At 38.5% G+C, this 144,179-nt stretch overlaps 5 protein-coding genes across 8 annotated transcripts; 1 reads left to right on the top strand and 4 right to left on the bottom strand.

Moving 5' to 3' along the window:
- Window positions 1-11,178: 11,178 nt before the first annotated feature.
- Window positions 11,179-23,153, bottom strand: LOC128356000 (macrophage-stimulating protein receptor-like). Of its 2 annotated transcripts, none has more exons than XM_053316414.1 (21): window positions 22,994-23,153; window positions 20,992-22,284; window positions 19,295-19,471; window positions 19,009-19,128; window positions 18,709-18,879; window positions 18,439-18,605; window positions 17,682-17,811; window positions 17,419-17,555; window positions 17,109-17,288; window positions 16,885-16,984; window positions 16,372-16,602; window positions 16,096-16,242; window positions 15,818-15,980; window positions 15,515-15,604; window positions 14,737-14,946; window positions 14,561-14,641; window positions 14,288-14,469; window positions 14,036-14,145; window positions 12,756-12,921; window positions 12,537-12,673; window positions 11,179-12,386 (listed from the first exon to the last, which is right to left on the bottom strand). In XM_053316414.1, the coding sequence occupies exons 2-21, from the start codon at window positions 22,198-22,200 to the stop codon at window positions 12,155-12,157; spliced, it is 4,140 nt and encodes a 1,379-aa protein (XP_053172389.1). In that variant the 5' UTR covers window positions 22,201-22,284; window positions 22,994-23,153; the 3' UTR covers window positions 11,179-12,154. The 2 variants fall into 2 exon arrangements, with proteins under 2 accessions (XP_053172389.1, XP_053172390.1); XM_053316415.1 differs by having other exon boundaries at window positions 15,530-15,604.
- Window positions 23,154-30,239: 7,086 nt separating this feature from the next.
- uba7 (ubiquitin-like modifier activating enzyme 7) lies at window positions 30,240-63,273 on the top strand. The gene is made up of 24 exons (XM_053316418.1): window positions 30,240-30,342; window positions 30,439-30,607; window positions 31,316-31,450; window positions 32,206-32,312; window positions 32,411-32,501; window positions 32,782-32,914; window positions 33,076-33,173; window positions 33,262-33,411; window positions 33,511-33,675; window positions 33,851-33,955; window positions 34,077-34,157; window positions 34,635-34,790; window positions 35,457-35,622; window positions 35,792-35,988; window positions 36,507-36,571; window positions 37,928-38,138; window positions 40,394-40,468; window positions 40,928-41,129; window positions 41,216-41,301; window positions 43,585-43,677; window positions 44,682-44,873; window positions 59,193-59,294; window positions 60,525-60,607; window positions 61,908-63,273. The coding sequence occupies exons 1-24, from the start codon at window positions 30,305-30,307 to the stop codon at window positions 62,038-62,040; spliced, it is 3,033 nt and encodes a 1,010-aa protein (XP_053172393.1). The 5' UTR covers window positions 30,240-30,304; the 3' UTR covers window positions 62,041-63,273.
- Window positions 63,274-63,504: 231 nt separating this feature from the next.
- Window positions 63,505-66,032, bottom strand: inka1b (inka box actin regulator 1b). Of its 2 annotated transcripts, XM_053316150.1 has the most exons (3): window positions 65,914-66,032; window positions 65,774-65,824; window positions 63,505-64,527 (listed from the first exon to the last, which is right to left on the bottom strand). In XM_053316150.1, exons 2-3 carry the CDS (start codon window positions 65,774-65,776, stop codon window positions 63,607-63,609), a joined length of 924 nt encoding a protein of 307 aa, XP_053172125.1. In that variant the 5' UTR covers window positions 65,777-65,824; window positions 65,914-66,032; the 3' UTR covers window positions 63,505-63,606. The 2 variants fall into 2 exon arrangements, with proteins under 2 accessions (XP_053172125.1, XP_053172126.1); XM_053316151.1 differs by lacking the exon at window positions 65,774-65,824.
- A 1,387-nt stretch (window positions 66,033-67,419) lies between these two features.
- gnai2b (guanine nucleotide binding protein (G protein), alpha inhibiting activity polypeptide 2b) lies at window positions 67,420-112,040 on the bottom strand. Of its 2 annotated transcripts, XM_053315093.1 has the most exons (10): window positions 111,477-112,040; window positions 111,108-111,351; window positions 84,835-84,877; window positions 83,088-83,229; window positions 76,313-76,473; window positions 73,959-74,087; window positions 71,392-71,521; window positions 70,754-70,907; window positions 69,889-70,081; window positions 67,420-68,594 (listed from the first exon to the last, which is right to left on the bottom strand). In XM_053315093.1, exons 2-9 carry the CDS (start codon window positions 111,223-111,225, stop codon window positions 69,891-69,893), a joined length of 1,068 nt encoding a protein of 355 aa, XP_053171068.1. In that variant the 5' UTR covers window positions 111,226-111,351; window positions 111,477-112,040; the 3' UTR covers window positions 67,420-68,594; window positions 69,889-69,890. The 2 variants fall into 2 exon arrangements, with proteins under 2 accessions (XP_053171068.1, XP_053171067.1); XM_053315092.1 differs by having other exon boundaries at window positions 111,108-112,040.
- Window positions 112,041-113,060: 1,020 nt separating this feature from the next.
- On the bottom strand, window positions 113,061-139,312 carry LOC128356033 (sodium-coupled neutral amino acid transporter 3-like). The gene is made up of 17 exons (XM_053316462.1): window positions 139,059-139,312; window positions 128,657-128,840; window positions 128,269-128,289; window positions 128,062-128,143; window positions 127,835-127,950; window positions 125,709-125,782; window positions 125,076-125,168; window positions 123,976-124,057; window positions 121,169-121,251; window positions 119,705-119,763; window positions 119,158-119,334; window positions 118,986-119,065; window positions 118,801-118,901; window positions 117,551-117,675; window positions 117,300-117,444; window positions 115,851-115,954; window positions 113,061-115,714 (listed from the first exon to the last, which is right to left on the bottom strand). The coding sequence occupies exons 2-17, from the start codon at window positions 128,758-128,760 to the stop codon at window positions 115,610-115,612; spliced, it is 1,551 nt and encodes a 516-aa protein (XP_053172437.1). The 5' UTR covers window positions 128,761-128,840; window positions 139,059-139,312; the 3' UTR covers window positions 113,061-115,609.
- Between the last annotated feature and the right edge of the window lie 4,867 nt (window positions 139,313-144,179).

The following is a 144,179-nucleotide window of genomic DNA, read 5'->3' as shown; positions in this document are numbered from 1 at the left end:
CAGCAGGATGGAAGGTGAACACAACTGAAAAATGACAATCAACCAACATATCAGATTAGTTTCCAATTAGTAACTGGGAGGAGATTTAGAACATTTGAAATATGTTATATATATATAATATATTTGAAGCTCTCAGTCTCTGCCCTATGGAGGTGAATGGAATAATATTTGTGTTGCTTTAAGCAGTAAAAATTACAAACATTTTCAATAAATGCAAAGGGCCTTTTCAGAAACCCAAAAGTTTGCTGTGCACAATTTTCAGTGAAATGACTTTCTACTTAAGAAATACTGATTTATGGAGTATCCAGAGTAACAGCAATATAGTGGCACCATAAACAACATTTCATTTACCTCTAATATGTTGAAATAGTGGAAGGAATTTCACAGAGCAAATAAAGTAAGTCAAAATCATGTGGACAGTTTTAGGATGACTGCAAAAATGTTTTAGTTTTTTGTTGTGATTTGGTAAGCCAACCCTTTGAGGGTAAATCATTTAGACAGTTGGAGACATGATTTGGATTTTGCCTTGGCACAGGGAAGAAGGCACAGTGTCACAGATGATACCCTCACACTTCAAGTAGAACATTTGGTGCTCTTTGAGGTAACCATAGCTACCACAACACAGCAGGACCGGATGTCCATAATGTTGATCAGAGCGTAACTGTTAGTACATCTGTGATTTCTGTTGTCAAAGCAAACACTCCATAACAATCCATTTCATTGTGCATAATCACTGAAGTTGAAAAAGTTCAGTTCATGTAACCTCCCTAACTTTTTGATTCAAGTGAAAGGAGTACAATTCAATATTAACAATATTTTGTATGCAATATTTTGATATTGGGTCAGGCTGTTGGGACCAAGCCCAACAATAAATAAATGTACTTTAAAGGTTCCATATCCTTGTAATTACTGTCTCTCTGCTCATGTAGAAAGGCAATTTATCTCTGAGTTCTCTTCTGCTAATTCAGAGCTTATGAGGGTGGCTGTTTTGGGTCTGCAAAAGCACTTAACCACTTTCATAAACAGTGGGACTCTGTTACTTCATAGCTGCAGGCTATAGTGGATACAGCACTGTTAGACCTCATAAAGTCTGTTCTATACAGTTATTTAGATAATTTTAGATAGGTATATAGAACTCAGTGTAGTGTGTAGCGCTCATCTTGGAATTGTTAATGATGATCATTTTTTTAAATTAAAGGCACAGTGTGGAATTTAGTGGCATTTAGTGATGAGGTTGCAGATTACAATCATTTGAACACACCTCAGTTCAGAAGAAGAACATACGGTAGCCGTGACACTTGTGAAAAATGTAAAAAAAAAATCTCTCTAGGGCAAGGGTTTGGTTTTGTCTGTTTTGGGCTATTGTAGAAACATGGTGGTGCAACATGGAAGAGCCTCTGTGGAAGAGGTCCCACTCCCTATGGATATATAAAAGGCTCATTCTAAGGTACTGAAAACACAATGATTCTTATTTTTAATGTGATTATACACTAATTAAAACGTATGAATATTATATTCCATTTCTTGCCAAGTCAATCCTGCTAGATGCCATTAAATTCTACTTAAGGCACATTTAAATAAATTGCCCATATTAATTTATAATATCCAGATGATTTAATGGTCGCTATCCACAGGATAAAATCCATTTCCTTCATCCTTTAATCCATAAAAGATATTCCAAAAAGTACAAAGGATTTGAATGCATTTAATACTACTTTTTTATTTCTCTGATCCAAATACCCATCTGGAGTAACATATCCTTTGATTTCATATCAATTATACAAGGATAGTTTTCAGAAAATTGCAAATATGTCCTTTGCAGGGACGTGGTGGGTGATGGTACTGGTTCATTATCTCCACAAGGAGTACAAAAAGTGAAAGAAAAATATAGATTCAGTGCACTTATAGCAAAGTATTCACTTTAAGATATAGAGTATTATAATCTTTGAATTAATCATGGAAATGAATATGACCCAGTGTTACTCAATACTTGAATGAGTGTTATTTTCAGGAGTATGTGTGCTGCATTTCCAAACTCATTTTGTTTATTCCCCTGACACAACACACAAACATAAAAATTATGAATAGATTATAAAACATGCATTAAGCAGTTTGCTAATTTTCAACCATATCTTTCTGCCTTCCTACACACCACTGGTATCAAATGATGGTTGTCATGGCAACAGGCGCACAAGCCACAACAGGGCTTTTGGAAGACAAAAACAGATCAGCATAACAGAAAATCTCTCTTCATCCACATTTCTGTCGACAAACCCTTTTAAACCCCACGAAGCAAAGCTAACAGGATTGATTGACATTGGTTGAAGTAACTTCTGCTGACACAGGCAACTCATTGACTGTCAGGGAATAACATACCCTAACAGTATAGTTTTATGTAGCATTTAAAGAATGGGTAGATGATAGATCAGTGGTTTGCAACACAGTAAGACAGCCCTGTGTTCAAACATGATCTTTCTGTGCAGAGTTGGCATGTTTGCTCGGTGTCTGTGTGAGGTTGCCCTGATGTCCAACAGGTCAGATGAATATATTTGAGCATCTTTTGAGCCAAAGACACAGCTCAGTTTTAGGACTTGGTGGTGAACATTCTAGGGTGAAAGTGTGAGTAATTAATGGATACAGGTTGAGAAACATAACTTCAGTAGTAAAATGTACAAGTTGATCATCTACTTTAAACATGTGGATTGGCTTTATTACAATATGCTTAGTTAAACTGCTTTAACATCCTCTGAGTCCTGACCAAAGCAAATAGTAAATTAAACCGTTGGACGCCATGGTATTTACAAGAAAAAGTGCATAACAGATTCCCATATTGTTATTAGTATTTGATCTATGATGTGCTCATTCTCTCATATTGTACCCAGCTTTAAAAAGAATAACCGAGCTAACTGAAATGTGCTAAAATGGTGCATGCACTGTGCATGTGCTCTGTGAAATGGTTGGTGCCCTAGTAATAGGTAAATACAATACTGTGCAAAAGTTTTAGGAGCTTTAGATGTTTAGATTCCTCTCCATTACGCAATACCATCACAAAGGTATATGAATGGTCCCAAATTAATTCTGAGGTGATCCCAAACATACAGCCAGAGTCAGACAAAACTAAGCAACAAGAATTATAGGAAGTCTTGCTGCCGATGGTATGGCCCCACAGAGCTGTGATCTCAACATCATGGAGTCAGTCTGGGACTACATGAGGAGAAGGAGGCAACCGAGATGCCTAAATATATGGACAACTATACTTAAATAATTTACCTACAAAGTACCTTGAAAAACTGTGTGCACGTGAACTGAGGAGAAACGACTGCTGCTGTTTTAAAGGCAAAGTGTGCTACTACTAAATATTGATTTAATTTAGGTTTCTTCTGTTTACTGAAATTTCTATTAAGTTAATTGATAAATAAAAATTATTCATGACATAATTTTTGAAAGCATTCTTACTTTACTTTTAGGGCCTAAAACCTTTGCACAGTACTGTACATAATCTCTGTTCACTGATCATGTAGCTACATGATATGTCTCTGTAGAAGGCGCAGTGGTAGAATATTTTGTCACTCCCTTCACCAAACACTGAAATCCATCTCATACTGCTGAACTGCTTCCAAAGCCGGGACCTATTGTGAAACTAAACGCTTGACACAGTCCCAGCAACTGTAGTTTTTTCAATTTGAAGGAGCCAAAACCAAATAAATGTGTTACTGAAGTGGATATTGGCAAAGAAGGAATTACTTGAGCACTTTCTAGTAGGCATGAAAGCATTAGCTGGTTAACAAGGCACATTTGCATGTAATTAGTCTCTCTGTATGTTGAGATCTCTCATTACTGCAGATCAGACTGTCAATCATTATTCATTTTTAATGTCTTTTTTTCATTCACTTTTTTGGCATATTGGCAATTTAGTTCCGTTTCATTTTTTTAGAATGAGTTCATTCATTGTATTTTGTTTATGTTCCTAAAGCCAGATAAGCAAGTTAAAAGTCTGTTTATCAGGTCAGTAGTCAAACAGCTAAAACAGGAAATCCCCCCCCCCTACTTATTCAAGAAGTTAAAAAAGAAAAACATAACTGGGAACTTGTAATTTGTTTAAACGTGTTACTGTGTTTTATGATTACCAAAATATTCCAGGGGGGAAAGCAAGAATAATTTGTAGTAACTATGTGTTTGTGGAAGGCTGATCAAACAAACTAAATATAGTCATACATAAGACAGGTGACAGTCCAATACATAATGTGATTCAAGTACAAATGTATCTTTGTATCTCTCCATGCATTAATAACAGTTGCTTGTGAAACTGTATTGTAATGGATTACATGCATAGATTTTTATGTTGACTGCAGAATATTTCATAAGCAAACCCTCAGAGATGTTCTGCCTGGCAAGAAAGGTGATGCAGTCCTTGACAGAAGAAATATATTTTGCCTTGTCAGCACATCTTACCTGGACCTACCCTATTTACAGATGTGTGTAAATAATTGAAAATTGGTGAGTGTGTGTTTGTGTGTGTGAGAGTGTGTGTGAGTGTGTGTGTAATATATATCTACTTAAAATAAAAGCCCGGGTCTGAAGGCATCTAAATGCAAAACAATTTTTTGTTTCGTGCCAGCCTTAAGTAAATATCATAAAACAATTTTCCCTTTGTCTCTACAATTTAAAAAAAATTAAACTAAACAAAAAGCAACACATTTACACTCTTACTATAGAAACACCATGTTTATATGTGTACCCAAGATTTGTCTACAACAAGAAAAAAAGAATCATACAATCTGGTTTGTGCAGCCAAACATGAGTTTTACATTTACAATAACTAAGGTGATCTCTGATCCAAAGGAAAAACAAAGCAAAACAAAAAAAGAATACATACATACATACATACACATGACATGTGGTATAATGAGGCATAAACAGTGTACAGTGTATTTACAGATTTAATATGAGAGAAACAGTGTTTCTAACAGTGCTGTGTGAATATACATTTTTGTGGCTATATGTGCAGCTTAATGGTACTACATAAAAAATGAATTAGCATGTGTGTTGATGAAATCGGTTTCATTATTTATGCAGAAATAACTATAAGTCAAAATATGAAAAGCAGAGCAAGGGTGAAATGCAGTAAAAGGTCAGTATATATTTATTTTTTCATTTTTGTGGATGTCTTAATATAATTATACAGTATATAGTGTGTATAGCATGAATCTCTGCAGCAGCAGAGTGTGTATTTTTAAGCCACAAAATACCCTGGCACACCCACAGTAAGATAGACGACGGAAAAACAATTAACAAGTATAGTTAGCTATGTGCCTGGCTTGGCCTTGTGCTTCTAGTGTGTTCATTGCTCTGCAAATTTGTGTTTTGTTATAATCCCATCTGTGGAGACATTCACTCAAAGAGCAGAGACAGGAACAAACATAACACTTCTCTCCATCTGTGACCTCCCAGTTCTTCATCTTTCCTCTGAATGCAATGCAATAACGGAAAAGCGCAAAGGAGAGGGAGGAAGATTGCATCGCCTTTCAGGTATCTACTGATGGTAGACAACCTCAAGGATAGCAGATTCATTTGAGAGAACAAAGGTGTGAGAAAGGCTACAAGCCCACTTGCAATATGTTCTGCACAGGGAGTTCGACTCCAAGATGGAAAGTATTCAGCCCATTACTTAAAGGTTGAATATGTAGAATATTTATTAAAAACTATATATTTTTTTAAATAATACAGCCACGTGGCGTTTTGAGGGGTACAGAATGAAAGTATTGCTTTTCCATAAAAAAAAATATTTAGTCTGAATTAATATTTTCACAATTTTTTGACGGGTTCGACAATGACGTTCGGACACGTTCTGTGTACATTGTACCAGCCAATTAGCGGCCGGAATTGCGGGTTGCCAGGGTTGTCTGTTGTTCCGGTGCAGCTACTGTAGGCTGGCACTGGGTGAAATCAGAGACATTATAATAAGAGGAGACACTTCCCATTGAAATGCATAGGGAAACTACGTAACGCCAAGATGGCCGGTGTTTGCACATGTCCCGCCTCTTCTGGTGCCGTTGCTCCAATCATTTTGCTGGTCCTACGCGGTCACGTTTTTGCGACACTTGGAAGTCATTTTCAACAGCGACATTTTAAAACACATGATCAGCAGTTTATACTACTTTGTGTACATATATTTTGTAATGCTTTATCCAAAATTGTGGCATGATCTGGGAAAGTTGACTGTGAGCAAACTCCTGTCTCTGCTGTGAGCGTAAGATGACGTCTTGCTGTCAGTGCCTGCTGTAAATGAAGACTGTCGTGAAGTATTGCGCATGCGCAGTCCAAGATGCCTGTAAGGAAAAAGGCTTTTAAAACGTTAATTTGATACCAAACCATCAAACCCTTTCAGCGATTATAGTTTGATTTTCATCGTGATTTCAAAACATATGTTTTTTATGTCCCTTAGACCTCGGAAAATGGAGATACAGCTCTCTCCCTATTCATTTAGATAGCCGGTTGGTCTTCCTATGGCCAAATAGCTGCCCGGAGGCGTGGCCAATTTTGCCGCTGAGTGAGATGACTTGCCTTAGAAGGACTTTGGTGAAATGGAGTTGTAAACAAACACCACCATGTTGGACTCACTAAAACCAATGTTTTTTGCTCTCAAGTACAACTTTTCATCACAAAACTTCGAAGGTAAGACAGAATATCTGTTAGTCGCTGTAAATAAGTGGTTGTTTACCTTTGTATGCTGCTGGTTCACTGAGTTTTTAGCGCAATAATAGTGGTACTGTTGAACTCGCCAGGGTCTTAGCTTTCATATGAGATGCTATTTGTTTGTGTACCATGAAGTATCAGAGCGGTAGCAATGGAAATGTGTAGAGTGGGTTGACTTTCTGACGCTATTCGGATTTTGATATTTGATCATTAACCTCTTAACGCACGCTGTTCCGTTCACGGGACGGGACGGATGTTAGGAGGTAGCCACACGTTCTTCTGAATATTTTAAACACCAACCCTTAAACATATATATGCCGTATATTGTTGGAAAGCTTAGATTGTCCTGATTCATTCAAGACCACTCACGACTTATATGGTTGCTCACAGCCGTAATAGTATTAGCGGTTAGCTCGGCTAGCCACTCAGCTAAGTGAGAAAAGCTATAATGCTACATACCTTCAAAGTCTTCTCTTTATCCACAACGATCATCTTATGACTCAGGGCTTTCTGTACAGCTCGCCAAGTATCCATTCTTGTGAAATATGAAATCCGTTTCCATAAAACCGGAATACTTTCCTCAATATGTCAACATGTATTTAGTCCAACACGTAATGTAATAACACAAATAACAAACCATATACGGTCCGTTTACGTCATTTCCTGACCAGCACGTCCATCTCAGAGTACACGTGACTAGATGTTTACGACAGTGAGCCTCTTCTGCTTCTGACGACACCACTCACCAGCCAATCGGTGTTTAGGATTAGGCAGTACATGCAGAGACATTGCTGTTACCATAGGCTGCTACTCCCACTGGCGTTACAATGTAATGTACCTCGGTGGTTTCAAGTCAGTTACAGCGAGGGTATGTTCGCTTCCTGTTTTCAAAATAAAAGCACCAACTCTATCGTTATGGTTTTCTTAATAATAAAAGGCAACGGGTGTTTTATTTTGTGAAAATGACCGGAAGTGCGTTACTCGCTACGGCTAACTTGAGTGGCTCCGAATTCGCAGGAGCAAAACTTTAAGCAGATGTTATTTGGACAAATTAGCGTCACATTGTGGATCTAAAGGGCTACTTTCTCGCCTAAAACGGTTAGACATGTGGATAAAGTGGTATATTTACAGAGTTAGAGCTAAAATAAAATCCGGCACCGGACCTGGCAACCCGACTGCTGGAATTACTTTTTGGTTGTTGCGACTACGATCTCGAACATTAGATGGTGTTGTTCTGCTCATTCTACATATTCTACCTTTAAGAAAAACGTTAATTTAAAAAGTAGAATTTTAAGATGAGGACGCAAAAAGTACTTGGCACACTATAGTTTTTATACATAATCATATCACTCATCAACCTTTAGGATGGTAACAGTATGACTATAACATTACTTTCAGACACATCCACAGGTCCACATCAACAAAAACAAAATAAAATAAAACACAAGACAATATAAATATATACAGGGTTAAAACAGATACATGCATTCCAATGCTTCCAAAAACAAGAGGAATATTTTGTGTCACTTTGTGTAGGCTGGGTTAATGCCATCATGACTTCTTTTTTTGATTAATTTAACCGAACCATGAATCTGTACATTAACTTCCGCATGAAAGCTTGAGACATTGTTAAAAACAAACATGTGACTAGCACTAGTCCATCTTGGAAGCTTAAGCACAATTCTAAATTCAACATTGTATACATCCTGAAACTTCTTCATTTTTGCTTTGCTGTAATTGCTCCAAGTAGTGTAAATGTGTTTTGCATAAGCATTGTCACTATGATTTCATTATTAAGAAAATCACAAAAATGGTGAGGAATGTAGAAGTGTGCTTTTTAAATTTAAATCACTGCATACAAAGGTACAAAAAGAGAAACAAGACAAAACTGTGTGTATATATAGTATATTTTATGGGGGGAAATCAAATAAGCATTCTCTTCTTTCATTCTCATACTTTCTCTCCTCTACCTCCTTGATCTCACCAATATCTTGAAAAACTGAGAGACCTTGAGCAATGTTGAAACCCTTCTTGACTTTGACAGCACAGCCTAGTTGAAAACTCAGGAAAGCTATTTTTCTTAATACTAAGGCTATTTTATATAAAGTGCTGCAGTGCAGAATATCTTTTTCCAGGTACTTCTATAAAGGCCAAAGGATCACTATATGATGGGATTATCCCCGTCGAGACGAATCCCAGACGAGTTACAGGAATGTCAGCAGAGCTTCATCACTATTCTGCTGTGAGAAGGTCAGTGTCACACTGCTCCCAAGCTCACAACCTTGTCTGGGACATCCAGTTTCTTTTCAAACATACCTGATATTGTGTTACTTATTGTTTATCTGTGGGCCAATGACCTGTCAGCTGTGTTTCTGACCAGTTAAGAGAGAGAAAAATAGAGGTTACAAGCTGAACCAAATTTAAAATTTATTTTGAAAGACCAACATTTCGTTTACATTGGGCTAAAAAATGTTCATTATCCACTAATTCAAATGGACAACTATCATGTTGGTCACTTTTAGGACACATTTAGGATTGTTGGCTTCTTATTGATACCTTCCTGTTCCTGATTAGGAAAAATGGCACATATGTACAGGAGGAGGTGACTGAACCTCCTTCCACTTCACTTAAATCCCCCAACAATTATATTTGTTCATGTATAACCAACCATGTGTATGTTTGCCAGCCCAAAGCACACACTCAAACACATTTCTGAACATGCCTTAACTGATCTGTTGTGAATAGCATCTAGAGCTAAAATTAAAAATGTTGTTAATTGGCTGCCAAAGCCATATTTCTTCTTGTGTTCACTAGTTTAGTCTGTAGGAACATTTTGTTTAAGTCTCAACAGGAAAGAGCTAGCCACAGTTTCTTTTTTCTCGTCCAGTTTGTCCTGAATCACACAACAGCTGCTGTATGATATTTGCAGTGTCGCAGATTTCAGCCAAAACCCAGTTGAGTTTCAAAACCAGGTCAGTGTGAAATAAGAGTGGTTTATTATGTCTTCTGTGGCTCAGAGGAGCCAGAGAACATAAATATTAGAGTTACTTGTTTCTAATTTGTAAACATAGTCCATCAACGGGATTTTTCTTGAAGCTCTGATATAACTGACTTGGCATGAAGTGGATGAAATGACAGACAAATATGAAAGCCTCCTCAACAATATATAATGAATCACAGCCACTTGCCAATTAAGCTTAGTTAATTAAGAATAAAGTACAACTATATCTTAAATGCAAGAACGCTCATAATATTCTTTTAAATAGAAAATGTTTTTTTTTATTCCTAATGTCGATGCCAGTTCTCCCTTTTTCATTTCCTTGTCTGATGCTGAATTTTATTTTGAAATTCCAGTGGCTTCATACATTCCCAGAGGCTGTACTAGTGGGTTCATTCAAAGATCACTCTGCAAACTGACTCTACAATGAGGATAAATCTACACAGAAAATCAAGTCAAATACTTGCTTTAAAATTATGGTTATTTCATGACATCTGGGAGCCTTTTATAGTACATGACAGAACTGTTTGGGTGTCATACATTGCCGAGGTGCAGGCACATGTTGTGTCTCATAATATTTATTGATTGTCGGACCCGTTGTTTTCCCCACCAAAACTTAATTGTGGACTGTATATAAATACATTTTTATAAACAATCTGGATTGAATCAGTGGTAGCCAGATTTTTTTTTTTTCAGAGCAAAAAATTATTCATAATTTTGGCTCTCTGTTCAAGCAGTAGCTTGAACTATCAACTCATATTCAAATCCCACCCCACCTGAAAACAACTAGAGCTTCATTATTTCTGCCATCTTTTCAGTACCTGACGGCAAGGGATAAAAAAAAGTATAATCTTTTTTTAGACCCATAAATTATTCATGGAGAGTATTACAAATGCTAGATACACAGATTAGGCAGAAGCATGCGGTTTTCACTCTGGTTGAGCTTACATAATTCAGACCTCTAACCGTGTGTGTGCTTTTCATCTCCTCCACCTGGCAGAGGACAAGGATGAACTCAGAGCTGCTGTCTCAGACCTGTGTCATTGCACTGAGTGTCTTTTTTTCTTCAGCAACTTTGATGATCCTCTTTCATGAAGGACTACTTTCGTTGTAGTGATCTGCATTCCCCCACTACACTATTTAAATAGTTAGGAATAATATTTTAGGTGAAGTTTTTAGGTAAAACTGTCTCGTTTGCCCATCTGCAGCATAATCTCTTTCTTAGTGTTCACACTGAATGAGGCAAATAAAAAAGTCTAGGGAGACGTTATGTTTATGTGCAACCATTTATCTGTATAAAACACTCTTTGCAGTGCAACCTCCAGTACAGCAAAGCAATACCATCAGTTTGATCCTGAATGGAAGAAGCAAAAATGCAGCAATGACAAAAAATGATCAAGTATATCCCTGGTAGTAAGAAAGCTGGATGACATAAACCCTTTTGGTTGATTTAACCAGACTGCATTGTCAGTCCAAAAGTTAAAAAAAATCAGTGCATACATTATAAAATGCCATAGATTGTCTAATTACCTGTGGAGATCATTTTAATCACATATGAGAAAATGAGAACAATTTCCCAAACTCTGCATTATGAACAATTATGAACAACAATGTAATGCTATGTTGATTGAGTTGATAGATTGTTACATTTGCGCAGTGAAACAGCTCATTTGGCTGTCTGAGATTCAGGTGAACTGTTTGTGTAACTCCTTTTTGTGTTGTGTGGTTTTGCTGTAGTGCAGAGCTTCACTGCAGCAGCAAGTATTTACGCTATGGAAGGATGATTTGGGTGCCCTCTAGTGATAATGACAGGTACTTGGTAAAACACATATCGGTTGTGTGTTTCCAAGTCTCAGCTGCAATCTGCACAGAACAGAAACCTTACTGTATAATTTAGAAAGTGCAGAGATTTTTGATTATCGATCGCTCTAAATCTGAGTAGATTGAGTGAATCTACTGATTTCACATGTACTTAGAAAAATATGACAAAAAAAACCAACCTAATAAATCTTGACCCCTGAGCACAAGTCAGCATTCATGAATCCCTTGTTAACAGTCTAAAACACAGATTTAGATACATATTTATGTATAACAGCATAAAATGTACCCTTTTCTACAAATCTGAAAAAACAAAAGCACATTCTACATTCATTTTGTCTCATTCACACTTGTGCTTCAGATGATTAAAAAAACTCTCATTTACATGCTATGTCTATTTAGCTACAAACAGTATGTAGTAACAGGATGGGGGACTTCAAGTGTGATTTTGTCTCAGCTCCAGTAAGAGTTTAAGGTACAACAGTGTCTTTTAAATCAGTAGCCAAACCTTCATGAACTCAGGTTTGTGGATATGATCAAGAATTGATGTCACATATAAATGGATCGAGGGCAAGCTGTCCTTTTTCCTGTATGCTTTGACCAGCTGTTTTCCTGTCAGAGAATATTAGGGCTTCAAGACCCTCAGCTGGCAGCATCACTGTCTCTGTCCAAGTCTGAGTTCTCGGCCTCATCTGCAGATTCAGTCAGTGTAGGGTAAGGCCTTGGCTGGTCTAGGTTGACATAGGTAACCTTCAGACTGATGTAGTGCTCTCCTTCCAGACAGGACAGGATGTGTTGTACTTCTGTAACCAGGCTATGGAAGCTAGGTCTGCACTCAGGCTCTGGGTCCCAACATGTCAACATGATAGAATAGCTGTGGAATGATTCAATGTGTAAATGTGTCACTGAAGAAGTACATGAGTAAATATGTAAGCCAGTAAGTAAACTATTGAATGATGGCCACAACTGATATATAACACAAAAATAAATCTCCCAAAGATGCTGAAACAAATGTGTTTCTTACAGAGTATCCGGGCAAAACTGTGGCTGTGGAAGCCGGCGTCCCTTCAACAAGTAGTGTGTGATGTCATATGGGTCCACATTTGGATATGGGCTGGCACCTCTGGTCAACAACTCCCACATCAAGACACCGTATGACCACTGTAAAACACATAAGCAGTGTAAGCCAGTTGTAAACATAAATTAAATAAACATTTCAGTCAACTGGATTATGTACACTCACTACGTCTGATTTGGTAGTGAACTTCTGTGTTTGCAGGCTCTCAATGGCCATCCACTTCACTGGCAGCTTTGCCCGTTTATGATCTTGAATGCTGTAGTACTCCTTGTCATAGATGTCCCTCGCCATGCCAAAGTCAGCCACCTTCACTGTGAAGGTTTCATCCAGCCTGAAAAGAGAAGGAAGAGCTTAAAGTGATGGTTCGGCATAATTTTGACCTAGTGTCATATGCACCATGAGGTCTATCTAATCAGCGCCATCAGCCGAATGGTTTAGTACAGGCGCTAACGGGACCACCAGTGTATCTCGTAAATTAGCCCACTAATAATGCCTGGATTGTTATCAAACTTCTACAGTAGTACAAATAGGGTCTTTACTCATAAACGCATTGGAAAGTTTGTAAGTACACCAGGAGTTTATTAAAATAAACGCTTACCTGATGGCTTTTACTCTGCTGCTACTGCTAAAGCTGTAAACATTGTTGAAATATCACGAGATCCTGCACAGCACATCTAGAGATCTGTGTGGGAACTCGCGAGATGTTAACAGCTTTAGCAGTAGCAGCAGAGTAAAAGCCATCAGATAAGTGTTTATTTTAATAAACTCCTGGTGTACTTACAAACTTTCCAATGCATCGATTTATGAGTAGAGACCCTATTTGTACTACTGTAGAAGTTTGATAACAATCCAGGCATTATTAGTGGGGTCATTTACGAGATACACTGGTGGTCCCGTTAGTGCCTGTACTAAGCCATTCGGCTGATGGCTCTAACTCCATTATTTTGCGACCAAATGAAAAAAAAAGGCTGAGGCGCTGATTAGATAGACCTCATGGTGCATATGACGCTAGGTCAAAATTACGCCGAACCATCGCTTTAAAGAAAGACTGTTCCTGTTCAGACAATGTATATTTAGAGTGAAGGCATCCTCTAGAGGATCCAGACAGAACTTTAATTTAGGCCAATTTAGAAAATCATTACCCCATTAGAGGTCTGCTGTACAGGTGGGATCCAGAATAAGTGAAAAGTCAGACACTGAGAACAGTATCCATCGTATGTACCAATTGTACCTAAGAAATGTTCTAAAATATCAACCTGTTATTTTAATATGCATGGACAAATGTACAGACCACATGCATCAGAAAGACTACGTTAACTGCACCTTTATGATACACCTAGATGACACATTGGTTTTTCAGCATAGTCTCTGTGTCTTGGTAGGTGAGACCTAGCTTTTTCACTGACATGTCATGGGCCAGTAATCAGTGTATGATTCACACTCACATGCAGTTACGCGCAGCCAGGTCTCTGTGGACAAATTTCTTCTGGGCTAAATACTCCATCCCATTGGCAACCTGCAGCCCAAAGCCGATCAGGTCTTTTACTGTCGGGTTCTGTAGATGACAAAGAAGTAGTAAAACAGCTGACTAGCCCAAAGCACATGTGTTAAAATAGTAAAAACCCTCATCAGAGGAACACAGCAAATATTCCTGGTCATGACCCAACTGGTTCAGAGAGCTTCATTACGTAATTTACCCTTTTTTCAGAGCGGATGAAATGACGCACATCCCCATGTTTCATATATGGCAGAACCACCAGAGGGAGCCCTTCTTTAGGCAGCATGATGCCCAGCAGAGACAGGATGTTAGGGTGGTGGAAACCTTTCATGATGATGCCTTCTCTGAGGAACTGGTCCACCTCTCCTAAATCTGTGATCCCTATTAATACAACAGATTCTCTTATACAGACTAATCCAACTGGTAAGAGCTCATATAATGAACATTTCCATTATAAGAGGTTTTAACATACTGTTCAATGATTTAACAGCACAGTGGGTCTCTTGCTTATTGCTGTCTATGAGGTATCCATGATATACTGTCCCAAAGTGACCTGAATACAAAGGATGGAGAAAAAAAGTGTCTTTAGGTATTTTTGTGCCAAAAGAAAAACAAAGAAAGGACCAACATTAAATCCACAAGGCTCACCTTTGCCAATAATCTGATTATCCTCAATTCGAAGCATCTCAGCAGGGATCAGGACATCTTTGACCTCTTCAAGGAGTTCAGAGCTTAAACTGACCATTGAAATATTGTCCCGTGGCACTAGAGGAATGGCCAGATGATCATAGCTGGCAGCGTACAGTAAACCACGGAACGCCATTCCTCCTGAACCTGACGTTTGACTGGACAGATCAACTGGAGCACACAGAGGAAAACACACAAGGGAGGAAAAACTAAAGTGAGCTGTATAAAATGATTATTTTGGTGCCACCCAAACAAACACCAACAGAATATGAAAGATTTTCTCAAAAAATTCCCATCTATAAAGATTCTACACTTTATTGAAGAGGTTGTTTTATTCCATTACTTTTAATCTTGGTGACAGATTACCTATGCTTTTTTCCATGCATGTATTTCTTTAAAAGTCTCTGCAAGTATAAAAACACAAATATGAAGTACATAAAATGTGTTTAAACGTCTCTTTTATTTTGTTCCTTCTCTTTTTATGAGTGGCTGTTCACAGTGTGACTGCCTGTTGTTTGAGCATCATGAATCTGGAGAACGGTATCTCGCTTCTGTATATGCTGATGGTGTGTGATGGAAGTGACAATAAACTGAACTGAACTGAAATGAACTTCTGAGGGCTACTGCAGCACTGGGTGTGCAGATATCAGATGGAGAAGAGGGAAGGGAATGGCTAGAAGGAAGAATGGATTTATATTTGTAATATGGATTGATAAATTAGTGAAATGGAGAGTCTCACCTCGTCTGTAATCACCTGTTGGTGAAAAATCTGGATTGCTGCCCAATCGGCTCCGTGAAAGCATTGTTGATAACCGATTCTCTATGCTGGCTAAAAGAATACATTTGAAAATGAAAATTGCTAAACAATAAACTCCAAAATTATACAATGAGGATGAAGGAAAAGGTAATTTGTCATTTGTTAAGTTAATAATAAACAGACCATGGCACAGAATGAACATCCATTAGGAGTTCATTTTTTCAGATTATTATTTGCAAGTTTAGTAAATTGTATTAAGACATAGTGTAGTTGAATTTTTCTCACCTCTCTTTTTCTTTCTCAAATGGATCATCACAAGTAATGCGAGTCCAGCCCCTGCCACCAAGGCAGCAAGGATACCCAGAACAATGCCCACAATAACTGTGTTGTAGTTGTACTCATCAGGGATCACAGTACCAACATCAAAAACATCCCCGTTCACAGATACCTACAGTTGTGGAGTGGAACAGGTAATAGCTCATGTTAAATGTAATGATTTAATTACAGTATAAATGTGCATATATTTGGGTTAGAGTTTATTATTTAAAAGCTGATGTTCTTACCTTGACAGGCAATCCCTCACTGGGGATAACAAGGCCTTTAGGAATCCTGCAGGTCAGCTCATTTGACAGAACCTGAGCTTTACAGTTCACACCCCCAATGGTCATTGTGATCTTCATACATGAGTTCACAGTATTCAGTTTGTTATGCTGTTGTTAGGTGAGAAAGATGGTCAAAAGGTAAATGACAATTTGTAGGTTTCATGCAGAGGATATGAGATTTGAATACTAACATGTTGCAAATTGAGTTAAAAAATAGATGTGGGGAGAATAACATACATGCAGTGAAACCTCAGTCTCTCCTGGCTTAAGAAGTAATACATTGTCATCATTTTCAAAGGGAATGACTTTGGCATTGGGATGGTAGTCAAAACGTCTTGACCAGATGTTTCTTTTTCCATCCATGTGAATTAAAATCTCTCCAGTGTCAGACTTTTCCTCTGACATATCCTGTGACATAGTAGGAGCTTGACACTCCATATGGGTGGCATTTGCCTTGCGGTTACAGACCTGAAGAGAAATCAGTACATGAAATAGTGTTTGAAATCACAACAAACTGCTTGGCATAATAAGAATACTTCAAAAGTACTTCAAAATGAGATTATGGCTGACTATTCATTGATGAAATTCCAGTTCACAAACTTCACTTCAGTTGATGTGTTATAGTAAATAGATGGTTATGTTTCATCTACCAGCTCACAGGACAACGTTTAATTCATTGGTTTGAATTTAAATGAACTTAATTTAACTCAACAATGTAGTTGTAGGATAAAGTCAAAGAAAAAAACTTACTTGTTGATGAGACTCCATGGGGTGACTTTTGGAAATATACTGGACCACAGTTTTGTGGGCAGAGTCAAGATTCTGACCCTCTATCAGAAGCTTGGAGCCACTGTGTGATAGTACAAATTAGCATTGTTAAATTTAATATTGATATTGCTTTACTGTTTGTTCTACTATATGATGAGGCAATGGAGGGTATTATTTTCAGTTGTATTACTTAGTTTGTGTCCTACCTTCTGAAACTGCAGTGAGGATATACAGAGGTTATAATAGGGTTTTCCTTGTACAAAAACATCTTAGTGGTAGTAACTTCAAAGTTGTCAATGACAACTTTCACAGGTACCTTCCCTACACCTGTTCCAGCCGCTGTTTGGCAGACAATTGAAGGTAAAGTCTCACTTCCATCGGAAGCACTGAAAAGAATCAAAATCACAGTAACCAAATGTGTTCCACACTAAAGGGATGTCTGAGTGACATTAATATGGTGTTGACCATAGCCATGAGTTAGCATGAAAGAGAGAACGAATCATCTATGTTGCTCACCTGTGAATGTTACACTTTCTATCGGCAATGAAGACATCTCTCTGTATCCCACACCCAAGATATTTGCCTGTCAATGTAACCAGCGTTCCTCCAAATACGGGTCCATAGTCAGGTAGGATTTCTGTTATGCTTGGCTCCTGATTACACAGTGATTATTTTATCACTTTACAGTATAACATGACAGTCTACATATTATTTTGATCAATAAATATGTGTTGATACATCATTCTAAAACTGTCACAATTGTATGAAAATGATCTCACCACAAAAGAGAAGCCATGCACCCGTTCAGTGCCTTCAATTGAGTAGCGGCCCTCCACGTCACCTTCATGCACTTCCAGAATGATTGTAAGGTTCTGGTTTGGCGTTTTGTCATGAACCTTGCAAACTAGCCTGTATAAATGATACAAAGGGTAATGTGTCTATGAATTATGTAGCTGGAAATATTCTAGTGAGCCAACAGCTTGATAGAGATACAAATGTAGCTACATAACAAAAACATTTACTGTACCTAAAAAACTGTTTGAACAATACACAAGAGAATGCTACAACTACTGTGTTTGTCCATTGCTTGATACTCCTCTAGAGGTTTTGTTTTTGAATACTTCTATAACAAAGACATTTGTAAATGCTGCATTGATTTAAAAATGGAACATTTGCAAATTTCTGAATTTAAGTCCAAATTTAGTCCAAAGATTTTTTTCAGATGAATGTTCCTAACGCTCTGAGAAATGTATTTTCCCTCTTAAGTTAAATTAATTATTAAAATCCTGAAAAATCAGTTGTCTCAAATATGAAATATGTCTCAAATGTTATAAAAATCTGAACTTTTCCACCAAATTTTTAAAATAAATTACGTTTTTGTTTTGTTTTACACACCTGGTCTTCTTGGGCCTGCTTGGTCGCTGAAACCTGCACTACAGTTCATTTGATAGCTTGTGGCCAGCAGTGTGCAGGACTCTCAACATAAATGTTGAACTGTGTGCAGCAATGTATCTATTTTGCATGTGTGCAACTTACTCTTGACTATTGCTCTTTTCAGGCAGGACAGTGCACAAGGTCCCAGAGCCCACTATGATGATGTGGGTTTTTCCGTTCATGATGGCTGGTCGCAGAGGAGATTGAAACTCCCAACCACACAACGTCAGCATTGTTTCACTACCAGCAGGTGCCGTTTTAGGAAAAAACTGTAAAGAAAAGGATTCACATCCAGAATAGCAATCACAAACTCTGATTAATGGTGTTTAAACTTGTTGCATTGGCATCAGTTACACCAAGTAGTAGTTCTACCTCTGTTATGACAGGGGCACAAGAGTTTTTGTCCCACTTCGATGTGCACTCATGTTGCCTTGAACAGATTCCTGAACACCACCCACAGTTCATGAAGCTTGGAGCCATCAGACACATGGAGCATGTCATAAAATGTGCACAACCTGGTCCAACAGATGGCACCTTGAACATCTTGATCAGGAAGAGAGTAAACAAGGATAGGAAGGAAGTGAAAGGTTAAAAAAAAGAGTCAATAGGGGCTGGGTTGGGGGAAAAAACAAGCTAAAAGATAAGTTGCAGTTGATATTACTCAAAATGTACCTTATTTCCAATTACAAAAAGAAGTGAATCTTCTGAGTACACAGCTGCTGTCCTGGATACATGGGTCTCTCCAAGAGAATAGTTGGCAAAAACAATAGGCCTGAACGTCGACAGAATGACCTAAAACAAAGAGGTTTTGTCACATGGATATACATGGAGTACACCTGTTTCTAGCTGACAGAGTTAAAATGTACAGATCTTTAGTTTATAAAATTAGCACACAACAAAATGACTTTATTGAAAGTCACAACTTTCTTTACTATTTTATCCCAAGACATCTTGCTACCTGGAGTATCCTGCCATCTGAGGTACCAAAGTGGCCCAGTGTATGATTCCCAATTGTGGTGACCAGGACAGCGGTGAACAGGACATCACTCATCTGCTTGTTGAAGAGGTCTAGTCTATGGTATGGCTTTGACACCAGAGTGGGTTTGGCACTGCATGTGTCATTACCCTCAGAGCTCTGTACAGACAGATAAAGAAGTGTTGGTACATGGTTAGAAATGGTTCTCTGTCAGCATTACTCTCCTTCTAGGAACACATAAAGACATGCATACTCTTGTGCGTGAGAGAAAGAGGGGTGGAAGCAAAGAGAATCCTAATTTATCCCTTTAGAGAGTAACTGCTCTAGCCTCCAGTCACTGCAAGAAGATGTGAGAGGAACAAGGTCATAAAACAGCAGTGACTCTAGCTCCAAAGGTTGACTTGTCGTCTGTTTCTAAGTGCAGATTGCTCACAACTGAAACTGGACTTTACATACTTTCACACACACAAAGCAGTAAATGAGAGATAGGTGTGGATGGTTGGCAGAGTGTGAGTCACGGTAGTTAATGAATGGTAATAATTAAAAAAACAACAAGCAAAAACCCCAAAAACAGGATATGTTAAACTAATGGTAAACATTCCACTACAAAGCAATTTAGTTAACCTGCCCCAGCATGCCCCCGTTCGTTTCCAACCATTTGAGTGCCTTAAATTCAGGTCATTTGATTTTTTTCAGTCACGTTGCAATTTGGCATTTTAGGCCTGAAAACATAATGTCTACAAGTATAACACAAAATACACTACTTGATACTAACATTTTAAGACGACAGGACTGTTATTATTTCTCTCTGCCCCTCACCTCTTCGATATTCTTCCTATTTCCTGCTCAAATAAAATGTGTGTATGCCAGGCACAGTCAAACACCAACCCTCCCTTTGAAATTCCACCTTTTTATCAGCGGGATTTATAACTTGAGTTTGTTGGCACACATTCCTGTGGGTGTACACATAGCTCAGTTTGAACTCCATAAAAGGAAAGGACCACACCTTTATTATTTTGTTGGGAACCATAGCCCAATGCTCTATTCCGTCTTTCTGAGAGTAAACTCTGCATGTTGTTCTTGGATGCAACCTGCCAAGCTGCCTTTAACTTCCATTTTCAATTCAGGGTTCGGACCAGAACACAGTTTTAAAAATGAAGATCACAGCAGCTGTAAGATTTCATGTAAACACTGTGATTAAATAAATTATTAAAATAAATTATTAAGTGTTATTATAGATGAATACATTTATCTTAATATACATATCTGATGAAACAATATTCATATCAGAGGTCTGTACTGTAAAGAGCTGCCACTCTTTCACTGAGAAAAAAAGCAGAGAAACGGTGTGGCAACGTGCAGGTCACTGTACCGAGTCATCCACCCCTCCCAGTTCTCTCTTCTAGGCCTGATCTTTCTCTACACACCTTTTATACAATGTTTTAGGAGTAAAGATTTAGTGTGTTCTGAATGTAGTGCAATAGCTATCCCTTATTGCTCAAAACAATATAAAATATAAACCTGTAAGCTCAATGATAAACTATCCTCTTCCAATCCCAGGTGACTTAATTACACACTGTTTGTCTGGATAGGTCACTTCCTGTCTGGGACACAAGGCGACCTTTGTACTGTTCCTGTGCTCTGATGACAGTCAAGTTTAAAAAAAAACAGTTACTCACTTCATGTGGGCAGCTCTCGCAGGGCTGGAAGTGACAGACACCTCTGGAGAGCTGCTCTGTACCTGACTTGCAGCAGGTGTCGACGCCTTCGTCAATCTTCTGGTTTATTTTGGCCAAAGGGAAGGCACACAGGGCTGAGTTCTTTTGAGGTTCACCACGCTCATTCACCTCTGCAAACACCCCATATAAAATGTCTTCTGTCTCGGACACTCTCAACTCATTAGCCAAGTCCTTCCCTGCTCGCCCAAAGTAGGCCGCCTGTAGCCCATTATACACAATGTCCCTGTAATCCTCTCTCCTTCTCCTCCTGCGCTTTGGATCATACCGGCAATCCAGGACCACCTCTCTGTACATCCAGGTCTCGGGAATTAATATGGGCAGTCGTCCCAGATGAGTCTGAAAAGCTGAGTCGCTATCTGAGGGATTTTCCCTCTGCATGGACATAAAATAGACATAATCCTTGGTGGAAAAGCTGTAGATGTAATCAATACTGTAAGAGTCCCGTAGACTAGGGAGCACTGTCAGGCCATTAATGATCATATCAAAGCCATCTTCAGTTGAAAGCGGCCTCAGCACTGATATTGATCTCCTTGGATATCTCTCTGTTACTTTGCCATTGACAGAGGACGCAACAAAGAAGAACGATGTGGCTCCCTGTTCAACAATAGTGACTTTAGTACCAAGTGGGCTGGCCAGACAGTCAGGACAGTTAGACGGAGAGTTTTGCTCTTTCTTGTATAAACACCGAGGCTTAGGCTGTGGAACGCTTATGTCAATGAAGTAACAGATCCCATGTTGAGTGCTCCCACAAATGTACAGGTAGGGTAAGATATATCCAGCGGGATCCAAAAGTAAAACCTCATTGTCGGTGTCCACTGGATCCCCAGGATCTGTTTCTATGTCACACAGAGGACAGGTTTCACAATCAGGACTGCCAACAGGTCCAGTTTTCACCCCCCATATTTTTTTTAGGGTGCCGTTCACAGCCTCTATCACATTCTGTGATGCAACATACACATCTAGGTTTTGCACATCCAAGTTCACTGCTATGTTCTGTATAGGTTTTTCTGTTTGGAAGTAGGGGAGAGAGTAATTTACTGTGAAATCCACCAGTCTGTGGGGAGGAGTAGCTGGACATGTGCGCTGTCCTGCAGCAGTTTGTGTTTGTATCCATACGCATATTGTCAGTAAGGCAGCCCACGTGACCATCTCAACACCACAGTCCACAGTGATTGTGTGCTACCTATAAGATATTTTCTTCAGTGAGAACATTCTGGAGAACCAGCAGGAGCTCTGTGAGGGGAAAGAGAGAAGGAATGTTGAGATTTTACAGAAAGAGCAATAAGAGATTCACTGCTTGTCAAAAGGGACATGGACATTGTAAACATTCAAGCTTGTTTAAAGTGGGAAATGCAACACAAGGAACTGAGGAAAGAAAACTATCAGCTGTCTGTTTTCTTTCCGAGCCTTGTGATTTAGCAGTTGCTGCTTTATCTACAGTTTCAGATGAATAAAGTTTGATATCTAAAGTAACTGTGAAATGTATTGAGATATAAAGCCAGTGGAAAAATAAGTGAGTCAAGATAAAAATCTGTGAACAAGACGTGACTTGCTCTAACATGTGGTGCAACTATGGAAATGTTCAGCCCCCGAGAGCCATACACAAAATAAACATGCCAGAAAATAAACGAGATGACTACAATTAAATGTAATTTTTCCAAAATTCCTTAATTAATTCCTTAATTCATAAATGCAAATGGTCCAGTAATTATATAATTATATATAGAACTATATTCCCACTCTTATTACACCACTGGGCAACTACTTTAAAAGTTTAAAAACTGAGAAATGTAACTCCTACAATGTAAGAAAGCACAACTAAATGAATGAACTGTGATTTACAGTGAGAGTACATGATCAGTCATTCATAAAGTTTGACCAACAGCTATCCTATCTATCTAAACACTATCACTTCATAAAAAGACATGTTAAACAATCTTACCTAGCTTTGAAAATGGAAGTTTTGTTGTCCTTTGCTCGACAGTCTCAAAATCTGAATTCTTTTCCAATCAAAAGTCCTGTTTTTTTTTTTTTTTTGCCGCTCCACTCCCTGACCTGCAGAGACGTATCCAGCTGACAGGGAAGAGTATCAGTCTGACACTGGATTTACACTGACGCTCAACTACATGACACCAGTGAGTCAAGCTGCAGTCAAGGTGAACAACAGGATGTTACGCTCACGTTCAACATTAAAGCATGCCATGACAAGCCCTCGTGGTGGGAGTGCAATGATAAAGCAGAGCCATTTTTCCCAAGGTCCCTCATCTGATCAGTTTTTTGCTTTTAGACGTTTTATTGCAGTAAGTGTATAAAACCCATGACCAACATAGTCATGCATTGTGTTACTTATGGATGGCGTTATAATGAAAATAAATAATTCCCCTTTTAGCTGGGGAACCCCTGGATCCCCAACAAGGATTCCTAGGGTCCCTGGACCCTACTTTGAGAAACATTGGATTAAGCTGTCAGACGTCCACTTTGCTGCTTTGCTATTTTTTAAAGCAGGCCTACTGTAGGCAAAGTGAGCACTGAAAGGTATATGTTTTAAATAGAATCTGAATAAACCCTGGATCATAAATGTGGCCAAGACATTAATACATGTCAGATACTGATAATACAGTCCTGCTCAAACCCTCATTTGATTACATTTTTATGGTTTACGCAAGAATTTGATGCATCATGAAATATGACAGTATTTGTTGGTGATATATATATATATATATATATATATATATATATATGTGTGTGTGTGTGTGTGTGTGTGTGTAACTATATATACACACATGCATATACTCACACACACACACACACACATACACACACACACACACACACGCGTATATATGTATATATCAGTTGCAATATCACATCTTATATTTAACAAAATGTATTTAACAATCAATCAAATTCGGGAGAAGGTGCGTCATTCTCGAGAAAGAGATTTATTTTGAAAGTTGAGAAAAGGAAATGCTGACGTCATTCTGACTAAGTCGACGCTGTTGTTCCACCGGTAAGGGAGCTGTCATGTCAAGCCGCGCCTTCAACAAGGAAGCATGAAGTAGTTGCGAAATCTGTACACCGCGAAACTAACCTCTCTGCTTCCTCCCTACAGACTCCTGTTATATCCCCAACTGCTACTCTTTTCCAGTCAGGCGTCATTGTCCCAAATTTAGAGGAAAAGCTTCCTCAGCAGCTGAAACGTGTCTGTGTACTGTGTATCTTCGCCTTTGGGATTCTTGCCAAAAATGCATTGCTGTTAAATGAGGAATTAGGTTTATTTTCAGAAGCTTCTTCCGCCAGGACGTTATGCGAGGAATGTCTTTTCTATCCAGTCAGACCACTCTTTAAAGTTATAATAATAATAATGATACACTTTATTTATAGGCTATAGCACGGAAACGTATTGCTGCCACCCCAGAAAAAGAAAAAAACATCAGCATCACGTTATAACGTGACAAGTTTCACGTTAAAGTCATAGTTAATCTCAGGCAGAGGTGGACTGTCCTCAATGTACTTTCTCCACATACCACGCGTCACGAAATGGTCCGCTGCTGGTGTGTGTAGTAGAGGGGCACACATCATGTCCTCTTGCTCTATCTGATGTGATCATTTTCGTTCAACTGTTAGAAGTGAGACTTTATTAATGGTTAAAACATGCTGTGGCCATTTCATTCTACCATAAAGGCTACGCACACCCTAAAAGCTTCAGAATATCCTAACCCTTCATGTTTCTGTATGTGCTGTTTTTGTTTTGTTTTTTTGTTTCTTCTTCTGTCACGCATTCGAAATAAAAAATAATCTAATCTAAATCTAATCTACAGCTGGATGAATGAATGAGCCCTCTGTATACAGCCCCATATCCTTCTCAATGTAAACATATTTACAGCAACACGCATCGGCATAAGCTATAGCACTTTTCTTAAGTAACAAAGTTACAAAATGTTCATCAAAAGGAAGAATAAGTAGGGAAAAAAAGAAATGTATAAACAAAAGAAAAACAGTCATATCATAAAACTGGGGAATATAAACTGTAGGTAGTTAAATATAAATGTGTATAGCTATATTTGCAAACTCACACATCAGTAATTCTACTTTATGTTTATTATTGAAGTCGTAGTAGGTGATGGTGTACTAGGGTGCATTATGTTTAATGGTGTACTAGGGTGCATTAATGGTTTAATGGTGTTTTTAATATTTTGTCTACTCCATTAACATATATGTGGGGCCAATATATTAGGAACACTTTTCAATATAACACACATCAGTTCAGTTCACTACACCACCACCACCACTCACTACAACCTAAAAACATAAAGTAGAATTATCACCATTCTAATGATGATAATAATTATAATAATAATAATAATAATAACAATAATAATACATTGTATTTAAAGGCGCCTTTCTTGGCACTCAAGGACACCGTACAGAGTTACAAATCTAATTCTGACAATGTTATGTAGTATTTTACCCTATAATAAGCCCTTAAAATCACTTAAACATGTTCTTAATCAGAAGAGGCTGTCTTATTATGAGGGAGATAACAAGGTATAAAAGAAAAGTGGAGGGTGAGCTGAATACATGATTGGTTTGAGTGTGGGTCAGTTAACCTTGTTGAAGTGGGTGCCCTCGTTCGAGTTTGTGAACTAGCAGCTTCTTTCTGCTGAGGGGATCTCACAGTCAGAAATAGGAGATGTGGAGATGGGCATGGTTAGGCTGACCTCAGGTCTCCCCACTGAAAGCCAGAGGAGCGGGGGACTCTAGCGCTCTACTTGTATGTTTTAGATTTTTATTAGCAATTTGTTATAATTCATGATAATTGGATTCTTTATTTTATTTATTAGTTTTAGTTAGTATTCTTCTTCTAATTTTAGAAAAGGGCTGCAGGCTGTAAGATTAAAATAGATGAGGTGGTTGTGTGTAAATCTTTTGGTTGTATTAAAGAGAGGAAAAGCCCTGGTCCTGATGGGAAAAGGGGAAGTTTATTGAAGTATTGTTCCTGGCAACTGTGTGGTATTTTTTCATTTATTTTCCAGTCCTCTTTGGAACATGTGGAAGGAATCTATTGTGGTGCCAGAAGCAAAAGTCTCTAAGGCTTTAGTGATTATCCTCTGTTGTAAATGTCTGATAAATTGCATCAATATTCTCCTACACAGTATTGTTTTTATGTGTTAACAAGACATTTTAATCCTACAGTGCCACCTTGTTCCGCTTTTATTTTGAAGAGCGCAGTTTTCTTCTTCTGATGTTTTTGGTGATGTTACACTTCCTGCTATTCTCTCTTCTCAATGTTGTTCTCATGCATTGTTGGAGGAACGGTAAAAACTTGTAAACACACTAGTTATTTATTATGTTCATCTGTTTGAATCTTGTAAGGACAGATTGAGTTCAGATTGTGATTCACCTCATTATTTCTGTATTGTTTGTACTAGGGCTGTCAGCGTTAATCGCGATTAGATTAATGCAATCCATAACGTGTTAATTTTTTTTAATCGCATTTCAATTTTGCAAGCCTTTTTGTCCCTTCTACTCACCCGTAGACGGCTCCTCTAGCTGTAGCACTATGCTTTGAAGTGGCCTCCTGCAGTAAACCTACCGCGGTGATGTGATGGAAAGTAAGAGAGCTACTGGACTTTTGAATGGCTTGTTTAACTTTAAAAAACTTCGAGACGGTTCAGTTTACAAGTCAAAAGTAAAATGCAACCTGTGTCAAACGGAGTTTAACTACCACCGGAGTACGTCAAGTTTGAGTTAGCACCTCCACGCTAAACATCCAGGTGCAGCCAAGCGAGCCTCAGCTCCACCAAAGGACCATTTTGGAGTGTGGGAGTTGCAGCAGAGCCGTGATTGATTCCCAGTTAAGACACTCTAGTAAGAAATGCTTTACATTATGGGCTTAAAACTGCCTTGAAATGTAAAATAACAGGATTTTCAACATGCAATTCAAAATGCGATTAATCGTGATTAACTATGGAAATTCTGCGATCTCGATAAAAAAAATTAATCGTTTGAAAGCCCTAGTTCGTACCTGTTATTTCCAAGAGCTCCAAACTGTGAGGTGTGTGGTGAGCTAGAGAGCATGCTAGCTGATGGCGAAAACTCTTTAATTAGGAGGGAAATAAGAAGCGTACACATTTGCTTTTTATTGACTTTTTTTTTGCTTTTAATTGTATTCAGCCACATGTCCTTGCACACAGGCTCTTATCTGATTTTAATATGGATTTTAGTACAGTATATTGGCTCACTGACTTCTTACCAAACAGATCTCAGGGTCTGGTTTAATGGAACCCTGTCCAGTAAACTCTCATTTTCCACTGGATTCCCTCAACACTGTGTGTGCTTTCACCACTTTTATTCATTTCGTATTCAAATCTGTTTCAAGATTTGTCCTTAAGTATGCCAATGATGCTGTGATTGTGAGTCTTCTGTAGGGTGTGGAGCAAAACCATGGCCCAGTCCTTGATGAATTTGTTAACTAGTGTGATCAGTCTTTCCTCCAAATAAATGTGGCTAAGACCAAAGAAATGTTTATTAATTTTCAGAGGAGGCTGTTTCTCCCTGCCCCATATGTGATTAAGGGTGAATCAGTGGCACCAGTGCAGCAGTATAAATATTTGGGCACTGTCCTGGGCAAGAAGCTTAAATTTGATCCACATACAGAGGCTGATTGTGAAAAGGCAAATCACAACTTCTTTTTGAGGAAGTTGTGAAGTTTTTATGTGGACATGGCAGTGAGGAAAATGTTTTATTTTTTATGATTTCCTGGTTTGGTCTTAGTCTTAAAAATAGAAACAAAATGAAAAAAAATGTTGAGCTAAATTATTGATGCTAACCTTAATGACCCTTTAGCACCTGTATGAAATGAGGGTTGTCTCAGAGGCACAGACTATTGTTTTGGACCCTCAACATCCTTTATACATTGACTTTCAGATGCTTCCATCAGGGCAGAGGTTTAGTCGCTCCAAAATGTAGCACTAACAGATAAAGATTGTCCTTTGTTCCTGTTGTTGGTTTCTTAAACAAACTGTAACCCCGGATGTCATTGCATCATTCCTTCTTTTCCGCATGAATCATGGTGACACCACAGGAGATATGGATCCTGTGGTGTGTTGAGTATGATGTATTGCATGTATTCATGTTGGACTGTAAAACAAATTGCCCCTCAGGAACACTTATATAAAGTTTTATGAATCTTGAATTGGCAACTGAACACTTAGTAGGCTATTAAAAAATAGGAATGTTATCACTGACAAAATAAAGCAAATCCAAAAGTTAAACATCTACCACTGAATCCAAAGTTCAGTAATCACAGCTGTTGGAAAACTCTGTTATCGTGTTATTCCAAAGGCAAATGTACTTTAGATTGTCGTTCTACACCACAGGTCTCGCAAAGATCCGTAATCATTAGTCTTACTGTAATAGAGCATTGTTGGTATGCATGTACTGTAGAAGTACTGATGCAAAAAGTAGCATGAAACCAACAAGGTTGTTTTGATTGGAGTGCAACAAGGACTCACTCGAGTGAGGCCATAGTTATCTAGGGATTAATCAAACAAACTGTCAGAAACTACAGTGTTAAGGACATCACACCCGGACTCAGAATCTGCATTTGTCCTTGTCTAACTCAAAGACTATTTGACACATACAAGAGGCCAAACAAAAATAAATTTGTGATACTGGGCCATGCAGACTATATTTAAATTTTTTCCATACAAGGAATATTTTGTGTTGTTTTGAGCAGGGGCATCTCCAGGGATACATTCTGTCTGAGATCATTTTTTTTTTCTCCAAAAAGGTTCGTGAGCAAGAATTTGAAAATCATTACACACAGTTGTCCCACTCAAATACAATTTTGTCATGATGTGAAGCAATAATTTCGGAAGCACAGAAATGTATCTTAAGTTCTTGTTTTACTGTTCCTCAAACCTACCAATAATAAGTTTGTCTTCATACAGCCTCAGCTTGAAATATAATGATGAATCACTTCAAGTCACTCCTAAGCAGGCAGCACTTTCTTCTGGAAAGGATTTTGGCTCTACACCAGACTGAGATTGTTGAAATGAATGACAAAATCATTAGTTGATACTAGGGTGTATTATTGTTATTGTCACTATGGAAATGATCCCTTCCAGACATGTTTTAAGACACATAAAAACACTCTACTATGAATAATAACTTGTGTCTCTGTGCTTTTTTTCCTCCACAAATAAACCTCTGTTAACTACAATAGCTAAACATTTTATAAAAGCACAGCTATTTCTTCCTACTCTTCTGAAAAGTACCAAAATAACATGCAAATATTCATGTCAAAACTGTACAGCTGGACACAAGACATCTCCTACGTCTCAATGTAAGTGTGCTGAAAATTTCAAGTTTCCACTTCTCACTTTTGTTAGCTGGTTACTGAACTATGACTAGCTTCAAAGTTGTGAAAATCATGCTTGCACGGACACATCTTAAATTCAGATTTGAAAACAGCTCAGTGCACAATGAAGCTCAGGCATCCAAGTTAATTAACAATATGTGACAAAAAACTTTTTTTGTTTTGCTTAAAGGGACTTTAAGTAATTATTCAAGACTAAGACCAATTAAACAAGACTTAAAAACATTTGAAAAACAGTTTCAAAGTTTGGGCTCTTAATCCTCATGGATTATTTGAAACATTTACAGTTATTTTCATTTAATTTAGGCCATCATCATCATCATCATTATTATTTGTCGTCTTGTGTCAGTTGGACATTTGACTTCCCTGACTTTCACTGTGCAGAATGATGTGCAGAGTTTGACACGATGTTTTCACATTTCAAGGCCTGTACGATCATGATTTGTAAGAGCACACATTGTTTGGAGCAATTTAATGAGGCAGAAATAGCAGTTGCCATTTTAATGATGGAATTGTCCTTTTTTGGGGGGAAAGACATATTTGTGTAGGCTAAATGTCTCAAAACATTACTTTAATTTAACCATAATGCTGTAGACTTTCCCAGTAGTGTATGTGTGGACTCACTGCTCTTGTGGTAACAAGATAAATAGCTCTTAGTCGCCCTCTCGTGGCCACGTCAGGGAATATTTATTTGAATTTGACAAAAATTGCAAAGAAACGAAAGTGAAATGTATTATAAGTCCTTATCAAATGACTCAGCCGATTTGCTTTCTGTTCATTCTTTGACCGGCTCAATTGCTGTAAAGTCAGGTGGATCCCTAAGTCCAAACTCACCAACTCAAACTGATCACTTACTAAAATCTGTCAAAGATGGGTGAAATCGATGAAGGCTTCTACTCTCGACAGCTGTAAGTACAACCGACAAATTTGGTCAAAGTTGTTTTCAAAAAAAGGACCTTGTAGACCGCTAAATCACAGACTTATTCGTCCTTTTACTTGCACAGGTATGTTTTGGGTCATGACGCGATGCACCGGATGGGAACTGCCAACGTCCTCATTGCGGGCATGGGTGGTCTTGGAATAGAAATCGCCAAAAATGTGATCCTGTCCGGAGTTAAGTCTGTCACTGTGCAGGATGAACGCCAGACAAAGTGGACTGACCTGTCCTCCCAGGTACTAATCTAATCCTGTGGTACTAATCTGTAAATAAATTAATGAATACATATTTTAGAGGATATTCTGTATACTGTATGTCCAACATGTAATTCATAAGACAACCGACAACAGACATAAGACACCAACTTCCTGTTTAAGGCAACGACTGACAATTGTGAAACTAATTATATCATCTTGTTAAAGTGATTTAAAAAAAAGTCAATTTACATTACAATTTAATATTCAAGTTTTAAAAACACTTTTATTACATTAGTTCATATATATTTGTCTATAATATGATAGTGTATAATGTACATCAAACATTCATAAAGGTGAATAAAATTTGGTGTTGTAACATAGCCTGCATATCTGTTGGTAATTCTAAATGACTTTTTACAGGAAGACAGTATACTTTCACTATCAATTACATTCTACCCCTCCCATCCTGTCCAGTCGACATGAAACATAAAAGACCTTGTATAGCTGCTGTGGCTTAGAGGAAGACAGTATATTTTCACTATCGATTACATTCTACCCCTCCCATCTCTGTCCAGTCAACATAAAAGATAGAAGACCTTGTATAGCTGCTGTGGCTTAGACCACAATATAACATTCATGTACATACATTCAGTCATTATCACTGCAAACCACATCTGCTGATGAAGCACGTTAGAAGACCCTGAGTTAAGATAGTTTGGTCAACCTGTGGTTTCATTTTCCCACCAGTTTTTCCTAAAAGAGTCCCATCTTGGTCAGAACCGAGCCACATGTTCCCTACAACAGCTGTCTGCCTTAAACCCGCATGTGTGTGTGTCTTCCCACACGGGACCGCTGGACAAGGACCTGCTTGGACAATTTCAGGTACTATCTAATAATAATATAAAGGTCACTGATGGTTAAACTTACATGATAATTATCAGCCTCTTGTGGACATCTTATGAGAGATAGAGTCCTTGATGAACTCACAAATTTCTGCCAGAGTGAGAACAGGTTAGGTTTATTTAATATTACAGTTTTTGTCTGTTAGAAATGGGCAAGGATAAAGGGTGATGTCATGTATAACCTTGCACCAATCAATCACAGTTTAGCGACAATGGAAAAAAAGTGGTGTGACAGTGTTATGACCTTTGACCTGTCAATCAAATCTGAGCAAACCACACTCCAACAGTCCTGATGAAGCAGTTTACGTTTTCTCCAAACTTTAATTGTTGCTTATTTTGTAATTAATATTTCCTGTTACACAGCAACACGTAAATTGTTGAGACAGCTCTTTTGCTCCTTCTCCCTCACAAACTAAATCTGATTAATCTGTGCAGATAGTTTTCATTAAAGAAGTTTAATTGCTTGACACAACACACAAGATCCTCTCCTGGTTCACTGAAATCATTGTGAATCACTAGTTGTGATCTCATGAAATCATGCTTGAATGCACACTTCTAAACTCAGATTCTTAACTAAAGATTTAAGATGAAAGCAAACTTTCCCACTTCAGCAGATGAACATGAAAACAGTCCTCTAGTGTCAAACTCTGCACATGTATCATTCTTTTCAGTGAAGCTCAAACACAGAAGTGAAGAAACAATAAGCAGAACACACTTTTGACTTTAATTTTTCAGGTGGTGGTCCTCACTGACTCCTCACTGGATGATCAGAAGCGTTTTGGTGAGTTCTGCCATAAGGGAGGAATCAGGTTTATTGTAGCAGACACCAAAGGACTGTGTGGGTAAGTAGGCAAGACGACCTGACAGAAAATGATTGGATGCACTAAATAAAACTGAAATACAGGAATACAGAAGTTATACCCTTGTGATTAATTTGCAGTCAGCTGTTCTGCGACTTTGGGAATACGTTTGAGGTCTTGGACACTGATGGTGAGACGCCTGCATCGGCAATGATTCAAAGTATCACTAAGGTAATTTCTTCCATGCGTTTTATGTTACTGGCATATTAAAAGCCTCTCTAACCCATAGATGCATTCATTCATGCACCCACACATTTCTGAAACGTGTGTGTTGATAAACATTTGCACCTATGGGCAACTTAGAGTTGCAGTTTACAATTTAGCTAACATGCACAGGAAGTACATGAAAACTCTACACAGAAGAGTTTCTTTTGTTCTTTTGGATTACATTTTCGAACCTGAAAATTATTGGTATTACTTCTTCCACATTTGAAGATTGTCTGTATTTTAGGGGAATCCTGGAATTGTGAATTGCGCAGATGACCAGAAGCACAGATTTTCTGATGGCAGTTATGTCTCCTTCTCTGAAGTCAAAGGCATGACAGAGCTCAACAACATCACCCCTGTGGAGATCAAAGTGCGCGGTTAGTATCATTTTTCCATGAGTCATAACACAGTGTTGTCATGAGCTAACTCCCAAGCCTTACTTTAGTGCTCACCATTTTCACACTTTCATTTTCATAGCTGTAATGAGAATGATGGTATATCTCACTATCTGTATGTAATTTCTCAACTCTACCACCAGGTCAGTACTCTTTCAGCATTGGTGACACCTCAAACTTCTCTAAATATGAACGGGGTGGTGTAGTGACTGAGGTTAAACAACCCTCAATGTTCACTTTTGTAAGTATGAACAATTTGTTTTCACTGTTTTGAATTGTTTTTTTTTAAAAAATTACTGTTGATTAAATAAATACAACATTAATTGCAGAAACCAATCAGTGAGGCTTTATTGGACTATGACCTCCTAAAAATGAACGATTTTGGAAAAATAGCAAGGCACAAGACCTTGCACTTGGGTTTTCAAGCTCTACATAGTTTTATGACGAAAGAGCAGCGACTCCCTCATCCTTGGTGTCAGGTCAGTGGAGTCTACAACATATTACATTGATGTTAATATAATTGTTAAAACAGTTAACAGGATTGTTTTCTCTCATTTGCTGTGGTTAATTCTGTGCAGTCAGATGCAGATGCCCTGCTTGACACAGTGAGAGAGCTGAATACAGTCTCACAGCTTGAAGAGCTGGATGAGGCTGCGGTGCGACTTCTGTCCTACACAGCTCAGGGTGACTTGGCTCCTCTCAATGCTTTCATTGGAGGCCTGGCTGCTCAGGAAGTTATTAAGGTGAGGTCAAAGGTCAATGTCTGCTTATGAATTTTGTTTTCGATGAAGAATTTTAGCACTTCTGTTGAAGCTTTCTATATTTCTATCGATATATTTAATGTGCATAAATTAACACTTTGTCAGCGGTGCATATATGACTGTATTTTTCTCTGTGCTCTGAATAACGTTCTCACAGGCATGTAGCAGGAAATTTACCCCTCTTCGGCAGTGGCTATATTTTGATGCACTAGAGTGCCTCCCCGAAGAGGAGGGTCAACAGGAGGAGTGCTCCTTTTTAGGCGTATGTTAACATATTTTTATTTAAACATTCCGCATATATCATCCAGGAACAGTTCATCAGCATGATGGAAACCATTTGTGGAGGTATGTAAATTAAACACTGTTGTTTTCCTCTCCAACAGAAAGGTAAGAGGTACGATGGACAGATTGCTGTGTTCGGGTCATCATTCCAGGAGAAGCTTTGTAGGCAGAAGTATTTCTTGGTAAGTGCAGATTTCAACATTTATCCAGCAGGGGGCAAACTCTGCATTGGAAAGCAGAAGCTCCATCTGTGTTTTGCTTTGATCTTCCCTGGTGTTAATGATGGCACATGCAGGAAATGGCTGTGATTCAGGCTGCATTTCCTGCTAGTGTTGACCTCTTGTGCAGGGATCATTCAATAGTGCCAAGCCCTTTCTCTGTTTCCTTTGAAAGTGTTGTTTTTTTACTGTTGTGGGTGAGTGTGTTTGAGAGAGAGATTGCATGCATGTGTTTCATCTAACACTGTAGAAACATCACCTAAAGAAATTTGAAGTGACAGAAGTAATGTGCAACAACAGTAGCATTACACATTCACAGAGTAACGGCTACACTGTGAATGTGAAGCGATAAACTCTTTTGTACCCATAAAATGTAACTTTAATTTGGTGACATTCTTTCATGAACGTACTCAAACACACCCTTGCTTGTCAATTTTTAAGGTTGGAGCTGGTGCTATTGGCTGCGAGCTTCTTAAGAATTTTGCCCTCATCGGGCTCGGTGCTGGAGAAGAAGGACACATCACCTTAACAGACATGGACTTCATAGAGAGATCCAACTTGAACCGCCAGTTCTTGTTCAGGTCTCAAGATATTGGGGTGAGAAAATGCAGTACAGCATATCTCCTCTCCTCCTCCTTTGGGTGGTGAGGAATCACACATGCCGTCATAGCTCACTGGTTCTTGTCTGACTGGGTTAAGTGGAAGGGTCATAGAGCGTTACTAATGGGACAGCATAGGGGTGTTTTGTGACAGCCTGGGATGGCACAGGGCTGGCATAATTTGCGTTTTGTTTTGCAGTTTATTTTAGGGATATATCAGACAGATCTCTCATATCTGAGTAAACAACCACCAATGTCCAAATAACTTACATAACAGAGAGTTGAGGGCAGTTTGTGGGTATGTTGACATGAGATTGTCTGAAATTCATAAGAGGAATGTGCTGATTCCACTGGTTTATTAAAAAAGAGCAGTGAGATACTCAGTATATCGTGACAGTATAGTAAAACATGAATTAATGACCAAGGATGTGTCTTTAGATGTAACAAATTGCTGAATGTTTGCAGTAGTTTAATAGAAAGATCCAACAACAAATTTGTACTATGGTTTTGTATCAAATGTAGAACAAACAAAATACAAAATCATCTTCAGTGTGTATCTATATTATTATTTTTTTAAATCTCCATCCCATGTTATCATTTTACATTATTTCCAATCATTATTACCAAGACCCATGTTCCAATTTGCTTACTTTTCCATGAACAGCAACCAAAATCAGAAGTTGCAGCAAAGGCAGTGAAAGTGATGAACCCACAAATGAACATCACCGCTCACCAGAATCGTTTGGACCCTGACAGTGAACAAGTGTATGATTACAAGTTCTTCATGGGTCTCGATGGAGTGGCTGCAGCCCTGGATAATGTGGAAGCCAGTGAGGACACTACTGTGCACACACAACACCAGCCTAGTGCAGTTTGCACCACAAACACTGCTGTTATTATAATATATATATAAGTGTTCTTAGTCACAGTGACTTTACAGGAGCACTTGGAGTACATATTTGAGTACAAATGCTTATTTCACCATTCTTTGCTTCCCAGGAGTCTATCTTGATAGCCGCTGCGTTCAACACCAGAAGTCAATGCTGGAGGGGGGAACTCTAGGAAGCAAAGGTCACACTCTGGTGGTGGTCCCCAAACTGACAGAGTCTTATGGACCAGCAAAATCAAGTTCTAATGACGCCATCCCACTGTGCACTCTCAAGAACTTCCCTCACCGCATTGAGCACACTCTGCAGGTACAAAAAAAGGTTTTGTTTTCATCCTTGCCATAAAGAAAATGAGTCACATGGATTGTTTTCTTTCATTTTGTTTCATAAACTACAGTGAATGACCAGAAAAACGGAAGATCCATGCATTACTATACAAAATAAGCCATGTAATTAATGCTACCTTACATGAAATGTTCAAAATGTTTTTGTCAAGACTAGTTTTTTGGGGTTTACTCAATAATGTAGTAATTTATGCTTCTGTGGTTTTGATTGCACTATAATGAATGGGTGGAAAAACATTACAAATATATTTTAATATATTTCATACTACAATATATTGCAATCCAAAATGGTGACACCACATTTTGTTGGGTTTGAATCTACAAAATGTTGGAACAGTTTAAACTATTAAAACATATTAATTTATTACAGGACTCTTGTATTAGTCTCATTAAAATATATATTAGTGGGGATTTCTGTTTTTGTGATCATTCTGTGTATTGTTATGTCTAATGTTTGAGATACATCTTATGCAATTCTTTCAGTGGGCCAGAGACCAGTTTGAGGGGATGTTCAAACAAACTCCTGAAAATGTGAATCTTTTTCTGAGGTAAGTGGCAAGCATTGCCTCCCAACAACTGTGAGAAACTGCAGTGGCCAATGTGCTGTAAATCTGCTGGCACTTAATGACCACTAGTTGCACATTTTACAATGTTTTTTCCGCTCTCTTGCAAAGCATTCCAACAGACCTACAAAAGCTAATGAAGTGGTCCAAGCTCATTATTTTGTTTTATAAATAAAACCTGTGGTTGGCTTTCAGTAGTAAACCCCTAGTAAAAATCAAAACTGTTCTCTGGCTGCACTTTGTTTTATCCCAGTAAAATATACATTCTCTCAACTAATTAGAAGGCTTTCTGGTTAATAAAGACAGCTTAGAAAGATGCAGAAAAAATCATAGCATTGTCAGTAATATTTAATACAAGTAACTTAAAACACTGAGGGAAAGCATTGACTTAATTATACTGTAACAAGGTGTCAGTAACAGATGCCCAAACTGTGTCTAAGCTTTGAGCCTCGGAGCCGTCCTAATCCAGCCGTGTTTTGAAATATCTGTCTGTTTGTTTTGGTGAGATTTGATGTAATCCCCCCTTATTGTAAAGTACTTACATGCTTTCTTGTGTCTTTACAGAGAAGCAGAAATGACTAGAGGCGGAGTGGCACTTGCGAGTTCACACATTTATTAAAGCCTCTCACATTACACTGATTTTTAGGAGTACGGACATGTATTAAACCTTTATGAATACTCTAATAACTAATTTCTCCTCTGAAAGGACTCTTTGTAGTGCAGTCAGAAAGGAAATTCCGGTGAATTTTGTGAGACTGTAAAAAGGTTATGGAAAGGTCCAGTCACCTTTTGTTGTGTTTTCCACTCAGGCAGCTCTATGCCTGACTCTAAATGTTCCTTTTTAGACCTGTCTGAGTGTTGCTACATGCGGAGGAGTGCAGTGCTGTGTATGGTGAGCTGGCACAGGATTATGGCGCAAACGCTGTCCAGAGAACAACCAGTACACTGCAAGCTTACTTAATACTTCCTTTATGAGTCCTCAGCCAAGCAAAGGAATCCCCTCTGAGTCACCAAAGAGACTACACCTGAATTTACAAAGATCTGTTTAGTCATTTGTCTCTATGCTTGTTACGAATAAGAGCAGCCAAATCGATTTTTCATTCGGTACATTCCCCAATTTCATTTTCAGATAAAATATTGTTCCCAAAGTTCAACTGCTAGAAGAGTAGAAGTCAGAGACAATTGGTTAAGAGATTTTTTCTGGAAGCTAGACCTGGAGAATTATACAAGGAGACCTTACGATCGATAATACTTGTCTTTCAGTGCAATCAGTGATTATTACTACGTTATACTGTATGCCTGTCATTAAATCAAAAGCAATTACTACACTGCTTTCTTCAGGGAACCAGGGTTTGTAGAGCGGACTGTGGGCCACGGAGATGCTGAGGCCTTGGACGTGCTTGGTGGGGTGTGGAACAGCCTGGTGGACATGAACACTGGAGGAAAACGTCCGACCAGCTGGGAAGACTGTGTGAACTGGGCACGTTGCAAGTGGGAGACTCTCTATAACAATGATGTCCGTCAACTCCTGCACTGTTTTCCACCTGAACAGGTAAAATCAAACTAAAGTACAAACTTTAAACCAGTCATTATATTTGTTGACACAGGGGGGCAGTGCTGCACATTTAAATTGTCCTTATCCAGTGAAAGGATACTTTCATACTTTGTATACTAGTCAATTAAAGACTATATTGTGACACAAGCATTTTGGTGAATGATTGCAATTTAGTGTTTTTTTCACATTTCACTTCAGGGAGTAGTGCAGCTTATTTCCACAGGCTCAGAGATCACTATTAACTTTGTTTGAAACCTGAACCACTGAACTACCACTGATAAGAATCTCTGAGCATCTATAAGGGTTTGTAATCTGGTGAAGCATGCAGACAGAGTGATGTCACATGTTGCTGTCACACCTAGGAGGGGGTTGGGAGGGGGGGGGGGGGGCAGCAACTGGACATTTCTACCATAAGCAAATACCCCTGAATGCATGGGTTATGCTGAAGAAATTCCTTTGATTTTCTTCCATTTATGCCTGCTTTAATATTTATTGTGCACTGAATTCCCTCTACAACTCTTCAGAGGAACATGAGTTTTTGTTATTTTATGACTTACCCTGATATGTTTACCCAGTTCTCAGGTATTATAAATAAATTAGAATCCTAGAAAACATGAAAACCTTAGCCTTATCATTATCAACAGACTAAAGAGAAACTCTGTGGCAGTTAATATTTTAAGTTTTGGTTCTCTTTTTTATTCCACATTTCTCTTTGACCCAGTAGAGTTATGGTGTCATTGTCCCCTTGGAAATTCACTTTCTACCACATTTCTGAGGAACTAAGATAAGGCCACACATTTCAGTTAACAGTCACAACCTAAACTAACAAATACCAGTACACAAGCATGACATGTGACCACACATTTGACTTAACCACTTCCTTTCTGGGTGTCAGTACTGGCATAGATATGAATATGGTACTGTATGTGTGCTTAAGCTTTTGCACATATAACAATGACTGGATCTGATCCAAAGACAAAACAGTAGCGTTTCTATACTGCACTAATCTGAGTCTCCATTCAAGAAAGAAAAGCAGAATGAGAGACTGATCAGTGAAAGATATACAATAGAAGTAGCTAAGATGACATCTGTATATTGTAAATGTAAATAAATGATGTTTGTACTTATCTGCTCTATTTATCTTCTAGTCCATTCATTGTAGTAAGTAATACATTAAATGCTAATACAATTACAGCCATTAAAAACTATAGAAGAGGGCTGAAACTAGTTGTTATATTGACAATTAATTGAGGACTTTTTTTAAATCATTGATGATTTGCTGCTTTTTTGTGTTTCATAAAAATGTAAATTGTTTGTTGTTGTTTTTTGTAACGGTCAAATAATATAAGACATTTTAAGACTAAGAGTTGGGACAATTGTAACTTGTCATGGCAATTTATTAGGTATTGTTTACATTTATAGAATATAGTAAAGGATTAATCAGTTATGAAATAATAATGAATAGAAGTAAAGCTAAATGAATCTTACAGTCCAAAACCACAAATGTGACTCAAAGGACATTACAACTTGTGCTGAATATGAAACCTTGATCCTTGATCTGGATTTTTCTTTTTTTCTTAAATAGCTCTTAATACCAGTAAAGGGAGGAAACTGCAGGAAGAGCAACTAGAGAGGGATCCCTCTTTCAAGCAGACAAACATGCAATTGATGTCAACATATTTAGATGTAACACCAAGAAATAGTCGATAATATGATAATGTGTCTTAAAACAGATATGCTTTTGGGAAGTTGTGACTCTGATTTTAATTTTTTTCCCCTCTGGGATGTAAGAACACCATATAAATTCTGAATGTGGTGTCCCTCTGTTTGAGGAAAAAGCATCATTGATGCCATTTTCTGCCCCTGAGCCATCTGAAGCCTCATTCTGAAAGGGAGACTGTTGTTGATGCCTTTTGGCTGTTATAGAAAGCACCCCTGCAGTGAAAACTGGCACCAGCAGTAGGAGACTCTCTCTTTCCCAGCATATGGACCATTTGGCAGCATCAAAGCTCTCAGTCCCTTTGTTCCTTTATCAGACATACAAATTGTGTGGTCAACACACAACTGATAACAATATTAGTCTGGCTGTGCTATGGGAAGGTTGTCGGCCTCCTGCTGTGTCAGAGGAGGTTAAGAGGAGGAAAGAAGATATTGAGAAATGACTATATATTAAAGACTGCCGTGTTGGAGATCCTTCTGTGATTGTTCATCTGTTGAATCAATGTGATTAAGAGATTTCTGCTTTGCTTAAGGTGACCGCTGCTGGTTTACCCTTCTGGTCTGGATCCAAGAGATGCCCTCACCCACTGACCTTTGACCCTAACAATGTGAGTAGTTGTCCTCATATCAAACTGTCTGTCTGCCTCATGCTGAAGTAATTCTAGCACAGACCCTAAAACAAGAAACAGGAATGACTGAAAAATGCTTCAGTATTTGTTGATGACTGCTCAAATTCTTTCTTTATCTAGTCAGATAATGGCTCTTCTTCAGTCAGACTACATACTGGATTCTTATCTGAGCTGTGAATGCCACTTAATCTGCATATGGACAATGAAAGACAGATTATAATCTGCTCTATCCACAAAGAAGTAATTTGGCCTCAATGAACACTCTCACTCTCCTGTGTGCATGAAAGAAATGATCCTCTGATATAGTATATTTAGTATGTATTTGTTTTATTATGGAACATATGCTAGTTATTGCATTATATATGCGTTAGAAAATTGTGTGCACGATGAAACATGTTTATTAATATGATCAGTTCATATGTGGATACTGTCTTTTAGACTACCCATTTGGATTATGTGGTGGCAGCAGCTAATCTGTATGGGCAAATCTACGGAATCAAAGATAGAAGAGACTGCGCTTCTATCCGAGAAATTGTAGAGAGAGTGCAAGTACCATCTTTCACTCCCAAGTCCTCTGTGAAGATTCATGCCACTGACAAGGAGATGGAGGAGGAGAAAGAAAAGGGATGTGATGACATTGGTGAGTTATTTTAACTTATTTTCTGCTATTACCTCACTTTCTTCCAGGTTTTTTTTTTCTTTACTCTCTCTCTGTCTTGGTACCAGAAAAAGCCCGACTTGAGGAGTTGAAAGGAAAGCTGGCTCCTCTGAAAAGCTCATCCATGCAGATGTACCCCATCGACTTTGAGAAGGTAAGAAAAGAGCACAGTGACACCTCTGTTGCACACACTGCAGAGGCCACAGACAGAGTGGCGGCTGAGCCTTAGCAGGGAGCTGAACACAGATCTATAGACGCTTTCAGAATTTGTCTTTTTTCCTCCTTCTTTGGGTTCTCAATGACCCAAATCTGCACTATTCCCTGACACATTAATGAAACAGAGCTTGCTTTTATTCAATGTTCACTGCCACAACATCTTGGAGCTGGATATATACAGTATATACATGCTGTTTGTAAAAAGGCTTATACGAGGCAGTACAGTCAGCCAACTCTGGTAGAGCAGATTTATTTCTTTATGGGCCCGTGTGAGAGCTGCATTACGTGATTTTTTTGTGTACTGCAGTGTACTCAGCAACTAAAGATAGAGACATAATGTCTACAACCGTGTCAAACCTGGTCCTTGAAGTGGCACAATCCGAGCCTTGGAGGCAGATTTCCCTCTATAGCACATTTGTGCATCGACTAAATGTCACAGTCTCTCCCGACTCCCTTTCAATCCACCTCTCATTCTTTGTGTGAATATTAAATTGGGTTTAGCGCTTGGTTGGCATCTGTCTGCAGCTAGGTGCAGGAACCCTAACCCTAACCCTATCTTCTCTAGCAGGGTATCTGAGACCATAGCCTACAGTATTCATTCTTTTCAACAAATTCCAACAAATTCCTAAAGGTATCTCCTAACCAATTGTCTCTTACAGTTAGTCATATCCTGAACAAGACTGATTTATTGGCAAGAAAGTCATTTTCAGTGTGTTGGGACTGAAGTGGCAATGAACTTCATTGCTATATTCTATATTCTTGCACATGACACTTTGGGGACTGTGGACTCAAAATATTTAAGATTAGAAAATTCGCATAACATGTCAATTATCTGCAAGAAAGTGAAAAATGTGTCTTTTCAGTTCCCGTAGGTTGTAGTTTACGACACAGGCCATGAACCGCATTGCCCCCAATTTGAGTTTAGCCTTTTGTTGGATCCCTGTCCCAAATTTCCTGTAGTCTCTCCACTGTCGTTGATAAATGCATAAAATGTCACAAAATACTTCAAAAACACAGCAAAATTCCTTCATGCACAAGTGTTTGCAGTTCTCCTTCTTTGCTGTAATATATTCTAACTTTCATCTGCAATTCATATGAAGCTTTGGTACTAATTGTCCATCATGAAACAGTCAAACTAAATATTAACAATGTTGTAGATGTTGTATCATACCTAACATAACTTTTTCTGGCCTGAACTGGCCAAATTGAAATGTCACCAAATGAATTTTTAGCTACACTTCATTTATTCATGGGATAAAATTTGTCCTCTGCATTTGACCTAATTAGTTGTTGACTTATTGACCCTTGAGCGAGTACCTGGGTTTCCCAGGGAACCTTGGAAAAGGACTGAAATCATTTAAATTCTCACATCTAAACAAGCTTTATATTATCTAAACAGAGGTTGGAGGTGTGAGATTGCAATGAGCTCTCTAATATGGAAGTGGTGAAAAGCAGCAGTGGCTAATGGGTTGATGAATGGAGTTGACTGTATCATAGCGACCACTGGATGAAAATCTTTAGTTCAGGCATGTGGTACTCCAGGCTCATCAAAGGCCAGGTGAGATGGAAAATGACTTTTAGGCAGCTTGAATGAGGTTCTGGTTAAGCATTCAGTGGCTCTAGAGAAGATGTAATGAAGGTGTATGAGATAATCTATCACATGTCATCTTGAATAAGAATGAGATCTCCAAACTACTGCGCTCCTTCTTCTCTTCATTTTCATCCCTACGTGCCCAGGTCATGCTGTGGATAGATGGAATGTGTGTAGGAGGGTTTCAGAGGCATCAGGTTGCCAGCTTGAAGCTTCCTCACAAACCCTAAAGCCATCCCTGAGTGACAGTCGCCTTGCTTGCCTTTGTAGAGCCGCAGAAGCAGAGGCATGACCTCACTGGCCACGTCTATCACAACAGAGATCTGATTTTCACTGCATGCTGATGGGGTGACCAAGTCATGTATTAGGGTGATTGAAGTGACACAACAACAAAGCCTTCCAAGCTCAAAGCCAGCAGGCCAAGCATCACATCACTGTGGAAAAGGCCACTTGGCATGGACATGAATATGATCTAGCTTCTTAGCAATTTGTTCCATAATGCATTTTATCATGAATGTGGAGTATCAAACTTTCTTGTCTATGAGTTTTTTATTTTAAAATAAAGCAGAAATGTAAATATGTGTTTCAGGTTTTGTGTTTGATATATTTTTCACATTCCTCTTGGCACAGGATGATGATGAAAACTTCCACATGGACTACATTGTTGCTGCTTCTAACCTGCGGGCGGAGAACTATGACATCCCGGCAGCTGATCGGCACCAGGTTAACATTTTTATTATCATCTAATTACATTTCTGTGAAGGGGAGAGAAAAATCTGAGGGATGAAGCTGAGGGAAGGGGTGGTACAGATAAGAAAAAACGAGAAAACACAGCAGACTGCTCGTCCCTTGGGGTTGTGTTTTTAGTTGGTGCTGCACACACCTGCCCTAAAGCCACAGAAACAGCATCTATTGTTCCTGGAGCAGACCTAATCACAGCACTTTACCTGTCGCCCAGGAGGTGACACCGGAGCCAAGTCTTGTACCAGCCACTACTTCAGACACACATAGCCATTTGGAAAGTGGGGGATGGTTACTGCTGAGCGAGGGGAGACAAAAGATGGTGACCCTTGTGTATTCATATGGAGATTTCCACATGTTGCATCTTGTTTGGGAACATGTTTACCCTTACTCAGCATTTAATTCTCTTCTCATGTGTTTTTTCCCCAAAACATAATACAGTATATCAGCCATCCAAACCCTGCTTGAGAGCTAGATGATTTGTTAGTGTCAGTATTACAATGAGGATATTGCTGCAAAATATGGCAAAAGTATGCAAAATAAGTTATAAAATAATCGCATTAAGCTATGACACAGTTAACTGTGCTCTTCTGCTATGCATTAAATCAGATAAAAAAACTCTTTACATATGTAAAACACAAATGTAACTGATTATTTTTGTTAATTTTTGGTTATGATTTGCTAGAAATCTGAATTTTTGCATTGGCAGAATAAATATTCAGATCTTTTACTAAAAGTTAAGATAAAATGTCCTGCACTCATGTAAAAAGTAAACTAAAAAAGTAACTATAGCTGTAAACTAAAAGTAAATTGTTTGTTATTGAAGTGTAGTGAAGTTAGAAGTATGAAGAAGCATAAAATTGAAATACTCAAGTAAAGCACACTTACCTCGAAACTTACGAAAGTTCACTGCTTGATTAAATGTACTTAGTCATGTCCCACTGCAGAACATTTTAAAAACAGGCTTTTCTCTTTCTCCTTCACAGAGTAAGGGCATTGCTGGGAGAATTATCCCAGCCATAGCTACAACAACAGCAGCAGTGGCGGGCCTGATGTGCCTGGAGCTGTATAAACTTGTGCAGGGCCACCAGAAACTCAGCTCTTACCGCACAGCTTACATCAACCTAGCTGTCCAGTACTTTGTCCTGTCCCAGCCGAGCCGGCCCCAGCCCTTCGAGGTGAGTAACAGATTTATACACCCAAAGTCATCTTTAGTTACACTCAGTGATTGTAGGGGGGTTTTAGGGATAGAATTTACAAAGCGTTCAGTCACATGTAGGACCTGAGATACTTTATATAGCCTGACAGACCCTTACTGTATATATATTCATAATTTAAGCCTTTGGGGATAAATCTGTTGCATCCTTTGTAGATGTATGGCTTTCCTCTCTGGCTGGAGAGCATTAAGTCATGAATGAGTGCTCTCAGAGTAAGAGACCACTACTCACTGTCTCTTGCATAAAAGCCACATTTAAGCCAGTTCAGTATAATCCACAGGGCTTTTCAGTTCAGGTAAAGCAGTGGGTCAATGCACATATTTGTGTCTGCTTCTGCGTTTGCAAAATTAAGTAAATTTATGACAATTGTGATTCAAAGAAAAAAGAAAGGAGCTTATTCTCTTAAGACAGATTTCTTTTGAGGATCAAATCCACCCGAATGTTTGAGGTTATACTTTGTTCATTATGCTGTACGAGCCAAGATTTAAAACACAAACACAAGCTGGCTTCCAGCCAGATTTTATAGCAAAGCAACTCCTGGGGTCAATTTTAGGTCTATACTATCAAATAATTTTGCTGCCCTTGAACAGGCCTGGGTGCTTGTCCCTCAATAGCTCACCTCTGGAGGGAATCAGATATTGGCGTTGCTCTTGCCAGTTTTCTCACTCAGGGCATTGAACCTTTGACAGACAGAGGTCATTGGGGGTCAGCAAGTGGGGTAACTCTGTCCCAGAGGACGTGAGGCAGCAGTGACAGGGGGATCTGAGACAGTGTAGGTCTGGTTTCAGCTTTGGTTACAAGCAAAAATGCTGCAGCTGCATAAAAGGTTGCTGTGATGACAGAGGCAGCTGTGACTTTCTGTGCAATGCTGAAGTTCCATGCAGAACCTGATGTTCTCACCGCTGTTGTCTGTAAATGTGGTCAGTGAAAGGGTTTTTTCTTTCTTCTAAAATCTGCTGGCCTAGATGCAACATTGCCCAAACAGCATGGAACGTTCGATACGCTACGTGATTGATTGAAAACAGTTACACAGTCAGAGTACCTGACATCATCACAGCCAGAGGGTGTATACTGTATATTCAAGTGTTGAATCATTCAGTCAGAGGAATGGGGAGACATTAGATTTTCCAGAATCAGGCTCTTTCAGCTTAAAAAGTGTTGCAGCATCAGTTCATATACTTTGCTCTAGTCAGCAGAGGCACCAGAGCAGAGACAACAAAAGACTTTACTGAGTTTCTGAGTTAGTGTTTTGATGATATTAGAGAGTTAAATATTGGTAGGTAGTACATGAGGCATCCATAAACTCCCATAGAGAGACAGAGAGAGAGAGAGAGCAAGAGAGGGTTAGCTGCCAAACCTTCAGCCATCTGAGTGGGAGATGCTTTAATGTTTGCCAAAGAAAACATTTAAGTCTTAAGTATTAACGATTGCTTATTGCTTAAAATTGTCGGATACTGTTTAGTGAGTCCTTGAACTATAATGATAACAGTCTTTTCTCACACAAATGCATCTTCTTTCAGCCTATAATCCAATTTAGATTTGTGCTCTCAGCTTTTGTACTTTATGGTCACTCAAAATGAAAGTGGTATCAAAGTAGGTTAAATACTGTAAATGTCCATGTTGACGTCATTGTTAAACACATGCACAAATGTATGTGCAGTACAACATAATTCAATACATGCAATAATGGTCCTCTCCAACCAACTGTAGCTCCCTGGATCCTGGATATCTTTAACTTTGCAAAGCAAAATCCATTTATTCTCTGATGCTCCAAACACCCCCTGTGTCTTATTGAAATTGGTGTGTCAATGTGTAAATGGAGATTGAGGGTGCATTTAAGTTATTTGAATTACCCCACAGCAATGAAAGCAGAAATAAAAAACAGCACACATATTAATATTCTCTTATCTCTCTAATCTTTCTAGGATTATAGAGGCTTTTATAAGGCAGCTTTTGAAGCAACTGCAGACATGCAGCTGTTAAATATCACTGATCAGACATGCAGTATTAAGGGCTCAGCTTACTTTTGCAATGACTTAGACCTCTCCCCTCGTGAGATCAGTCTCAGTTCATTACTATCAAGTAACAACGCTCACATCTTACTGGTAGTAATGGTGGCCCACCCGCTGATCATCCAAAATGGAATATATTTTAACCACTACACCACAGCATTACCAGATTTCATTGTAGATCTGCATAAGTCACACTGTCCCAACTCAGAAAAGGAAAAATAAGAGATTTTGATTATGTAAAAGGAGTTTTAGATGTGCTTGTGCATCACTCTGTCGAAACATACCTGTTTTATTCTTACCTAAAATAATGACATTCACCCACCATGCTGATCCTTTCCAGAAATTGTTGCTTTAAAGCAGCTGCTTCCCAAAATAGGAAGTTCCCCTGGCTTTCCCCCAATGCTGCTATCCTCTGTATGGAGGCAGAAATATGTAAACACAGGCTGTCCTTGTCTTCTCAACACTGTAACTCTTTAGTATCGTTTTCCTCCTTGTGTTTATGTTTTTCAGTTGGGGGGATACAAGGGGCAAGTCATTAAATGACCAGCAAGTTTGACAAGCTTACAGAGAAGAAAAATATTTCAAACAGCTAGAAATATTTTATCCATATTTCAGAATATCTTACCCTCCCTGCTGTACCTTGCTTTTCATTGTGGTCATCTGATATGTCAAGTATGATTCACTCTCACTGATTCAACCCTGTTTTCCAGCAGACAGACAAAGTTAGTGACCAGCTGTTGAATCTAGAGGAGCATTTAGCAGCTGAAGAAATCAAAATTTCCCTCAGGAGTTAATGTAGACCATGTCAGAGCTAAAAGGAGAGTCAGTGGTAATATGTTAACCTTGTGTTTTAAGCTTGTTTGTAAGGGGCCAAAAAAATGAGATTATGGAAATGTATTAGTTTTACCCTTTGTTTTTTAGTTTTACAATACAGCGAATAGTTGGAAGGAGCTGTACAGTAAGTAGGCCTAAGTTCACCTCAGATTGTAGACAGTGCAGACAGTGCATGCCTTGTTATTATAGAAAACAAAACCACACAAGACATTAAAGGATGTTTCAAGAGCAACAAAGATTAATGAAAGCTGTGCTCCTGCAGCTGTAACTGAGCTGCGGCCCCAGTAAAACCATAAAGCAGAGAAACATCATCACCCGCACCCTGGACACAGGAGGACATGTTTCAGCTGGGTACTGAGTCATTCAATATCGCTCCATCCTCAACCCCTCCAGCCACTTGCCCAACATGCCGCACCAGTGTATGCTGTCTTTACTTGTCTGCTAGGCTGCCTGTTGATTGTGTGCCATGAAAATACTCCTTCCATGTCTTTGCACACATCCACCACACCCTGCTCTTGACTTCGTGCCCTTTCACACTCCCTTGGTGCTCCTCTTTCCTGACTTACTCTTTCGATCTCTAATTGAATTAGCAGCATTGGAGGCAAGGCTCCTGATCTCAAGCAAGCCACCGCAAGGTCAATGCTCACACTGCTTCTTTGTTAATTGCCTGCAGAAATGACAGCTATTTCCTGCCTTAACAGGAAGCAATGTATTGAAACCAGATTTCCCAGAGAGCACAATACGATCTTGATTTATGGTCTGTAGAGCAGCAGGAACAGGCATGGATTTCTACTTACTTTAAAATGTCTTAATGTACACGGAAAAATCTTTAAGTTGAGTAGCCGCTCTATACGGGGTGGTTGTATGTTTTTACATGTAAAAAGCAAAACGTGCAGCCACTTGATGTGTGATTTGAGCACTTATGTAATTGAAGGTCGCACATCTGTCGCACAAATAACAGGGACTTGGCTTAAAAAGAAAAAGAAAGAAAACAACAAAGGGGAAGATTTACCTCACATGTGGTTAAATCTGTGTTGGCCTCCTTGGACTGTGTCGGTAAAGAAACAGGGTGAACATGATCCAAGGCCCTCAGTATTCCTAAGGGAGCTCCAGCATTGTGCAGTTTGTAACTCAAAACCCAGACATGAATAGTGCTGAAGGGATAATGAGTAATCTGTGATCAACATAGACGGCTTGTGCCTTCTGTTGTTTTTCAGGGGGGTTTTTGGTTTGGTTTTGTTGGTGGTGGTACTGTGTGGTTGGCCTTATGTAAGCCAGTCATCTGTTGTTTTACATTGCATTGTACCATCACTGCTGTTCTTTACTTCCCCACAGATCATTGCCTTCCCATTTCATGTCATCAACAACAATATTATGTCTGTGCACTTCAGGGGTTTATTTATTTAACATCAGACACAACATAGACATCAAGCAGGTTATATCAGATGAGCGTTTGAACAGAAAACACAGGGGTTAAAAAAGCGCCCTTATATCTATCCTGGTATTTTATTTAGTAGCATATGTCTGTACAGCTCATAGACTCAATATGCAACTTCCCTTTCAGCAAAATTAAAAAGCCAGAGGTGTTAGCAGCTCTTTGAAATCATCCTCAATCAAATCTCCTAATCTCATACATATTTAAGCCAGAGGCCATAGTCTTTTGTGAGATACACAATGACACAGTGGCTTTTTAGTTAGAAAGACTGTCCTTCAACTAGCTGACTTATGTGTCTGCATTGTGGCCAAATGACTATTCTATTACTATTTATTCAGGCTACACTCAGTGGATTTTTCTACCAGAAATTTACAACAGGAATTATTTTTAAAAGCTTCACAAATGTTGATGCCGATTAAATTAATATAATTTAATTTTAATTATTACTATTACAGTAAGTTGTCTTATTTTATACTTGAAAAGATTATGAAAGTTGTAAATGTCTTATAGTCAGTGAGGCAAACACGAAACAACTGTGACTTTATGTGTCAACGTAATACTTTCCATCTTTGCATTTCTTTATTATATTAATATTTATCTCAATATTTGCCATGTTTCCCATGACTTATTTTCTTCAGGCCTGTTGGAGTCAGTGGAAGCACCATGTGGAGGTTATTTAAGGTCTCTGTCCTCCTGTTTCATTATTCTCTCATTAAGGTACCAACAATGGCAGTTTTGTCTGCAGGCTATTGTCATGTCATGATGTCATGAGTTTACTCATTTACTCTGAATGCAACGTGTATACTACATGTATTGCATGCATTTTTCATTTCTTTTTTCTCTTTTTTCTTACACTTATAACACATAAAGAAACTATTATCTTATACATATACACATAGAGTCTACTTGCATGTAATAATGTCACAGGTGCTCTGGGACACTTGTAGATTGTGTCTTCGGCAATGCAAGTAACTGCAGGACAGTCTATGTACATCCACAAGCTGTGGCTGTAGATGATTAATGACTCATAATAACTGTCATGGAGTTTATGCTAAATATGCTTTACAAATAATTTGGCCTCAATTTCCCTTATAATGAATGAGGAAGGAACTTAACAACGAATAGTTGTGATAAAAATAGGAACTTGTCTTTATTTAAAAATTTATTTTACAGTTGTACGTAAGAGGTCACTGGCTTTGTAATCCTGAGGCCCAGGGAAGTTCACAGTTCAGAGGTTCACAGTTCAGTAACTCTAACTGTGAAGTCTCAGTCAACTTTAAGCTGGCAGTTAAAATCACAACTGGCAACATTATTCCATGTTTACAGCCAAAAGACACCCTGCAATGGGCCCCCACCAATGTAAAGAGCACAGGCCTCCAGTAAGTCATTGTTGTGGTGTACACTGGGGGAGTTGGGAGGCTGTGGCTGTGGCCAGTCTGTGCAGTAAAACCGTTCCATGATGGAGATACTTTACTCTGGAAATTCTGTATTTCACAATCTTTTAAAAACAAGACACACATTCACCAAACTAAGTATAACATCAATAACTATAACTACAAGCATTGGTTTATCAGCAATCACAATGTCCTTCAAATAAGTGCGGTTGTTGGATTTTGCTTACAGCCATGAGTACAGTATAGCAACTGCAGTTTGTTATGTTTAATATCTGTGTAGATGTTTTCCTGAACAGGCTCATATATCACTCCATGTGTCACCCAGAAAAGGCTGCATTAGTCCCCTTCTATGTTAGGTATTATTTGTCAGTTGTCGTTGTTCATCAGCCCAGATCTTTACTTTCCCTTGCATCTTGCTTTGTCATTTAATGTGGCGGTGCTTGCCCTGTATAAAGAAGGTCTTGTTGGAATCAGATGTCACAATTGTGGGGGTTTTATCCAATCTGTGTTTCGTTCCAGGACACTCAATCCGACATTCGCAACTACTTCACACATAGTGACTAATGTGAGATAGTAAGCAGCGTTTAATTTTCACCACAATTACTGCTGTCACTTGTGAACCAAGTACAATACTATGAAAGTGTTTGAAAACGCCATTACAGGAAGCTTTAGTGTCACCCTTCAGAACACCAATAAACACTTTTTCCTTCAGACTTACAGTATTTGGATTATATGTCGTACAAAAGTTTCAGGTTCCTTTCAAGCATACTGAAATCATAAGACTAGACTGATATTAAGTAAATATAAGAAACGCTGATGGTAATAGTTATTATCATTTTTGTTTAGTTAATTTATTGTGTTATCTCAAGTGTGAAGCAGTTGGGGGTAAATCTGTAATCACATTTTCAAGTAAGTGCTATCTCCTCTGCTGTATCTGGGTTGATGCCGGTAAAAGTTGTCAGCGCCTTGTGAGCTGTATGGAAGTCTCATGGGACTTATTTGCTCAAATCCAACATCAGATAAACTTGCAGGTTATTTACTGCTGACAAGAGCTGAACATCATATTGAACCACAGATACCATGTATTGGTCTCCAATGACCAATACATGGACGAATTACATCATTCCACACTGCATTACAACCAAAGGGTGTGACCTTTGATTACTAAAGCAGTTGATCAATGCTACAAACCAGAATGTATCAACAAAGTCACACTGATCACAGTTTATGTTCAGAGCTTTGCTGAACTGATGCTGGTGAATGACACATTTGCAGTGATAGAATTGTGCCCCAATGCCATAATACATTATAGTACACAATGTGTGCTGTAGTGTAGTGTTTTGTAGTAAGTACACCATAAATCAATTTACTTTTAAACAGGAAACTTTCAAAGCGTTTTCATGATGAATTGCTTTACAGCTGCAATGTCTATCAGCCACTTGCTCTTTGCTGGTGTCTCTGCAGGCTCCAACGTGTCAGTGGCCCATTTGGAAAAGGAGCGTTTTATTGACTCAGCCCTTCTGCCTCAGGTCATTTTCAGTCAGGTGGAGTGCTGCTATCTTCTCATTTGAAAGACAATCTGAGATTCTGTTTGCTGTTTTACACGTCAATGGAAGCCTTTCAAACGCAAGAGGCTGCTTTTAGTCTGTGTCAAACTCGGCACTCTCTTGAGAAGTGTCTGTGTGCTTTAGAGCTACCACTCCTGCTCCCCCTCCACCCTGAATCAATATATCAGAAGTCATCCTTCAGATCATGGAGATTCGTTCTTGAATGTAGAATTTGTTTAATATCTATTGTTCAGTTGTTAATCTCTCTCTTTGTGTAGGCAGTGTGTAAGGTGGGTATCCTGTCTATTCTCTGGGGGGGTTGTCAGATAACTGCAGTGGGCTGAGTGATCAGCTGGAGGTCTCAGCCATCTGTTTCTTCATTGCAGTCCAAAGAGACAGATGATCAATGGTGATCAGGCAGCAGATCAGACAAAGGGAACATTTTACATGACAGTGCTCTTGTCCCTTTGTAAAAAAAAAAAAAGCCATACTGGAAAAATCAACAAACATCCTCTTGAAGATATACTTTAGGTTAGTTGTTCTTCACCAGCAAACCTCAATCTACCTCTCACATATACCTTTCACATATGACATTTATATCTGGTCTTGGGTGGTTTAGTCTAAACACTAAAAGGTTGTTTTCTAGTCTGGAAGCCAAGTCAAGCCTGAGACAACATTATGAGAAACCTGTGCTCAGTTGAAGGTAGCCCCAGTTTGGATGCAGACAGATTGTAGCTTTTGACAGGATACAAGAGATGTGACACATTTACTGAAGCACTAGCTCAAACTAACAATGTTTAAATTTTTGTTATTCTCTGTTTTTTATATTCAGACATTATATAAAAACCGTTTTGTTTAATTATTAGTCTTTTTTACCCCCACCAAATGTTGTAACAAGTTAGTGAGCAATTAGAAGAAAGGGACATTTTCTTAATGGTATTTTCATTTCATTCTTTTTTGTTTCATGCTCCTGAAAAATTATAATACACAAGTCTGCCGAATTGTTATCTTTTCAGTATTACTCCTTATAAAGCACAAACACACAATTACATACAGACTGATACATTATATTTTCATGCAGGAGCAATCTGGTTAGCTTTGCTGTACAGCTGTGGGCTTCCATTGATGTTCTGATGTCATGGGCAGCATTATTGACATATCACCATTGGCTCTGTGCTGTAGGTATGACCTAAAGGAAGGCATATCAGAACAGCTGCATGGGTGAAGTCAATATAAAAATGAGGAAATTGATTGTCCGCTTGCGTTTTCAGTCAGTGTTGCGGCCAACTGAAACATGAAATATATTTCCTGTATTTAATATTGTTTGCTTTGTCATGGAACTGTTTTAAAGACTCGCATATAACACATTCTTTTGTGATTCCAGTAGTGTAGAAGCTGTAATATTTATTTATTTACCATACTGTACTTTTTAATGTGTGATTAGGTTAACATTATATAAAGCATTTTGAATATAAGATTACTTTCAACGTTGCGGAAAACACAAACTCATCTGCTTGAAAAAGAATGAACCTTTATCCACCATTTTGCATTTTTGTCCAGTATATCTGAAGTAAACTCGATGCATACCTGCAAGTACACCAATGTACTACACATACAGAAGTCAGCAGCATCACTGTCATATGTTTGAATGAGAATTGCTGCTTGACTGTAAATCTCCATAGGACTTAACTGGGACATAAGATCTCAGTGAAAAGTAACCAGATTGTCTACAAAGAGAAAGCAAATGGATGCTTAAAGAGATTAAGATGAAAATATGATCTAAAAGACCACACAGATCCTCCATCTGCCTCCCCTAAAGCTCACTTTGAAGCCCTGCAAAGGCAAAGAGTTGCCTTTGATGAAACAGGCCTCTAGCCACAGTGGGCTGTAAAAATGTTTCCACTGTTGGGATTCTAGCCAGATAATGAAGCCGAGGCAGGAGCGTGCCTCAGCAGTGCTATTTCTTGTTCAGTAGCAGACTGCAGGGAAGAGGAGGAGGACCTATCGAGGTTTCTCTACTAATCCTAGCTTCCTGCCTCCAAAAAATGCCCCATTGTCTTAAAGGGCAAGATTCAAAACTCACGTTATGATTTCACTCCAAATGCAATGACCTGTGCAACATGGCCAGCGATTGTGCTCCCTGAAGAGAATCACAATAAAATTGGAATTCATTCTGCTTCCTTATCAAGTTCACTGGCTGAACTTCCTCTGGCTACACTACATTCCCATGCCCTCACGTATATCTGCAGTTGGGAGCATCTATTTTTGGGTTCCATCAATCAGTAGTCCTTGTTATCCTAAGAGAGTTTATTGTGTATCAGGTCATGTGGTGTTAAACTGCCCCAGCAAGGTCTCTTCATTTTCTGGTTATCCTGAAAACATTACTCATTTTTTATCAGTAAGAAGGGAAAAAATGAAGTCTACGAACACAAAGTTGTGAGCAAATTAAAAAAAATGAAACTAACTAATGGTAAATAGTATGACCCTTTCCAGCATATTTAAGAAGACAGCAACTATAGAAAGAAACTCATTTATATTCTCTAAGGTACTTTGTGAGATAGTTTGTTTGTTTGTGGATCCAGACTTATTTGAGCCTGAGTGGACTTTTGTTTCAGGCCTTGTCAGAGCTTTTGACCTTTTGATAATGTAAACCGTACAGCCAATGACTGGCAGAATGACTTCATTATTTACTTTAAGCCTAATGTTATTCAGAATATATATTTATCATTGCAAAGGGAGTGGTGAAAATTCAGGTGTTTTATAAGAATATTGCAGTGTTTCTATGATCATACAGAATTAAAAAAATGATTTAATTCTGTTATTATTACCAAGAAGTTTTTTTTACCAGAATGTAACTGTTTTGTTTACCCTGAATTTGCATAGCAGATGTGTGAGTTATGTTGTATTTAAGTAAACAGACACATGTTCTGTGTCAAATTCATATCTAGTCCTGTCTTAAGGGTTTAAGACTAGAAAGTGTGTTTGTGGGCCCATGTCTTTCTATTTTTGAGAGAAGTAGTTTCAGTTAAAAACCAGAGTGATATGAGGACAATTTGGCCAGTACTCACAACTTTAAAGGACAATTTGAAGGTTAAGACTTGATTTTAAGGTTAAGGTTAGAAGTGGTTTTAGTTTCAGTTTAGGGTAAAGGGTTGGGTTAAGGCATTTAGTTGCGATCGTTAAGGTTAGTGTAAGGGGTTATGGAATGTATTTATGAGTGTCCTCACAAGGATATAAAGACCAACGCGCGTGTTAGTGTGTTTGATACGTGGATTATGTTTGTGATGAGATTATTGTCACTTTTTCCTGGAAGCCTTTACTGTCTACACTATTTTTCAGGAAGAGCAAAGGAGCTCGTCTGGCTTCCTGTCAACAGCAGGAAGTAGCCTGAAGTTTTGGCTGTTCGTGTCAGATGTGGGGAACTTCATATTTTAACAGGCCAGATATGGAGAGACATTTTTTAACATGTAGAGAATCAATTAAAGCCAGAATTACTGATAGAAGGTTTGGGTTTACTAGAAAGAATTTAGTCTCATGTCAAAAATACAAAGTACATATTATGAAGGACAATCGAAGCATTTTGAATTTGGACAGGATTTTAACAAGAAAGATTTGAAGTAATAAAGTGAAAGCATAAAATGAGGTGTGTAGCTGTTACATACGAAGCATAACATTAATGAAATGTGATGGGTGTAGTGGTGAAGTGAAAGGCAGTTTAAAAGCGCTAAATGTCATTGTGTTTTTTTATTGTTTCAGAGAGACCAGCTGTGTCGTGTTTTAGGGGGAAGTTCAAAGCCCTATTTATATTGCAGAGTATGATATGTGGACAGCAGATGAGAGTTCTGGCTGTCCTCCAATAACACAGTAGACAGAATATAAACTTATATGTCCCCCAGCGTGACTTTATTCTAGTCAGGCTCATGAAGTGGCCGTTTGTCTCATGCTCGTCATCTGAAAAGAAGCTCTTTGGCTCGCTACCACCCAGAATCCTGACTCCCATCTCTGCTTTATGTCCGAACAGTCCTCCTGATCTTCAGACACCCAATGCAATAGAACAGTGCTTGAATACTACACACTTATAGCCAAGAATAAATAAAAAATGTCTTTCTCAAGGGAGATCAGGTTGTGGAACATTTTGTGCAGCTGTGATTAGACACCAAGTAGCATTTGGCAGGGATTTGTCAATTGCTCTTGTTGTTAACATAAGAAACTGAACAGGGGACCTCATAGACAGTAATTCTACGCTCTAACCTCAAGACAACCTTGCCCAATATTAACTGGTTTGACTTGTGTGTATATGTATGTAGACTTGTATGTAACACAAGTATAGTAGCTCTTCCTCTCAATTGGGATTTCTACAAGACCCACTTTGAACATAGTCAAAAAACATTGGAGAGATGTGCTTTCACTTCATACAGATGCAGTGATTAGCCTATTAATTGACTAGTCATATTCAAAAGACAATTAATCAGCAACTATTTAAACAAATGAGTCAATGTGTCAATTTTCAAGAAAAAAATACAAAATATATCCTGGTTCCAGCTTCTTAGTGGGGCTTTTGTTTAACATTTTCTTAGTCAGACCAAAACAAGCATTTAGAGACGTCATTTTATGCTCTGTGAAATTGCGATTGACATTTTTCACTTTTTGACACCATAAATGACCAATGACCAATTGCTAATGAAAATACAAAAATCCTTATCTCTGCTAATACATTACAGAGTAAAGAGAATTGCCTGTAGGCTCTCAGTAACACAGATTTTGTGTTATTTTCCACACTGTTCCATTTGTTCAGATGTCACCCTAAGAGGAAAACAATAACTCTGATTTGTATTTCTTTAATTTCCCCAGAGATAACTGTTTTTCGTTGGAGCATTTTAGTGTTTTATTGTTCCATGAAAAAAGATAGTTGTACTTGTGGGAAGCATTTGTAATTGTTTCCAGCAGCCAGTTTGGTTCCAGTGTTCTTGCTTATTTTTTCTACGCTGCTATAGTGGTGAACAGTTGACGTCACTGTACATACATACTGATGGGGTAGTTGATTGGCTTCAGGTTCCTGCCACAGTTGTGCGACAGATATGAGAGAGGGGAAGGGAGTGGAGGTAGTAAAAATAGCCTGCATGCCTGCTTTGCATTGTGTAAAATCAGCATGTACAGTACACACAAAAGCACTAAACTCTGGCATGGGACCTCTGAAGGAGGTCTATTTTTATGTTCAACAATGACTTTGCATTTACAAGATTTAAAAACTCTTTTGTGGTAAATGTGAATTTCAAGCTGTAGTTCTGCTGTGCTGGTGGGACATTTGGGGTTGTACTGATAATTCTGCAAAAAACATTAAAGGAGTTAAAATATCCAGGGGTAAGATGTTCATCTTTCTAACAAAATGTGCTTTGTCTAAAAACTGGGACAAAGGACCTAGACACCCGGTAAGACTTGAGGAGAGTTATGCTTCTAGTGTGTCTCCATAACCCCAAACCCCATAAGTGGCGGGAGTAGTGAGGGCTAGTCGAAAAGTTCCCCTTGGCTGCTGGAGCAGAGATAATTGGACCCAGGTTTAGCTGGAGCTTTGGTATTCACATCTCGAGCCAAGTTTTGGTCTTCACAACTTCTCTTACCAGACAGCAGAGTCGTCTAAGTAAGTGACATATTTTGACATATTTTCTGCATGTGAGGAATCCTGAAGTATTTCAGGTCAGGTGATGTTTTGCGTAGATTATTATATTTTTAATAAACGTGGTGTCATGTGATGATCAATGTATGCCCAGTGACAGCAGTGTGTGTGTGTGTAGCGGGTTAAATTGATCTGTCTGGGTTTTAGGACCCTTTATTCTGTCTTTGTTTTGAGGTCAAAGGTTGATCCTATAGGAATAGTGACTTAATGGATGCCGGGTTGCTGCAGGGTCGCCAGTCCTAAAATCTGATCTCATGAGATGTGAGGGGTATGACGGTGGAGCTGAAGTGTGACTCTAACCCTGAGGCAGGGCGAAGATATGTGATTTAACTGTTTGTGAAGTTTTCTCAATAAATGAACGTGTTTGTTAAGCTTCATTTAGCCTCACAAGACTCTCATCACGTTTCTCTTGTCATATGGTCTTGATGTATCAAATGCATTTTACGTGCTGACTGAAAAACACCATGCTTTTGTTTTTATGTGTTATCCTGCAATGTAAAACCACACAGTCACAGCAGAATTCCTCTCAATGTTTCTTACATACATGTTAAACTGCAGCATGAGAAAATTGACACTATAAATTATCCAATCAAAGAATCAGTAAACAAGGTCTTAGCTTTCACTACTGAGGAAGTCTTCCAGTGCTACAGATACACATTTTATCTAGTACAAAAAATAGGGCTGTTGTGCAGCCTTATTATTAAAATAGCAAGAAATTAATTTTCTGCTGATGAACTATCAGTGAAAGAGGACAGTTGCTATTATAGACAGACTACAATTCCCCCATTTAAACAGTTTAAACCTTTTCATGCAGCCAGATTTCAAGTGTGTCTCTTTAACATAAAATACTCAAAGAACTATGGGAAATTCAGAGAGAAAATGGCCCCTCAAAACTCAGACTTTGATCTGTAGTCTGGCAATGTGTCTGGAAAATTCCTCTGTTGTTATTTCACTGCCTAGAGCACCACATTTATATTCACAAAGTTGCAGGTGTTATTAGCAGGTCTACATTCTCGATACACTAATATCATCTTGACTCTGCACTCACATGGTTATGTGTATTGATTTTTTATTAGCATAGGATGATTGTAAAACTGTGAGAAGTAAGTAGGTCCGTGAAACTTGAGAAAAACAAGCAAGTCACTTCATAGTGTATGAGGAAGCACGTTCTTGACCTCATTGTAGGCTGTTTGAGTCGAAGCTGAAGCTTTCCGAGAGCTGCTGATTGTTCTCAGCTGCTTTATAACACAGTGATGAAAAATGCAGCCTCTCTTGTTATGGTCCCAAACAAGCAAGTGGTCCTTCATCTGTCAACTTTGTCTGTGTTTGTCTATGTGTATGTGTGCGTGTGTGTGTGTGGTGTATGTAACATGTCTATCGGCAGGTTGCAGGAAAGAAATACACCCAGTGGGACGACTTGATTGTTGATGGCAGAGGCAGTGGTCAGCAGGAAATGACCTTGGGAGATCTGTTCCACTATGTCAAGGTACAGCCTCCTTATTCCTTCGAGCAAGGAAACACACACCTTTCTTCACACCCGCTTCCACTGAATGTATATTTTATGCATGTTTTCTTTTTCCTTAAACCTGTTCACCTTCCTCCGGTGCACACAATGGTCATTGTTTTAAATGATTGGCCACTTTACACCTACCATTCACAACTTCAGAACTTTCTTCTGATGGCTAGACAATGATTGGAACCCTTTTCTCAATTCATATGTCTTCTACTGGCATGCTCATCCATGTTCTTATTGCAAGATTGATAGATTTTTAGTGCTTTCCTTCAGCCACAAATGAGTTAATATAACATTGATGTTCTCGTGCCAGTGACAGAGACCTATAAGCTTAATTAATGTTTCGTTTATTTTACTCCCACTTTGATCCCAAGCAATTCACAATAAATGTAATTAATCCCAAATGTATTCACAAATTCTTGCTAACCCCTTTACAACCTAGATTTTGTTATTGATAGGTAAATTGAAGCATTTTGAATCAACTGTACAAAATCTTGTGCTGCAGATTAGAAAAATACACACTAACAAAGTTGCACACTAACAGATCAGGTTTCAAGTTTATTTAATTGCCATTCCAATCATATCCATAGAATACACATACAGCAGAATGATATGTTGTTCCTACCTGTGATGAAAAGATGTTAAGACTGTTTCAGTTTCATCTTATGTCTGTGTTATAATGTTTGGCAGGTGACATGAGTGTAAACCTAATTTAATGTCTTGACCTCCTTGATATTCCAGCTTGTTCTGACATTTCTGTGCGAGTTAAATGATCTCAGTAGTTGAGGATAAACAGGAAACACCCTAGTTCCTTGCAGCTTTAACTTTGTTTCATTCCAACAGTGTCTTTAGTTTAGTTTCCTACTTTCTCAAACTTATCATCAGTAACAGAAGACAACACCAACAAGTTTGTTTTGAGGAAGCAAAGAGAAAATAAACTGGCAACTGTTCTTATTTGCTCCCCATTTTGTTTAACCTTTGCCTGGCCAGGTTTGCCTGGTTTATTTGTGGAGACATTGCATATCTTCCTGAACTGCTGAAGTTGTATGAGGCAACTGATTACTGTCAGACCTTTATCTCTGCTGACCACTTACTTTGTAGAAATTTACTCTACATGATGCATGCAGGCATACTCCATCTTCATCTCTCTTTCTTACGTTTTGTTGAACTGCAAATGTAATTTATTTACTTTTCTGTGTGCAGGAAAAATATGGCTTGACTGTCTGCAGCCTCTTCTACGGACCTGCTATCTTGTACAATGGTCATAAAGAGAGGCTCACGCAGAGGTATGTCCGGATAAGACAAAGATATGGTACAGTTTTACAAATGGCTGCACACAGCTCGTAACCCTGCACACACAATGGCAATAAGCAACGTCCCTTTGTTTGTTTAGAGGCTAATGGCAGGATGAGGTGTTACCTCTGAGCGCGTGAGGAGAGAGCCTGTTGACATACACACACACTCGCATGCATCACTGAACACTGATGATTGAAACTACTCCTCCTCAGGTTTCTTTCTGTTTGTTGTGAACCAGAGTTAGAGATAAATTAGTGTGAACATTTTTTTTCCTGCATCTGAGAAGCCACATTGTTCAGGCCTGTTCAGCTCTGTAGAGTTTCATACAGCCAAGTTTCATAAGCCCCAGGGTGTAAGAAATGAATCAGCTGTCTCGTGCAGTGAACTCTCCTCATCAATTAAAGAAGTGAGTCAGAGCTGAACATTGACCCTTAGGGATGTTTTCACTCCAGTAAGAGGAAGAGAAAGTTATAAATCAGGTTCAACTTTACAGTTATATAGGTAATAATTCCTTGAGTTAATTGAAATATTATTAGTCAGACTCTTTCTTAAATCTTGCCGTTATCATGTTCATCTTAGGTGCTGGCCATGTGGACAGCAAGCCCCTCCAGTAGTTACTTCCTGTGTCTCTAGCTTCCTGCGTTGGGCATGTGCAGGGGGGACTAAAACACAGATAACATGAAAATTAATTTAAAGGCTTTAAATATTATATGTATTTGTTCCAAATCCCATGAAAAGATGAAAACCAACAATGCTTTAGTCAATTCTCTGTGCTTTCTGACATCTACTCTGTCTGTGGCTCTCAGCCCAAAACCCATTTGCTCCTCCTGAAGATGTCATTTTTTTTTTTTTTTTTTTTTTTTTTTTTTTACAAATAACTCAATAATAATTGAAAAATGATTTCATGAAACAGCTTGGCACTGTAGTTTTTATCAAAGTAAATTATGCATTTGTTGGGGACTATTTTTGGCTGCACATTAATACACATTTAGTGAACTAGTATATTCAGCAGCAGGCTTTTCTAAGTGAGATTGATTTTTGAGAATTATGGATGTCTATGGCACAGAAGAATAAGATATATCAGGATCAATACTTGACTGGTTTTAGCCTTTGAATGGAGTTTGTTGATAATAAGAATAGGCACATTTTGAAAGATTGTTGTCTCCTAGCAGGATATTTATGATACATTTTAGAGGCTAAATTAATTTAAATGTAGATTATAATGAATTCATTTCATTCATACTGTCCTACTGGACTACGTTTATTTATATATATTTTACTTTTTTGCAGTGTGTCTGATGTGGTGAAGAGTGTAATGAAAGCAGACATCCCTCCTCACAAGAAAATGTTGGACCTAACCCCTTCATTTACTGAAGATGAAGACTGTGAGACAGTCCCAACTATCAGATACCTGCTCTTGTGATGCCATCAACATCAAGTCTTCTCGACAGTGAACAGGCATCGCATGGACGTGTTTCAAATTGATGTAGCAAATCCGGCACTCCTGGAACATCATGTTTAAAAAATGTTTTAGCTGTCTTTTAATTAGATTGAAGTTTGTTTTTTTCATTATCTCTTTATCTATTCCTTTCCTTTCATTCCACAAATGCTTTTGCATAAATACACTGGTCATTTATCGCCTCCTCTGATATTGTTGTGTAGGAACGAATGTTGTTGATTGCTGTTTGTTTATGTGAGGTCGGGCCAATAGAAACTGAATTGCCCCTCAGGGATAAATAAAGCAGAATCTGAATCTGAATCTGGAACACTGTGGGGGGTTTTTCTTACTGGTAATCACACTTTAATGATGTAAAATGAATAATTCCACAATCACACTCTAGCAATTTGTCCCACCCTTAGTCATGTCCCAAAATTACTTTTTTGATATCCACTTCCTCATTTGGGATTTTTTTGTCACTTTGTTATACAGCAAAAGAGGGACCTTGGAAATCTGTAATTTCCTTTGAATTATCAACACTAAGTTCTGTTTTATAACTTTTGGTTTTGATTTACATGTAAATTGTGTCTTTTTGAGATGTCAGGCTAAGAGGCTATGTAGATGCTTGCCAGGGCATATGGATTAGATGATCTAGCCCTGCTGGGGCAGTTCTGGACATGTTTCAAGGTCTTATTCAGGTCAGGCAGGGTATAATGTTGAAGTGATGCAGGCAGGAAAGGCAGTTGGCACAGTAGGTACAGTATTTTAAAGATTTGGGATGCTCTGCCATGTAGATACAGCTGTCTTGTGTAAATCCCTCTGCATGCACATGTGCACTCCTCCCCCTCCCTCTCTGAAGAATCCCTGAACTGGTTGGATGGAGAAGCTGGACTCATCTACAAGGCCTGCATCTGGTCTGCCCTCAGATGGCTTTGGTGCATGCTCTGTTCTATTCCACAAGTACTTTGGAGTGTTTAAGTCTTATCATACAGAAACATCTCTACAATCTTTACTGCAGCAACTTACTGATATACTTTCACTGTGTAACTGGGCCTGCATTTGAAGGATACTATTTAATTCTGCATTCTGTTTAAACAATAACACAATAAATTGGTGTCTATGAGGAACCATGTTATATCTGTGTACTTCACTAAGGGACTTCAGTTCCTATACCTCACCACACCCTGTTTTACATCATTATCATCATTGTCATCATCATCATCATCATCATCGTCATTTACTGGGTTTACAAAACTTTGGTGTGTTTTCTGTGTGACTTGAGATGTGTATATAGAGTTCATCCTTTGCTACTGCTTAAGTACAAACTGATTAAACTGACATAACGCAAAGAGTGAAACTGCACTGGAGTTAATATCAGTATACATGCCACAATTTTGTGAAAAACAATGACAGACTTAGTTAGACAGCAAACATTCATTAAATACAAAAAACTTTATTTCGGAAGTATTGACAGTATGGACAAAACCCAATTATGAAAATGGAATCATCTTAAATTTGTGTCAAAAGTTTGGTCCATAGTTACCGCCTCACTCAAATGTATCCAATGATATCATTGCATATGATGGGTTGTCGGCTGCCCGTCTTCATGAGAGCGGTGAACTGGTAGAAGTCACTATCTAGTTCATGTAAGCCTGTGTGCGATTGGTGAAAGAAAGGTTTAAGAGACTGGATTCCCACTGGGCATGACATCCGTTTTGGAGCCTCTGCAGCTCTACTGACCCTTGCGGAGTCTGCTGGCCTTTGCCTCACCTCCACACTTTTAGACATCCCTGCCAGTCTCCTGCGCATGTTGACCAAAATGTCTTTGGCAAGACGCCGGCCTGCACTGGGCTTTAGTTCTGCTGGCTCAGGACACTCTGGTAGGTCCATCCAGTTCTTTATTAGGTCAGCAAAGCTGTTGTCTCCCAGAACCAGAGGCTGTCTGTTCCTGCTGCGGCTCAGCAGTGACGTTGTCCAGTCCTCTGGGTCACTGGCCTCAAAAGAGGTCCAGCGCTCCAGGCAAGCGTCCGAGGTTGATTTGGGCCGCACACGGCCACAAGGTCCCCTGTTTGTGCGGAGGCAGGCAGAAGAAGAGACTCGCACATTTCTAGTTCTTCTTAGCACTACACCTTCATCTTGCCAAGACGCCTCAGAGTATCCTGAGTCAAAGTCCAGACTCTTTTCACTGCTGGGGGAGCCTTGTGCCAAACGCTCATGCTCTTCCTCCTCCTCCAAGTGGCTGGTCAGACAGCAGGCAGAGTCATAGGTGCTGACTTCATGGGCTTCAGATCTACGTAGACGAGTGAGTCTTTCCTGCTGTGCCCTCTGTTTGCAAAGCCGTGTTACAGCGAAGGACCGAACACACGGTTCACTCAGTGGCCTCGGCCTGCTTATCTGCTTCAGGTCCTGCAAGGATCTCATCATGTACTGCATTTGGTCTCGGAGGCAGTCAGTGGAATCTCTTAAACACAGCTACACAAGGAGAAAAAGAAAATACTTAGAGGTGCACTCGGAATTTAGATAAAGTCTACTTCAGAACAACACTGCTGTCAAAACAACATAAAATAAGAAAATTATGGCCGTCTTCCAACATATCCCATCATGCCATGGCCAGTCTAGCTGAAGCTTCAACAGTTCCCCGTATTATTTCCAGAACTGGGCCAAAAGGTTTTTACCAGCTGAGATCACTCCGCTCTATGGCCGTATAACAAGTGAGGCATTCCTGACAAACCTCAGAGCAGCTTTATGGAGACCATCCCATGCAGTATGATCCCAGAAAATGAAAAAGTCAGACCTCTGAGAACAGGATGCACATTTTATACTGGCAAAACTCTCTCTGCTTCCTCAAGCTAGAGGGGAAGTTTGAACAAAGTATAACTGAAACGTGGAGGAGTGCAGAGCCACATATCCTCTCTGGACTCCTCTAACCCACAGGATGTTGACTGGTCTGTTTATATAAAGCCGGAAATGACAGCAACATATTGGAATTAGAAAATGATCATGTATCATTATGAATCACACCATCATCCAGTCTTTGGATAAACTAGAATCAATGAAATCCAATTGATGCAACATTGGTACAGTTTCATCTACATCACATGATCTTTATGAAAATTAAGCAACTAAATATTTCCATCTTTTCAAACTTTCCTTTGGCAGAGAAAACTTTTGAAAAAAATCATACACTTAGTCAGTTTATAGTCATTAAAGTGTGTTTGTTAAACTTCTCTCTGTCCTGCCAGTTTGGACACCACAATGTCATGATGTTATCACAGCTGTGGGTGCTGAACCATTTGGCCCCTGGGGGAGACTTATCTGACATACAGAGACATCCTCAGTGGGACTCTGTGGACAGTTTGTGCCATTTAAAATGCCCTGTTCTCCTTGGCTGCCTTCACACAACAGGGGGAAGTGATTCACCCAGTTATATGCTTTCAGCAAGGACACTTTAGTTTGAATTAACTGTTACTTGGGGAATTAAAAGGGTAGTAGCTAGCTCCAAAAACTTTTCAAAGGACAATCATGACAGGAAAAACATTGAGAGACAGTACAAAAACGTACATTGCCTTGAGAAAAAAAGAGGGGAAACAAAACACTTTTCATAGTTTTTGTGCTAAGAGTCCCGTGCAATGATCTTTACAGTCACAATGAAGTGACTGCAAAGCATCCACAAAGCTGTCCAAATACAAAACTACAGGAAAAAGGGGGAAATATTTACCATTGCTTAAGTACGCGTCTGCAGCAAAGTTATAATCCTTGTTAATTGTTTCTGCAACAAAAAACAACAACAGATGAGTTATCTTTATATTGTACATTTTAGAGACATAGTTAGTTATTACTAATAGTATCAACACTCACCTTTGCATTTGCTGTTAAACCGATCCGAGACAATCAACAACTTCACATATATATATATAGTTTGTCAGAGGTGATGTGTCTCCGTGTCCTCCCTCCTCTGAACCAGACCAAGGTCTGCACGCGGACTTTGACGATGCTGAGTTTTAGACTACAGCAAATCAGCGCAGCGTGTCAAAAAATCAGCCAATAGCAAGTCGCTTGAAACAAGATCCCTCCTGGTGTAATTAGAGGGTCTTACTGTAACTGTATTATATGACAACCAAGAGCTTGAGTTGGATTAAAATATATTATACAAACACATTTTACTAATTTTGACCTTTTTTCATTTGCCTTTAGCCTCCAACATTTTAAGTCCAACTTTTAAAAACAAATTCAATAAAACCATTTTATCCAGCAACGATTAATGTTTGAAATCACCAGTAATTATAATTATACTCATCCAATGATTCATTTATAATTTGACACAAATGCTCACTTTAGTTTCAGAATATTAAACTTCAAAGCTTGACATGGACTACTGCTGTGACTGCATGCATGTGCTGATTTACTGAAATCTACATGTCGCCACCTTGTGGATCTTTGTATATAACACCTTCCACATTGCCATTCTTGATTGTCCCTGCATATAATCCTTTTCACACCCTGTATTATGTTGCAGACTGTTGCATCTCTTGAATTGTGCCAATGCATACGGTCCATTCACCATTCTTTTCCTAATGGGTGTTTTGAAATGCAAAGATGGGACTGCGCTCAAGTTAAACTCTCATTTGAATTTGCAGATGAGCAGACCATTCATGACTGTACCACCTCACCACACCTCTTTGGCCAAATGTAGTGATAGAAGTCCTCAGATCCTAAACTTAAGTTAGAGTAGCATTGAAGCAATGTAAAAATATCCTGATACAAGTAAAAGTTCTAGCCTATATTCAAAATCATACTTACAGAAGTGTTATCTTCAAAATATTAAAAGTATTTGAAGTAAAATTACTCGAGTGCTTTCTGATATGTGAAATCTTTTATACTTCTTGTTTACCAGTGTTGTATAGTGGTTACTAATCAGGGTGAGGCATCCTCTAAAAGATCACAAAATAAGTCTGGGAGGGTTGTGAGATGATTCAAGGGGCACTAAAGAAGAAAAAACAAAGGTCTGCTTTATTAATTTGTATTCAATGTTTAGACTTTGCTCAAAGACTGTAGACACTGTTTTTTTCTGTGTGAGCCATGGGGAGTTAAACATGAATCCCTTTTTGGTAAACTCTGAAACTTATGCAATGACAGTGCAGCCTTTTCTCTAAATCAATGTACCAAGTCTTACAAATATCTTAACCATGGGATCAGGATATGTGACAAAACAGTCTTAACTCAAGGTCCACAACATTCTTCACAACCTAATGTTTCTATTTTTCTTTTTATATTCTCTTTTGTTAATTTTTCATTGAGCATTGGTCCAGACTAATATGCTTTTAGTGCATTTTCTTTCAACACATCACACTATAGAATAGAAGATCATGTGACTAAACTTTTATTTACATTTAATAAGTGACTAACTTTTATTTTAATATCAATGAACGAGTATCATCCATTTGTCTGTGTTGTTGTGCATTAAATGATATCTTATGTGAACTGAAGTATAGTAGAAATAGCCCTAATTCACACTCTGAAGATAGCATACCTCTAAAGAACAAGTGTAAACAGATATCAAGGCACAAACATATGTAAAAAGACTCAGAATGAAACAAATTGTACAGAACAATCCATGTTAGGAAAAGACATAACCACTTAAAAATCTTGCAGATATCTTAAAAGTGACACATAGCCATTATTGTTTTGTTTTGTTAAAGAAGTTACTTAAGGAATGTATGTTGAGTTTGTGGAGGGTACAGGCTAATCTATGGACAGTCATGCAGAACAATGCACTATAGTACAACTGTGAATATTGATTCTGTGTAAACATTGTACAAAAACACATTTTCCTTTCATACATTTCCATTCTCCATGCGTGTTTTTTTTTCTTCTAAAAATAAGCTCTGTGCAGTCAAAGGTTTCATATAATGCAACATTAGTTAACATAAGTAATGTGATTTTTCATTAAAAAAAGGTGTTTTTTTGTACTGTATCCATTTGTTAAACTTCAAAAGAAAAATTTAAAGAAAAAATCAAAACTAAAAATAAAGAAAAAAAAGCAGGTGGTTCTAAAACTGCAGATTAAATTTACGGATATTAAGGATGAACAATACATTTAATTATGTGTATTTTCTTTTGTTATTTGCAATGATGAGATAATGACTTATTATTATTATGATATGTTGTACTCTTCCAACAATTATTTTCTACTTAAGCCAGTTGGCTAATATAATTTATGTTACAAATCTAATATAAAAACTGCAATTCTGTGGTGAGTGTCCTTGATTGTTTAAGGTTCTTGTCCAATTAGGGGATCCTTGGTCAAACATCTATTAACAGGCACTCAGCATGAATGAGAGCCCCTGATCAAGAGCAGTAAGAAATACATATATTAAAAAAATGATAACACATTATACAGGGAATGCGATGGTTGCAAATCAGTGATTGTTGAAGTTCTTTCAGGTTTCCCCTCTAGGAATCAAGTCTGTTATGGTTTTCATTATGAAAAGCAGTAATCATCTCATGGCTGGTGCAGTCTGTGTGCGTCGGGAACTGTCCTGCATGAAAAGAGAGATGACAAACAAACATAGCACCTTTAGATAAATACAATATGAAGGACCTGTTGTTCCACTGTTTTAAGTTACCAGCACTTGACTTCATATTTCCTTATCCATCCTGCTCAGTCTGTTCCTCAGCAATGACATTGCAAACACTTGGATCAGTTTACATTAAACTTGCCAAACACAACATAGAGTCTAATAGGAATAAAGGATGGGTTCATCTCACTATACCCTGTGGTATTTAGTCATGCAGGATTTTTATTTTCATTTGCTAAGGTTTTGGGACGTCATATTCCATTTTTGGAGTATCAATTTGTATGTGGTGATCACAGTAATGCCATTTGAAAAATTCAATTCCGACAGAATCATGCCTGGCTTTGTGAGACTAGTCGGTAGGTGGTGTGATAAATGCATGATGTTGTTTTCAATATCCACACTGTAGCCAGATTTATGCCCACACATACTAAATATATGCAGGAATGGAAGTCAGACCACATTAGGCAGTGGATTTTGATCCTGAATCCGACCTGAAAGCAAGCACCTGACAGCTAATGTGACCTGGCAGGTTGCACTGAAAAGACAAGTGTCATGACCACAACCACAGTCAGTTTGTTGACAGTCCACTACAAGTTGTGCTGTAAGAAAGAAACACTGTAAGCAATTTTACAGGGTGCATTATTCTTTCCTGTTTACTAGTCCAAAAACTACAAAAAGTTAAAAATTAGTATGTAATTAAAATGAACTATCCATCCAAAATTAAAGTGATTAGAAGTTTTCATTTTTTCTTTTTGGATAGCAGTCGTCTGTGAGTAAGTTAGGGCTGCAATTTATATTTATTTTCATTATGTATTAATATGCAGATTAGTCTTAGTCTATATAATATCAGAAAATGCTATTTTCATTAGAATTTCCTAGAGCTCAAGTTGACATATTGCTTCCTTAATATCCACAAACTGTCCAAAATATTTTGACTTTGCTTTTATGGAAGGATAAGAAAATCATAAAATATTTACACTGGATAAGCTATAAACAGCTGATGTTAATGCATCAAAATTACTTATAAGACTAACTAACTATTAAAATTGTTACGTGATCCATCAATAAATTTCAGCTGAGAGATTGAATACCAAGAATACAGATTATTACTTAATATACTATATCTTCTGAGCTGAAAGAGATGTCAGTCATCATATACTGGGTAAGATGATCAATAGGCCACAGCCACCTAAATGACATAAAGGCTGATCAGGATTACGCTTTACAGTAACACCCAGATGTCCCTCCAACCTACCTTTAGAAAAGACCACAGTCTTTAAGGTTGTTCTTAATAATGACATCAGTGACTGCGTCAAAGACAAACTGCACGTTCTTGGTGTCAGTGGCACAGGTGAAGTGGGTGTAGATCTCCTTGGTGTCCTTTTTCTTGTTCAGGTCCTCAAACTTGGTCTGGATGTAACTAGCTGCTTCATCAAACTTGTTGGCTCCTAGGGGAAAAAAAGATTTTGGAAACATATCATTGCAACTCCCTTTTTACTGGACTCCCAGCAAAATCGACCCAAAAAATACACTACATCCAGAACTCAGCAGCCAGAATCCTCACTCATACCTCACGCATGGCCCATATCACCTCCATCCTCTCCCAACTGCATTGGCTACTGGTACTGTCACGCATAAAATACAAAATCCTACTTCTCACCTTCAAAGCCCTCCATAACCTGGCTCCAACATATCTCTGCGAACTCCTGTCACCCTACTCTTCCGCTCGGTCCCTCAGATCCTCCACCTTCAACCTCCTCACAGTCCCACGCACCAAACTGTCCACCTTGGGAGGCCGGTCCTTCAGCACCACGGCCCCCAAGCTCTGGACCTCTCTCCCACAATCCCTCTGTGATTGCCCCTCCGTCTCCATTTTCAAGTCCCAGTTAACAACCTTTCTCTTCATTGAACACTTCTCTTCCTTTTTGTTTGTTTGTTTGTTTGTTTGTTTTATCTTTTGCAAAGCGTCCTTGGGTTTGTGAAAGGCACTATATAAATCACATCTATTATTATTATTATTATTATTATTATCATCATTAGACTGCAGCCACAGAAACCTGTCTGTACTGTGGATGTTTAACTAATAAAGCATTGCTCTAAGATGAAGTATGGCTGCGTACCTGTGTATTCTGGGTAGCAGATGGCAAGAGGGCTGCGGGTAATCTTCTCCTCAAAGAGATCCTTCTTGTTCAGAAAGAGGATGATGGAGGTCTCTGTGAACCACTTGTTGTTGCAGATGGAGTCAAACAGCTTCATGCTTTCATGCATTCGATTCTAAAGAGAAGCACAATTGGTCATGCCTTATGGTCTCTACCAAGGTGCAGTAACACATCAGAGCTACCACTAGGGGTCAATGTTGTTTAATATTTAAAATGAGAGGAAAAAACTGTCAAGAGGGAGTTCTTCATGGCATCATTTGGCCAAGTCTCTCCTGAGCACTTGCTGTAAATGTATAAGCAGTTCAAGAAATTGGGGTTAAATGGTTCAATCCACTTGAAGAATTAGCTATTAGTACTTTAATTACATAATTACACTATCGGCTCAACTGTAAAAGGATCATTAAAGTAAACTGAGCCAATTTTACCACCTGGAGCTCACTATTATTAAGCCATAACAAGGAAGGGTGGGCGCTTTTAAATACCTTGCAAAGGCATGTAGTGAAAAAGGAGCCAGATAGCAGATTTATGAGGCTAGTAAAGTTATATCATCCATGCAGATGAAGACACTCATACCAGAGGGTGATGTTTTTGCTCCTTACCATCTCCTCATCCTCAGCCAGCACCAGGTCATAAGCACTCAGTGCAACACAGAAGATAATGGCTGTGACTCCTTCAAAACAGTGAATCCACTTCTTTCTCTCTGAGCGTTGGCCTCCTACATCAAACATTCTGCAAGAGAGATGAAGCACAAGAGATACATTATGTGTTTGTGTGTGTGTGTGGTAAGGGGAAGGAGGTCACTGTGAAAGACAGTAAGGAGAGGCTAATGGAAAACAGAGCATTGAAGAGGACATTTCAGGAAGAATAACAGTAAAGAAGGAAGGAAGGAAGAAGGGAAGGAGGGAGAAAGTTAGGATGACATTCCATCCCTCGATGTACATTAAGATTTCATGAGGTTGCTCTCAGAACAAAAGTGGCGAGGACCTGGAGAGGTATCCGTCAGATATCTGATAAAAGTCTAGTGGGTCAGCGCGGCCTACAAGAGACAGGCCTCTATATTCAGAACAAAGCATCGGCTCATGGGGAAACTGAGCGCTATGATCAAAGCTGTTAAAGGTGTGAGCAAAACCCTACAGACAGATGAGGTGATAAGAGTACACCACCTCCAGGATAACTGCCATATTTTGACCATGCAGAGGACACACATTAGATATAGTATCTGTATCTTAGTATTTCCTTTCCGCACTTATTATGGCAAACGGGGCAGAATTATAAAAATGACTTTCTTCTTATTGATTTCCTCCATGTATTATTCAGGCCAAATAGTGAGGTTGTGGCAGGAGGTAAATTTCGCAGAGTTTATCAGGAAACAGGTCACGCCAGAGCTGCCGCTGCCTTTTTTCTTTAGTTAAAGTAGTTTTGGGCAGATTGAAAATTTAAGATCATCTCACCAAAACTATGAGACAAATCACTAAGATATATATATATATATATATATATATATATATATATTAGTGATTTGATATATATAAATATGTATATATATATATATATATATATATATATATATATATACATACACATATATAATATAATACACATATATATAAATATAAATATATACTAGGGCTAACGTGATAATAACGTGATAGCTTTGAAAGAACATATGCATATGAAGAGTTTTGCTGCTTAAATGAAGCTGGTATTTGACAAAAACCCAATTCCTTCCTTGTGCCTATTCATCTTTATCGTCCCTGTATTGTAAGGCTTTGGGGCTTGATACCCAAACTTGGAATCTCAAGTTGTTCCTTCGTTAGTTTCAATGGTGGGTTTCGAAGCTTCCATATATCCCACAAGTTCTGCGTGTTACCCCTCTCACTGGGGTAGTATATAGTATATTAGCATTGCAACATCTCCATTTCCTCTGTATTCGTTCCAGTAGCTCATTTCTCATCAGGTTGCCCTGGTTCCTGGACACCTGACGTGCATCTTGTTAACCCACAGTTTCAATCATCACCTTGCCCAAGGTTCCATGCTGGATATTTGTTACCCCGTCCTTACCAGTAATTGAACCACTGATCTCCTGCGCCAGTCAGTTGTGTTAGCCACTAACTAGTGGACAAGTGGATTAGCTATCCAGCTGCCACCGATTAGAACCAAGACAGGACAAGGCAGATCCTGAAAAGTCGGCTGAATGGGAGGAACAAGGTCCGAAAGTTCCGCGAAAGGAGGATTTTTTATAATCTAGCTACTGCAATTTTAGCAGTAGCTACTGCAGTAGAGTATTTAATTGTTCTGGATTGTTTCAATAATAATACACATTTGCATTAAGCAAGCATATGTGTCCTCTCCCATACTGCTACAGTATAGCTCCTGTTGTCAAATGTTTAAACACTCACTATATATCTCACACATCCTCTATTACGAGATGTATCTATACATCCATTACTACCCCACACAAGTGCTCAGGCTGGATCAGAGCATGTTTTATGTAAGACTTACTGTACCATAGAGGACATACTCAAATGTTAGCATTAAATAAGGCTCTGGTTTTATTGAGTGAGAGCACGGTGGGCAGGATCTAATTTATTTACTCAGCTCTCAGTGCAATCGTGATAATTACACTTTTAATTGCTGATATAATTTGGCTTCTGAGTAGCTGAGTTGCACATTTCAAGCCAGGAAGGTCAGGTGCCCTTTTGATGCAATTAATGTTGAGACCATAATTAAGTCGACCTATTTCTGTTAAACAAGGTAGATGGCCAGCTTTCATTATAGATTTGTTTTGGTGTTTAAGAGCAGGGGTGCAAGGTGCTGACACTGTAATGTCAGCGTGATATTACTGTTTGCACTTGTCAGGCAAAAAAACATTTGTGATTATAAAAGGCTTGCTTGGTGACTACAATTACAGACTTCTATTTGCTGTGTTATTATAAAGGAATAGTTAAACATTTTGTAAAATAGACATATTTGTTCTCTTTTTGGTGGTGTGCACATGCATTTGATTAATATCAATTTCCTCAACTAACTCCTGGAAGGAAAGCAAATAAACATATGGATGAGTTGCTAGATGAGATTTTGTTTTCTGTTTTTTTATTTTATTTTTGTTTCCAAAGTATCTGAAGTCTATTAATACAGCTATGATGTCAGTGCTACGTGGCCTTACTTGAAGTGCAGTTCCTTGAAAGTGAAATGAGTCTCCACAATGCCTGTGGTCTTGACCCGGGTTCGCAGCACATCCTGCTGTGTGGGGATGTAATCAGCTTTAGCTATCCTCTCCAGGTCATTCAGGTAACTAACAGAGACAGAGAGGGCAAGAGAGAGGAGAGATAGACATCAAAATTTCAGTATGATTTGCAACCTGCAAGAGAGAGAGAGAGATGAACACACAGTCACATTTTACAGTACTACTTTGAACTGTAAGGGATTCTAGCAATTTTGTGAACTTTCTGTGGAGTGAGTCACATTCTGCTGCATTCTTTAAACAGACTGCTAAATTCCACTTGACAGCATTTCATTAGACAGTTTAAGTGCCTTTAAGAGATTGTGCTAACTCGAGTCTTGTAGTAATGAAGTTATGACAAAATACATTGCACAGGTAATAAATTGGTTTTTAGCCATCCAAAGTTGCAGCTGTGAACTGTGATTAGGAAAGTCAGGTTTAATTAAGCCTGACTTAGGGCTGTAACTGCTATTGACTGTTGGTTATGTTTCACCACCATTTAAACAAATGTCCTGTTGCTGCGCCTGTCCTCGAATTTTGCTGTCATTTTTGACACAATGATTTCACAGAGGAAAAGAAGATGAAAACAGGCTTCTAGTTTTTAGTTGGTGACAATTCATTTTGTTTCCTGCACTGCTGACAGTATATCTTATTGTACTGCCATAGCACCTTTTTTTAATGCTGCAGCTCGCTGCAGGTAACCATATTACAAACAGCACAGTATAGAGACAATTTAAGTTGTGATACAATGCTTAGCCAAGCTATTGGTGGACAATTTATCAGTTTCTTGTTTCTTCAGCTCTTTAGCTCTCTTTTCCTGTGCTGTTGATGGCTGTTTGGCTCAGTGCCACTCTCCCAAAGATTATATTCCTGAGATGCTTCATCTAGCCACAGTAAGCAGATACAGCAAAAACAGTTTACTCCTTTGCTCTTTTTAGGTCCTCTTTTTAGTTTTCTGACAGGCTTTTGGTCAGTAGGGGAGTGTGGCTGCATCTTTGCCATGCTTGATACAGCCTGCCCTACTTACACATGCATTGCATCATCATCCAAGGCCAACTGGGAGCTTTAGTGGCCCAGCTAACCTATGCCTCACAGACAAAAAGAGATACATCATTTCACTTGGACAGATATCACCATTCATGTATTTTATGTCCTGACAGACGTACTGAAGGGAATAATAAAATAATGGTTGATTAAACAGTTTGTCTCATTATAGCCCCCATTACAAAATATTTCCGCTTAGTCAAATTGGATGATAGAATAATTATGAATATATCACACAAAGCAACATTTCAGAATATTGCACAGCTGCAATGCTAATATTTTCAACTTGTTTCAAAATACACAATGAAGTCACCTGGGGGGTTTATTATCACATCTTAGTTCTCAAAGTTTACTTGGAGGCTAATTTTCCTTGACGTAAACACAGTCTCATTTTTTCACCCCTAAAGACATACTATTCTACCCTTTGCTTATCAGGTTACAATATTAAAGAATCAAACCCAGAGAGAAAGAAATAATCACTAAATAGGAATTATTGCATCTTTCCAGTCTCTATAGCTCCCCAGGGAAGGCAAAGACAAGTTTACCACTGCAGAGCATATGAAGAAGATGTCATCGTTAGATCCATCACAACACCTTAAAAGAACAGTCGTTTCCTTAATGGAAGCAATATTCGACAGACTTTATAAGACACAAACATGAAATTAATCAGCATCACCATCAGCCAAATTCAAACAAATATCAAAATCTATCTCAATGTGTTGTTATTGCGATTTTCATCTTGTTTTCTAATATGAAGAGAAAATGAGCACATTTTAAGAGAGGTTTATCTCTTTGCCACTTTCATATTCATACAGCAGTGGTGAAACATAAGAGTCCAGTGTATATCGGGACCACTTTCATATTGATTGGTGTATAATGAGAAGAACATATGTTGAGATAACATTGGTAATGGCAGTCTGGATGTCACAAAAGTGAGTAGAAAATCATGGATTTAATAAAACCCTGCACATCATGGCTAGAGGGCATTACCTTTGTCGCAATTGTCATTTTCAAAATACAAAACGTGCATTTGATTCATAAGTAGGGCCCAACTGATACTAGCCTTTTGGTACCAATGCCAATACTGATATTAGGGAGTAAACATACATACATAAACACACTTTTTTTTGCAATGATCCATGAAATGTGGTTATCAAACACTTCAGTCAATAATATCAGCAGACTGATATATATCACTCTGGTTCTATTAAGTTGGATCACAGTACAAAATAAACACACAAATTTACACTCACTATGCTGCAGAGTCGTTCAGTTGGTATTCTCGCGACCGTGTAAAGCAACTCTGTATGCCGCTGTCAGCCCACAATCGCCTGATCACACTGGACAGGTCATCAGGGAAAATACCCTGTTCTTCGGCGGGTGCAGATAGAGCAAAGAGCTGCTGGGCATCATCCTGCAGGGACAACAAGCACACAGGACAGATAGTTACAATACTGCCGAGACATACTTGAAAACAGTTTTTCCTCCTCTACTTACTAACATAACCTGTATCGACTGTATTAATCTTTGTATGGATGTATTGAAAAACATAATGTATCACTCATTTATGAACTATACAGACATGGGCACATGGGTGGAAAAACTCCAAGAATGATCAACAGACAGTGACAAATGTTCTTGGCCATTAAGTACTTGCATACATAATGATAAACAAATACCATCTTTTTTTATCAGGCTGTATCTCTGAGCTACTGCCAAGGAAGCAAAGGTTACGATTGCTGCAATATATGATGTGATGATTATATCACCAAGAAACTCATGCCAGCCAATCTGGGTTGAGCACATGTAAGATATGTGAGATATATTGGTGTGACTCAAGGTAAACAGCATGCAGCATTGTTATAACATACTGTGATTTGATTTCCTGCTGTTGACCACCTTCCATGTGTCACTGAATTCTCCATTCTTCTGTTCGCATGAAATTAAACAATCTTCATAAGCTTGATTATCATTTAGTGAAATTATTTAAAAAGAACATTGAAAAAGTAATAATGTGGAGTAACAGTGTTTACAGCTAAGGATTTAATTTTTAAAAATGATTCAATGAAATAATTGTGTGTGTGTGTGTGTGTGTGTGTGTGTGTGTGTGTGTGTGTGTGTGTGTGTGTGTGTGTTATACCTGGGAAGTGAGGACATTTTGGTTGGTCCTGTTCTGACACACTTTCAAAGGGGTGTTTGAGGCTTTAGACTTGGCTTTAAGGTGAAGGTTATAGGGTCTAGGGTCACTTTAGGGTAATTATTAGGGTTAGGCTTTTATTTGTGATGGTTAAGGTTGGGGTTAGGGAATGTATTGTGTCAGGATTAGGGTTAGGGTGAGGGTTAGGGTTGATTGCCCTGACTAAGAACCCTAACCTAACCCTAACCCTATTCCTACAAGGATTTAGAATATGTTGTCATTAAAGCCAATAATTCTATTATCGATTAATCTGTTTATTATTTTCTTGATTACTCAATTCTTAGTTTGCTCCAGAAAATAGTAAATAAAAATTTATTACTGTTTCCCAAAGTCAAAGATGACATCCTACAATATTTTGTTTTGTCCCAACAGTTCACAACCCAAAGTTATTCAGTTTACTATCATAAAATCATAGAAAATATCCAGATTTGAGATTTTCTATCTACTTTTTTCTTAAAAGACTCAAAATAATTAATAGGTTATAGAAATAGTTAGCAATTCATTTAATAGTTGGCAACTAATTGATTAAATTACTAATTGTTGCAGCACTATACTTTACTCACTTGGCTTACACACCACTGAAACATTTGTTTTGCAATGTGCTTTCTGCTCCCTCTGCCAGACTTAACATAAAATTGCATGAATGATGATGTGTGAGTTTGCACGTTTTGAGTTCATCTACTTTCTTTTTTGTTTATGCATAAGTGTACACATGCAGACTGTTTGTGTGTGTGTGTGTGTGTGTGTGTGTATGTGTGTGTGTGTGTCTGTGTGCGTTTGTGCCTTGCCACGTGCTGTGTGGAAGTATGGGTGGACTAGCACACTAATTGCTCTGTGTGGGAGTCTGTGAGAGCATTGTCACGTACACACAGCCATTTGACAGATCTTTCAAAGGGGCGGGTGGAGATGGGTTGGGGTTGGGGGGGGTCTATCTATCTATCCTGCTAATGACCACAGCAGAATCCTCAATCACTCCATTAAGGTTTCAGTTACAGAACTCATTCACTAGCTTCACTGTAAAATCATACTGGCAAACACTCTTCCACAGGAATGAGTTCAGCCACTGTTAGACTTTGCTGACAGTTTGTTCATAGGGTGATAAATGTTCACAGGGTACAACAGACTGGATCCCTGCCTGAAGCTGTGACTTGTTGATGTTGGTGGTGGGATGTGCATTTGTTTGTTTTGTGTGTGCAGGGTGTGCCCATCTATGTTTGTGTAATGGTCTGTGATTGAGTATGTGAGTTTGATTAATTTTGGTTTATGAGCTTCTGTCAATTTGTGTTAATTAGGTTTACACCAAATGATTATTTTCATTAGCGTTTAATCAAATTGTTATGATTATTTGATGAAGCATTTAATGTATAAAAGTGTACAAGCAATGCTCATTTACTATGAAATGGCAGGAAAAAAGCTACAAATCTTATACAATTTTTTTTACTGGCTTTACCTAATCATTGACTTAAAATCAATGATCAAAGTAGTCACACATTTTCCATGTATCCCTTTATTGATTAATCAAAGGCTGGTTTGTCGGTTCAATAATCCTAAAAGATGCAAACTGTGGTTAGGGATACAATCATCAGACTAGAGAAAAAGCATGAAAAAAAAACTTGCCAGGTAGACATAAAATTATAAATCATGGTTGTTTAAAAAACAGACACCAGACATTTCTGGGCCACCTGTAAGGCCATCTTCCTTTTACAGGTGGTAGCCTTCAAAACAAGGAATTCATTTGTATCACTAAAGCTGCATAAAGTACCTGGCAAACTAAATGTGTCCTGCCATCACTTTTGAATAAATCCAGGCTCCAAAACATCCCTCTATGGCCTGTCTGCAGCTTCGTCTCTGTCTATTGTATCTCTAAGGAGAGAGTGGATCAAAAAAGGAGGAGGTGAAGTCTGTTAGACTGTTTCCCTCGAAGCTTGTGAAGCGCAGTTTCAGGAGCGGGAACACACCCCAATTACACCCCTTCCGGCTCCTATATAAACAAACGTAACCCTCTTCCCCCTCTTTCGCTCTTGTATTCGAGTTTCACGTGCAAGCAGTTAGTGCAGGGCGGTATACCGGTTCACACCGAATACCAGTGTATGTTTTCGTTATGATATGAATTTTTAATGTACCGCCATACCGGTGTATTTCATCACACAACGTTAGGAATGCTGCGCTGCAGTGTTGCGTTTCTTGCTGCTCAACAAACAGCAGAAGATGTGTGCTGGCCGAGCGAGTTAAAATGATGATAGTTCACACATCACATCCTGGTTTTTAATAATTAGTCAGTAAACTCGGCATTGTCTGACGCAGGCTGGAAACTCTGCACTTTTATTTACAGTTAAAAACATTTCGCTGTGTGTTTCAGCTTCCGTCAAACTAACAGAGCTGCGGTGGCTTCCGGTCTAAGCTTTCAAAATAAAACCTTTGTTATTGTGCTCTTCTTCTTCTTATTATTAACAAACAAAGTTGGGGCTGTAAATTACGGGAGATTCCCGGGAGAAAATGGGAGGGCCGAGGGAGATGCGTCTAAAATATGGGAAAAACGGGAGTGTTGGCAGCTATGATATTACTAATTCACTCATCATGACAGTAAAATAGTCCATCCTAAATCAATCTACTTCAGTAGAGCAGTAGTTCCTCTCTCAACCAGTAGATGTTGTGAACACCTGATTATGCATGAAAAAAAATACTGTCATATACCGTGAAACTGCTTTTATTTTGAAAAATACCGTGATATACATTTTTGGTCATACCGCCCAGCACTACAAGTAGTCTAGGTGAAGCTTTCATAGTCATGCCAGAAACAGATCGTACTTCCCGCATAATTGCATTACCAAAACTTGAACAACCGCTACGATTACTACTCCAAGAGCCAACTCACCACGGATCACGAACTGCAGATCAACCCGTGCGACTTGACTGAAGATTCGTGTGAAACCGGTTCTCCTCTCGTCACCCAGCAGCAGACCGCAGCCAAGCATCCCGGCGGAGCTGCTGCGCTCAGCGGGGCACATGCCGGCCTCACGGGCTCTTCAGCTCACGCTCCCCTGATGTGACACTCCCGGTAGATCTGTAGCTTCCTTGCCCTGTAGTCCCACGGCCACAGCCCCCCCTGGCGGGGCCAGGTAGTATTGTACTACTCATTCTACTCAGACTTGTCAGTATTTATACCAACGGCATGAGACATCAGTTCTGCATCATACGTTATCCATCTCCACTTCTTTGTAGTAAAGAATTCATTATTAATTTAGTCACTTCCACATTGTATTTTTCCATATACCAGCTGCAAGCTTCTTGTGCAGCTACTCTAACGTCACTTGCCATTGCACACCGTTACACGCACTTGCACATTACAAACACCGGGTTGCACGTTGCTAGTACATCTAATCCATCGTCATTGTAGGCATCATCTGCCATTAAACGCATCGTGTCGCACGTTACTAACACAGCTTATCACAAATACTAACCGAAATCTCTCCCTATCGTCCACATTAAAAGCACCAGATCGCAAGCTACTAACACAACTTATCACAAATACAACTAACCTGAAATTGCTTCTATATCATCTGCATCATAAACCCCCCCTGCCATTTCCTCACTACAACTGCAGCGCTTCTCCTAGACAGGGACATCAGGCATTGGGATGCCTGCGACCCATGTGGGTTCCTTACTCCAATCGCAGCATTTCGTTTAGACAGGAACATCAGGCCTCGGGATGCCTGTGACCCATGCGGTTTCCTTACTCCAACCGCAGCGTTTCACTTAAACAGGGACATCGGACACAGTGGTACCAGCAACCATGCCGTTTCCTCACTATGACCACAGCGTTTCGCTCAGACAGGGAGATCAGGCACCACGACACCTGCGACCCATGCCGTCTCCCCACTCGAACCACAGCATTTCGCTTACTTGTAGACATCGGGTCCAAGATGCCAGTGACCCATGCTGTTTCCTTACTCCAGCCGCAGCATTTTGCTTGTACATGGACATCGGGGTCCAGGATGCCAGCGACCCATGCCGTCTCCTCACTCCGACCACAGCGTTTCGCTTAGACAGGGACATCGGGCACCATGTTGCCTGCGACCCATGCCGTCTCCCCACTTGGACCACAGCGTATCGCTCAGACAGGGACATTGGGCACCACGATACCTGCGACCCATGCTGTTTATCTGCCCAACAACAGCATTTCGTTCCAATGGGAACATCAGGAACCGGGATGCCCACAACACCTGCCGTCTCTTCACTCCAATCACAGCACTTGGCTTAGACCAGAACATCGGCATACTCAATAAAACCTTGGCTCCTCGCCTAGCTCAACAGCAGCCTGCTCTCGTCAAGGCTCCTGGCACCGAGGGCTGCCAGCACTCTGCTTCAACCGGGACATCCGCCACCGGGATACCAGCGCCCGCGCTGTCTCGTCATCGAGGTACCAGGATCACCCATATTCGACTACACTGATCCCTGCAGCTCATTTCTCCCGGGCAGTGACACCGGGATGTCATTGCCCCCAAGTGCTACTCCCGCAACTTCATCAGACAGAACCCATGCAAGCCAATTTTGAGGGTTCCATGGTGGATGATCGTTCTCCACCAAATGGCCAGCTGAGACCACACCCTTTCACATGTTTTACGTAACCTACCTGTCGTTCTATCCCGTCACTACGACCATTTCATTATCAACACCCCTTTCACACATTCAACGTAACCTACATTTCTTTCTATCACCACTCCGTTCATTTATCAAAGCCCCTTTCATACGTTCAATGCAACCTACCTGTCATATCTCATCACATCGACCATTTCATTATCAACGCCCTTTTCACACGTTCAACGTAACCTACATTTCTTTCTATCATCACTCCGTTCATTTCATTTTCAAAGACCCTTTCATACGTTCAACGCAACCTGCCTGACGTTCTCTCTCGTCACTTCGACCATTTCATTATCAAAGCCCCTTTCACACGTTCAACGTAACATACATGTTGTCCTATTTCATCACCATAACTATTTCATTATCAACGCCTCTTAGAGCCTCTCTTCATAGCCGAATTCAGACAAGCGCCTAATCATTCCTGGCCACACCAGCACTTTCTCCACATATCATCGTCGCATCATTCTTAAGATCCGCTCAGTCTTGGTGGAGGTTTTGTCAAATTTGTCAAACGTATCTCATTGGTGGTGTGGTCCTTGCTCGTGAATGCATGTTACAAAGCTGGTTCAAAGAAGCTTTACACTGGGTTCCAGTTTCTAGTACCATCAGCTATTCCACAAGAGATAGACAGGCTGCTGTGAACAGGTGAACATATGACACACAATCTCACATTTGGTTAAAATACTGGCACAGTTTACCAGTGTAGGAAACAGACCTCCATTCCCCTTTCAGCCTTGAAATAATCTCTGTAATCTCTGTCTGGATAAGTGAAAAAAATGTTTGTTTCAGAGATGTCTCCCATGAAGTATTTTAAGACTGAGGTAAAAGTGACAACGACACAGTGAGCTGTAGAAAAAAAGATAAACTGTTGTGATTGTAACTCGGGGGAAGCATAAGAACTGCAGCAGACACACAAACACAAACAAAGATTCAGCTGATAAAACAGGCTTTTGTTTTGCTTTGGTCTGAGAAAAATCCTGATCTGTCCAGATTTAGAAAGGCCAAGTGAAGCTCTGTGTCTCGTAGGTAAGCTGAGGGTCTTTGAGTGGAATCAGCTTTTCTTGCTTGTGGTTAACCCCTGCTTATGCCCTTAAATGTAGGGTTTTGGGAGGATGAAAATAACAAGTCATGATGTAATACAATGTCATGACAAATACAGAGTGTTTTTGAATGTTAATGTGTCTTACCACTCTGGAAGTGTTGCTGTAGTCAATCTTGAGGCTGGCCATGGCTTTAACAATGGCCATTATAGACTGGATGGTGTTACTATAAACCACAGCTCGGTACTGCTTACACTCATCTTCTGAGTAGCCATCTTCATGGATGATCCTAAGAACATGTAAAACATACAACATTTCTTAAATCGCACATTAAAATGAAAGTTATGATGGTGCAATGTTTGCAGTTACCCAATCATAAAATGTCATACAAGTCACTAAAAACTGATCATGAGCTGCTACTACTAACATTTGCTAATTAGCACTAAACACAAAGTATAGCTGAGGATGATGTCATTAGTGCTGGGGGTACTTGGTCATAAACTAAAGTATAAGACAAAGTAAATATTGATGATTATGCACCAAAGTAATTCTGAAGGGACCTGAATGCCTTCATCAAATATCATGCCAATCCATCCAATATTTATTGAAACATTTTAGTCCAAACTGCAAATACAAATCTCATGGTGGCACCTTAAAGTCAGAGGACCACCAAAGTCATTAGACCTCACTCTTTGGGGCCCATGGGCATCAGTACAACATTTCTTGGCAGTTCATCCAGTAGTTGTTGAGATATTTTAATCTGGACCGACTGACCAACCAACTGACCAGCAGAAAGACATTGCCATCAATACAGCATGGCTACAAATAAACTTGGCAAAAACAATAAAATAGCCTATATGTTTTCGACCAAGAAGTATAAACTCTGTATCATATGTGACATGTCAGCATACTGTCTAAGATGATGCACTAGGAATAACAGAGTGGAATGTTAATCCAGTTGATGCTGTATCCTGAGTTTGACTCTTGCTTTATTATTACTTTAAATTTGAGAGTGGAGAACTAAGTGTCTGTGCACGGACAAGTGTGAGTCCTTTCTTGACATGCAATCAAGACAGTGGGATGTGCAGAGAGATCATACAAAAACAAATGCACAATAATTCTGAAGTAAAACTGCCTGCTGCTTTTTAATAGTATGTTGATGCAAATGATAATAAATACCAGTAGTGATTTAACAAACACCTAGTTGTTGCACAGTTACATTTTCCTAACTTTCTCTGCTGCAGTGTCTTAAACACAGGATACTTGGATGTGAAATGTTACGTAATAGGCCAGTGTCTTGAGTGTTTTTGTCTTGCAGGCTGATTTATCTCTACGCCTGGACGTGTTAATAACCTGGCTTCAAAAAACGGCAGACTGCTCCTGCTCCAAGCTCATAAAAAATGGATTCAATGCCTGGCTAGCCCACAGGAATGTGAATAATTAAGCCATTTAGGGTCCAGGATATGTGTGTGTATGTGTGTGTGTGTGTGTGTGTGTGTGTGTGTGTGTGTGTGTGTGTGTGTGTGTGTGTGTCCTGATTCATGCACAGACATAACATCTTCCTTACTCAATAAGTGTTAACACTATTCTTGTGCTAGGAGCAGTAGCAGACAATAACAAAGTAGGAGAGGTCAAGCCATCCCCTAGAAACCACATAAAAGAGAGCCATATTTATCTGATCAAACCACAACATAGTTACAGCAAACTATTGAGCATTAACTTCTGATTTGAGAGTTCGGGCTGAGCCTCATAGTCAGTGCCTGAGAGTTTGAGTCAAACACAGAAGATAAGTTCAGTCTGAAAACATTAAGTGGGAGCAAAGAATAATCAGGTGTGGACATGGTATTGTATGGTCTAGTTTGCAAATCTGCAAAGAGATCATATAAAAACTTACTTCATCTGCTTTACAATGGTGCTCTTTCCAGACTCCCCAGCACCTGTTGGAACATTAAAAGATTAGAGTTACAAGGTAGCTTCAGCTGTTGCTGTTGTCTTTGTGAGTGGAATAAAATTGAAGTGTTTTTGCATTCATCTCCGCTTTGAAAGCAAGAACAACCCCATGATGACCTGCCAGTGACATCACATTTTGTCCTCGGGTTGTCTGGTTTATTTACGTTCCATTTTGGAGGACATGATGTACAGATCTGCATGAAGAATTCCCTGATTCATTTCAATGTTTATTTTTCACTCTAATTGAAGAAGAGTGTAGGGAAGAGGGATGGTTTCATGACTGTGTGAGATTTCTGAAGTTTGAGAAGTCATTACAAAACTGTTAGCAAATAAACCTACTTTTTTGAATTCTGAATATAGCGAGCTGTGCTACAGAAACATTGTTGAAATTAGTAAGCCTGAGTGTTTGGCACTTCCCCAGTGCTGTCAAGATCATGCCACCATGCACTGTCCCCTTCACACCACCTGACCCAGCCCTGCCAACAAACATTAGCCCAGCCCGGGTCTGACAGGGCAAGTGGGACCAACAGTGCCCCCCTCAAGCTGTCCACACTCATCATATTCACACACATCCAGTGCTTTTCTGAGAGAGAGAGAGAGAGAGAGAGAGAGAGAGAGAGAGAGAGAGAGAGAGAGAGAGAGAGAGAGAGAGAGAGAGAGAGAGAGAGAGAGAGAGAGAGAGAGAGAGAGAGAGAGAGAGAGAGAGAGAGGGGTGTGAAAGCAATGTCTAGGGCTGCATTTGATGTCATGTGTGCTGTCACTCATGTCTTGCTGCTAGACAGGCAGACAGGCAGAGTGGTACATGAATATGCATGTATTTTGTGTCTGTAGGACAAAAACTACAGTAAGCAACAACCCAAAACACATGAAACAACATACACCATTCATAAATTTAAGTTACACCAGTTACAGATTTTGTACCGCTGCTAAAATTTTCAAGCTCATTTTCACCTTTTCTCTTTGATCTTTTTTGTTCCTGTATTAATACCTGAATGATTCCTGCAGTAGAAACTTTTTAATTTTACTTTCATAAATTATGTAACAAGGCTGCAGCCTCTATTCATTTCCCATTCTAGCTCTAAAAACAGGACTTGATTATTCTTTTGCTATCTTACATCTAGAACATCTACATTTGCCCTCAGTGAGGTAAACGTGTGGAAATTTATAGGCACTTTTATGAAAAGGTCCTGTTTGGGTGCTGGGTTTGGGTGAAAGTGGGTGGTGGAATGTGGAACAGTCTCTCTGTGGACACACACATGCATGAAGGTCATCTTCCTGACTGTAGGGTAAAACACATCCATTAATATTTCAAGCCCAAAGGGAGAACACTTGTGAGCAGCAGTGAAAAATAAAAGTGCATCCTTATTCTTCATGCTCAAGGTGTTTTAGGAGAACTGACAGTGTTGTTGTGCTGCTTCAGGGGAAAACTGACTTTTAATTTCACACTTTTATCGGGTCATCTTATCTCTGCAGCCAGAAGAGAGTAGACAATGATACATAAACTTTTTTGTTCTTATTCATCTTCAAGGTATGAGCTGATTATAAACCAATGATTTATCACTTTATCTCTGTGTGAAAAACATAATCAAATACTCTTGAGCCCAGTGGTGCATTTTGGAGATTGATGTATTAATATTACAGAGTTAATGTAAAGACAGATTTGTCTTTTAACATAAAAAAGAATTGATAGGAAGTTTTTAAATGTGGCTAAGAGTTATGACCAAAGTATACAACAAGTGGGACATTTTAAAACTGAATAAGACTTAAAGTCTACATAAAAATTTACAGCCGTGCAGGCAGCTTGTGAGGCTGTACTTACACAGCAGTGCTTTGAGATAAACGCAAATGCCTGCGCAGAAATGTTCTTACTCACCACACAAAATAAGTGCTTGCGCAAAGTCACCACTGTGTTCATGACACGTGTGTATTTTTTGTGTGAATCAGAATCATTCTAAAGTGACAGGTGCATGTCCGCTATCTACAATCAGCATACCGCAATGCCTCTATTCTAGATAAGGACATCCTTTTGGTTTATCATGAAGAGATCACTGGGCTGATCAGAGAAGTTGAAAAAAGCTGAGTTATAAGAGATGACCCCAAAAGACCCCAAAATAGATGAATTTCACAACAGCAGAAATTCAAATAATCGTGTCGGAGGTAGAAGTCAGAAAAGGCACACTGTACTGTAGTGTGTCCTCCGGAGTGACAATGTCTAAAAAATATATTTTTTAAAGCCTGGGCTGCATTTACTAAGGCGGAGCACCAGATCTGACAGCCCAGGATGAGAGAATGGCAGCAATTATTGGACAGTTATCATTAAGAGGAATTTGTTCACAGAATAAGAGACCACCAAGAACCGTCACCCAGAGGTCACTCATTTCATAATTGTTAAGATGATATTTGTAATTTCTTGTGTCTTTTGTAATTAATAAGGGCAATTCAATCAGAACAACATTTTATTTAAATGAAAATACCATTGCTGCTTTCAAAAGATTAATTAAGCTAAGAATATCATTTGCTTCAGAAAAATTAAGGTAAACCCATAAGGAAAAGTGAATTATTTCACAAATTTATTCAGCATACATTTTGTAATAAGGCATATAAACATACCATCATTGAGACGCTGCATTGAGGCATTGAGTACTGCAGCCCTGTCATCATTTGTGCATATGCATGGTCTGAGGAAGTTCTAAATTTGTTGTTGTTACCTTCTAGTTTAATGTGTTAACATGCTCACATATTCCAGTTACCATCCACAGGGTCAAAGCATTAGCATGGCTAAAAGTAAACATGTCAAAAACATAAAAGTAAAATTCACTAAAAATGAAATTTAGTAAACAATAAAATACTACATAAATTAAAGTAAAAACACTTTTTTTTTTACTGTAAAAAAACGGTCAACTCGGTACAATATATCTAAGTTAAAATTGGCCAATAGTGTTGACTTGCCTATGTACCAGTGAGGCTCTAAAATATACGAGCTATGTTACTGTATCATAAGAGGTGAGCCATAAATTTAAGCGATTTGTTATATTATTAATATTATTATATTATACTTACTGTACAGTGATAGTACAGGGCATTACACATTACTGTAAATAACAAGCTCAATATGAATGAGAGAATTATACACCCTATTGTAGTCGTTGGGGCACAAGTGGGAGATCAGTTTCTTATTTCTTCGAGATGACTAGTCTTTAAGTTGATAATTAGTGTTATTTAACACATTTTTCATAACAACAAACTGGCAGGATCTTAATGTATCCTGATGGGACACTACCATCTAGTCATTCATTTGGGTACAGACATTGCTTTGTCAAAACAAAGCTTAATCGTTAAGGGACACAGGATTCATCAATTGCCACTGAGCAGGATATTAACACAGTGTGTTAAAAGACTGGATGCATGATTGATTTCAACAACTAGAGCTCGAAGATTTACATGAGTATACCAGTGAACATCTACCCAGTAGCAAACGTCTACTTTGATGAAACATTTAGTGCCATTATTACAGATAAATCCATGTTAAATTCTAATTGAACAGATGCGTCTACCGTACATGATCCCTGTGGTTCGACAGAGTTGGAGCCTTAGTGAGGAACGACCAGTACTACAAAGACCGCTCTGTGTGCTGTGCTGGCAGAGGAGACAAGCTCTTTCATTTTAGAGTCGTTACAACAGCCTCAGACTCAGAATCACTTTCTGGCAATGAGAAGATGATGCCACCCTCCCCCTCTTTCTGCTTCTCCAACACCAAGTATTCATATAAGAGTTAGTTTTCAGTGAGCGCCAGAACACACAAAGATAACAACATGATTTGTAGCATGAGGATCACAAGTACCCAAGCTATAGAGAAGAGAACCATCTCTCTGAACACATCCAATACTCTCACAGGCCCACTCACATCGATGACAACTTGGCCACAGTCTCAGTCACCCACTGCTGATAATACAAAGTCTCTATTCATCGACTGATTAGATATCCTGATTTCGGCAAACACACAAACAACCACACATAAACTTGCTGTGGATAAGGTCATTCACCTGTCAAACAGCCCACTGCCCATATATATCTGAGCTAAAGGTTTCTGTGCAGCACCACTGAAGCTAATAGTCAATTCACTGATAAATCATCTGACAGAAAATTGACAACTTGGACAAAGCAAAATCAAGCAAAAGTGCAATATATTTGCTGCTTGTCTTTGTTTAATATCAATGTAAATTGAATAGCTTTGCATTTTGTATGATGATGCAAAGTCATATGGGGCATTTGAGAGGACTGAGTATGGGGGAGCACTGGAAAAAGTAGTGAAGAGAAAAAAGTAGTGGGATGAAGACTATCATGAGTGCCTAGCAAATTCATTATTCATTACAGGTAACCTGCCAGTTTGCAGGTAAACTCAGAGCTCAGTTGCAATTTAAACAGCTACATGCTGAATAAAAAATGGTCATGGAGGCTTAATATTTAAGAGTGTATGTGTTGGCATGACTAACACTCAAGCGTAAGCTGCAGGGAATTCAGTGTAGAGCAGCAGGCAATCATTTGTTTTGTTTCTGCTTTCTGCGTCACTGCACTGCCAGCCGATTAGTGGTTCTCTTTACTACAAGCAATGGCAAATATGAGCATTAGCAGAACTCCCATTTCATTGCAGATCAACCTCCCACTAAATGACCCAGTTAATAAGGAAACACTTTGCACCATTTTGTTTATTAACTATAACCAATCTTTTTATCTATTCTATTAATCCTCCCCAGTTTCATCCTACTGTAGGAAAACTTAAAACATCTGTTATGAACAAGAACTTGTACAATCACCAAAGTGAGTTCTTCTCTAAGGACCATGAATGTCTGTACAAAATTGCATAGCAATCTATGCAATAGTTGTTCAGATATTTTAGCCTGCATCAACGTTGTTTGAAATTGTTTTTCAATTCAATATCCCAATTAATTTAACACATTGTGGTTTTATGCCAAGGTTGGACAAGAAGAAACATGAAGATAGTACTGTAGCAGTATTTTGTTTTTGGTGCAGTTATAGCAAATGTTTTTCAATTCAGTTCAACACAAACTCATTTCATTACATGTCCATCCCTAGTTGGGCAATGAGATCCAGGTAAACTCGTCTGTGTGGAAAAAGAGACATACATCTCTCAAGGCTCCAAGATGACTGAATATTGCATTTTTCATTTTGCATTCAGTAGAGACAAAGAATGTTCACTAGTTTCCAACAAGCCAAGAGGGAACAAGCCAGAAAAGTCAAATTTAAAAAAGCAGCTGTCTCACAAGAAAACAAAGACCATCCTGGCACATTTGACTTATTGGAAAAGTGAGTCAAGCTAAGGCTGCAGGCAAAACATACTCAGCACACTCTTGTCTACAAGAAGCATCATTCTGACTCTGAAGAAAAAGGGGCAAACCGTCACATAGTTGTTAAAATATTTCAGTCTGGACCAAAGTGGTGGACAGATTGAAATTGCAATCCCTAGAGCCATGCCGCTAGCATGGATAAAAATCAGCAAAAAACAGCTATTTCTAGATTTTTACTGCAGCTGAAGTAGAGGAAATGCTCAGCAGAGGATTTTTGAAGTGACAATCACACATAATCTACAAGTGGGTAACCTCATAAATCCATTCTGCTATGTTAACACACAGCATCCAGCATCCAGCATCCAGACCTATACACACAAATACTGTTTCTCTTTGTCACAGCCCACCACCACAGCATTACTTCTGTCAAAAGACACATCTCAGCATATGCCAGTGTCATAGGCCATCTACTGTACTGTCTCAGTGAGTGCCACGGGAAAGTGACTCACTGGCCTGGCTGTGACACAGTTCCTCCTTTGCCCTCATCCTGGCCTGCTGCCCTCACCCGTTGGTGTCACGACTGCTCACATCCAACTAGCTTTTACAGCCATTTAAAGGTTAACTACCCCTGGGCATTGATGACACTGAGCGGAATACACAACAATGATGTAGTTGCTATTTAAAGCCCTGTCATGGTGTTCTGGGGGAGATGACAGACAAAAGCAAATGTGATGTTATTTTATGAGTGCATACATGTACATACAATTTTGACCATTAATGAAGTTCATATGAACATACAGCATCTGATACATAGATAAAAAAATAGAAAATATTAGTTATTTTCAGAAGTGAAATGTCTGTGGGATAATTTATTAAATCTGAATCCAGTAATGAATCTGATTACTTAGTAAGACAACTGTTCAATAATGTAATATTTAAGAACTAAGATTGACATATAAGGGATTATCTTCACAGCCAAAAAGCTTTCAGCTCAATCAGAAGAAGGTAGCAGTTTGTACAGTCTCTCTATTCTGTCCACAGAATAGTTGAACAAGATGCACAGCTACTTTTCTTCCTCTATCCATAACATGATACAAAAGAATGTCAAAGATCTCTGTTTCTGGAAATAGAGGTGTGTGGATCATGGTGGCTAATTACCGATGCTCATCAATAATTGCTTACCTACTGACAAAACTTTTCCGGTTGAGATAGGATCATGTGCGTCCATGCACACAGCACCAATACATTGGAAATAACATAATCACAATGCACATCACTGACTGCTACCATACTGCCTCACGGGTAGGGAAGTATGAATCCTGCTAGATGGTTTCACGGAGAGTGCCTCCATTTTCCACCAAACTATTGCTTGAGGCTAAAGTCAATGCTGATGTTAAAGTGGAAATGCCACTGATGGCTATTAGATGCTGTCTTCAACTGTCTCCCATTCAAAAAAAGTGCATTTTTTCAATCAATAAAATGGTATCAATTGCTAAATTTAGATTTGCTCCGTTAGTAAGATTTGCTATGTGGGCATTGACTGACAGCTATGATTGACAGTTCACTCACCTGCTTCTCTTTAGATTAATGCTACTTGATAACAATACCTGCCCATTACCACAGTGTAGCCAAAGTAGCTAACATTAGCCTAAGTGTGCATCACTCACCCTAAGTGTGCATCGCTCACTTAGGCATTACTTTGAAAAAGTAATTAATTATAGTTACTCATTACGTCTTTGAGTTAGTAACTGAGTTATATCAATGTCAAAGTAATTAATTACCAGGAAAAGTAACTATTACGTTACATTTTAAAAACTGTTCAAATATGTCAAATTACTTGGCTGCCCCAATCAACAACAACTGGCCCAAATCGCATTCAAAATTAAATTATGCTTAAGAAATGTACTAAAAAGAAGTAAATAATACAATTGTACATGTAACAGATGTGCAGCAATTGAATTTTATTCCTCAAAAAGCAATAACAATATAAACTTCTCTTAATATAACTATGAAAACTCTAATAAGCAGCAACACAGAGCTTTCAGGACGCTTTGCTCTCACACACGCTGCATTGATAGTCACACAAACACACACGCATGCAGTCACTCTCTACAGCGCACTCTTGCTCGCTCGCTCCAGATTCCTGGAGATTGTGTCTCATTTGCGCCCTACTCTGTCTTTGGTTATGCCTTAAGTGCAGCCACTCATTGGCAGAGAGAGAGAGAGAGAGAAGCGCCTGTTCGGGCGAAAACCGCTTCAGTGAGGTCTGAAGAAGTAACGCTGCATTTTTTTTTGGCAGTAACGGAAACGGCATTGTAACGGGGGAAACAGTAATTAATTTAATTACTCGTTACTGTTAGTAACACTGTTTATTTATAACAGCGTTATTCCCATCACTGTTCCTCACTGACTGCTGGTGTTGTTCCATTATCACTAAAGACTGCTGCAATAACACCAACACTCAAGTAACCTGCCGCTGATCCGAATGACTTGAACAACTTACGTCCCATCTCAAGCTTGCCATTTCTCTCCAAAATACTAGAAAGAACGGTTGCAGCTCAGGTCCACACCCATCTGTCTGACAACAATCTCTATGAACAATTTCAGTCAGGTTTCCGTCCCCTCCACAGCACTGAGACAGCCCTAGTGAAAATCACAAATGACCTCCTGATGGCCTCTGACTCTGGACTACTCTCCATTCTGGTTCTCCTCTACCTGAGTGCAGCTTTCAACACCGTTTCTCATGACATCCTCCTGGACAAACTAGCCTCCACTGGAATCACTGACATCCCTCTGGCTTGGTTCAGATCATATCTCTCTGGTCGCACACAGTTTGTTCAACTCAAGACATTGTGCTTGTCTCTGGAAGTGAATACAGGTTTATGTGAATGACTAAGAGCATGGTTAAGTGCACTCAAGACTTTCATTTACAGTTTACATTTACATTTTTTTACAACTCACTTGATTCTAGTACAGTGCCCTCTGTCAGCAGGCTATTATTAACTGCCTCCTCTCTTTTAACAGCCTGACATCAAGCCTTTCTCTATCCCACTTTTACTGACTTGCAGATAGAAGCAGATTTTGACTTATTTCATGCAGCCACTCCAACACTTCTGGTTGTCAGGGGGAACAAAACCTGGCATTAGCTTACACTATTACTACCACATGCAGATTCTAGTAGGTGACTGTCTACAAACTAGCATCAGTAGCTCAGGTGTTTCATCCAGCCATAGGCTCTCCTAACTCATTTTAATATGCAGAGCTGATAGCGATGGAGGAATTTTTATATGGATGGATACAGTAAAGTATGTTATCGCCTTGAGTGGAAAAGTAGGTCATCAGCCTCATAGGGAGCAATGGAGCTTCACTGCTTGGCTCTGCAGAGTATCATGCTTACTGCACCCTGACTGTACAGCCAATGTTAACAGTGTTTAATCCCTTGTTATGTGTGCTCACAAGCAGTGTCAACACAATTATGTGACCTGGATGATTAATATGCTACACCCAACAATTCTACATTCAGAATGGCTGCTGAGCATCTTATAACCACTGCAAGAAAAAAAAATCAAGCAGGACATGATATGTCAGACAGTGATGACATAAAGAAGCGAGCGGCTGTAACATGATGTACGCAATGCAGTCAGTTACTGCTGCCTGAGTAAGAGCACAGAGCTTGTAAGAGATGTATAGGCAAGAGACTCTTCATTACTGTCTTCTAATAACAAAGACAAGTGACTTTTACCTTTTATCCTTTTAGATATCAGTGCATCCATCAATCATCCATTTTTGAATTAATGCCTAGAGAGTAGATGTCACCGGCACTGCTCTTGACTGGTCCGTACTTTTCACAGTCACCAATGGCAACTCATTCTCCTGCTCAGCTAACACAATATGTGCCTGGCCACAAGACTCCCTTAAGGTAGTGTAATACACAAATGAAATGCATTATTTTATTGCAACACCAGCAAATGTCCAGCTGACTTTTGATGTTTCAAGAAAGTGACCTTCAGTGCTAGATGTCTTGAAAATAAGTCTGAAGTAGTACTTTACCATTTCCAGCAGCAAAGAAGTCTATCTGCCAGCATGATTTAGTTATAATGATGAGTTAGAACTGTCCTGTGCCTTACACTTGGAGTATATCAAATGTCTTTTTTCCCCCTTAGCAGACTTTGTAATGTTCATACAGCAGTCAAAAAGTCAATTTCACATCTTCGGCTTGTCCCTAGTTTGAATGATGGTAGTACAGTAGCACTGCACAGAGACCTTATCACTCTAATTATATCTCTGCTGGACTGGTTTCCAATCAGTCTTAGAAATGCTTAGAATCATTTTATTATATTTCAAGCTCAGGAGGGAGTGGCACCTGACTAAATTACTAAGCTCTCTGCTTTTAACTTCAGATTTTATTGTACTTCTATCTATAAAATAAATACATATATATATTTCTCTAGTAGAGATTCATGCAGGAAGAGGGAGGGGAAAGGCCAGAGTCATAAGCCTCCTGAGAAAAGAGGGTGAGTAAAACCAGGGATATTGCGGTATTTTCTCAAACATGGACCACTGCATTTCTAAAGAGGGAAGAAAACAGACTCCAGAAATAATCTCACTGCAGCAAACCTTCATATACTGTTTCTGCTATTAATTTTTTAATGGCTATCATGTTTGCAAATACTGGCATGCTTGTACATGTTCACAAATGACTCCCCTTAGTATCCTCTTTTTGTCTACCCACAAGTCTGACTTGAAAATATCTTTGACTTGCTAGATGTTTGACTTTTCCCACCTCTAGATACTTGCAAGTTTGTATGGACAGGTAGAGCACAATCACATCAAATTAAGTTATTGTGTCAAGCTTTTTTCGACTTCTTTGTTTGTTTTTATTACTGAAGGCTCAGTTCATTTGCAGTTCCAAAGAAGCTATGATGTTAGTCAGTTTCTTATCTTACTTAACAAAAAACAAAACATTAAAAATGTTCAGTCCAGCATGCTTGAGTCACAAATAACAACCATTTAATCTCTTAGGTATGACTGCAAGCTCCAAAAATAATTTGATATGGAAACAGTTGGAGAGGTATCTCCTTGGATAACATTCAGACATTGATCTAGTCATTATCTAAATCCTTGGCTCAGACACACAAACAGGGAGCAAAAGGTTGAGCTCATATTACCTCCAGAGAAGCTTGTGCACAAATTTACACTCTACAATTCATCACTATTCAGGCCATATTGGCCCCAAAGCATTTATCTCACAAAAAACAGGTCCAGCTTTTAATAAGTCACTAATTCCTTTTAAATAAAGGTTAGGGTAACAGTAATGGATTATTTTCTTGTTGATTTGGTCTTCAAAAAGAAGAAAAAGAATTTCATAGCTTAAAACTATGAAATGAGAGTACATTTTATTTTAGTTTCAAAGAAAATATCCCAGTTTTACCCACCTGGTCTGTGCCAGGAGAAATGATTGCACACTTGTGCTGCATGTGGCAGGTTGTTGGAAGTATTAAATGTCGCACAGAACATACACCATTCATTTGTGGTCATTTAGAACCAAATCAATACGTAGTAAGCCTTGCTAGAGTCCCTATTAATTACACTAATCAAGCAAATGCGTATTGATCAGTGGTAACAAAACCTGACATGTGGAAACTATTGATGGAAGCTGAAAAACAAGATGTTTCTACCCAGTTAAATAAGCAGGCAATCAAAGAGAAAGATGTTGCTGTTGGGTTTGGAAATTTAACATACATGTCCAGTAGTTTACATGTACATTTAACTTTTGATTGGTCATGTTTGATATGTATAGTACCAATCATTATCAGTCATGTATCAGGACTGCTGTGCAGTAGACACAAATATAAGATATTTTATTGCCAAAATGATCCCACCACAGGATCCATTTATTAGCGTAACAATTTGCCTACTTAAAGCACAAGCAGATCAAAGTCAACCTAAAAATATCTATGCAGCACTCTTGGTGTTCAGCCAAATACATACTACTATGCAATCACAGGGCAGTATGCAATTTATTCATTTCAGTACTTCTAGTATTTTTATGCATTAAATAGTATGAAACAGATGTACACCAACTGATCATGAAGACAAGACAACTATCAAATAAACCTAAAATAAAAGATCTGTTCAATTATTTTAGCATGATGAAACATATATCCACTGCCTCTGCAGATGATATTCCTTTACTTTTCAAAACAATATATTTCTGACTCCTCTTTCATTTCTTTCAGATTATTTTATCCGGCTCAAATACAGAGCTACATCCTGATGACAACCACAAAGTTATTATTTCCCTCTCTGTCAGTATCACAAGCAAACGCTCCCTTCAAACAGTCTATCATGAGTATTGTGTCTTCCTTTTGCACAAAGACGTAATCTGCATGTTAAGATGCATATTTGTGCACACTGTGACACATTTGGCTCGCATGTTTCAAATATACTGTAAATCCACAAGGCCTGGTTGTCATGACAGATCAAAATTGTTCTAATCAGAGTTAATTTGTCTCTTAATTAAATGTGGCAGTTCCACTCTTCTGAAAACTGACACTTAACTGCATGGAACAGAGGCTTCCCAAACACTGGACTCCTAAACTGGGTAGGACCGGCTGTTTGTATGTCCACCACTAAATTTGTGCGTAAAGTCTTTCCTAAATTCTTAATTACTACCAACTAGTTTAAAAATTATGATTTACTAAAACAGGACAGATTGCACACCATTAAAACTTGTGAAATGTCTTAGCTAGTAAACTGGACACAGGAAGTCACTGTAGTTCCATAAGCTAAACATAACTTAAAATAAACTTAACCCGTAATGAAATAGTTTCAGGTCAGATATGTTAGTTTTGTCAGTTGGTTCATTCAGCCAGCTTATGCAACAGTTTCACCTGGCAGGTAGAAGGTGTAAATATTTAGTAACAGCTAATCTTTAGGTAGTTTGTGTGGTGCAACTGGTTTTACATTAGTGATGTGTAAGTCTCCAGTTCATAAATGCTAAGTTTGAATTTAGGAAAGGCATGTGCATCTGTCTCTCATTCCTGAGCAATGCTGTGGGAAATTAAGATCAAACAACTTACAAAGCTAGAACACTAAACACTGAGACCTGATAGTGACGGTATGAGATACTTCCTACCCTCTCCTCCACTCTCCTCTAATCAATCCACTGCACCTGGAAAGCGATTCCTCACATATCAAACCATCACAGTTGGTGCTTGCCTGGCAGTCTTTCTCTCCCACCACCTTTTTTTTCTGCACACTGTCATATCAGCTTATACTCTACCATGCACACAGTCTCTAAAACCATCAACCATTCTACTGGCACACCAAGATTGTCAGGGTGACTAAGGGCCCTGTTTCCCTGAATCAGAGCAAAAACACTTATTGGAAATGCTAAATTACTATAGCTTTAGTTAGTGAAGGTATGCAAAATCTGCCAAGGCAAAAAGGGGAAAGTGCTATGACAGTGAATTTAAAAGCTAAGAGGCAATTTCAAACAGAGATGCCACACAGGGGAGGATAGTAGGAGTGTAGTAAAACAATGAAATCCCTTGTGGCTGCTACAGAGCTTCACTTTCAAGAGCTCAGTCAGAATAATTTAATAAACTCACCTTTGCAGAAGTACAGTATGTGCTTCTGTGTATTGGTGAAGGTTGGGAGAAAATGGCTATACACACTTGACAGTACATCTGTTAACTTAAAACATCATTTTTCATGACATTCCCATGCAGTCATGAAGTGCTTGCTGTGTGTTACGGCTTAAATAATAGTAGATGTTTCATTACTGCTGACCTCATGGGTAATATTCAGGGAAGAAAATGGGATAGTGTGCCACTTCCAAACATGCCTAAATGTTTGTATATGAAGGTCTGACCTGGTAAAGCTGGTAGTGAAATGAGGGGTGGCCTTGCATGTGCATGCACTGAATAGGTTGTCATGGTTACGGCACCACATTGCCTCACCAAAACTAAATGATGAACATCAACACATTAACACATTTGCGTGGGTCGATAGTAAAAAGAAAGAAAGAAAGAAAGAAATATTCTAAAGCAAAGACTCATTCAGTAAGATCTTATTTTGCTCTGTTTTTATATTCAGTTGTGTTTTTGAAGGTAGAAGACTGAGGTTGGGAAGAGCATTGGTAGTATTCAGTTTTATTTGCATGTATTTATTATTATTTATCACAGTCGCATGATGTTAAATGCTAAATGAAGTTGTAAATGGAACAGGGGAATTTTCTCATCAGTGTGTATAGCTTTGAATTGACTCCTCATTGACTATCACATTCACAAATACCTCTCTAATGATCTTTTCATGCTGTAACTTTCAAAGTTATCAATTAGGATGGCCAGTGAAATGTGGGATGACTCTGCAATCACCCTGAAGAGCTATCCGATAAAAGCAGTGAATAATGGAACATAAAGAGCATTATGCAGATCACACACAGCTCAAGATAAAACCACTACGCCACTATCAACAAAACTGCAATCATTATCTCCATTACTTATTAATCTGTTGCTAAGTTTTCCGAAAATTGAAATGAATCATTCAGGATCTAAAATCTGTTTTTTCATTGAAGTTACAGTAAAGATCAATGGCTTTCAATGGCTCGCAATCACAATAAACCAGATCTAATGGAGCTCTTTTCTTTACTGTACTCTCCACAACTGGGATCTACAGTGTGAGCATTTAACTGCATATGCAAGTAAAACTAAGTGTTGCAAATGTGAAAAATGATTTGGGTGCACAGCTACAAGCAACTCTGAATGTACAGTAGACACATGGTTTACCTAAATAAATGAGTTCAATAAGCTCCAGTGCTAACGAATCTGTTATTGAATCTGTTGTTTCCCCGTTTCTTGTCTTTGTGTTAAGCAAAGCCAACTGACTGCAGGCAGTAACTTAATATTCACTGTACACACATGATGGTATTAATATTCTTACAGTATCTTGCAAGAAAATGAATGAGAATATTTCCCCAAATGTTGGACTATTTCATTAAGAGATATAAAAAGATAAACTGACACTATTATGTCTTTATCTTTTATGCAGAAATCTATGGTTTAGACATCCAGGCTATTGCCATAGTGATGAACTGATCCATTCATCCATGATCATTAAAATATGAGTCTGACAACCAAGATCTGTGACAAACTAATCTGATAATATGTCCTGTAATATGTCATCTCAAATCATTCACACTGTGTTATCAATTCTATTGATGATTAATATCCATGCATTTCCTTCAGACGTCAAAACAATTGTGTCTAATGATTGATGTTAGCTATAATTCAACCTGTGGAATAATACAACAAATTTAGCTTTAAAACAATTTAACTGTAAAATGGGTGGGAGGACGTCTACTGTAAAGAAACTTACACATGATAATGAAACACAGTTAACAGATGAAACAACTGTCTAGCTTTAAAACATCATAAACAGGAGAAGAAAGACAATAGATGCATGATACATTAAAAAAACATATAACATGAATAATTGAACAACCTCTTTTGTGGCAAAATTAAATATATTACTAAACACACATTTCTATCTCACCAAGTCAGTTTTATTATGCAGAGGTAAAGTTGTGATAATGACACTGACTCCTACACTGGACAGTTAGGAGTTACTGCCAAATCAATGGCACATTAATTCAGACCAAATTAGGTATCCCACATGAACTTTTACACAAAGTAGAGCAATTATAAAAACTATGCATGGCCATTGTATTTTTATACTATCTGGAGAGAGATAAGGCTGTTCCTACATGGTAATCATATTTGAATGTTAAGACAAATCCACTTAAAATAAAACACCTACAGACAGGCATGCTGGCCCATTTTCTCACTCTCTCAATGTAGAATTTATGCTGACTGACTATAAACTCTGTATTACTCTGCATCTCTCAGCATTATCTGCTAAACACAAATTGCATTAAACAATTTAAATTTGTGTCATTTACTTTACAGAGTTTTACATCCTTTTTACAGTGTGTGTGTTTTTTTTTTGTTATAGTCTAATGATGTATTTTACTGAGAAATGTTCATGGGGTGTGGGATCACACTGACTTTGGGAAGCAGCATCATGTTATCTCTTTACTTAGTTACTTTTATGATCAATCCAGCTCCAAGTTAACATCAGTGCCTGTCCTAATAGGTTTTTGGTTTTGTGTCATTTTGTGTCAATAATATCACTGTTTTAATTCATTAATGCCATTTCTGGACATACATTAGTAGTTAATGCTATACTCATCATAGTTAAAAACAATCTATAAAATCTCTGACTGAATACTTCAATCTGCAATGTACCCTAACCCTTTTTTCTTTATAATCTTAGGGAGAGAAACAAATTTTCCAGCTCAGCGGTATTAAAAGACTGAACTCTTCATCATTAGGAAAACTCTCTAAGATTGTATCTGTAGGACTATAACCATCTATAACCTTAATTATTTTCATATAGAGCTCTCTTTAAAATGTCTCAGCTAGCAATGAGTATTGAATTGTTTCATATTCAATATGATGAAAAAAAGAAAAACAATCACTCACTGCAAATATGCTGGTGCCTGCTGTTTTGGCAGAATGAATAGGGTAAAAAAAACATACTGTATGAAGTGTATCATTCAGTATGAATATAACCATGGTAACCATGGACAAGAGGAACAGAGACAAGACTGGTTCATCTTCGTGAGCTAGAATAACAGCTATTATACTAAAGTATTCCAATGTAATTTACCAAAGACTAAATGCATTCAATATTCAATATGCAACCAATGACATTTTGTCTGAATAGTTGTCAATGCAAATACACACTTAAAAACCTTGAAACACCACTTGAAATCTCAGAGAAGTAATTTTGATTTATGTGGCCAACTATTATATATTTTATGTACTTTCAAATGTGTGTGTGATATATATATATATATATATATATATATATATATATATATATATAAATTTATTATCTTTTTCCATGCTTTATGCTTGTCTTATTTCTGTGTTTTCTCTCTCCACAAAAGGACTTACTGTTTGTTTCCCCTCTTGTTTCGGTCCTGTTCAAGTGTGTATAGGGGGTTGATAGCTATGCCAGGAATCCGCTGGGAGGCAAACCAATGAATGAGCTTTTTTGATGCATTGTGCATCCTGCCCTATAATCGTAAATGCAGCTGAATGTACGGTGCTGGTGATGTAGGGTAATTGATCCTCAGACACATTAACAAAAAGGACGAGAGGAGTCTTTCTCCACTGCTTTGTAGGATTGTGTTTGTACCTGCTCTAACAACAACAACAACAACAGAGCCCCTTCACTAATGGGGGCACCAAAATTAAAATTAGTAACACCTGTGCTTTTCCCACTATGACAAATCAGAATATCTGCTATGAAAAATGCAAATTGTAGAGATCAAAGTTTTCCCTACCTATCTTAATCAAATGCAGGCTGGGCCCCCTTTGCATTATTAGCCACCACCTTTGTTGAAAATTCTGTACAGGTGATTAACGAAAAAGGGGGAACTCAACTACGATGACAGTGCAGCACCTGGACAGTTACAGTGTGCATGTGCTGGAGTTATCTTGGGAGTTCTTCAAGCACTTTTGATTTAATGACTAAATAATTTGCAAGACAAATGTTAAGTATATTGTGAACTTTCTATGCTGTTATTCTGAGGCTAACATTAGCTGAGTGGAACAGCGAACTGCAGTAACAAAAAACACCAGCTACCAACATAAACCAACTCTGAGGTGAAGAAATAACTGTGCTCAGTCTGTCTCACCTGAACAACTCTGCGCACACTCAGTGTCTTAGGCAATGATGTCTTCCCTCGGAGCTAACAGTGCAGCAGAGAAGCTGCTCTCCTCTGCTGGAGACATGACATTATTAACACAGTTGAGCACTCCATTCCACCTCAGTTTGTTATTCTAATATGCAGGGGACTGTAAAATGCTTTCAAAGTCGTTCATTCATTTATGCAGTTAACTTTTTTAATGTAACAAGGCTGTGGACCATTATGTATCTGTCAGTTTTGTTTCATATCAGTGGACTAAGGACTAAGAACACCAGTGAATGGTTTGACACAAACTGAAGCACTGAAAATGCCATTCATTCAAATCAGTTTTGAATTGAGAATCAGTTCTGAGTCAATCTGGCGCCCAAGTATCATGATATTGAGGACTAAGATAAAGCATGTAAGTCCTATGACCACAATTAGTCACTAGCTATTTCAAAATGGTTGCTATTACTTTGGTATAAAATTTGCCTTCCATTAGTATGAATGACTTGCTATCTACGTCAATAGCACTTTTTCACCATGGACATTTTCATGTTATACCAGGAAAAGCACAGGTGTACTTAATCAAAATAATAATGACTGCATTATATTTAGCTGAGCCAGTTCAAGGTTGCTTGTATTGTCCACACTGGCTCAAATGAATGACTTAGTGGGACACTTAATTTCACCAGTGCTTTTTTCTGCTACTGTATGAGTCACAATATCTGCTGTGTTACATACCTGAACATGGTGACCATCATGGCACTTATGACGTGATATTGTATTGTAACTGAATGGAGATGGTGCTTTTATACATGTACAGTATATGATCAACATAATTTCTTTTCAGTCTGCTACTTCTGCCAAATCTGAAATATTATGGTTTAATTTTGGACATTTAGGAGTGTGTGACTGATAGATGAACATAATATACCAGCCCAATCAGCTGGCTCCTGCTGGAACAACCTGGTTGTTAAAAAAGGTATGTGCAGACAGTCATAATGTGAGGGGAAAGAGAGGGGTCATTTTTTGTTCCAGTGATCAGTTTCAGGTAAAAGCCAATCATGAATACAGGATTGTTCATGGAGATGTTCATAAATCAAATCTGATCACACTGTTCTTGAAAGTGGGCCACTGGTCCTTGTGTTTTGTCACCTTGGAATCTGCAACTTTGTAATAGGCTATATATAGTAGGTTATAATCTCAACAATAAATTAATGATTAATTGCAAAATCATCAAAATATTAATCATTAAGGAAACTAATCATTAGTTGCAACCCTAGAATAAAGAAACATTCAGGCTCATCTAATTGTGAGGTCTTTGTAGTTGACTACTGCATGTCTCTGCGTGAATGAAGTCAAGGTAATGATTGGATTAAACAATCTGGTACATCATTTGTGTTCTACTGAATGTTGTGGAATGTCTCCTGAGTCTAAATCATGACAGAAATGATCTTCAATGATTCCATATAATTGGGCCTGATTTATTTTCAGCTAATGGATGAATAAATATCTTGAGTAAAGCCTTGTTTCTCCCTTTTTATCTGCCTCTGATCATCTATTAACGCTACCTCTCTTCCTTGTTCATCCTCTACCAAACTGACAAGGTCCTGAAGTGCTTTTGCAAAAACCAATTAAGAGAACAGGGTCGTATCAAGTTACAGTGTCTGTTCCATCAAGCACCATCGACATCAGCTGACCATGGAGTCCAGTGTAACTAATGTGGATGGATTAATGTTGACAAAGGTAACACGTTGATGAGTCTTTGTCACTTACTGAGGCACTCTTGTAATCTTCACCTGTGAGAGAGGTTAAGTACGATGTGAAAAAATGAGGTGGGAAGAAGACAAGAAGAATCCTAAATTATGAATGGCGCTGATAATGGAAGGTGAGTGGAAAATAAAAGATGGGGAAGGATAAAATTTGTCATCTGCAACCTCACAGAAGATGAGGATTGAAAACAAATGTGGAACAGACTGTTACTTTGCACAATGGTTTGTAAGCTGTGATAAATATGTCCCTTAATTAAACACAGCTCTCCTCAAAGCAAAAATGCAGAGCAGATTGTAAATCAGTGGTCCAATTTCAAAATGCAGGATATTGGCCCATTAATCAAGTCAACCACTATTGAAAATTACCTAAAATCAAACAAATGCCTAAGGGTTTTATCTTGACTCACACTCACACACACACACTCACACACATACTCACGCTCTAGTGCTGTGAGGATAAACTATGGAGAAGCTGCAATGAATAAGCAGAGAGTAGGTATCTCTGCTGAAACTAAACCAAAAGCATCTTTTTAAATTGTATCACAAAGAGTCATTTTCATCATCAGTATCAGTTAAAATTCCCAATACATTTGAGAAAGACAAAGCACAATGCTTTAGTCCTAAGGGATTACAGAAGTTATTGATTATTCGATTGATAAGAAGCAATTTTACATTATGTGTTATTATGCTATTCCAAACTGCAGTACATTTGACAGAGAGGAACTTTAAGAATTTCTAACAGGGTCACTTTTTCATGTAAAAACCAGGTCTGACAAAAAATTGTTATTCAAAGAGAAGCATTTTATACATCTTGTCTGGAGGTGATTTTTAATAAAAACACAATCAGCTGTCTGGGTGTAATGTGGATGGACTCACCTGCAGTCAAACCCACAGGAAACCATCACAACATTTTCAGCTTTTCTGAGCCTTTTCCTTCTTTTAGCTTATTGTTTTGGTTGTATGTACTGCATTATATGATTGAACACCATCAAACCAGGTCAAACAAATTACTAACAACTAGTCAAATAGTGAGTAAGCCTAAGACTTGTCCCACAATTCAGATGTAATGATGATGTTGTCTGTGTTTAAGTAGATATTAATTTGTAAATAGTCTTATAATATAATAAAAGCTGTGTGTTTTTCTGCCCCCTAATGGTTAATGCTATTGTTATGTAAGCTTCCTTTCCAAAGAAATGAACAATGTCCAATAAAACCTCTGATAAAGATTTTTTTTGGTAGCAGCATAAAACAGTGACCCCTGTTCAGATGATATCAGGGATTTTTCTTAATGAGGCAGTTTGGCTTGGGGTCACAGTGAACTAATGAGCGGAAGGGCAGAACATATCTTTTAGGCTGTGTGTGTGTGTGTGTGTGTGTGTGTGTGTGTGTGTGTGTGTGTGTGTGTGTGCGTGCCTGTTTTGGAGAATCATGTGAATGAGACATTGCTTGCCTATATGGGGAAGAGCATACGTGTGTCTGTGTTGGCTTGATATAGTGAGAAGTGAGTTCTGAATACTTCCTGAATCAGGATGTTGGCTTATGACATCCTGTTGTCCTGTTTGGCATTTGTGGAAGTGAGAATACCACTAATATTCAGGGTTATGCATTTGTGGCTGTTCATGTTCAAACATGTCCTTTTTGTCAAAAGGACTATATTGTCTAATGTAAATGATACATCAATCTCAAAGGCGTCTAGTGTGCAACATAGGTTTCATTTACTTTATACACTAAACAGTCTGTTGTCTGTCTGTGAGTTGTAAAATGAAGTGTAAGTCCTTAGGACAAGTTTGAACATGAACATTCATAAACACATAACCCTGAATATTAGTGCCATTCTCACTTCCACAAATACTAAAAACAGCATAACAGGATGTCATAAACCCCCATCCTGCCTCAGGAAATAATCAGAACTCACTTCTCAGAAATCAACACAAACACATGTACAGTATGCTCTTCCGAATATAAGCTTTCTCAAGATCACACACACAGAGACACACACAAACACAGCCCGAAAGATGTGCTGTTCCTCAGCTCATTAGTTCACTGTGACCCCAAGCCAAACCACCTCATTACCAAAAATCCTTAAATCGTCCCTGATATTCTCTGAGCAGGGCTCACTCTTTTATACTGCTAACAAAAATAGAAAAATCTCCTTAGAGTCTTCATTGTCCTTCAGACATTGTTAATTTCTTCACACAAAAAATAACTCTGCGCCATTAAAAAGCATGTTTTTAGCCCTATAGCAAATTTTAGAATTGTATCCTATGTGTGACTGCAGTGAGGATCAATTTCTTGCTAGCTCAGCACATAAATACACATACATTTATCAAGGACTTAGTGGTATTCACCAGAGACATGACTAACAGTACATAAGTATATTCTTTCAGTTTGTGGGTAGTTGTGAAGTTGTCATCTCTGGATGGACAGTCTCACCCTGAGCCCTTCTCTCTGTCATGTGAAGTGAGTCATGTCTGTGAAGCACTATTATTATCGTCTGCCTGGGGTGGGAATTAGAGATAAGCTGCAGAGGAGGCTGATTTCAGGAATGAAGGAGGGAAAAAAAGTATATCCTCACTTAACATTTTTGGGTGCAGATGTGAGACACAGAAACATAAACTACCTCTCTAATATAGCATCGTCCTGCCTTTTAATATACCTTATACTTATGTAACAGGTAATAAAAAATTAGACTAAATACATGTTCTACTTCACAATGTTAAATTGTAAACAACTGGAAAATACTAATGTTTCAAAATCATTTATGAACACAGCAGGAATAGGAGTCAAATACTGATGATCCGGACTTCCCGAGATGTTGCATCACAGATTTGTGCAACGTGGGTTTTGGTTCCTGGTTTAAACTCTGATAAAGATGTGCCTAGTCAGTCGGTTACACAGAGAACTCTATAGTCTGGCACAACATGGTGCAATCAATGTTTTCTTACAACACATAGTAGTAAGAAAGGACTTTTCTATGGTCTGTCAACTTTTCCTGCTAGCCCTGTGCCAACATATAGCTCATACATCAAATATCACAGGAGTAATTTGATAGATTTTGTATCCTGAACTACATTGTTTGCAATGACAGGCCTTACTCATTCTGCAAGAAGAAAGGGCCCAGGCTTTTTAGTTCCCCCAAGAACCTTTGGTGACAACAGAAAGAACAACATTAAGCTGAATGCTGAAAAGCCATTAGAAAGTTTGATGCCCCACTTTCAAGCTTCAACGGCTACCATCAAGTGACTCATCTTCTCTTTGCCGGAACAAGTTGGCATCTCCTCATACACATATGTGTCAACAAGCAACAGCCTCCTTCATGTTCCCAGTGCTGTCATGAAATGGCCACATGAAACTGGCAGGAAGGCGTTCATTTAGTGACCGTTTTATTCTCTGGTTGATGATTTTGCACTAGCAGTAGCAGGTCAGTGCAGAGCTGACAAATAGTGTTTATGTTGTTATCAAATGCAAAAATGATCACATGTTTTGGGCACCTTCTTTTACCAATAGAGCTGTAATTGAGATGCTTTATCCCAGTTTGTAATAATTGTCTAATAGTCGAGATCTGTATGATTGAAGTCTTTCTTGTGAAGTATTTAGGTTGTCTACAAAAGGCCATGCGTGCCGTTAGCTCTCTGAAATACATCAACGTGACTTTCCATCCATGTGCAAGAATAGACTGGTTTTGCTGATTTTATAGAGCCAGGATGCTTGATTAAGTCATACCAGTGACTCGATTAGAGATGTCACATCACATGAATGATTGATACATGTCAGATTTAGGACTGAAGTGAGCCATGAAAACAAGTCTCGGGAGAAACACGACCAGAGAGATACTGTAATGAGACAGAGAGACTCCAAACTCCTTCAATATCGTAACATGGTAACATTTATGAATTAATTCATAAATATAATTATCAGATATCAATACAGGTAGAGACCCGATAAAGACATGATTCATAAACACACTGCAGACTCACAGACTCACAGCTATAGTGCTGATTATGAGATTGGTGTGAAAACCTGTTTTGTTTATTGCTAATCTTGTTGAACATAAACAGACATTGAAAGTCCTAAGTGATATGTTTGTAGTCATTATCATGATCCTAATATTTTTATTTATATCATGATATAATGAAAATAAGTATAAAATAATGAATCTGCCCCACTGTTCATATGTCTAGAACTTCAATCACTCATTTTGTTTCTTTTTAATGAAATGATCGCAAAATCAATAACTTTTAACAGAAATCTGTAGAATGATGACATGATAAGATATCTTCTTGTATAAATGAATGATGTCATACTTAAAGGTTGAATATGTAGAATATTTATTAAAAGCTATATATTTTTTTTTAAATAATACAGCCACGGGGCGTTTTGAGGGGTACAGAATGAAAGTATTGCTTTTCCATAAAAAAAAATATTTAGTCTGAATTAATATTTTCACAATTTTTTGACGGGTTCGACAATGACGTTCTGACACGTTCTGTGTACATTGTACCAGCCAATTAACGGCCGGAATTGCGGGTTGCCAGGGTTGTCTGTTGTTCCGGTGCAGCTACTGTAGGCTGGCACTGGGTGAAATGGAGTTGTAAACAAACACCACCATGTTGGACTCACTAAAACCAATGTTTTTTGCTCTCAAGTACAACTTTTCATCACAAAACTTCGAAGGTAAGACAGAATATCTGTTAGTCGCTGTAAATAAGTGGTTGTTTACCTTTGTATGCTGCTGGTTCACTGAGTTTTTAGCGCAATAATAGTGGTATTGTTGAACTCGCCAGGGTCTTAGCTTTCATATGAGATGCTATTTGTTTGTGTACCATGAAGTATCAGAGCGGTAGCAATGGAAATGTGTAGAGTGGGTTGACTTTCTGACGCTATTCGGATTTTGATATTTGATCATTAACCTCTTAACGCACGCTGTTCCGTTCACGGGACGGGACGGATGTTAGGAGGTAGCCACACGTTCTTCTGAATGTTTTAAACACCAACCCTTAAACATATATATTCATGCCGTACATTGTTGGAAAGCTTAGATTGTCCTGATTCATTCAAGACCACTCACGACTTATATGGTTGCTCACAGCCGTAATAGTATTAGCAGTTAGCTCGGCTAGCCACTCAGCTAAGTGAGAAAAGCTATAATGCTACATACCTTCAAAGTCTTTTATCCACAACGATCATCTTATGACTCAGGACTTTCTGTACAGCTCGCCAAGTATCCATTCTTGTGAAATATGAAATCTGTTTCCATAAAACCGGAATACTTTCCTCAATATGTCAACATGTATTTAGTCCAACACGTAATGTAATAACACAAATAACAAACCATATACGGTCCGTTTACGTCATTTCCTGACCAGCACGTCCATCTCAGAGTACACGTGACTAGATGTTTACGACAGTGAGCCTCTTCTGCTTCTGACGACACCACTCACCAGCCAATCGGTGTTTAGGATTAGGCAGTACATGCAGAGACATTGCTGTTACCATAGGCTGCTACTCCCACTGGCGTTACAATGTAATGTACCTCGGTGGATTCAAGTCAGTTACAGCGAGGGTATGTTCGCTTCCTGTTTTCAAAATAAAAGCACCAACTCTATCGTTATGGTTTTCTTAATAATAAAAGGCAACGGGTGTTTTATTTTGTGAAAATGACCGGAAGTGCGTTACTCGCTACGGCTAACTTGAGTGGCTCCGAATTCGCAGGAGCAAAACTTTAAGCAGATGTTATTTGGACAAATTAGCGTCACATTGTGGATCTAAAGGGCTACTTTCTCGCCTAAAAAGGTTAGACATGTGGATAAAGTGGTATATTTACAGAGTTAGAGCTAAAATAAAATCCGGCACCGGACCTGGCAACCCGACTGCTGGAATTACTTTTTGGTTGTTGCGACTACGATCTCGAACATTAGATGGCGTTGTTCTGCTCATTCTACATATTCTACCTTTAAGTGTTTTAAAGATGCAAATTTAATTTCAAAGGGTCAAACCAAACTCAGTGAAACCATTCATTGTGAGTCAGCCACCAAACCCAACAAGATATTACAGTTTAACCAACTTAAGACCTTAAGACCGAAGATACTGTTTAAATAAAGAGGAGAGGTTTTATGGTCAAGTGACACCATAACTACAGAGTCACACCAAGAGCTTTTGTTCCTCAGGTAACACATTCTGGTTGATTTGTTGTCGATTTGCTCTCACAAAAAGATGAATTATGACCTGAAATAATAATACAAAACATTGTATTATTAATATGAATTCTTAATTATTCATAAGGGAGTCTGGCTGCAGCTAAAACACCACTGTTTCTTACTGACTTAAGGTTATCACATTTTTACAACTTACCATCCTGCAGCTCTCCAACACTTCTGCTGATCCTGCCCTCTATTAACAGCTTGTCACAGCAAGACGACACCTGCTCCATCCCACCCGCCCCCACATCCAACTCCACACTGACATCCTGAGTTTTAAAACGGGCTGGCTGAGCTTAGTGTACATTTCAATTATAAAAATGAGGATGAACGCAAGTCAAAAGCATGATGGTAGCATACAAAGACAGCTGAATTTGATAAGAAGGAAAGTGAGAAATTGGTAGTGAGTGGGAGGGAGGTGTGTGTGTGTGTGTGAGAGAGAGAGAGAGAGAGAGAGAGAGAGAGAGAGAGAGAGAGAGAGAGAGAGACAGAGAGTGAGTGTGTGTGTGTGTGTGTGTGTGTGTGTGTGTGTGCGTGCGTGTGTGCAAGATGCAGCGAGGCAAAAAGAAGGAAGGCAAAGTATTTTTTTTCAGTTCTGTGAATCTACTCAATAAAAGCTGCTGTTTTCTCTGTTGTCCACAGACAAACATGATGTGTGTTTAGCAGTAGTGATGCATTGTCATTAATGTTTGGTCCTGGTCCACAGCTTTGATATATTGAATTAAGCTTTCTGGGCACCATACCAGCTCAGAGCTCTGAGGAGCTGTGAAGCAAGTTGACATGATGGTATCTGACTATCTCCAAGTATATGGACTCCTGTGTTGACTAATTAATAAAGTGGTTACAAACTGTGTTTCAGTATGACTTTTTAACAGCCTGTTTCTCTGTGCTATAGATAATAGGATTTGTACAGGCCATTGTGTAGTATGTGTTGAGCTCAATCTCAATCTCTGCATATACGGTGCTCTAAGGTATGATTTGGTGCCTGTACAAGTCCAAACTTTATTTCTATTAAGTACAACATGCATCCTAGATTTTCATTTATTTGAATGATGGCATTGTGTTAATGGTACTGCAGGATTTCACTATAAAACTATAGAGATATTCCTTATCTGTAGCAATAGTTTTAGTTTCTAAATGGCACATGAGGAGCAGTAAGATCAAAGGCAACAACCTACCCAATAAAAGCAATTTCACTTCTCTGGCTGCCTTCTCTCCGTCCTCTCGCAGATTTTTGTCAATCATCTTTGACCTCTCCGCGGCAGCCTTATCCTCGGCGCTCACCGTACAACCCATGGCTCCAAAGGCAGGGGTGCGCCGACCACTTGCGAAAAATTAAAAAAGCTTCAGTGCGGATGGTCTCAGCGTGCCAGCCGATGCCAGGAATAAGGACTGAGCTGCTCCTGCTTCCAGCACTGCCTTCTGTAGGAAGGAAAACAGCCGATTCCAGAGTTGTTACCCACGCGTAAAAAGTCTATGCTGGAGCTCAGACCAGCATACGATGCCTTCAAATAATTTGTTTTTTATGACAAATTTCAGGCTGTTACCGGTGGTCCATTTCGAGACATTCAGAGCTCTCTGTCCATCATCCCTTCACAGACTGAGACGCTGGTGCTTGCTTGTCTTCTCGGCCTGGTGAGCAGCGCGTCTCTCGATCACTGCCTGCAGCTCTGTTTTTGGTCCTCAATTAGCCCTCTCGCGAAGCCCCCCAGATATCCCTTTGACAATTGAAAGAAGTTGACCAATCGTACCAACGTCACTTGTACAACTTGTCGCGATAGTCCAATTAAAACAGGTGAGCTCTGCGCGTTGGCTTGCGTGGAGCCAATTAAAGGGGAAGCCAGCGAGGCGTGATTTTAGAGGTGCGGTGTGCAAACTGCAGTGGTCGCTGTGCCAGCATCATTCTTCTGCATTTCACCAGGATGCAACCTCGGAGACGACAAAATACAACATCATACGGCAGCCTCAAGCTGTTCACTGACCAACTGAACCGTGCAGGTTTATGTGCACAAGGACGCAGGATGGGTTGTTAAAATGGCTGATGGTTCCTTCTATCATAATGTTTTTGAAATACCGTGGCACATAATCATTAGGCCCACAGAAGAGTTGGCAAATAGCGACCCCACATGGACATATCAAGACATTTTCTCTGGTTGGCAGTTAATAGGTAACAAACTTTATTATATAGCACTTTTCATACCAGAAGTGCAGTTCAAAGTTCAAAGATACACACACAGTCAAAAAAAATATGAATAATATAATGTGGCTTAATTATTTGCTTGTGATTAAGGTTCGTTTCAGCAGGACATTTTCTTAGCATTTGTTGAAGAATGAAAATATAATTTAAACTTAGACTATTTTTAAACCTTAATTTTTTGACAGTGGCCTTAAGGTTAGCCTTAGTTTGTCCTTTTTGTTCTACTTGTAAAAGATACAGTGATATAATGTCTTCAATGAAAAATGTTCTTTGTTCTTTTAGACCCAGATATATTCTGCTACACTTGTTGGTTATGAATCAGTAAATCTAACAGGAAATTTAAGATTGGAGTGCCAGAAATACACTAACATTTGTGTCTTCCCTGCTATTTTGACCATAAACACATTTAAAAGAATTAGTTGTTGATGTGTTACAGTAAAAAACTGCAGTATGTTGACACAACAAGGTCAGTGGTGAAGGTTCATGATGACATAGGTTAAGGTTTGGTGTTTTTTTGTAAACACAGCTCAGCCTTCACAGATATGATAAGAACACTTACCAGGTATAAATTAACTCTTCTTTTAAACCTGGTACATACATGTGTGTGCATGTGTGTGTGTGTGTGTGTGTGTGTGTGTGTGTGTGTTTGGGTGCAATAATATATGTGTATTGTGTATATATATTTATATGTATGTAATTGTATATCATATGTATATTGTATTCTATATGTCTACAGCACAAATGTCCCTTTATTGTAAAAAAAACCAAAAAAAAACAAAAAACAATTGACTTAACAACTCACAAAACTCAAATTATTGAGGGTAAGTTGTTGTTCATTAGTATGTTTGAATAATGCATTAACCAGATATATGTGCTGCTTATATAAGTATCCATTAGAATCAAAGGGAAAATGATGACAACAGAGACAATGTAAAAACATCTACAATTATTTTATTGCCAAACTAAAACTGTCCCTGCTATGTACACTTTACAAGCTACTGTAAATATGCATCACAAATATAAAAGGTTTACATTTATATACATTATTTATATAAAGCCACATCTTATTCACCAAAATTCATATACCTTGTTATTTACTTATAGTTGTGTCATTTCCAGAGATTTTGAACAACAGCTATAATAAAATATCTGATCAATTTGTTTAGGTACATGAAAAATGCATCATTGACATAATCCATCTGTGGTACCTGTTTATAAGTTAAAGGCATTTTAGAACAGTAGGTAGTAAGTTGTTACTTTGGCACGATCCCTTCACGTGAAGAAAGAAACATGATTAAATAAGACCTTCATCTACACCACAACTACAGTGAATACGTGAAGCAAGGGACGGAAGTTGATATGTGCACTAAATATTCTTCCTGCTGTCATTCATAATTTATCCATAAAAAATACCTTGATCCGGAATCAAAACGGCTAAACAAACACAAAATAGAGTTACATATATAAATAAGATGAGAGAAGTAAGGATTCACACAGGTCTTTTTTAAAGCCTGAGAGCTGTGATACAATATAAAACCATCTTTGGGTGAAAGCAGCAAATATTTGTTGTAACGTTTCTGAAGTTTCTTACCAGGTTTAAAACTGTTTAAAACTTAATTGTTTACATTTCTACATATGGAAATGCTACTATAATCTATACAAAATACATATACAGTATATATGCAGTTTGTCAGTGTTATTGTGTGTCTGAAAATTCAAAATAATCATCCACATATCTCAATTAAGCTCAAAACGAATATGACACAAGAGACTGGACATCACAACAGTAATGTCTGAAACATTATGTCATGTCTTTGTAAGAAGTACTTCACAATACTAATTCAATATTCACATAACTACAGCACAGATTGGGACTTTGATACACGTCACTATCAGATGTACAGTATTACAATAACATCTACTGTATGACTGTGTGAAAAGGAAAATCTCTTACTGTGCAGGTCACTATGCCAACTACAGGACAGACTGGACAAAAACAACATGCAGGTCTAAATATTCAACAATTGTGAAAGGAGAAGAAAATATAACAAACCAGTACAGCAATGCCATTACCCCAATATCACAAATTATTCAGAGTGGCTTGTTAAACTGTGGGTTTTCGAAATTCCAAAAAATAATTAACCCATGTTTTCTGGTTTACCCCAAAGATACCATATTTTTCACCTACTACAGAGACTTTTTTTTTTTTTTTTTTTTTGTAATTTCAGTGAACTAACACTTTAAATTGTAGTTTACTTTCAAGTAGCCTTCAAAAATATGGCATGCTCAATTTGGATTTTCATCCAATCTAAGTATCAGAAGAATTATTTCTGAGTTTATAGAAGTCTAATGACTAAAAATAGGGAGAATGACAATTTAAGAGCTTAAGAATCTGGATACATGGTGAAATATGAGGGTAAACTTGAACTGTACTTGGTTTATACTCAATGTCACAGGGAGGTATGTATGTGCTAATACATCAAATCATAAAATCTCAGTTTTTGGTATTTTAAAATATTGTCAGTCTGTAACACTTCCCATCATCTATACTACTGTAAGCTTAAACAAAAACTGAAATAATACATTATGTATTTGAATCATCATCATCATATACAGTTGTTAAATAAAATCCATTTTAATTAAAAAAGAACAGATGTAGTAGCAAAATAAATATAAACTCCTGTTTTTTTCACTGTGTGTTTGTGCGCTGTTCCAAAATGCTAAAAGGCACGAAGGTTTCTGAAGAGTTATCTGATCTATTTTCACCAAAGCTTAGCCTGTGTAATATTACAGTACATACCAATTCTGGCAATTGAAAAAACATGAAAATGAAATGTCATCTGCATTCTGAACATTTCTTTCTTGCTCTTATTTTACATGATGATAAACAATCCTTCTGATACAGGGTGGGATTCTCTGACTATTTCCCCACTCTTGGCTGTCCTCTACTTGTGCGTCTCATGGAAAACAATATTTGCATGAAAATAATTTATGAGTTATTTGGCTGTTTCACATGTAAAGGTATATAATAAAGCTTTCCTGTCTCTAGCCTACCAAACAATCATGCCAACATTTTTCTGTACAGTACCAGCTGCAATTGTTTGTGGGTAAATAAAGAAGTAACAGGAAAGAACCATTTCACCATCATGAATAGATTAAGTCACACTATCAGATGATATCAAAAAATCAGAAAACACTACATTATTATTGCATTTCTTTAAGTTTAAGAATTATAGAAAGTTGTTATGAAAGGATTTTGTTCAGATATGTGTTAAGTTATAATAAAAATGTTAATTTAACTTGATAAATATAGGTGTGATTTCCAACTGTTCAAACTAACTGTATATTCTGTACTGTTATCAAACCTCAGGCTCTATGCTTGGCAGCCCTGTAGTGTGTTCCCACTGAGGTGATAATGCGCCCTTTACATTGACCAGTTCTTTTTTCACCCCTTTCCTAAGCCCACACATAATGAAGCAGGATCTAGTGGCCTCCACCAGCGTTGCTGCTCCCCGTTGTCCAGTCAATTATTATGAAGCTCAGACTCATTACCATGAAGGAGATGCCCAAGGCAGCAAAACAGAGAGCCTTAGAGCAAGGGCAAAAACACAGAAGGCTTAATTACCAAGAACTCAACTGTAGTATGCAAAAAATCCTGTAGCACAAACTTTGACCAACAAATTAATATAATGAATGGTTCAAGAGAGAAATTTGAATGACTCACCAGTATCTTGGGAACAGAGCTCATGGGTTCCTCCTCTTTGGGAACGATGCGGATGTAAAAGACAGCAGGGAAGATGAAAATGAGGCAAGGGGCTGATGTTGCGCCTGTAAAGATAAAGCAGATGGGTTTGTCAAAAAACATAAAGCCCTTTCAGTTTTAAATGGCACATAAGCAAATACAGATGGCTCATCATTTTCAGTTTTTACCAGTTTTGTCTGAAAAATACTCAGGATCACATCTGTTTGTATATATTTTATCCCAGAATTTTTTATGAACTCAAAATGTGTTGTTGTTCCTAGCTGGAAGTAGACACTGTTCATGACAGTTTACAACAGATAACACTGTTGCAACACAGCTCAGAATCTTCTGGCAAAACACATTTTATTTGAAAAATGGGAGGAAATGTAAACAAACAAGCTACTGATTATTCACCAAAGTCAAATTGTTGACAAGTTGAGTCAAACTGCAGTGAGCTTGCATTGTAAATAAAATTTAAAATACACAAAGTTTATTATTGTTTTTTTTTAGCCATACATTCATGTGTTTTGGAATGTGAATTGTACACACTCCCACGTTTGTCAAAGTAACCTCTGCTTTGAAGATGCCCTCTGTGTTCCTTTAACGGAAATGTTTTACACTTTCATCTTATGACCTATAAAACATGACCTCCACTCTGAGGACAGATTGTGACAAAAATATTGACACGGACCATCGGTTTGAACATTTGTCATGTTTGCACTGGTCATGTTTTTTGGTTTTGCTTTTAATGTTTTTGGTGGCAGGAAGAAAAACATCCAACACCGATGATTCAGTCTGTTAACAGAGACTAATAAGTAACCCATAAACGCATCTGTATGACAATGCAACCTATAGTCCAAAAGATCCCTAGAGGTGGATAAATGAGGTCTGGAGCTGTTTTCAATTAAAAATTATTTATATAAGATAGGATGTTTGCCACACTTTCAAGTGCATCTTTTTATAGGGAGGATATTTCTTTGACAACCCTCTTTAAAAATATTGTTAAATATAAGAAGAAGCTTATGACTGAAAGGGCCCATGATGATTTGCCTTAAACAATTTTGTGTATTACAAGACAAAACGCTTCACTGTACACTAACCAGAAATGGGGATGCGCCAATGGGACTTTTTCAGTCCTGATATCGATATCTCTATCCGGGCTTTTGGTATTGGTCGATTCTGAGTATCAATCTGATACCAGTGTTTAATTAATAAGCTTTATACCTCACTGTGTGGACAGGGATCATTTTCATTTCTAAAAAAAGCCTTCACTTAAACAATGCTTTTATATCAAATATATACATATTGGCCCATTGTCACCAATACATAATCCAGCTATTCCAGTCAGTACTGGAACAATATCTGATATCAGTATAGGTATAGGTGCATCTCCAGAACATACTTTTGATACTATCTCAATGATATACTAACCAATGATGCCGAAGATGCCCAGAATATTAGGAGCAAATATCACCAGCAGGTTGATTAAAGTGAGCAGAACCAGAGCAATGGCAATGTGACGCAACCAGCTGAAAGACTTGGTGGGGAATAACATCTGCATGATGGCTCTACGCACCTGTGGAGTTTCAGACAAACAAAGAGAAGATTAAATTATATAATAATACCACAGTACTTTTTCCATTGAGCATTACATATTATAAATCAATAAGGCCCAAACTTACAGGGAACAGCACAATAGGGACAGTCAGTGTGACAGCAGTAAGGACAGCAACTCGCACACACAAGATCAATGTGTCATAAGGATCAATCCGGCTATAAGTGTGCAGCAGTTCAGGCTCCACCTTGCCTATAGCAATATAAAGAGAACATTTTTTCTCATGTGAACATCACTCAGTAATACCTTGTAGGACAGGTTTATTATTATTATAACACACAAATACCACAAGAGGGAGCTTGTGTAAAAGAGAAGTGAATACTAACATTGCTCAGTGATTTGTTTTTCTGTAATTCAGATGAATGACCTTGTATATTTTTAAAACACTGGACAACACCAAGCAAAACATACAATCAGTCAACTATCTATTAGTAAATGAGTGATAAATCTGAGTTGAATCTGTTTTCTGAGAATACAATTTTGTTTTTTAAACTTCTGCAAGATTTTATGCAAAATTGTAAAAGTCTCATAAATTACAACTGTATTAGAAATGTAGATTCTACCAGTTGGCCAATATTACATTTTGTCTGATATGGTCACATGTGTGGGAAATGTCTCAGTGTACAGGAAGAAAAGTAGACATGCACATTGCTTGTCAGAAAAATACAATATATAATAGACTTTTTGAGCAAGCATGCCACCCTTAGAAAACGAAACCTTAATACTGAAGTCTTTCAAAAGCTCAGAGTTACTTGTTGCATTTAAGAGCTTTTAAGTTTCATGTTGGGCATGACATTCCTCGCCATTAATCATGCGGTTTTTGTAGACTTTCCAAATATTATCGAATTAAGTAGATCCAATTCTAATAGTGAAATGAGTCATTTTATGGAGGTTGTCTGACAATTTATCCACCATTTTTTTTACAAGCGCAACAGTAACTTACAACCAGTGGCCCTTGGGCATATGGGGACGAATCCTAATGGGCCGGTGGAGTATAAGAACATATCCATTTTTAGCAGCCCTGTCTGTGTGTCATTTGGGGTGCACATGAGAGTGTGCTGCATGCCAGTGTTAGGCAATCACAGCTGAGCACCCCTCAATGCCAGAAGGGAGAGACCAAAGTCTCGTGCTCCAGCTTTCAAGTATTCTTTTTTTAGTACTAAAGAGTTACCTGTCATTTCCTCTTGTGTATCTTGTGACAGTGAGCGATATCTATCAGTGCACTGAATATACTGATTTGGTCATGAACATTTGTATTAATTTCTTAATATTATAAACATGAACTTCATAAGAGGAGCCAGGGATAATTTCTCTCACCGTAAAAGGTAAGGTAGCCAAAGAGAGCTGCCAGAAAGTACATGGTGTACATGACCAAGATGGAGATGTTGGACACCTGCTGCATCCTCTTCTTTGTTGGACTGAAATCAGACAGTTGAGGGCTGAATGTCACATTCTGCACTGATATGTTATCAAATATTGCAGGTTACAGATGGTTGACTCACTTGCTGAGCTCAGTGTAGATAGGCAGGACCTCAGGGTGGCAAACAAAGGCAAATGCCAAGATGGGGATGGTATATGCTGTCTGAAGAAACACACGACTTTCTGTGATTAACAGTGCAACTGAGACGCCCAGGAAGAATTAACTGTATGTTCAGCTCAGTTGTGAAGGCCTACCTGTGAGTTGATGGTGAACATGCGGGCACCACAGTGGGAATCGTCGTCGTCCTCGTGAACTAGGGCACTGTTGTGCTCAAGGCTGTGGCTTGAGATGTTCAGGCTGTGGAGCGCAGAGGTGCTGTTGACTGAGAACTCCTCAAAGGGGCAGGGAATCTGAAACTTCTTATAGATAACCTGCAGAGAGACAGGAAAGGAGGGAAGAAAAGCACGGGGTTAATCAAAGAAAATATGAAAAGACAGCAGGACGTGTCAGAGTCAGCAAACATGAGTTCTCAGCGATTGGTACCAAGCTCAAAAAAGGGCCATTTCACATCAGATTAGGGTGACTCAGCTTCAAAGTACTTAAGTTTTACTCTCAACCTTTGATGTCACTAAGAACCTCTTATATTTGCCTTGTCAAACCAAGCCACATACCATTGAAAATAGAGACAAGGGTGGGAAAGTACATATGATATGTGCCAAGGTGGCATGCCAGAACAAATGAGGCTCCTTCTAAAGAGTCACTGTAATGACGTGCCACTGTATGTGAGCTGGAACAACTTACAGCAGTGAGAAAGAACACCATGCAGCTGAGAGAAAAACCACTGGTGTAACCGAGGTAACCTGAAAAGAAAAAGAAAAGGACATTTCATGTCACAGCTCCTCAACTTTAACTTCTCCCTTTGGTCCTCGTGTTGTTTGAGATAATTGCAAAATCTATTAGTTACAGAAATAGTCAATAGGCTCAATAGGTTCAATAAAAGTCAACATCCCCCAAAATACTCCATTCGAATGACCTTGCAGCACATTGAGCGAAGAAACAGCATGGTTATTTCTTGGAGTAATGAATAGCTTAGGATCTCATCTCAGGGAAAATGATTTCTAATTGGGCACCTGCTGCTTCCACTGCCAGTGATGGGATGAAAACACACACTAATTACTTGACTTTGAGGTAAATACTCCATCAAAATGTCATTATGTAAGTTGGCTCAAAGTCAAAATAAAACTTCATAATTAATAGGTCAGAGAGTTGAAAGATTATTACTTGAAAAGCAACATGCCAACATGTTAGATAAATGTACTTGAGTAAAATATTAAAATATTTAAAATACTGGAAAAAAAGAGCTAAAGCACAATTAACTCAGTAACACAAACTAATCTAAAAGTTGTGTAAGTCTGTTGAGTAAAAATAAGAAATGTTCCAAAGAGCCAGAGAAATGCAAGGACATCAGTAACTAATATTAAGGAGGCAGAAAAAACAACACAGAACCAAAAGTGGATGTGGTCAAAATGCAAGAAAATTTGTTCCAAAAAAGGTTCTTGGAAAAGTCCCTTTAGTGAAAGTTGTGACGCATCCATATAACCTGAACATATAACAAAAGTCTGAGTCTGAGAGTCAAATATATAGGTTGCAACAAAGGCATAAAATGTCTTATAGTTAATTTCAGGTGGATGGAAACAGAATGATCACTTTACAACTTCAAAGAGGACTTGTCATGGTCAATTGCAACTCTACATTTTTATTGAGGGGCTCCACTAGAGTAGCTTTGCATGATTCACAGTTAAAAAGGTTTACCTTATACTGACCCTTTATGCCCCCTCAGCCCCCCTTCTGATTGGCCAGCTTTACGAATCAGTTGTGTAAAGTTACCACTGATGCAAACCCAACATTTCCTGCTTTACAACTATACATTGGTGTGACTACCCCCAAAGCAATGGACACACCATAACGTTAGTGGAGTGGAGCAGTGAACTTGCACGCTGTGTGTGGAGCAGATGTCTATATAGAGAAATCCATCATGAGCCCATGTCAGCTTGGGCTGAAAGTAGAAAAAACTGTTTGAAACTTTGCGTTCAGCGCAGTCTGAAGTTTTTTTTGAGCTTTTTGCTCACGGGGATTACTTCTACATACCTTGTTATTTGACATGCCAGCCACTTTTAACACACACACACACACACACACACACACACACACACACACACACACACACACACACACACACACACACACACACATTTTTTTACTCACCAAGCTGCTTCATTAAAGCCAGGGGCAGGATGACACTGGCAGAGACCATGATGACCAGGTAGTTTCCATTCAAGTACCACAGACTGTTTGGAGAAGAAAAGTCTAGTGAGCTCAATATTTCAAACACTGGCACAGAAACACAGTACACAGAGAGACAGTGATGAAAATAGAGTGGAAAGTGTAAGATGGTCAGAAATTGGTTTACACATTTGGGTGTAACTTGGTCTTGTAGTATAACTGTAATGTCACAAAATAGTCTGAGAGTACTTGTGTGAATGACATCAGGTTGTTAAGAATCTACAGGTCCAAGTGGTTGACGTGTTGCCAGACCGACAGCAACCTGCTGGGAACATCCTTGGCCGCAAGGTTGTGGAAAAAAATGTGTTTGCTTATGTTGCTCCAGACAGTTGTACTGGAAAAGACTCTTACATAATGGACCATTTGTGTGACAGTTGCAGAAGTCGAGGACACACTGGAGCCTAAATGACATAACTTTGAAAAATTCAGTAAATATTATCCGTGTCAGCTTGTTGCCATTACAGTCCCTCCTGCAGTAGATGCTTACATGCAGTTAGCGGTTCACTATTGACTCGATTCATGTCATGGTGTCCTGTGTTAATCTGTCAGAGTGACCTCATTTTGGATGAGCAGCTTTCACATGTTAAGTGCTGTGGCTTTGGTGACTTTTGAGCTGTTTTTAAATGTATTGGGGTAAGTAAGTCTAAGACCCGTCTTAAGTCACTTGAGGGAAATCTAAGTCTTGACTCAGAGTCACGTCTTAAGTCTTAAAAGTATCTTAAGTCAAATCTCAAGTCATTGAGAACATTGAACTTTCACAACAGTGCTGAGACATCTTCCAGGGATGATATAATAATAAGCATAGTCCTGTATTAACAATGGAAAGTAGAAGTATAAACATTGTACTTAACTAAAAGACACAGGGGGCTGGTGTGTCATCAAAGGGTGGTTCTCAACCCAAAACCAATTAAATATTTTTGTTTTATTTTGTTTTGTGTTTGTCTTGGACAGATTTAACAGAATTTTAAAAAATATCTATTTAAGTTGGGATGGTGAACATCCTTTTGTGCTGCGGTTTCCCTCAGCTCTAAAATATGGAACTTTTTAACATCTTTTAGCTCATTGTTTTGGTACAGTCTTACTGTTTTTAAGCTTCTAAAAACTTAAATTCAAGGAGAGTGAATAATGCACATTCACAAGGTGGGCACACAAAGGATTCCAATATAGGCCTACAAATAGTGCTCCATATATTTACTGGACATCAACATAAGCAACTTAAAGTGTTGATCTGTCAGTACTGTGTTTGCTGGTTTTCACTGACCCCATGTGGCAACAGAAAATGCAGGGTGTAGCTATGCAAAACCTGCCTCTTGCTGTCTATTAGTGTTTTAAAGATATATATATATAAAAAGAATCACACAATATATTGTTCTCCTAAATGTTGGTATTGACCACAAAAATCCAGTATTGCATGTGTCAAGTTTTCATTTGTGTGACTTAAGTCTGTCTCTAGGGCCTCTCTTTGTGTAATCATGCTATGACTCCACTGCTAACAGTATATTTTACCTGATGATCCTCATAGATCTGTATGCTAAAAACAAGTTTTATCTTTCTCTAAGATATCTTAAGTGAAAGGTAACAGTCAGTCCATCAGCCACACGTCATTGCGCTTTATTTTAAGAGCAACAGGTCATAAATAAAGCCCTGCCACCACCCCCTCATTCCACTCTGCTCTTCTGACGCGATGGATTCGAACAGCAAGAGGCACGTCAAGTGGAAATTAACAGTCTGTGTCTCGGTTATCGAGAGCTGGCTCTCAGCTGACCTGTCCTTATGCTTGGCCTCGGAATTTGGCACTTGTCTCACACCACCTGCTGCTGTTATTTGTGTTTGGGGGGTGTGTGTGGGGGTGTGTGTGGGGGTGTATGTGTGACAGGAAACACAAAGAGAGAGCATGAGTCATGATACTTCATATGCCAATATCAATTGTAGCTAAGCCTCTGACCTGACATAAATACACACAAACACAGACATTAGTATAAGCCTATTCCAGTCCAAAATTAATCAGTGATAAAGGGTAATGACATGCCCTTCAGAGGCCTTAGTCCGACATTTAAGAATTGCTGGAAGGGCACATCATAAGATGGCAAAAACACTAAACCAGACAACATTAACACAACATTGACACAACAAGAGAGACAGGTTAAGGTACAGGTTATACTTAGATAGATATCTCATCTATAGGCTGATTAACACAAATTGTGCTGTGTAACTGACATGGCTGTCTGACTACAAGAGTTGTGATTCCTTTCTAAATCTTGCAAGCCTGACAGACTGCAGTAGGAAATGCTACAGCTGTGGCTACCGCTCCCTTTTCATCACAAAGTTTGTTTTTAGACTTGAACTGGCAGCTGGAATCTACCTAAGCCCCCCATGGCCTTACTCTGAGTGTCTACGGCATGACTCTAAAGTGAATGCAGCTTGCCGGCACAGCTGACAGCAGTGAGGGTTTATGCTGTGTGTATACATAACTGACATATCAAACCATGCCACTCTCATTGCTCAGCCAATTACAAGCTTCCAGTTTCATCACATCCCCACACTGAATCAATGAATGGTGCAAACTGATAATTCATTGCCCCAAGTCTTTCACAGGCCCCTTGACCCTACACACAGTGTCTATAGTCTGGAACAACAGCAGGTGGGACCCACGCCCATTCACAAGCAGCACAGAGATATTGATGATGTAAATAAATACATATATAATAAACATAAATCATAATACTCACTCAGAGCTGGGATCTGCCTTCAAGAAAGCTTGGATGACAAGTGGCAACTCAGATTTCACAATGTACAGGTAGCTGGACATAGCTGAAAGAGATAAGACAGAGAACATATGACAATGTGTGGCCAAGACAGAACAAATATAGAACAAATAGACAATAGCAAAGCTGTGTCACAACAATACTTATCACCCTGTGTTTATGTAAGTGACAGGGCAGCTACCACTAAGAGCACTGGGCCTGGGGTAAGGTCCTCTGTCATTTGTGACTCAGCAATCCCAGAGTCCAGTTTTTTCAGCCTGTGTACACAGTATAATGGCTTGTGCCTGTGGAGTGAGTTTTTAAAAGTTGGAAAAAATGACCCAAATGATGTCAATTTTAAAAGAGGTGTGCATTTATAAGGTCTAATGAGAGATGCTGCGTAGATGCATTATGGAAAATGTAGATTTCTACTGATTTTAGAGTTTTATGCATACTAGGGATTAAAAGTCAGGATAAATCAGCAATATTAAATCCCTTAAAATGTGACAATATTTAGACCAACAAAAGAAAAATGAGCAAAGAAGTAGTTTCCCACCAGATTCTGGTAAGAAGGCTTTGAAGCTGTGTTTAGACAACTAATTCCACATTTGAAGTATTTTAAAGTATGTTATGGGGACTTGATTTCAGTATTTCAATAACACTAGCTATGGCCCTGGTAAGTAGATTAGTAGCACCAGTGAACCAATCATATGACAAGTACGTGATCATCTCAGCCTTAATTTATGTGTAGCAGTTGCACGTACTTGGGTCTGAAAAAGCACAAAGAAATACCTTGTGTCCCTCAAAACTTAGGTCAGAAATAGCCAGCCTGTGAAACAGCTGTTCTCAGTTTGCCATCAGATCTCCTGGTCTTTGGTCTTAAAACATGTCCATTTTGATTACTTATAGAGATATACACCCAAGAATAAAAGCCAAAGTAATTAAGTAAAGCAAACATGGACATGTATTTAGGTGGATGAGGGGGGATATAAACTCTAAGCTGTGTAATGGCGTATAATTATTGTTTGCTGTTACTTGGAGTTTGCTGACATATTTGTGAACACAACGTCACAGTGGCTCCTCACCTCCAATATTCTGCAGGGTGATTGCTATACCAGCAGCCATTTTTCCTGGGGTGCCAAAGGCCCTGTACCCCAGCTGCTCATAAGCACGAATTCCTGAAAGTAGATTACAAACAATGATATCCAGTCAGTTACGTTTGCTGAGATGACTCTCGAAATCAACACAGTAAAACATCTTTTAAAAAGTAAAAATATGAAAAGGATGGTAAACCCATAACCATTTGTCATTTTCACTGTTTAAAATATGTCTAGATATTATAGACTTTGCCACGATTGGATTATAGAATTCGTTAGTTTTCCTTCATACAGTCTTTCTGCACCATAAGAGTAAGTACTAGTACTTGATTAGAACTAATAATTCTGTTATGTAAACAACAATTTAATATTAATATAATTGGATGCCACAGTGAGTGATTCACTCATGGAAGTCAGGCATGGTTTCAAAATTTTTGCTGTATGGTCCCTAAGCAGTCTGTTTTTCTGTGTCTCAGGTTAACCGTTTTCCCCACTTTTATATAATAAAATATCCAGAAATAACAGACCTTTTAGATCAAGTCTTCATATCATTGGGTGACTGTACTGTATGATATAAAACTACTATTTCTTTTCAACAGGTGGCGTCATGGACAGGCTTACCCACAATGCCAGAGGATTTGAGCATTAGATGAATGGAATAAGATGACAGGGCTGCTACTGCAGAGAGAAGAAACCTGTGACATAAATCAAAAGAGAAAGTCATAAATAAATGTTACAATTCACCACACTCTACACTTCACTAAAGGTTGATAAGCCGGGTACTCTTCTGTTCATTCCCTTATTTATGACACTTAGCCCTTTGCATTAAATTGTGTATTGTATGTATTGTGTATATTTTTAGATGTACAACAGTCTTTTCATTAGACAGGTTTTCCACTTTGTCATAAGTTTATTGCTGTAACAGTATACCAACTATTGAATCAAATATTTAGCATGAAGCAGGAAAAGGCATTCTCCAAATTATAATAATATTCATAATAAAATATAAATGTTCTGCATTGATGAAAGGGAATAGTCCTACACATGGATGAAATTGTTATTTCCTATAACCCCTCCTACAGAAGCACTGAGCCCTAAGCAAGTCAGTACAGTGCTCTCTTTTCAGCATTCCTAATGGGTCACAGGGGGATTGCAAATCCATCACCTTTCCCAGGCCTTTTCCAACCAGCATTTCTGGATAGATAAACACCCTGTAACCACAACTGAGGTGAGGATCGCTCCATCTGACCCGTGTCTGTAGGCAGAGGGCTGGAGGCCAAACCCTTAGATTCCACTGAACACTTACTGGTGGTATAACTTTGACTGTGTATAAACTGTTTAAATGTTTCTACCTCTAGCTTTTAAAAGAGGCGCTTGCTGTATTTTATCCCAAAGACATCAAGGATTGAACAGTCAAGAAAGGAGATTGGATTTTATGCATGAAAGATGGTGTTTAATGCATTAAACAATGATAACAGATTATATTGATGAAATAGAAAATAATGACACGATACTAGCCAATTTCCCCCTTTGGAGAGAAACCACATCATAGAGAAACTGACACTGTTGAGTATTAAATACGTTCAGTGAATAATCTTTATACGAATAACATTGCCTATACTATAGGTTTTTTTAACCTTTGCCACAACTAAACATATTGTTTGGTTCATGTTAAGTTATTGTAATGGTCTGTTTTAAGTGCTTACTTTTTATCAACCTTATGTGTTATATTATATATTATATTTTGTTTTCTTGAACAATGACAATAAAGCTCATTCTGACTAGATCAAGCATTGTCCAGGCAAATTAAAACACCGTCACTGTACTGTCAGTGGGGAAACTCTACTCCATGTTAAAAAATGTTCAACTCCTAAGATCCTGCATCTGCCTTGCGTTCTGGCTCTGACTCGGTTTTGTCCTGTCCTCCACACTGCATCCTACCCCAAAGGGAGTGAAGCGGCGTTCTGACTGCAGTCAAACCATCCACCTTTTAAACTCAGGTACAATGCTACCACAGTAATTACAGCAACCTAGTCAAAGCTGAACAAGTGCCTTTAGGCTACTGTAATTGCTGCTACTGCAGGTCACATCTCCTTAGGAATGATCTGGTTACATCAAACCAGAAGTCACCAATTATATTATTTCTACTGTAATATCACTGACCCAATACCTACAGGAATTTAATTGACAGTTTTGAAAGATCTAGTTTTGAACTGACTTCCTGTTTCCAAAACTTAGGCATTTAACGTTGAAGCCATCTTCTACTCCAGCCCTGCTACTTGCTCTCTTTAGCTACATAAATACAGACTACATGACGACAGCAAGGTCATGGTCTGAGAGCAGCAGTCTGCATGGAGCAGAAGGAAGTAAATGAGCAATCCAGACACTTCACACAAGGCTTGGAGGTTTGGTTATTCTGGGCTGTGGCCTTTCTGGAGTTGGCATGTGGTAGCGAGGGCAGGGATGAGAGCCTGAGAAAATCGGTATGAATATTATGGGATCTGTTACAAGGCGTCATGCCATCACCTATAAGTAGCTAGCACCACCCTGGTTCCTGATGGCACTATCAAAGCCCCTCCTGATGAGCCCACTCTGCTCCAGGAAGCTGCCCTTCAACACACTTCTACAAAATCCAAAGGCTACATAAACAAAGGGTATTATTATAAGACATTTCTACACATGTTCACCCCAAGTTTTGAAACTTTTACCATGTTTAAAATAGAGTTTAAGTGTACTTATTTACTCACCAGAAGAGAAGGATGCCAGTGTTGGCCATGGCATATGCCAATCCCAGGATTCCACTCCCCATAATAGCATTACCCAGGTTGAAGACAGACATACCAAAAGAGGTCTTTCCTTCAAACTAATGGGAAGGGGAAAAAATCCAAACCATACATTAAATTTCAAATTCAAACAGCAAACAGTATCCTGTTACTCCTGCTGTATTTCTGTAAATGTAGGTTTTCTCACTTACATCTGTGAATCGAATAGCTTTCTTTCCATCTCCACTGGGCAAAAATTCCTCACTCTCCAACAATCCATCAGGGTCATCAAATCTAGAAAACACATTTATGGCTGTTAATTGATGGTCTCGTCAACTGTTGCTTAAAAATGGCAACATATGTAGTCTACACAATCTTTGTTTCCATAAACGCCAAGATGCAGTTAAACCCTGACATACCTGACAGTTTGAGTGCCATTTCTGTGTAAGGATCCACCCATTGAGACAAACACAAAAACAAAGTAAACATGCATTTAAATAAGCAAACATTATGTAAGAAGTAAGTCATACTGTATGCCACTCATATCTATCTGTTATCCCAGTCATTATTAATGGGAAATTGTCAACACGGGGACAAATGTAGATGCAAATCAAAACATTCAAAAATCCTCATTAGAATACTAAATGCATGTAAAAAGAGACCAGGATGTGGTTCTCACACAAATATAACTAATACAGAAAGCAACAGAAAGAACTTGACACATGCTGTGTTAAAATGCAATTACCAGTACTTAAGCAACAAAAGGCAGCCATTCATCTGTGTGTGGGATAAAGGAAGAATACTCACTGATCCTCTTCTAATAACGTCTTCATTGGCACGCCCACATCATCTCCAAGGTCATGACTTTTCCCATTGGATAAGATATTCATTTCTGACTGAGCAGGTTCCATTATCCAAGTTGTACCAGACTCTTTTCCTTGTGTATGTTCAGTATAGTAGTTCCTTTATAGTCATTCAATATCTTGAAGATCTAGGGGGCAGAGGGAGAGTCATAAATGTAGAGATGTGGGGGTTTGTTTGCTTAAGATACATTATTCCATGAACAAACTGTGCGCTGGGCATTAAAAATGTGAAGCACAGTTAGTGTGTTTAAAGGTCCTGAAAACACAACTCTCAGTCGGCTTCTTACTATGAGCAGTAGGATCCCATGTGAACAAAAACTTTGCTGCCAGTTTTGAAAGATTTCTAGGAGTTTTGGGGATTTTTTTTGTCTGTGCTCATCTTGGTGATTTTGAGGTTGAGGATGTCACATGCTTCTGTGAACAAATCGGGATTGAACAACATTTGACATAAAATGTGATGACAACTGTGGGATTATTTTTCTTATGTTGCCAGGCTACTGTCAATCAAATGTCATAAAATCTTATTCACACAGTCGTTAGCTAAATTTTTAAATGGTAAAGTCTTACTAAAAAATTGTAATTGCCTTTTTATTTCTTGTCCAATTGTAAATATTTACAATTTCAAAGTACATGGTTTTACAATGTTACAGTGTGAACCTGGCATGTTTCTGTAAAGTGATGATTCAGTTCTACTGTTGACTCAGTGACTTTCAACACACCTGACCTCATTTATTCACTCATTCAATTCACTCACCCGAACATCTGCAATACATACATGGCATGAATAGCACATACTGTACTGTAGCTGTAAATGATTTCAACCAAAAAAAAATCTATTACTTTTTTTTGTGTGTTGTTTTTGTTTTTTGCTTTGTTTTTTGTTGTGGTTGTTGTTTTATTTTGTTTTCAGAACTTCAGCAGGAAGGAAAACAAGTCCAAACCACACGGTCAAAGGTCAAGGTCTATTTTTTTTTTTTACTCTGTTTGCTCTTGAGGTAGTTGTTGTCGTCACAGGGATTCCTATAGCTAATGCTCAGATTTTACACAATGGCACAGCGGTCTTTATGATGAAAATTAGCCCAACATATCTAAGCCAAATGCTAAATCACTCATAACAACAGCCCTCAAATTACTGAAAACACAGTTTGTAAAACAGTTATTACTGTAGTACTATAATTACACCTCTTTACAGTACTTTCCCTTGATGAGCATGGGGGTTCATACATAAACATAACGTAGGGATATTTGCCTAATGATTGCTTAGACACTATTAATATCCATCTACAGCCTTCTATCACCCTAGTGACAAAGATAAGTTCTCTTCACATTTCAGTGTGAACTCAGAAACAATGCTGTGCGTTGTTCCCTGTTTCCGCTGTGACCAGTGTACAGCAGTCCAATTGTGTCCACAATGTCCTCTCTGGCAGAAGATCACTGTTACTGCTATTCATACTGTACAGCTAAAGAGGGTCATTGATACCATTCTGTTGTAGCTACAAAAGAAAACCAAAAGGAATAAAACTAAGTCCACAAAACTTCTGCCAATAAAAACAGCTCTCATAATCAAACCTAATCTGGACATTGATCTTATTTAAACCTAAAAAAATTTGCATTTTAACATCAACCTTCAAAGAGAACTGTCATCAGCTTATCTCGTAAGTCACTTTATTTGCACAAAGTTATCATGTTCCTCAATGTAGACACAAACGTAAAGGCCTTTCGCTAATGTCAATACTTCCTGTTGCAATCAGCCTTTGATGATAATGGTCATTTCCAGAAAGAACAAGTGACGAAATTTACGATGATTCATGTAGAATCAGTGATAAACAGGCTGATCGATAGCATTTTTTGAGAGTGTGTCCTCGGAGAATCCAATCCCTGTTTTTGTACACAAACAACCAGAGAACAGTGGATCTGTCTGGCTCCACTCCATTTACAGTAAATATAGTAGGAGGCTCATGATGTTGGCTTTTCCACACACTAGTGTCTAATTTCCATGCATGAGACCAATGACGTTTATTTTATCAGGAGGTGTGTTTTTATACTTTAATATCCTGTGGATTTTTTATTGTTATTGAAATACTTCTATTTTGAAAAACAGGGTTCATTAAAGTTTTTAACAATAAATGGATCAATGACTCAATATTTCAGTTGGGTTCAAAGAGAGTTACTCTTCCAAGGTAATTCCTTTTCTCCTAATAACTTAAGTCACACACTTCTTTTTAAGAAACTCCCTGGGACATTATTAGGAAAACTAAACTGAAATAAAACATTACCAGGAGTTCATTTGACTTTTAAGAAGACTTGTTAGGCCACGTCATTCATTTTGCAGTTCTCTGTAAAAAAAAAACAGGTCAACTACCAGGTATTTTTCACTATAAGCTGACCCAACAATTCTGTGTAATGTGGGTCATGATCTAGTGTAGCTCCCCGGTTTTTACCTACTCAAGAGGGCAAAGTTAACAGTATTTACACAACTGGAACAACTGAGGGGCCTCTGACGTAAAGTCCGAGGAAAGACTAAGTGTCAGGTAGCCGTACAAGTACTTTAAACACTTTCCTGGTACTATTTCTGCTGTGTAATATTATCTAACACCAGTCTGGACAGTTCAGTCCCTCAGAATGAGGGTGAGGTTGTGCTGAAATTATATAATTCCTTGTTGTAATGCCAGGAATACAGTTTAAAATCCAAAAAAATTGATCATTTTTGGATAAACCAAAAAGAAAATTAGCTTGATGCAATGGTCTAAATATCCATATACTGGAGAAAGACTGATGCTGAATGTCTAGCTAGATGGATTTGAGTTTGATTTGTTTAGTTTTTTTGCACCTAATATAATATAATATAATATAATATAATATAATATAATATAATATAATATAATACAGTAAATATAATTCTGTTTCATATCACTATAACACATTAAATAACCCCCTGTGGGCTAAGAACTATTTATCTGATATCTGATAAGTACATGTGTGAAGCCCATATGGGAAAATGCTCAATTAGTGTATCTTCTACTGAGCAACAGGAGGAGGGTCAACTTACACTCTTGCACTCTACTGGAGCCCACAGTGAGTTATATAACAAATCACCCATGAAGGGGCATGAGAGTGAAAAGTCTTACTCCGAGTTACTGGACATTCATGACATTTGAAATGGTGGTGGGAGAATACCAATGATCTGTTCAACGTTAAAGTGAAAGATTAGTTATAAAACATTACGCCTTTAAAACACTGTATGTATGTAATGTTCCTGACTCTTCCCTTGTTGGACATAAAAGAGGGTAGGCAGAGCACAAGTGGGGGGAAGTGGGTGAGCATAAGTAGATGAAGAGATGCCCCTGTAGTGGGAGTATCAGGAACAGGCACGAGGTTCAGCCAAGAGCGCCTGGCAGCACCAGCTCATCCTTGGTCACGTGCCTGTTGGGGACAGAGCAATACTGCTCGAGTGCTGTAACATCGACCTCCACCTCCAGCATCACATATTCTCCTCTGTGGCGAAGTGGGCTAAATGGATTGTTTTATTCTGGTATCTCTCATGTATAACATTTTTAAATGTTGCAAACACCTTTTACTGTTACTGTCAGCCATTAGATTTGCTGTACATGGATGTGAAGTTTGTTATAAGAGACAATTTATACTTTTGTAATAAATATTTGTTAAAATATTTGTGTCTTATGACATTAATAAAATTATCCTTATGTGATTTGTGTAAAATTGGTTATTCTGACAGGAAGATAAATTAATATCAATTCATTCATAACTCAATACACAAACAATTAGCCGTTTCTTTCTATTGGCTAATGTCCTAATGAACTTTGATGTTAGAAAATACCAGAAAAAATAAATCGTAAGAGCAATTCATAATCCATCACTTCTATGGTAAACATATCAAATTAAAGATATAATATCTATCTATAAAAGACAGGTCTGTCTGTCTGTTATTCGCATATGTCTCGAACCTTTCATCCAATTGATTTCAAACATGGCAGGTGTCTTGCTATAGGCACGAGTAAGTGCAGTGTCAAGTTTGACGCTGTTTGGACATGTAAAAGATATAGATATATGGGTAAAAGAAGCACACATTTGCTGTTGCTGCTCTGGCCGCTGGCCAGGTGATGATTCTTAAAGCTAGTAGGCTACAACTATGTAGTAGAACTGTGTAATTATTTTTGATATTGGTGTTCTATGAGCTTCACTATTGAGAAAAAGGATGTAGATTCCCCATATTGATCTTAAGGAAGAATCCTACAACAACCAGAATGCATTGCATTGCGTCCCTAAGAAATCACGGAAATACTCAAATATAAGTTTGTGTGTCAGGCTGTGGTAGTCGCCTCCTCCACCATACTATTGTATCTGACTCCTCCAGAGCACGATATTCAGCCTTGTAGCATTAATTTGCATATACTGCCCACATTGCAATGATGCAGCGCTGGTTGAAATTCTGCAAAAAATATCCCTTAAAACCTGTATTATTCTACTGACAGGTTCATAAGATGATCTGATAGTGGCAAGAACAAAAAACTTTATTTATATAGCACTTTAAAACAACCACAGCTGAAACAAAGTGCTGTACATAAATAGATAAAACAACACAGGGACAACTACTCTAACTACTCTACTGTTTCAAAAATATGATAGAAGTACACATATATACAGTACCAGTCAAACGTTTGGACACACTTTTAACAACATTGCATACATGTTTCTTTGGCTCTGTGGTTTCACTATTCTGTGAAGCAAATAAAATGTATGTCAACATGTGTTTGGTGTCTTACCTTGAAGAGCTTTGGTGATATTATAGTGCAGTATTCAGCAGCCTTGACTGGTCTATGATTAGCTGAGCACTTCAGCATGACAGGCAATAAAACATCTAAAAATGGATGTTTATTTAAGTGACATTCAGCCGCCTTGACTAAATATTATGAAACCACATGAAATAGAGATGAGGGCACAGCACATAAGTGATATCCAATATTATCACAGTCTACGGTACACTTAACAAAATATCATCCCCCTAAATTCCTCATGGAGTGATTGCAATGCTGCCTCTTCCTATAGGTCACTCTTCTCACTCCTTGTCACACACTGATACAATCATTAAAAGGAAGCAGCACTACTGAGGCACAACCAGAGGCTAGTTGTTTTACTAGTAGCCAATACATTCTGTGTTTAGACAAGGATGTAGCAGAGAATATTGCGGTCAGCTGTCATTTCATTGGTTATCTGTAGGGCAAAATCAATCTGCCTTGTCATGTTATATTAATAGCTTCTTGTTAATATGACTTCTTATGGAAGCTGTAGAAGTGTCTGTTTTCCGCACAACTTGATGAAGTTTGTTGTGTTGTGCCATTAAGAGAAGTAACCATAAGCGCTACGGATGTACAGTACCAGTCAAAAGTTTGGACACACTTTCTCATTGATGTGAATGGGAACGTGTGTCCAAACTTTTGACTGGTACTCTATATTTTACCAGTGATGATTGATACATCCTGAATCATGGCTGGAGTTCAGGAGGTGGACACGAACACAGGAATGTACTGTACATTGTGATGCAATCCAATGCCATTGCCCAAATTTAATTGATTATACAAAAAAAAACCCCACAGCTTTGTGAAGTTGCAAAATGTTTATACATTTATAAATGTTTTAATTGACATTGCGTCCGAGAGAAATAACCAAGCAAGTAGCATCTAAATAGAAGGTAAGCTAAAAATGAACTATATGAACATTTTCTTCATCCTCTGATTTAAAAAGAAACTGATGGGAAAGGTCATAAAGTAGTGTGAGAAGCAGCTGTGTTTGTACCTGTGCTTGTTGACTAAAAATACATCCATGTTAGATAAGGAACCAGTTAACTCTCATTAATTAGGAGTACGTGTTGACAAGCTGCTGGACAATTTTCAGAAAAACAGCTTGGTAACCAACAGTTGGCAGCAGGAGGTACTGGCCAATTTATCTCTGGGCACGTCAGGCAACTCTTACATTTGAGCAAAGGTCTGTGCTTAAGCGTCAAGATGTTACATTTAGAGATGAACAGTGATTTTAAATTGCATCCAAAACAAAGTGAAGACTTGACAAGTCCATGTATGTGTGCACATTTCTTTTTGTTGTCTGCAAGCCAAAATGTTTACAAGTGAACCATATCACATGAGAGGTGTTGATGGTGGACAATTTTGAGAAGAATCTTACCATCAGCGCCATTGTAACAATGGTAGATGTTGTTGCAAAAGTGTAAAATTGAAAATTATAGGATCATCATCCTTTAAAGCTACAGTTGGTAAGTCTTATAAAAGTAACTTTTTGTCATATTTGCTAAGACTGTCACTATGTAAAGACAGCATTACATGAAACTAGTAATCTGTAAAAAAAAAAAACAGGCTCATTTAGCCCCACCTACTGCTCCTACTGCAAATTGCCAGAATCCACCGCGACTGGACAAAAAGAACCAATCAGAGCCAAGATTGTGTCTGGTGGAGTGTCTGACAGCTGTCAATCACTGCTCACGCACACAGCCCCCTCCCCCTTCCTCCCCAGCTCGGTCAAGCTCATATCTCCGAGTTTCTAGGTAAGGTATAGCCATGTGAAAGTCACTGTAAAGCATTTTATATCTAGCTGTGTGGAGTGTAGTTCATGTATTACTGATCGCGTGCATGTGGTCGCGTGCTGTCACGCACACGTCAGCCTCGCGCTGGGGGAGGGACTTTGGAGGCAGGGCAGGAGTGCAGTGGAGAGGGAGGGGGAGGGATCTGACAGTTGTACTTCTTCAAATTTAATGCTAAGTCCTCTCTCTCCTCAAAGTTACCAACTGCAGCTTTAAAGACCATGTAAAGTGAATTCAGACATTTTCTTTGAAACACATTAAATAGCTCATAAATGTATTTCTAAAAAAGGTGTAAAAAGCATTTCAACCATTTAGATTTGAATTGTGGAGCTAGGCTTCACAAACTGTGTTTCAAGATTTCTGTGTTCAGGATTTAGTGAGTGGGTCTGAAACGCAGTTATTGGCATAAACCTGCCCCTGCTGGTGTAGCTGTATAAATACATTCAGCACACACTACTACTACTACTACAGTCTACAGTTAGCCAGTTAGCCGAGTTAGCCGCCAGGCTACCCGCCAAGTTAGCAGCTGGGCTAGCAGCTGAGTTAGCAGCAGAAAGTTCTCTGACGTAGCGTCCATGTTTCTGGTACAGGTGGTGAATTTGATTGACAGGTGACACTTGGTAGGGCGCGGGATTGCATCGAACTCGGCGGGCACGCCCACAGCGTTTGGGAGCAAAGACAGAGGCTGATTTGTATTTGGCACATATTTATTCTTCCTTGACACAGACTTTAACATTAAGCGACAGTAAGGGAAATCGCATTGATGTGGGGTTTTCCTGATGTTAGGAAAAGCCTCACACATCTTAATACAAACATAAAAATGTGAGCTAAAAGCAAAAGGGGTTATAAATAAAGTACTGGAACAGGTCTGATTTACATTTTGAAATGGTAATATTTACTGCTTACATTTAGTACATGTTGGAGTTTATAGGTTACCAAGGACATGGTGATTTACTATGTGAGAGTTTTCTAATACAATAATCTATGACTCTCAGAGGAATATTTTAGGCAGCATATATTGATTTGAGAGCATATATTTTGGCAGACATTAGCCCACAGGGAATAAACTCATATGGGAATGTTAGTGTCATTTTCGACCCATTAAAGAGCATAAAATCAAGAAGCATTAAAGATGATCTTTGAACAGGCTGAAAGCTACGTGCTAAATCAATTTTAGTTTAAACTCTCTCAAATATAAGTTGTTGAGACAGTTTTCAAAAAGACAACATCCTTAAGATCAGAGCTACTACAGGGAGGCTATATTATTTATGACAACTGCTTTGAGTAGATTAGGCCACTAAGTGTATTCTTTGTCATTTATCCATTTCAATACATAATAACAACAAAGGACTTTCCAATGACTTAAATATAAATAGACAGCACATGATACTGTCAGTTTCAAGCCCAAAGATTATGGGCTCCATGAAAAGATAATAATAACCTCTGGAGTGACTGACACTTAACACTCGGGCTGACTCAAACTCAGATATTCACAAGTCTCTTCAGTGTGGCAGGAGCACACAACTGGCCGCTTCCCACATGGATAAAGCATCGGCCTCCACACAGCGCACCTGTCCAGCTCTTAGCCCCTTTGATCACTGCACATGCCAGGGTCACTGACCACAGCCAGGCTTATCTGCTCCTTCTCTGCTATGTTGAACCCAGCATGGAAATCTACATAGGGTGTTATCGTTTAGAATAGGGGGCAAAGTCAAAAACATACCCTCTCACCTACACAGAGAGATTTTATCAGTTTGTATCTCTCAATCTGATTAATCTTTTGGTACACTTCAACAACCACAATAATAATAATAATAATAATAATAATAATAATGATAACAATAATAATAATAATAATAATAAAAATAGGAGGGATATTTTTCATGTTTTCATCAGTACAGCCCAGTTTTCCCATGATGACCACTCAACACCTACATTCAAGCAACTGGAGGTTACACACCTTGTTTTACACCATTTTAACAGTTATTGCATAACAATATTTACATTTCCACACCCACCACTTTCCACAACAGTCACATATTCAAACTAGTGACCTGCAACACACTTGTCAGCTTTTACAACCTTTAGTAACCTAACGGGATGCATGACATCGATTAAACAAAAAAAAAAAAAGCCTGAAAGGTTATGTTAGATCAAGTTTGAGTTGTGTCAGCAGTATTTTTGTAAAGTTGTAAGTGTTGTTATAACTATGTAATCCTTGAATAACTTCAGAAGTTTTTACAGTAAAGTAACAGGCTAATGTGGACTTTAAAGGACTAGTTCCCTGCAAACTCGTAATTAATAATGTAACTCATGAAAGAATGTATGCTGTATTGAAAAAAATAAATATAAAAGGGACTGCAAGTGATAGTTATATTAATCATCTATTAATCTACATATTATTGTCTTAATTAACTGTCTATACAATTTTGAAAGACTCCAAAGTGACATGTTTAGTTGTTTTATTTGTTTTTTTGTGGTCCGAACAGCAGCCCAAAACCCAAACCTATTTAGTTGACCATGACATAAAGACAGAGAAAGCAGCAAATCCAGTAATCTGAGAACATTAAAGTATGATATATTTGGTATTTTGTTAGAAAAATTACATGAATCATTTAATCAGTCATATGAAATAGCTGCCAATTAACTGAACAATTAAAATCGTGATCAGCTTTAAAAAAATAAATATGCAATCATGTGTAACCAAATGTTGATCAAAGTACAGCATGGAATACGTATCTTCTCTATTCACTGTGTGAAGACCGTTTAAATGGACACAATACAAGGAAATTGACACCATACATTAGATTTCCATGAGCTTTCTCTCGGTGACATACTCAGAGAAAAATGCAGAAGGGAACCTTTAAATCCCTCCATTACTGCCAGGCACGCAACAATAACAGTAACACAGTAATAGGCTCAGGCAATGTGCAGCATTATCTTCCCACAAGGGTGCTCTTCCTCTACATGTGTTTAGCCGACAATAATAAAGGAAACGTTATTTAACATGAATGCTACTCATGTGTTGCACTACACTGAGTATGATATCGCTCTGTGTATTTTAGGGTCTCGGTCGGCCATAGGTTTTTGTTACAAGTGTCTTCGTCTTTTACTCGGTCGGTGCCATGTGCTCCTTAAGCAACACCAACACATAAAGGTGTGGGCTGAGTAAACTGTAGGAACATATTTCACATACTAAGCGTTATGGAAGCGTCAAAGAAATAGCACATGGGCTAGTTAAGTATGAGTGAATCAGCGCCTGTATAAAATAATCCCACACATATCAAGGAAAACTAGGAAACACTTCCACCCAATAAAAGTTATATACTATTCATCCAGCTGTTACCTGTTGACTTTACATCCCCTGCAGCGTGTAATCGAAAAAAAAGATTCAAATGAGGAAAGAGTCGGACAATAGATGGACAACAATCTGTCACTGACTTCTTGAGGCACATGGTCGAGACATCTGGACTTGGCGCTCACTGCAGGGGGATCAAACATGCTATTCTTCTATCATTGATTACCACTCAATAGGAAACAAAGCCACAGGGGCCATTAAAGTGTGCCATTTGATCGTTTAGGTATAAAATATGAATCATGGCTATTTCCCATGGGCAAAGAATCTCAATCACAGTTTCACAAGGCTTAACCCATCAGTGAAACCAGTTTAAAACAAACATTATGCAGGCAAATAAAACTGTAATAATTCTGACTGTTCAGATTTGTTCAGTCTTACCAAATGATGTTGTCGCAAAGAGTGCAGGTTAATTCCTCTGATGAGTGGGAATAATTAGATGAATCGCTTCCTGTTTTCTTGCTTTTTCTCAGTGAGGGAGACAGTATTTAGTTACATTCGTGGGCATTTACGCACTATAGGACCGTCGCTCTCCAAGTCAGCAACTGAAAATGCGCTTTGAGAAATGGTCGGCATTGTAAAACCCTTCGGAGCTCAACTGTGGGGGTCGCATTAGGTCCGCCTCCTTTGCAAACCCCCACCTATAGTTGCCCTGTTCGCTGTAGGTTTCACCACTTGGTCTCCTATAGTTAGAGAGGGTGATGAAAAGAAAATCAGGGGTGGCATGCCATTTAAGCGCAAATCCTTAATGGGCATTAAGGATTTGCGCATACATGGCTCTGGAAATGCCTTACGGACAAGGCGTGATGGTTTAGTGAGCAAGTAAAAAACTATCAATATGGAGTGAGTGTCAGATACACATTTGTCTCCTAATTGGTTGTGAGGATGAAAATAAATAAGAAATATGAAAATTGCCATTGTTATCATGCTGCAACAAAAGCTTTCCCTTCCTCTGCTCATAGGCTACATACATGCACCATGTTATATCAGCACACCTCAAGCAATCCCCTACATTGATGGTGTATCTGATCCAGCAGCTCTCAGCAAGGTGCAGGCTGAGAGTTGGCACCTGTTAAAGAGTCTGGAATGTGCACAGTCCCCCCAACTCCAACACTACTGGACACTTAATACAGAGGTGAGAAGGTCACCAATACTGCTGACAGACAAACAACTGTGTAATAAAATAATTCACTAATTGATTTTAATTGCATAGTTGCACAGCAAGCTGAATCAAAGTTCACATCTCTGTGTTTTGAGGAAATAATAATGAATTTGTGGCATGGTGCAGATGTGAATTAAGTGTGATATCACCAGTAATCAACAGCTCATAGACATCAGAATAGAACTTTATTGTTCACCAGTGTGGAAATATTTAGCACAAGAACATGTAACAAATAAAATGACAAAAACTTCAAAATACACAAACACTTGTAAAAAATATAAATACAAAATGCAAAATGTCATATAACACATGAAATACAATATTGTGAAGCAGTGTCAGCAGCTCTGACCAGATCTGTCTGAAATTTAAACACATCTAAACTCATTACACACACTGACCATAAAATGGACACATCTCCCCTGGAAAACTAACACATGCACTTTTACAATGTTTCTATTGTAGCTATAAGTGACCAGCACAAGTTCACCAAAAAGCCAAGCAGAAAATTCACAAGAGTTTATGGCTGTTCTAGCAGCCTCTGGAGGCCATGCTGGCTTAGCAAAGTGTGAGGACACAAATGTTAAAAAGTATGTTATTTTGAACATCGGTAATTTTATAAACATAAAACTGACTTTGTAGAAAAACATATAAAATAATGCTGTACACATCTACTATATATATATATAATATATGAATCTATGGATTAGGTGAAGCAGTGTCACCTCTAGTCCCTTCTGCTGTCCTGATTCCTGACACCTACATTCATACCGGAAAATAACTAATTCGCTGCACTCCTGTTTTCCTGTGTGTACAACAGAAGACAATCAACGTCATGTCCTCTTAACTGACCTTTGTCCATGTTTGTTTATTTTGTGTAAGAACAAAATTCTGCTTTCACAATTATTGTTCACTGGAAATGTGTTTCATCATTTGAAAATACAAAATACATGATGTATTGGAAAATGTTGACACAAATTGTTTACTATAAAAAAAAAGTTCCAATTGTTGTTAGTAGTTGGCTATTTGGAATTTGAGTCACAGAACCCAGCAATACCCAGAAAGCAGTTTAACACTTACTGGTATTCTGCAGGTACGTATTTCCAGAATCAAAATATTTGTTTAGCTGCACAATAAAAAAAAAGTTTAAAAACTTTTCTTGGGACCAAGGAGATATGTCATTTTGGGTTAAAAATTCATGTTATTGAGCAACAGATGGATTTTTCCCCAACCCAGATGGTTGGAAGAGTGAAAATAGTGACATTTCTGAAAAAAAAAACATTAAAAGAACAGTAAGTGCTATTAACAAGGATCTGAGTTTTTCAAATATTGTTAGGTATTTATTTTTAATGTATTAAAAGTTGATTAGCTCTGTGGCTGGAATGTAATGGAAAAACATTAGAGGCCCAAATGAGAGGCAGCACAGTGCCACCTGCTCGCATTACAATATACTATATACTAGTCTATTTCTTATTCTACTGTCCTGCTGGGTTTTTAGGAGTGGTGTTCAGCAGCCTGTAGACAGTCAGATACAGAACATCCAAAGAACAAAAGAAGTCCATGTAAAAGTTCATGTCTCACTTTGGTTCAAGATAGAGCAGACTTTCCTAGTACTACCTGGTGGGATCCCAGTTGACATTAGAATAACATTATTTACATAATGTGAATAATAGTGGTGTCAGTTGGCCACCCCCAACTTTTGAAAATGCCCTGCTTTAGCAATAAGAGAGTTCAGTTCTTCAATTTATTTTTAATTAATTACATAAACCTTATTCGGAGAGAAAAGTGTATGGCTCATCTGTTTCTGCGAACTGAGAGTTAGATAAGAGCTCCTCCTCAGACCACAGGAGTTGGGCTGTATTGCTGAAATATATTTATGTAACAGAGGTGGATGTCAGGTTCAGAACATTTTTCCCCCGAGAGGTGGAAATATCAAAGGACGAGGCACCATGAGGTCTATGAAACAAATTCAAGGGATATGCTGTATTAGGTTTCATTGCATAACACACTTTGTTTAGATAAGGACTGCCAGCACTGAAACAGGCAAACTGACCACCTCTTTGTGTGGAGAAGCAATATAATCTACAGACCCAGGTAATCAGTCTAATGGATCATATGCAGTATCCAATTCATTCATTTTCTATACAGGATTATTTAAAGGACAGGTTCACATCTTTTCAAGTCTTAATACAATAATGTTTACATTGAAGAAGTTATTAGTCCCTGTAATCATTCTTCCTGTCCATACAGGCCACAGAGAGATCCCTTCAAAGAAATGCTTACAGCAGCCTAAAGCATTTTCAGTGTACAGTACATAAGGTCAGCTTTGTTTGAAAAATGTGAACCTTATTTTCTCCTTATCTCTCTCCACTAACAAACAGATTTACTCAAAGGGCTTTAAACATGGCTGTGGGAAGTAAGGATGCCGGGAGCGCTGCGCAGCCGCTCACTGTGGACATTACACTCCACCTTTACCAGTCCCAGTGGGCTATATTGCTTTTTAAATTATGTCTAGCAGTGCAAACTTTTCAGGTTACTTCTATATTGTGTGTGTATGTCATTGCTTAGTGTGTAACAAAGTTTACAGGTTGATTCTTAAAGGTAGAATATGTAGAATGAGCAGAACAACGCCATCTAATGTTCGAGATCGTAGTCGCAACAACCAAAAAGTAATTCCAGCAGTCGGGTTGCCAGGTCCGGTGCAAGATTTTATTTTAGCTCTAACTCTGTAAATATACCACTTTATCCACATGTCTAACCTTTTTAGGTGAGAAAGTAGCCCTTTAGATCCACAATGTGACGCTAATTTGTCCAAATAACATCTGCTTAAAGTTTTGCTCCTGCGAATTCGGAGCCACTCAAGTTAGCCGTAGCGAGTAACGCACTTCCGGTCATTTTCACAAAATAAAACACCCGTTGCCTTTTATTATTAAGAAAACCATAACGATAGAGTTGGTGCTTTTATTTTGAAAACAGGAAGCGAACATACCCTCGCTGTAACAGACATGAAACCACCGAGGTACATTACATTGTAACGCCAGTGGCTCTGCATGTACTGCCTAATCCTAAACACCGATTGGCTGGTGAGTGGTGTCGTCAGAAGCAGGAGAGGCTCACTGTCGTAAACATCTAGTTACGTGTACTCTGAGATGGCCGTGCAGGTCAGGAAATGACGTATATGGTTTGTTATTTGTGTTATTACATTACGTGTTGGACTAAATACATGTTGACATATTGAGGCAAGTATTCCGGTTTTATGGAAACGGATTTCATATTTCACAAGAATGGATACTTGGCGAGCTGTACAGAAAGTCCTGAGTCATAAGATGATCGTTGTGGATAAAGAGAAGACTTTGAAGGTATGTAGCATTATAGCTTTTCTCACTTAGCTGAGTGGCTAGCCGAGCTAACCGCTAATACTATTACGGCTGTGAGCAACCATATAAGTCGTGAGTGGTCTTGAATGAATCAGGACAATCTAAGCTTTCCAACAATGTACGGCATAAGTATATATGTTTAAGGGTTGGTGTTTAAAACATTCAGAAGAACGTGTGGCTACCTCCTAACATCCGTCCCGTCCCGTGAACGGAACAGCGTGCGTTAAGAGGTTAATGATCAAATATCAAAATCCGAATAGCGTCAGAAAGTCAACCCACTCTACACATTTCCATTGCTACCGCTCTGATACTTCATGGTACACAAACAAATAGCATCTCATATGAAAGCTAAGACCCTGGCGAGTTCAACAGTACCACTATTATTGCGCTAAAAACTCAGTGAACCAGCAGCATACAAAGGTAAACAACCACTTATTTACAGCGACTAACAGATATTCTGTCTTACCTTCGAAGTTTTGTGATGAAAAGTTGTACTTGAGAGCAAAAAACATTGGTTTTAGTGAGTCCAACATGGTGGTGTTTGTTTACAACTCCATTTCACCCAGTGCCAGCCTACAGTAGCTGCACCGGAACAACAGACAACCCTGGCAACCCGCAATTCCGGCCGCTAAATGGCTGGTACAATGTACACAGAACGTGTCAGAACGTCATTGTCGAACCCGTCAAAAAATTGTGAAAATATTAATTCAGACTAAATATTTTTTTTATGGAAAAGCAATACTTTCATTCTGTACCCCTCAAAACGCCCCGTGGCTGTATTATTTAAAAAAATATATAGCTTTTAATAAATATTCTACATATTCAACCTTTAACCATCTTCATGAAGCATGTCAGTCAAGCAGGAGGCTGCTTGTGATAATGGATGAACACTTGACCTGTTTTTCCCATGCATACACACACCAAGACTAGAAAATATTTTCTCAGAGATATCAAGGAATACCACTG

The sequence above is a fragment of the Scomber japonicus genome, chromosome 3 (assembly GCF_027409825.1).
Source record: "Scomber japonicus isolate fScoJap1 chromosome 3, fScoJap1.pri, whole genome shotgun sequence".
In the NCBI taxonomy this organism is placed as follows: domain Eukaryota; kingdom Metazoa; phylum Chordata; class Actinopteri; order Scombriformes; family Scombridae; genus Scomber; species Scomber japonicus.
Note: the sequence above shows the minus strand (reverse complement) of the source record. Positions and strands in the feature narration are given on the sequence as shown.

Bases quoted from the DNA above. Each gene is read 5' to 3' on its own strand.
- LOC128356000 (XM_053316414.1), bottom strand. From the start codon at position 22,200: ATGGTCACGTGGGCTGCCTTACTGACAATATGCGTATGGATACAAACA. The intron at 19,472-20,991 runs GTGAGTAACTGT...CTGTCTGTACAG, and splicing joins GCGAGAGCTGCCCACATGAA to AGCTCTGAGGGTAATGACAC. The intron at 16,985-17,108 runs GTAGGACACAAA...ACTATCACACAG, and splicing joins CCTCACTGCAGTTTCAGAAG to TGGCTCCAAGCTTCTGATAG.
- uba7 (XM_053316418.1), top strand. From the start codon at position 30,305: ATGGGTGAAATCGATGAAGGCTTCTACTCTCGACAGCT. The intron at 33,676-33,850 runs GTGAGGTCAAAG...ACGTTCTCACAG, and splicing joins CTGCTCAGGAAGTTATTAAG to GCATGTAGCAGGAAATTTAC. The intron at 36,572-37,927 runs GTAAGTGGCAAG...TGCTTTCTTCAG, and splicing joins AATGTGAATCTTTTTCTGAG to GGAACCAGGGTTTGTAGAGC.
- gnai2b (XM_053315092.1), bottom strand. From the start codon at position 111,225: ATGGGTTGTACGGTGAGCGCCGAGGATAAGGCTGCCGCGGAGAGGTCA. The intron at 76,474-83,087 runs GTAAGACACATT...TTGTCCCTGCAG, and splicing joins ACAGCAACACTTCCAGAGTG to GATGATGCCCAGCAGCTCTT. The intron at 70,082-70,753 runs GTACGCAGCCAT...TTTTTCCCCTAG, and splicing joins CTGCTACCCAGAATACACAG to GAGCCAACAAGTTTGATGAA.
- LOC128356033 (XM_053316462.1), bottom strand. From the start codon at position 128,760: ATGGAACCTGCTCAGTCAGAAATGAATATCTTATCCAATGGGAAAAGT. The intron at 119,066-119,157 runs GTAGGCCTTCAC...GTGTTTCTTCAG, and splicing joins TGTTCACCATCAACTCACAG to ACAGCATATACCATCCCCAT. The intron at 117,676-118,800 runs GTGAGAGAAATT...ATATTGCTATAG, and splicing joins TGGCTACCTTACCTTTTACG to GCAAGGTGGAGCCTGAACTG.